This window comes from Myxocyprinus asiaticus, chromosome 11 (genome assembly GCF_019703515.2).
Source record: "Myxocyprinus asiaticus isolate MX2 ecotype Aquarium Trade chromosome 11, UBuf_Myxa_2, whole genome shotgun sequence".
Taxonomy (NCBI): Eukaryota; Metazoa; Chordata; class Actinopteri; order Cypriniformes; family Catostomidae; genus Myxocyprinus; species Myxocyprinus asiaticus.
This window is the reverse complement of record NC_059354.1, coordinates 3,929,288-4,073,466: the sequence shown is the minus strand read 5'-3', so window position 1 is coordinate 4,073,466 and position 144,179 is coordinate 3,929,288. Positions and strand designations below refer to the sequence as shown.

General features: G+C 39.0%; 3 protein-coding genes, 1 long non-coding RNA gene and 2 pseudogenes across 7 annotated transcripts in view; 2 read left to right on the top strand and 4 right to left on the bottom strand.

Annotated features, from left to right (window-relative positions):
* Positions 1 to 9,455, bottom strand: part of LOC127448367 (uncharacterized) — a 46,697-nt gene extending 37,242 nt beyond the window's left edge. Inside the window, exons 1-2 of the long non-coding RNA XR_007898509.1 lie at positions 9,184 to 9,455; positions 8,739 to 8,863 (exon numbers count right to left, since the gene is read on the bottom strand). This is a non-coding gene — a long non-coding RNA (uncharacterized LOC127448367). The remainder of the gene's footprint in view (positions 1 to 8,738; positions 8,864 to 9,183) is intronic.
* Positions 9,456 to 9,467: 12 nt separating this feature from the next.
* On the top strand, positions 9,468 to 12,063 carry LOC127448351 (transcription factor Sp9). Its single transcript, XM_051710810.1, has 2 exons — positions 9,468 to 9,579; positions 10,226 to 12,063. The coding sequence occupies exons 1-2, from the start codon at positions 9,559 to 9,561 to the stop codon at positions 11,522 to 11,524; spliced, it is 1,320 nt and encodes a 439-aa protein (XP_051566770.1). The 5' UTR covers positions 9,468 to 9,558; the 3' UTR covers positions 11,525 to 12,063.
* A 4,064-nt stretch (positions 12,064 to 16,127) lies between these two features.
* LOC127447727 (corepressor interacting with RBPJ 1-like) lies at positions 16,128 to 30,041 on the bottom strand (annotated as a pseudogene).
* A 2,082-nt stretch (positions 30,042 to 32,123) lies between these two features.
* Positions 32,124 to 48,279, top strand: LOC127447726 (secernin-3-like; annotated as a pseudogene).
* A 7,169-nt stretch (positions 48,280 to 55,448) lies between these two features.
* LOC127448341 (integral membrane protein GPR155-like) lies at positions 55,449 to 106,782 on the bottom strand. 2 transcript variants are annotated; one of them, XM_051710788.1, is made up of 18 exons: positions 106,599 to 106,782; positions 102,040 to 102,534; positions 95,142 to 95,541; positions 94,540 to 94,708; positions 91,707 to 91,862; positions 86,425 to 86,536; positions 85,241 to 85,344; positions 80,204 to 80,287; positions 79,487 to 79,607; positions 78,982 to 79,066; positions 78,112 to 78,202; positions 76,820 to 77,021; positions 76,630 to 76,713; positions 66,875 to 67,014; positions 66,629 to 66,724; positions 66,479 to 66,543; positions 58,499 to 58,633; positions 55,449 to 58,127 (listed from the first exon to the last, which is right to left on the bottom strand). In XM_051710788.1, exons 2-18 carry the CDS (start codon positions 102,467 to 102,469, stop codon positions 57,935 to 57,937), a joined length of 2,667 nt encoding a protein of 888 aa, XP_051566748.1. In that variant the 5' UTR covers positions 102,470 to 102,534; positions 106,599 to 106,782; the 3' UTR covers positions 55,449 to 57,934. The 2 variants fall into 2 exon arrangements, with proteins under 2 accessions (XP_051566748.1, XP_051566749.1); XM_051710789.1 differs by lacking the exons at positions 85,241 to 85,344; positions 86,425 to 86,536.
* A 6,694-nt stretch (positions 106,783 to 113,476) lies between these two features.
* LOC127448353 (WAS/WASL-interacting protein family member 1-like) lies at positions 113,477 to 141,954 on the bottom strand. 3 transcript variants are annotated; one of them, XM_051710812.1, is made up of 8 exons: positions 141,730 to 141,948; positions 132,137 to 132,234; positions 129,801 to 129,930; positions 129,529 to 129,651; positions 126,985 to 127,647; positions 122,222 to 122,374; positions 114,746 to 114,850; positions 113,477 to 114,418 (listed from the first exon to the last, which is right to left on the bottom strand). In XM_051710812.1, the coding sequence occupies exons 2-8, from the start codon at positions 132,188 to 132,190 to the stop codon at positions 114,372 to 114,374; spliced, it is 1,275 nt and encodes a 424-aa protein (XP_051566772.1). In that variant the 5' UTR covers positions 132,191 to 132,234; positions 141,730 to 141,948; the 3' UTR covers positions 113,477 to 114,371. The 3 variants fall into 3 exon arrangements, with proteins under 3 accessions (XP_051566772.1, XP_051566774.1, XP_051566773.1); XM_051710814.1 differs by lacking the exon at positions 122,222 to 122,374 and having other exon boundaries at positions 141,730 to 141,954; XM_051710813.1 differs by lacking the exon at positions 141,730 to 141,948 and having other exon boundaries at positions 129,801 to 131,793; positions 132,137 to 132,240.
* Between the last annotated feature and the right edge of the window lie 2,225 nt (positions 141,955 to 144,179).

Sequence of the window (144,179 nt, the reverse complement as noted above, 5' to 3'; positions counted from 1 at the left end):
GCTCATCGGAAAAAGACTTAAGTAAAAGTATTAAAGTAACTGATTTAATACTTATCAGATTTAAAAAGTAGCAAAAGTACAAGTAAATCGCATAAATTACAGAACAGCTAATTAAACCCATTGCAACTTATTTGATTGGTGGCACTCATCATTTACACACTCTCATGCCATCTCAGATGTGTATGACTTTTTTTCTTCTGCTGAACACAAACAAATATTTTTAGAAGAATATCTCAGCTCTTTAGGTCCATACAATACAAGTGAATGGTGATCCAAAACGGAGATAAAGGCAACATTAAAGTAATCCAAATGACTCCAGTGGTTTAAGCAATGTCTTCTGAAGAGATCCAGTTGGTTTTAGGTGAGAACAGACCAAAATATAACTCCTTTTTCACTGTACATGTTGCCATTGCAGCCTTAAGGCACAGTCATAATTTCAAGCCTAGTGTTTGACATGCTCAGTGAGCTAGATGGTGCAATAGGAAGTGTAATGGCAATACGTACAGTGAAAAAGGAGTTATATTTTGGTCTGTTCTCACCTAAAACCAACTGGATCTCTTCAGAAGACATTGCTTAAACCACTGGAGTCGTATGGATTACTTTTATGCACCCTTAATTTGCTTTTCGGAGCTTCAAATGTCTGGCCACTATTCACTTACATTGAAAGGACATACAGAACATAGATATTCTCTTTAAAAAATGGTTTGTGTTCTGTGTGTTCTGCAGAACAAAGAAAGTCATACATATCAGGGATGGGATGAGGGTGAGAAAATGATGAGAGAATTTTCTTTTTTGAGTGAACTATCCCTTTAATGAAGCGTTCAAGTCACATCAGAATGATCATATTTATGAGATTACTGTATATGAACACCACCACAAAGTCATAAATCCAGTGAGATTGTCTTGCAGTGCCAATTTTCTGAGATGGGGGCATATCAATTTAAGAAGCATGGCAAGAATCAAGCAAATTGGTGACTGTACAGTTTAGATTGAATGTATTTTTTGTCCTATTGATGAAGAAAAAAGTTTGCCAAAAAATAAGACTCATTAAGCTAGTTTATGTGAGATGACAGGCTTACAGAATAACGTTTCCCATCAGTATATGTGGCCACACAAGTATGATCAAATAAGACACACCTAATATGCAGTGTGTAGGTGAATACATGTACTGTACATGTCGTTGCATTGGTGCTGAAAAAGCTTCCTGCTTTTTCATAAAGTGAAAAAGATGAAAAATTGCTAAACGGGCCCATTCTGTCCAACTAAAATCACTTGAACGCTCATTACGTCAAAATTACAACTTCTGAACTTGTAAGTATGAACTTCCCAGGAGGGTTTAAACCACAACATAACTGAAATAGTGTTTATAATGTGTTAAAAATATGTGGATTAGACATATGATTGAGAAGAAGAAAAAAACAGTCCATAACAAACTGTAACACTGAAGCGGGGAGCTGAGTCATATTTAGTGACCAGAATAGAGACTGGGCTCTTTTCATTTGGGCCAATAAGCAACCACCCATAACACCCTGGCAACTGCATAGCAATGTGCTAAAAACACAGTTAAAACAACCTAACAACAGCATAACAACAACCTGACAATCACCTAGACACCCTAGCTACTGCATAGCAACGTGCTACAAACACAGAAAACAACTTAGCAACAGCATAGTAACAACATGGCAACCACATACCATAGCAATGCACTAAAACACACGGCAGATCACCTTGACAACTGCATATCATGCCCCAGCAACCATCCAGAATAACCTAGTAACCACATACTTGTAGCATCAATGTGCTAAAAAGCAAAGAGAACACTTTAGCAACTACCCAGAACACCCTTGTTTATAAAATAAATATTGTTAGACATTTTTATGAGCACTGGTAATTATTCATACACATCGCATCTTGGTTAAATGTAAAAGGTAAATGTGTTTGATTGACTTTTATAGAGTTGTGCTCAAAAGTTTGCATACCCTTGGAGAATTGGTAATATATGTACAATTTTTAAAGAAAACACGAGTGAGCAGGCAAAACACATTTCTTTTATTTCTTATGGGATTCATATTCAACTGTAGGTTATAACAGAATGGCACAATCATAAAAAAACGAATGAAAATGAAATGATCCCTGTTCAAAAGTCTGCATACCCTTAGTTCTAAATACTGTGTATTGCCCCCTTTAGCATCAATGACAGTGTGCAGTCTTTTGTAATAGTTGTCTATGAGGCCCCAAATTCTTGCAGGTGGTATAGCTGCCCATTCGTCTTGGCAAAATGCCTCCAGGTTGCAAAGTATTTGGTCGTCTTGCATAAACCAGAGTGGCTCGATGATATTAAGGTCAGGAGACTGTGATGGCCACTCCAGAACCTTCACCTTTTTCTGCTGTAACCACTGGAGGGTCAACTTGGCCTTGTGCTTAGGGTCATTGTCATGCTGGAAAGTCCAAGATTGTCCCATGCACGGCTTTCGTGCAGAAGAATGCAAATTGTCTGCCAGTATTTTCTGATAACATGCTGCATTCATCTTGCCATCAATTTTCACAAGATTCCCCATGCCTTTAGAGCTCACACACTCCCAAAACATCAGTGAGCCACCACCATGCTTCACAGTGGGGATGGTATTCTTTTCACTATAGGCCTTGTTGACCCCTCTCCAAACATAGTGCTTATGGTTGTGACCATAAAGCTCTATTTTGGTCTTGTCACTCCAAATTACAGTGTGCCAGAAGCTGTGAGGCATCAAGGTGTTTTCTGGCATATTTTAACCGGGCTTTTTTGTGGCATTGGCGCAGTAAAGGCTTCTTTCTGGCAACTTGACCATGCAGCTCATTTTTGTTCAAGTATCGTCATATTGTGCTCCTTGAAACAACAACACCGTCTTTTTCCAGAGCAGCCTGTATTTTTCCTGAAGTTACCTGTGGGTTTTTCTTTGTATCCCGAACAATTCTTCTGGCAGTTGTGGCTGAAATCTTTCTTGGTCTACCTGACCTTGGCTTGGTATCAAGAGATCCCCAAATGTTGCACTTCTTAATAAGTGATTGAACAATACTGACTGGCATTTTCAAGGCTTTGAATATCTTTTTATATCCTTTTCCATCTTTATAAAATTCCTTTACCTTGTTACGCAGGTCTTTTGACAGTTCTTTTCTGCTCCCCATGGCTCAGTATCTAGCCTGCTCAGTGCATCCACATGAGAGCTAACAAACTCATTGACTATTTATACACAGACACTAATTGCAATTTAAAAATCCACAGGTGTGGGAAATTAAACTTTAATTGCCATTTAAACCTGTGTGTGTCATCTTGTGTGTCTGTAACAAGGCCAAACATTCAAGGGTATGTAAACTTTTGATCAGGGCCATTTGGGTGATTTCTGTTATCATTATGATTTTAAAAGGAGCCAGACAACTATGTGATAATAAATGGCTTCATATGATCACTATCCTTAGATAAAAGACAGTTTTTTTGCATGATCAGTCATATTTTCAAAATCAATGCCAAAATTTCACAATTTCTGCCAGGGTATGCAAACTTTTGAGCACAACTGTATGAACAGGTTTCTTGGAAAGGTGGGAGACTGATAACATAACTTCCTCATTATTTCACAGCTGTCATAATGTTTAAGCCTAAGCTTATAAAATTAATTTGTCAAAAAAAAAAAATTTCAACTCACATGAGTTTCTTGTCTTCCCAAGTGGAGAAAGACGACAGAACGCGTTATCTGCCGCATGCTTCGATTGTGATTTTGATTCAGATTCGTGATTCGCAAAACGAAACATTCAGAACACTTTGGGATATTTTTGATCGGTTCAAAGGAATCAAATTTAAAAGATTCAACTCAAATAATCAGAGAATCAAATGATTCTTTCATGAATCAGACATCACTATTGCCGATCTGCATGCATTTTTGCATGTACAGCTTGTTATTTTTTGCTGTGTTCAGTCGCAAAATTAACGAAAGGGTCTGAAGAAATTTATCGGAGAAAAAGTATTAATTTTCTCTTCAAAATGTAGAAGTAAAAGTAAATGTCCAAAGAAATATTTATGGGGGGGGGGGGGGGGTTGTACTCTACATCCCCATCGCCCAGCCTGATCTCACAGTGAAATCGGAAAGAGTAGGTTGACATTCCTTCAGCAAAAATCGGTAGATGCTTACCGAAATTTAAAACACTGTCCCCAGTGGCCAAAGCGGTAAGTGTTGTAGGGAATATAGGCATGTGTGAGCTTTGTTTATGTCCAGGAGAGAAGTGAGCAGAGGTGTATAGTAACAAAGTACAAATACTTCGTTACTGTGCTTAAGTACAGGTTTAAAATATTTGAACTTTACATGAGTACCGATTTTTGCTGAAGGAATATCAACCTACCCCCCATGTCTATTGTGGTTACAGCCCTATCTGACTGCCATTCAGTGTGTTCTCTAATACAATATAAGTTTTCATTGAAGCTCAACATCATGCACGGTCTTTCAAAAATCACAAAAATAATATATTTAATTTTAAGACAAAAGAGTCATATCAGCTAAAGAACGGTGACCTCCATGGTTCCTGGTTCAGTGGTTGAATCAGATAAAAATCCTGCACAGTGTTATGTACCACACCACTATTCCATTACTATATTTATATACCATGATATTTAACTGTAAGGTACTTTAAAAAACACCAATGTATTACCATCATGGTAGTGGCAAAAATGGAATTACAATAGTTATAACTATTAATATATTTTTTATGGCACTTTAAAATATACTGTACCATGGTAGAGTACAACAGGGCTAAAGGCACCCCTTAAGGAAAATGTGTGTTTTTCTGGTCGCAAAGTGTATCAAGCCTGAAAAAAATGTTTATTGTTTTTGAATATTGATGGAGCAACATCATTTGTGTGAAAACGAATAGTAACCGAAGGTGGTTTTGATTAAAACGGATTAAAAATAATAATAGAAAAGGGCAGAGTATGCAAGTGTGACCCCACACTTGCAATAGTTATATTGGAAAATTTGTCAACTTATGCACATACTTTTGAGACAACAAGATGTTTTTTGTTTTGTTTTGTTTTTTGAGTAAAAAAAATAAGATAATGCTTATTCAGAATAGCCACTTTAGAAAAGGGTGCACCATTTCAATCACATTTTTATTTCCATAACATTTTTTTATCCTTTCTGTGCCCTGTTTAAATACATTTATACATGGTATTTAAACTGCACCATAAGGTACTTCAAAGAATACCATGATAATACCATTAAGGTAATGTCCAAACAAACATGGTATTACTATGTTTTTCATGGTATATTTTTATGATGATACCTGCATTGTGCTTTTTGTAAACTCTATGTCAGCTATATGGTTACAAAGGAGTGTGTGTGATCATATCTTTTATTTATTGGGTTTAATCGGCTTCTGTTTGTTTTTCTTTTTTTCTATTGTTTCTGAATGCAGTTGACAGAGCCGTCAGTCACACAGTCACTGCAGAGATTAGCGGTGGTGGACTGCAGTACTTTCCCCACACACAACTCATCCCTCTGCGCTAGAAATTACAGACGAGAGGCAGGTCGTGTAGTGTTTGAGCCGAGAATCGAGGGATTTTTTACTAAGCACCTGTTGGCGCGTGCGTTTATCTGAGCTGGATCCTCCGCGCGCCAGAAACATGACAGTGTACTGAAAGAATGAGTCTCTGGAACAGAATCAACTGGAATCACAGACACTTACGTGTAGCTACTGTCTCAGAAACACAGCGAACACGACCTAACATAACTTTACCCCCGTAAAAATACATAAATAATTGAAAATACAATAACTGTATTAAATAAACACACGTGTTTTAATTATTAAATAAAAGAATAAAAACTAAATATTAGATAAAACAATAATTAAAGACTAAAGAGTAATGTACAAAAATAGCATGATAGCACAGCTACATACCCAAAACGAAATAGTAAATATAAAAAATAAAAATAAAAATAAAAAATAACAAAATGCTACACACATGCAAATTTCCAAGAAGCAGGCATGCATTAATGTGTCGCAGTTGCTCTATTGTGACACGAGCGTCAGGCACGAGGAGAATAATAGATGACATTCACCGAACACTTAAGAACAAACACGACATCATTCGCCGTGACCTGCATGCTATTGTCAGAAAGATCCACCACAGGGTCTTAAACGCCATGTGCACTGATAAGATCATAGCGTTTGGATACTGAAGTGATCAGAGAAGGCTGTATTTTTGTAAAAAAAAAAAAAAAAAGAAAAAAAAAGAAATGTTGGATGATGCAGATAAACTGCGGTTCCCCAAAATGCACCTGACTCTGGACTTCGATTGGAGGCTCTACAACTTAAGAACAATGGACAATTTGACAAGTGCTTTAATTCGCAACAGCGATTCGATTGGCTTAATGGCACTATATTCAACTATATTCATAGCTGTCGTGAAGTACATTTTGACACGAATTGCACGTTCTATGTCCACTTTTACAGTATGTTGCCAAATCAGGCGCGTCACAGCGATATGGCCTATATGCGTTTCAACAAAGTGAAAGCAATGCCCAAACACCGAATATAAAGACATTGTTGTGGCATGAATAAATTAGTGAGTACATTAAGACAATACTTGTCTTGTGTATTATTATTATTATTATTATTATTATTATTATTATTATTATTATTATTATTATTATTTTCAAATCTAAAAACAAATGAAATAATTCAGTGAAAGTGTTCTTCTTTTTTGAGAAAACACAAAAGGAGTGTGCCTGGTTCATTGCGCTTTGTTTTGCGTCAAAAATGTGCCACCAGCATAATAGGCCTACATAGATATTCTCATAATAATAATAATAATAATAATAAACAGTGGTATTCTACTTTAGCATGCAAATAGAGGAGGACATATTCAACCAGCCTGTATTTGGTATATTTAACATGCTTTAACCTGTCAACGGATATAACAGGGATTTGTTTTACTGCTGGCTTCATAAAATTGTAAAGATAGATGCGTTTAACCACAAAACCAACCTACATAATCTCTCAAGAAGTGACACGATTTGCAAAAACGATGAGTTTAACTGAGATGCGAGTAAATATTTGTTTTGACTCTCTTTGAATTGTCAGAGGGAGGAAACCAGCCTGTTTGTGGTGATCAAGTGAAGGACCTGTGGTAGAGAGGGGTTTAAAATGAGTCAGATTAGTTAATTGTCCACAAATGCGCTTTTCCTCTTAAGGGTGGGAACAAATTAATCCCAGCGGCAACCGGCAAAAGAATTCTCCTCTCCTGCCTCTGTAAATATATAGGGGTTTCGAAGCCGGCTAGACCCTTGTGCTAATGAATAGGCCCGGATTAATCATTCATCTTGTGTTGTTTAACGCTGTGATGGATGTATATCGTCACTCAGGCTCAAGACAATAGATGCACAGCGTTTTGTTCTTACCAAATAAATCACCCACGTTGTTTAAGGTACATTGATCAATCTAATGACTTGTAATACGCTCCTAATTACCACCGAAAAGTGCTCGCCATGCACCAGCCGGACTGTTTTTATATAATTCTAAAATGATTCTTCATAGTTTTATTCTAAATAAGATGAGTGATCCTAGATCCTATAAGTATGGATAAGATGCAATTAATAAAAATTAAAAAAAAAATGTTGAAATTATAGTCTTAGTCATTTGTAAATGAAGAAGCATTTGAATAATAAAAATAAATAAAGGTTTAATAAACATGCTAGAAAGCCAACCCATTTTAAAGGAAAAGTACAATTTAAAGCAGTTGTATTATCAAATGATTGAACTCCCATTTTGAAACCACTCCAAGTTAAAACAATTCAATAACAATGCTATTCATAATTCATATATTAATTGCGAGAATTGCATCCTCTGTTTTTATCAACGTCTTTGACACGCTTTGATCATTTTATTTGAATTACACTTATATGCGGTGCATGCGCATACACACAGGGTGCATATCTAAATATGTAACCTAAACCTCTATGAGCCTCAGGCCAATTTGTTTATGCTGAGCAGTCGTTTAATAGTGTTAATTGCTCCTCCGTCAATTTGCGGTGATTGCAGAAATCATTTTCGACACTCAACCGCTCGGATTTGAATAAATTGTTTTATATTCCCTAGCTCTCTCCATAGGAGGGAATTTAAAGCAAAGCGCTTTGGAGTAAATTGCATCCAGGCTGACTGGCAGCGTTCAGCCGCTATAATGGCGCATTATTTGGTCATTTTGAATACTGTAATGCACAGCGTTTCGGCGGGGCCATTCTCAAGAAAATTGCTTTAACTTTTAAAAGGACGGCGATTCGCTCCCAAGCAGCACCATTGTTACATTATGTCATTACCCTTAAATGGTTTAACAAGCAGCGCAACACACTTTTATAATGCACTGATCTTTACATAAAAAAGGCAAAATAAATCAATAAATCAAATCAAAAACTGAGAAAAAAGACAGAAAAAATCGTGGTTAATTATTTTGATCTCTGTTCTTCATCCGAAAGGATTTGTGTATTTATTATTATATATTATCGATGGAATGGTATGAAAAGTAGTCAATCTGAAAAGCTTTTTTTAAAATGATTTCCTGAGGTTTTAGGTCATGTGCTTGCGTGCTTTTCTGGAGGTATTTAAAAGAAGCGCGAGGGTGAGCGCACGCGCGCATCAACACCGCAAACTCTAACCTACTACCCCAACACCCCCACACTCCTCCCTCTTTCCCTCCCTCACACAAACAAAAGTGTACACACCTGTTGTGATTTTAGTGGTGCCCCTCCGTCCTCTTCATCCAAGGTAACGTCTTGATTTAGGTGGCTGGTTCTAATTTGAAATGTGGACGTATTTGACATCCCCAATAATTACAACCAAAAAACTTCTAAATAAAAAAAAAAAAAAAAAGGATTTTTTTTAACACGTGTGACACTGACAATATAAGCTCTGTACAGGGTAAGAAAAACATACTTAATAATAACGCTTACGATCTTAAACAGAAATATCGTTTTAATCCTTGAACAAACGAACACTTACACATTAAACTGACAAAATTACTAACAATACTCATCACATTAGTCACATTTAAGTGCAAACGGTTACGCGCGTGAATCTTCCATTTTATGCATAGGCGTGTGCACATGCACAAACAAACAAAACACATATTTGAGGATCTCATACATAAAATCGAGATGAGAAGCTTACCACAGCCAGATGACTTTTAAATACCAATATGTGCTGAGCACTACAGTCTATGAAGATACTGCGCCTTCATGCCCATATAGCCTATATATATTAAACGTTGAAAATAGCTGATGGCTTATTGCTTGACGGTGGGATCAGTGTACCCCAGTCATTGATTGACGTGCAGCTTTAGTATTTCTGTCATGGTCTTGTCGCTTATTGGTTGGACGCCACTTGTCGCGCGCTCAGATTGGCTGAGTATTGCAGCCAGCTGTACTTCAAAGCACGCGCTCACTATACAACTCGAGTAGAGAGAGTAAAGCTTCAGCGCACTGTCACACTGGAACACGGAGTCATTGTTCTCGTCAACTATTTGGTCTAGGAAAGGGCCTGGATATGGCTACGTCTATACTTGGGGTAAGTAAGCATTTATTTGAGCTTGGACAACAAAGAGGTGTTGCATTTTCTGCATCATTAGCGTTAGTAAAATCCAATGTTAGCCCCTCGAACTTTTCAATGACTTTTATCTTCACTCCTAAAAATAAAAGTGCCAATTTGAACTAAAAACACAGCCTGATGACATATGGGGGAACCTTTTCAACTCTCACAAAGAACTTTTTTATTCACTCATCCTTTAGAAAACTATCTGTGTGAACCCAGACGCCATAATACGCTGATTTTAAGAACGTCCAGAACTTTGGAATCTCCAAAGAACAACATGAACTATGTAAACTCAAGACAAATATTCTGAGACGCTAAAAATGACCACTGGACACATATTGTTTCTGCTGTTTTTTCTTATGAAAATTGTGTTATTATGAAGTCTATGTTTTTAGCCTGGCATTTCATTATCGTAGTCTAAACGGGATCGATTTATGAAAGACATGTTTTACGAAGACATGAAGGCAAAGTTTGAACTCCTTTGAAAGTTGGTAGGGAAAAGTCAAGCAAGTCATTTTCGTTGGTGCTTTAATGGCGAGTGGTTTTCCAATTATTGAATATTGAAATCCCCCCAACTGTGTTTCACAGTGTAATAAACATCACAATCTTCTAATCCACACAGGAAGAGCCGCGGTTTGGAACTACCCCTTTAGCTATGCTGGCTGCAACCTGCAACAAAATCGGCAACACCAGTCCTCTCACGACATTGCCCGACTCCAGCGCGTTTTCAAAAGGTGGATTTCATCCCTGGAAAAGATCCTCTTCGAGCTGCAACTTGGGCTCCAGCCTGCCCGGATTCACGGTCGCGACAAGCCGAAGCACCTCCGGATTAACGAGCACCACCGGCACGGGCAACAGCGCTTTCTGCCTGGCCTCCACCTCGCCAACGTCCTCGGCGTTCTCCGCCGAATACGGCAGCTTGTTCGCCAACACGGCGAGCGTTTCCTCGCAGGAGTCGGGACAGTCCGCGTTCATTTCCAAAGTTCACTCCACGGCAGAGACTCTGTACCCGCGGGTAGGCATGGCTCATCCGTACGAATCGTGGTACAAGTCCGGTTTTCACTCCACCATCTCGGGCGAGGTGGCGAACGGGGCGTCCGCCTGGTGGGACGTGCACACGAACCCGGGCTCGTGGCTCGAGGTTCAAAATCCGGCCAGCACTTTGCAAACTTCGCTGCACTCCGGAACTCCACAGGCCATCCACTCCCAGCTCAGCGGCTACAGTCCGGATTTCTCCAGCCTCACGCACTCCGCGTTCAGCTCCACCGGCATCAGCCCCACGGCGTCCCACCTCCTGTCAACAAGCCAACACCTGTTGACGCAGGAAGGCTTCAAAACTGTGATCCCCACTTACACGGACGCGTCCGCCACGAACGCTATGATATCGGGCGCCAGCTCGGGCATAGGAACCTCCTCCCGGTCCTCAAGGAGATACTCCGGACGGGCCACGTGCGACTGCCCGAACTGTCAGGAGGCCGAGCGGCTCGGGCCTGCGGGTGCCAGCCTGCGGAGGAAAGGACTCCATAGCTGTCATATCCCGGGCTGCGGCAAAGTCTACGGCAAAACGTCTCACCTCAAAGCGCATCTGAGATGGCACACCGGCGAGAGGCCCTTTGTGTGCAACTGGCTCTTTTGCGGCAAAAGGTTCACCAGATCAGACGAGCTCCAGAGGCACCTGCGCACTCACACGGGGGAGAAAAGATTCGCTTGCCCGGTGTGCAACAAGCGCTTTATGCGGAGCGACCACTTGAGCAAGCACATCAAAACACACACAGCAGGAGGAGGAGGCAAAAAGGGCAGCGACAGTGACACCGACACCAGCAACCTGGAGACCCCCAGGTCAGAGTCGCCGGAACTGATTTTAGAAGGTGTAAACCCACGGGTCACTGTCGAAGGTCAGTCTCCACACCACGAGTCCTGAGCAACATGACCTCAAAATCCATTTTCCTCCTTATGGGTGAATCAAGAAAAGCAAACGGGTCTGGACTATATGACAAACTTTGAGTATTCTGCATTTCTTGGGGGAAAACGAGACGTCATGGCTCATAAGCATTGGAAACGGCTAATTCAGTACAACACTGGCTATTTCTACATTGCACAAACACCTCATCTTTCCGGACGAAACATTCTTGTCAAGGCTCAGTGGCAGTGCGCAAAAGAGGGAACTAAATAGCCACGCTTGCCGGTAGAGCTAATTGTGTATATCCACAAAAAGATGTGTTTTCTTTTCTTTTTTTTTTTTTTTTTCTCTCCTGTAAATGTTACTTAAGATTGTTTTGTGGTGGATCCTGAAATTCAGGGAATTTTCTTTCCTTTCGACGCACTTTGTGGATGTCAGTATGTATGTTACACAGCTATTTAAAATTCATTTAATCTTCCCTTTACCTTGTTAAAAATATTAATGTTTAATTGTAAAAAGTCATGCTTATAAGGCTTTCATTTTGTAATTAAAGGGATTTAAAATCTAGGGCTTGGGTTGTCTGATGCAATTGTTTTCATAAATTCATTTTATTTATTTATTTTTAATTTTAAGACAACGTAATCTTGGCATGCATTGACATTATTACGAACATTGATTTAAAGTTCAAAAGAAGAAGAAAACGAATTGAATAATGCTTGTATTTACAGACTAAATGTCAATAATATGGACACGTTTTCCCAGTGGCATAAATCAATAGTTAATGCCCCTGAAAGGCATTTTTGTTCAAATGAAAATCTTGTTAAATAGTATTAATTATGACTCGGAGCGCATCGCAGCCCCATGTGTCTTGTATTGGCGATTAGGGGATTCGTGTCTTATCAAATATCTAATTACTCTCCGAGACATCATTTGTTCAGAGGCTCTTTATCGCACATTTTCCGAGGGGATTCGGCGACAAAGGGCCTCTGAATATTTATTTGAATCGCTCAAATTAACTGCTTAAATTTGCATGTCAAACGGAAAATGTCCATCCAAGAGAGGGCTGAAGGCATAAAGCATCGTTCAGCTTTTATAAAACGCTACACTTGATTTGGTGTTATGGGAACAGTTTTTTCCCCAGTCTTTTTTTTTTTTTTTTTTTTTCCATCTTCTTCCCCCTTTTCTGGATGCCACTTTTGAAAGGGGAAATGAGGAGAGGCCTTATGCAAATGTTGAATTTAAAATGCTCTCGCAGTCAAATGGTCCCTCGCTGTTATTTGAATATCAGTGGCCCTGTACTGAAAAGGTTCAAGGATGCTCTCTGACTTCTTTGTGTTTATCCAGTGCAGCGTCCGATCCCACAGAAAACCCGGCGGAATAATTACAGCTCAAGCCCCAGCCTGGGAACTCGTTAGGGCTGTGCGTCTGCTCAAAACACTTGCCGTACAAGGTAAATTGACCAGAAGGAAATAGACTAAAATTGTTTTCATTTCCTTTTGTGTGCTGGTGGCCGGTTCCGAACAGGCAGTTGCCTAGGAAATAAATAAATACACAAATAGAAATCATTTAACGGACTAGTGAAAAATAAAAACATTTTGCATATGAAAAAAGAAAAAAAAATCATATATATTTATTATATCATTAAATTGTAACAAGTCTGGTCAAATAATTAAAGGTTATAAAAAAGAAAATATGATTTCCGTCTTGAAACAATTAAGGTAATGTTTTCTCCAAATAGCAGGTGCACAGAACGCAGTTCTGAGTCTTTTAAAAGTTAATGTAGGATGCAACGAGTTTATTGCACACAATTCAAAATTTGTGTTACGGAAATGGGCGCTATTTGGGCGTGAAGGCATTCACGAGCACGCTTTACAATTATATGGTTCTTTTAAGATTTACAAACGGGAGCTTATACATGGACAAGAGCTCAGTGCTTTTCAGTCTATTGGAGGGGAATGATGCGCCTGGGGCTGCGGACAGTAGCGCTGTCACTCACAGCTTTTTGTTCACGTTTTCCTGGAATGCCCTCTAACTGCGCGCGAGGCAGAAGTCAGCTTTGTTTGCTCGCGGCAATAAAAGAGAGATCAAAGCCACAGCGGCTGAGTTTCCCGCGCGTCCGGAGCGGCGCTTATGTTTGAGCTCTACTTTGTTGCAGCACTGATCATGTTTACAAATTAAAGTTAAATTATGAATAAGATATTAATCCATTAATTTTCCCTGCACGTTTTACTATCGCATTTGACTTTTCAATAGGCTATAGCCTAACATATTTTTAGTTTCGACAATGTCGAAAATAAAGTGTTTATTATTATTATAATAATTATTATTATTGTAAGGAAAAATAATTGAATTGTACATAATTCGACTTTTGGATACTTCAGCGCCACCCTTGTGCTCATTTAAATATTAGGCTACTGAATATTTATGAAGTGATATATGGTTATGTTGTCCTGATGTGGTAGTTGAGAGTCACTGGCGTCACAGAACGGCAGAAACGTAATAAAAATCAAATTATTCTTTAAAAAAAAAAAAAATGCATGTCGGATTTGCGTTTTAAAGCAAGTATTAGCCTGCAAAGAAAAAAGAAAGAAAAAGCACCATAATAATCCCGTCAATTATATGCAAGACACAAAATACTGAACAGGTTGTTACCATATTTTCTCAAATTTTCTCATAACAAGTGGACACGCTGAATTACGTTTTAAATGTTTACGTTCTAAACACCAAAACAAACTAATTGGGTTTACAAGTTATCAATAAATAATATGAGGGGAAACCCTCACAGACGAAAAGCGGAAGAAACCCATAAGTGACAACAGCCTTATCATTATTATTACTAAAGGTTTACTTAATTTACGGGGTTCCTTGCATCTGGGCCCTGACCCTTAAATTACTTTCGATGGTGTTACCTAATGTAGTCAGGTTGATTCAGATTAAATCTCATTTTGACAAGCTATATGTTACCACAAGAAGCACATTTTAAGGGTACCTGACATTTTTTACGCTGCTGAATTTAAAACCATCATGGCACAATTACGTGTGGAAAATCACAAATTAAATTTAAAGAAACAATACACTCCCATTTAAGTCCTTAGGAACAATTCAAGCTGAAAGAGTTAATTTATCCTAATATTAAGTTTTGTTGAAATTAATGCAATGCAAGTTTCAAACGAACTGTAATTAAGACATGTTTTCCCCAAAAGAATTTACAAAGAATCTACAGTTATTTAGCCATAAACTACATTTGGCACTATGTGTTTAGCATTTTATATATATATATATATATATATATATATATATATATATATATATATATATATATATATATATATATATATAAACATTAAAATGCACCAACACGTGTTGTTCCAAGACTTCACATTAACCATATTTAAAACACTCATCACATCTTTTTAATTCATTTTTTCTGAAGTGTACAGTTTCTACATTCTTATGGCGCCCTCTTCTGGTACAAATACCAACACTGTCACATGTTAAAGGAATAGTGCACCCAAAAATTAAAATTCTCTCATCATTTAGTCTCTCTTATGTCATCTCAAACTCATATGACTTTCTTTCTCCTGAGGAACACAAACAAAGACATTTACATAGATATATGGTGTGTTTATACAATAACAATTTACAATGCAAGTCAATGGGGTGCAAAACATTCCTCCACTGCCTTTATGTCCTTTTTGGAGCTTGAAAGTGTTGGAACCCATTGACTTGCATTAGATATAAACATATCTCCTTCAAAAAAAATCGTAGTTTGTGTTCCGCAAAAGAAAGTCATACGAGTTTGAGACCGCATGAGGGTGAGTAAATAATAAGAGTAATTTTTTGGGTGAAATATTCCTTCAAATTCCATGTTCATTTACTCACCCTCATGCCTATACCAACCTGTATGACTTTTTGTGGAACAAAGACATTTTAAGGAAAAGGGTAGCCAGGGTATTCTTTCAAAATTCGCCTTTTATCTCCCAAGAGAGAAAGCAAAGAAGTTAAGAAAGTTTCACCTTGAAACGAGGGTGAGTTTTCATTTTTGACTGAACCATTCTTTTAATCTGAGATGAGACAATATAATAATGGTGGAAGCCAAACTGATTTGTCGAGTCCAATTCAGCTATTTTCCTTTGCCATGTTCTTTCCTGTGCTCAGCATCTCTGCTATCACTTCTGCTGCCTTTTTCTTGACCCCTCCCTCGTTCTCCACTGACACTCCTTTGTTTCACCTTTCCATCACCCCTCTCACGACTTCGGCTCCTTTCTCTCTTAACCTTCTCTCTGCTCCCGTCTCTTCTTTCTCTCCCTCTCTCCCTGCTTGAGCTCCTGTGTCTCTCCTTACCTCTCTCTTTCTCATCCCTCCATCTCTGAGGACTTCTGCTCCTGTCTCTTTTTTCTCTTCCTCTCTCCTTACTCCTACTCCTGTTCCTCTCTTTCTCATCCCCCCATCTCTCTCTGCCATCCCGTCTTGTTCTGTCTTTGCCCTCTGGTGACCTTTGACCCATCTCTCCACTTCCGCCTCGCTCATTGTGTGTCAGAGAGCGTGCGTGTTTGGAGTCCAGACTGTGGGAGCGTTCATTCCCCTGCTTGTGTTTATCAAGCTCTCTCTCTCAGAGCTACTGTCATTGAAAGGGTCTCTCATTCTTTTGCTTTTCTTCTTGGCTTACTTTCTGGATTGAGTCACTACTGCTGCCGTCTGAAGGGCTGCTGGATGAACTCTCACTCTTGGCTTGTTTCTTTTTCTACTTCTTTTTGTTCTTCTTTTTCTCCTTTTTCATTTCAGGTGGTCAAGTTTACATATTTTTGTGTAAGACACAAATGTCAGGTTTTTGAATGTCAGATTTATCTCTATGGCACGCTCTCTATATACGCATGGAAACGGTGATGCTTGTTGGGACTAATTAGATGTAGGCTCCGTTAAATTTATAGAGAATGTAAATATAAATAATACTGATTCAATGACATACAACACGGCTAGTTTTAAAGGAATATTCTGGGTTCAGTACAAGTTAAGCTCAATGGACAGCATTAGTGGCATAATATTGATTACCAAAAAATTTTTTTTGACTCATCCCTCATTTTCTTTAATAAAAAGCAAAAAATCTGAGTTACAGTGTGGCACTTACAATGGAAGTGAATTGGGGCAATGAAGTTTTTGAACATTAAAATACTCACTTTTTCAAAGTATAAACACAAGACATAAACGATTAGCGTAGTAAAATCACTTACTAATCTTTTTCTGTGTGAAGTTATAGCCCTCCATTTTACAACTTCGTTTCCTTGACTATGTAATGTCAACAAATCCTAAAACCCTAAAACGACTGTAAAAATAACAAACTTTACAGCTCAAATACTACACAAGTTTTAACAGAATTAATGTAAGTGCTTTTATAAAATGATAAGCTTCACATTTCTGCCTTTAAACCCTCCAAAAATTTGTAAGTGCTTTACCATAACCCAGATTTTTGCTTTTTTATTTTGTTTTTTTTGTTTGTTTGTTTAAGAAAAGGAGTAACAAGTCTAAATTATTTTTTGCGGTAATCAACATTATGCCACAAATGCTGTCGATTGACCTTAACATGTATTGAACATGGAATATAGTAACTTTAATGGACATCATTTTTCAGATATTTTGTGCTGCGAATAGACGTGGTTCTCAAACTTCTTAAGTGCAATGACTTATTTCTCACAAAAAAAGCAAATTAGGCTTTGCGCCACTTCAATCATCCATTATTTTTTGCAAATGCACCCACTGTTTGCAAGCATACACCCACAGATATCCCAAAAACCCTCCACCCATGCCCAGTTGTGCATTGCCCAGGCACAAAAACTGCACTTAGATATAGAGCTCTCACAAAAATTAACTCAGGCCCTAAAGCCTAAATTATCCACAGTTTTCCTGAGCAACCTCTGGGCGTCACCATGACGACTCTACTTGCCTGTTTTCTGTTTCTGGTGTCAAGACTCAGTGTAAAACCTTCTGAAACGAGTGATCCAGAAGGAGAACAACAACCATTTTAGTGCTAACTAGAGTAAAAATGAATTTCAGGCTCAGCTTGTGCAGTTGTTGGCTGTCATAACCACTCAAAGTAGTTAATGATATCAACAAAACTATCCTCGGACCATCGCTTCATGTCTCTCAGGTGAGGCACTGTCAATATAAAATGGTCATCTTGACACTGGGAAGCACCAGCATGTTTTTTGTAAATTTTTACAAATGTAATAAAATAAACATCACATTACCGCTAAGAATATACGCCGATGCAAGTGAAAACACTGGAAACCGGAAATTGAAAACGGGCAAATCATGGAACACTTCTGCATTCAGGAAAAAGGTGGACACTTCAGTTTTGATGAGAATGCTTAGCATCTGCGTACAGAACGCGTGACGCAAATTTCATAATCAGCAGAGTACTCGAGCACTGAACGTTTGTGGCCCGATTTTTCTACCCATGCGTATTCTGCAGCACGTGTACGCTCCTGCAATTATTTGCACTAATTAGTAGGCCCACAAGATGGAAACACTCACAGTCGAGCCATCGCTGTCACATAGAAGCACTAGAATTTGATGTAATCATCACTAAACATCAGAAGACGAAGGTGGAAACAACAACAGTTGATGTGCACATCAAAAGCGTGTGTGTGAGGAGGTCACGAGATACCTGCATTTGTATAACTCGAGTCTGAAGGAATATGAAGACATCTTTACAGGTCTAATCTCCAGAAGAAAAAGTGGTCCAGTATCTCATAGCAGTCATTGCACGTAGCCTATACATCAACCACCTGTATATACTGTACGCACACACTCAAATGGAGTAGAGAATTTACCGGCTTTTACACCAAAATTTACACCAAGGTAAAAGTCGTTAGAAGATGCGGCAGATGTTTTCTATAGTAGACAGTTTGTATACACTATATCTTTGATTTAAATAATTCATGTCACTTCCAACCGTAAAGGTCAGACAATTTGTAACTAATTTTATTTACTGTGGCACTTGGTGAGTGTTTGCGTGTGTGTGTGTGTGATTTTGGACACTGTTCACATCTATTAACAAAGCAGACAGCAGAGACCCATCAGAGGCTGATGATGTTATTACACAAGCCCAAAAGCTACTAATTTCTGTAAAACTGCATTACCATTCAAAAGTTTGGAAACAAAAAGACATTTTTTGCTCTTGAGAGAAATTGAGGTTTCTCTTGTCATTTTGCTCTTGTTTTCACCTTGGATGCATTAATTTGATAAAAAAAAAAAAAAAACATTATTTAAAAAAAACAAACAAACATTTTGAGTCATAACTTTTAATCCGTTTGTCATAGAGTCCATTATAAGATGCCTAATATCATTGGAATCCTTGGCTAATATCCTGGGCCATACAGAGTTGACTGTTACCCAGTTTTTCTACGTTGGCCATTTTGGGTATCAGCCATATTGAATTTTGTTGTAAAATGCTGTATTTTACAAACGCTTTGGCGTATCATTACAAAACTTGCTATGCATCATCGGCGCCATACCCTGAGGGCACTTATAAAGTCTGGGGGTAGCGCCACCTTGGTCATGAGTCATAGCAAAATGCATAAAAATGCTTATAACAATTGGTTACTTTGGCCTATCGTCCTGTGACTGCACTCTTTACATTCCTTGGGTCATGCAGAGTATGATGATAGCCAATTTGCCACAGTCGGGCATACTTCCTGTCTGCCATTTTGAATGTCACTGAAAACATACTTTTTCTAACTCCTCCTAGGCCGTACATCCGATTTACACAAAATTTGTTGTGTGTAATCTAGGGAAATTCATGACTAAAATTTGTCAAAAGCTTTTCAAAAGAACAAATGGTTCTCGAATAGCGCATCAACAAATACATTGCAAGATGCCAAAAAAGGATCTAAGGCTGTATCTCACCAAAGCTTTGGGGAATGGAAGTGAAACTTGGTATATCTCATCAACACCATGCCCTGAGTTTACCTGAGCACTTTGGGCACAGTGCCACCCAGTGGTGCAGAAATCTGGAAAATTGCTATTTTTGCATACAATTTTTTAAATACTTCATGCTACAATTATGACACGAATACCAAACTTGATATTTTACACCATGATCATGTCCTGAGATTCCATGTGAAGTTTCAGGATGGCACCACCTAGTAGTCGAAAGCTATAATAATAGTATATCTACAAATACCCTTCAAACTGCTTGATTTAAAATGATGATTTTGGTCTCATTGGATAATTCAGCTTTGCTGCTTACTCTGCTTCTTAAGTGCTTGAACTCTGTTAACTGCTGCTTTCATCTATATTTTTAAAATGTAATTTTTACCCATCAGAGTCTCATTTTCAGTCATAATTTCCAGTCTACTAAGAAAATAATGTATCATCTAATGTTAAGAAATCATTCGAATGTGCTAATTTGGTACTGAAGAAACTTTTCTTTTTGTTAGAATCGTTGAAAATGGTTGTGCTACTTAATGACTTTTGAACATCACAATACAGTGCCTTTACCCTGTTTTTACAAGTAACTTTACCCTCATATGTCAAATTCTGGTTTTAAAAATTGTCAAAAAGAAAAATTTCTCAAGAAATTCATCAATCTATCACTCTTAAGAAATGAAGGCTATTCCATGAACTACTTGAAAGAAGAAATTAAACTGGATCTAGCCAGGATAGAGGGGGAAGTGGATGGCCCAGATGCTCAACAACAAGAAGACAAGTATATCAGAGGCTATGTTCACACTGCAGCTGAATGTGGCCCAAATCTTTCCAGATTTTTTCACTCACATGTGACACAGATCTGTTAATTGCATGATTGTGAGAACAGGCAAAAGCGCTTTGAATCTGACATTTTCAAATCCGATCTGGGCCACTTTCACATGTTGAAATAAATCAGATACGTATCTGATTTTTTCAAATGTGTCTTCGATGTGAATAGCCAAGCCAGATTTAATGTGATTTTTACTTGATCTACCTCAACATTCGTCATTTACACGCTTAATTTCCAGCGTATATTCGCCTGTTATATTTTAAAACTTTTAATTGCGAGTCATATCTGTCTTTTTTAAGGAAAGAAAATAAAAGTATAGGCTTCAACTGTTCGGTTCAGCGATTTGTTCAGATTGCACGTTAAATATGCATATGGGGGGCCTGGGTAGCTCAGCAAGTAAAGACGCTGACTACCACACCTGGAGTCGCAAGTTCGAATCCAGGGCGTGCTGAGTGACTCCAGTAAGGCTTACTAAGCAACCGATTGGCCCAGTTGCTAGAGTGAGTAGAGTCACATTGGGGTAACCTCCTCGTGGTCGCTATAATGTGGTTCTCGCTCTCGGTGGGGCATGTGGTGAGTTGTGCATGGATGCCGCGGAGAATAGCGTGAAGCCTCTACATGCGCTAGGTCTCCGTGGTAACATGCTCAACAAGCCACGTGATAAGATGCACGGATTGACTGTCTCAGATATGGAGGCAACTGAGATTCGTCCTCCACCACCCGGATTGAGGCGAGTCACTATGCCACCACGAGGACCTAGAACGCATTGGGAATTGGGCATTCCAAACTGGGGAGAAAAAGGGGAGAAAATCCCCCAAAAAACAATATATGTGTATGACAAGATACAGATTTAGATTTATATAACAGTGCTCTTTGCTTGTGTCACTCACTCAGAAAATACAGTTTCTATATTTCTCAAAATACAAAAGCAAGCCAGTCAATGGAAATATGAAATAAAGATAACTCTTCTTACCTTACATATATGTAATGCCGTTTTTACTGCTGTCTTTCGATTTTATGGTGTGTTTCACTAGGTGTTATTACACTTGAACTTCAAATGATTATATAAATTCCACTATACGAAGCCAAATGACTACATAAAATACTTTATACATCAAAGATCTTTCTCCATCACTTGCAGACATATCAGAAAGGCATGTGTCCTATCTGCTTTAAAAATGGATAATTGCATTTTTAATTATAATTTAATTCATTAGTCATACTATAATGATCAACATGCCGGAGTTTGTTATACGCATGCTCATGAGGTGCTGCGATGTGAACTTAGCCAGAGTCTCTAATTTGAGAAACAGACTCCTCACAGGTCTTAAACTGGCAGCTTCAATGAACAGTGTATGTCTGTGACTGAGAGGATTCTCGCCTGGCGCTGAGTTGCCCAATCAGCGGGAGAGAGATAAAAGGAGGAGCCGGGGATGCCAGAGAGAGAGAGACACACGCAGCAGTGTTTTGTGTGTGTGCTTTTGTTATGTTTCAGTTCAGTGTTTTATGTCGAATTCAAGTCTTTTTGATTGTTAATCTGGTTCTAGCTTCCTCCTTTCCTGATGAACCAGAGGCTTGTCTGCCACAATGTCAAACACCAATTTAATCTGCAACAGTTAGACTAAGAGAAGACTCTGGGACAGCCTTTCAGGTAGACTTTCAAAGAAGAAGCCACACCTGAAACTGGCAAATAAGAAAGAAAAAAAATGGGTAGAATGTGCAAAAGAACAAAGATTGAGTGGTACATTATTAGAAGTGTTTGAAGTGTTGAGGTGTTGATAGAAAAGCTTGGTTGGAAAATCTCTGAAAAAAGCCCTACCAGCCAATGACATGTTTGGGAAGTGCTGGAGAAAGCATGTGATGAAACTTTACCTGAAGATCAGGAATTAAAACGTGTCATTGCTGCAAGTGGAGCATTCTTGGATGAACCAAAAGTTTGAATACAGCATTTATTTAAATAGAAATAGTAGTTTTTAGCATATTAACATTTCTTAACTATAACTCTTAATCAAGTTAAAGCATCCTTAGTGAATAAAATTATCATTTTCTTCCACAAACATAAACAATCCATAGTTTTTCCAAAGTTTTGAACAATAGTGTACATTATAAAGTTTTAAAATAAATGACCGATATCAATTTCTTCTTTGCAATGACTATGGACATTAAAACAATAAAGTGTAAATCCCTAACTTCAAGTGTCAAAAATAGTAGCACATTTCTTCAGAGCAATCCCACTGTTTTGCATCTCTGCCATTAACTCGGAGGGGTGCATTGACAGACCTGTTAGGACAAATCACTCTTTCAGTACAAAATGTGCGACCGTGCGAGATGCTTTGTTAACACAAAGACACGCCAAATCAACTCACTTGTCTTCTAGCTGAGTAAAGCCTACAGTATTATTCTGCTGAGGCAGAGGTTTTAATCAATCAGAATACACAATAATGGCATATTTTTGCCAACACAAGAGTAGCATCTGCCTCAGCTTGACTGCAACATATACATTACATACAGCATTGGCATTACTACTTGAATAATAAAAATTAAATAAACACTAATATCAGAAACCAGTCAAATACCCAACTCTTTAACAAGTTAATGCTGATTTTATTGAGCATTGCACATCTGGAAATGGGTTCAAGTTTAGAGCATTCATAAATAACTTCAAATGCCTCTTGAAATAAATAGACTTGTAAAAGATTTTCATATAATTCAAAAGAAATAAATATAAAGCTGCAATCACTGTATTTATTTAATACCATCAAGATAAAGATTCATATTTTCCATCTTTAGAATGAAACCAATCTGCAATCACCATATTTAAATGGACAAAATCCCACCATGTGTTTGGTGTTTTTTTTTACACGACATTTCTACAGACCTAAGGGTCTGAAAGCGTATATACACCCTTATACAGGAAATATGTCAAACTATGTAGGTGTTTCTTTAAAGCTGCACTATGTAAGATGTTTTGGTTAAAAATGAACAAACTGCCATTACTGACTGAGCATATAAAAACAGTGTTCAAAACAATGTCCTTGCCTTGTCTGGATTCACTACGTTAAGCCTATAAAATGATTTGTATTTTGAGCTGTCGGGTCAGATTTGGCATAATATCACAGGTTTATGCCGTTCATCCTTACATCATTATGTCATGTCTGTAAACACAGAAAAGAAGTACCGGCTGTCATGTGTTCTGGCTGGGGAAACTACACTGTTCAGTTCAGCCAGTCACTGTCACACAGTTCAGGACAGCATTGCTGCAGTCTGGATGGATGTTAATCTGTTAACTGGAGGAGTTCTTACCTGTTATAATGTTTGGATATGTTGTCCAATGTCCCTTGTCATATTTGTATGAATCAAACATTACTCATGTGGGAACCGATCGCGATGTATCTACATTGTCCGGTGAAGTTACTGTGACATGTTAATTATTATGTATGACTTCTGAAATTGACTTCTTATGATTGTTACATTGCATATTTAAGCATATTATTTTCATGTTTAATAATGTGTATTTCATCCCCATCTTTATATGTTTTTACTTTACAGTGTTATTGTGTGCAGTGCATAGACGTACTATTGTAGTATTACGGTTTTACTTGCATTATCAACTGAGGCTGTACAATATAATATAAAATAATAAAGTCTTCTATTGAACTCATATCAACCATATGACGAGTTTCACCTCTTAAATTGATAAGTGAATTACAATACAAACATTGATAGTAGATAAAACACTTGAATAATCCTATTAAAATATATTGCTAACTGGTAGTGATTTGTTATCATTATAAAAGCGCTTTGAGTGTAGTGTCAGAAAAGCACAAAAGTGTCAAATTCATTCATTCAAAATATGTAAAGAAGAGTGTTGTTTATCTTTATCAAATTAAGTAATATTTCTGTTTGAAATGTTTAATAGAATAACATAATATCAACATGAAAATAGAACGTTATGACTCTGAATATCTCCAAGTCATGATCACACAGTCGATGTGCAGGTAAGCTCAAATCATGAGATTCATCCGCGCAGAAGAGCAGAGCCGAAACTCGCGTATAGTGTTCTTCCGCAAATTGCATGCTATTTTAAGTTTCAACCACAGATGTCGTGAGAGAGCACAACATTCTGTAGAGCAGCTTTAAATACATGCACTTTTATGTCCCAGAGGTTGATTTTTTTATTGGAACTAACAGATTTTAACAGTTACCTGCTAGACTTACCCCTTGGTAACATGGAAACTGTCGTAAAAGTTTACAATTCCTTCATTTATGATATGATAATCTAAAGGGTAAAATAAACAACTTCAGTATTTATTGTTTAAAAATTAATCATATACAACTTTACACAAATAACGACTCTCAGTGGTCATTTCTACCATTAACAAACCATTTTGACCATAATAGTACTTTTAAAAGTTAGTGCACTTGTTTACCTAAGAGACAACAGTGAGCACACTTCAAATGAAATAAGAGATGTAAGAAGAAAATAAAGAAAAATCAAGCTAAACAGAATATTTTGTGTCATTTCCAATCAAGCTGTCAAATTATGCAAATTAAAGTGAGAAAATATTATTTAATTGTGTGCATTTATGATACATAAATGCTAGATATAAATTAGCTTTAGCAAGACAAGAGAGTCTGCAATTTTAGTCCAAAAATGTTCAAACTGTCATCCCCACCATTAAAAGAAAAGGTGATTTGAGATGTGATGGAAAAGACAAAAATAACAAAAATGACAGAATTCTCCTGTGAAACATCTATAAACAATGTTGGACATTGTTAGTGGACAAATTAAAAAAAGTGCTAAGTGCCCATGCACCCTTACATGAGGAGAGAGAGGGAAGAATAAATGCATGTACGTGTGGTGATTTATGAGAAAGCAGTGTAATGACATACCTGCCTCATCACTGGCCATCCAGCTGGCATGGATCCCCGACAGGACAAAGAGAGGACACTCACGATCTGTTCACATGACCCCATTTATGACACTTGATACAGTGCATATTACGCAGCTAAAACATACAAATGAATTTAAAACAAGCACAGAGGCCACACAGGTTTATTGCAGTTAAGACTTCAGTGGACAGGCAACAATTGCTCATCTACATATGCGGATGCGAAAACCACCTGAATCCCAAAAGGCTGATTGCGAATATTCATGTCATCCTTTGCATACCTGAAGAAAGAAAATTGACAGATCAGTTTAAATGATCACTAACATGAGCATGACAAGTGTCCCTCATCTAGATAACAGAACTTAAGGACTTACTTTTCACGAGGAGCTACTTCCTGCCACTCAAACCTGTACTCAGATTCTCCTCCCTGAGCAAGAAAGAGATTTAATTTTGAGGTTATTAGCTGTGAAGAGGACCGTCTTGAGTGTCATTATGAGCTGTAACTCTAGAAAGTGTTTTTTTTTTTTTAATTTGACAAATATCAGCACTGAACAGCATTGCAGTGCAAGATCACTAATGAAAGCTCACTCTAATATGTAAATGAACGTTACCTCTTTAGTCTCTTCTGTTCAGAGTCAGGAAGATGGGGAGCACAGAGAGAACATGACATGGGTGAAAACATGTTTAGTTTAAAAGAATGCTTGTGATTAAGGTCTCTTGGAAATTTCTAACATATTTTGTTCTTTTATTTAGTTCATTTATTATAATAAAATAATTATGCAGAAATTAACCCTATAAAGCCACCTGTATCAAATCTGATATGTGATTTTCTAAAACCTCTGTAATGTTTAACAATCAAAATTTTGCCAAATATCTTGATGTATGCAATGTACTAGATGTCTACTGCCATCTGGTGGACGATTCTGTGCATTTCTCTAAGTAGAATTAGAAGTATTTTGGGGGTTTTTCAATACCAAAATGTTGGGAAGTACTCATCTTTTCTATGTGAAATCTTTGCTGATTTTGATAGAGTAAAAGTATGACAATAATGACTATATTGTTACTGGTATTATAAAATGAGCATTTGCTGAATATAAGCAACTTGTGCTTGGTTAAAATTTTGTACATTCTTTTATTGAAAAAGCATGTTGAAATCCATGTATCAAAAATGATCCAACAGGCTTTAGAGGTTTATCTCTTAAGCATCATTACACTTCATTCATGCCCACCACAAAAAAAAAAAAAAAAAAAAACCTTGAAAGTACTGACATCATTTGAAATATATATATTGAAAGTTTTAACTAATATATATTTTATTAGTTACCTTTGGATGCTCCTGGTGGTGCTTCATACATAAAATTAAGGCCATTTTTTACGCAATCATCACCAATCAACAGTCTGGAATGTAAAACAATCAACAGGTAAATCTCAGATGATTTGGTAACATCACCAGTGGGGGAAAACATTGGCTTTAAACATCTTCAAAAGCTTATATCTCCCAAGTTTATCGAGAAAACTACCAAGACATTTTCTGAAGAACATAGCCTTTCTAAAGATCTTGTCTATTCCATCACATGTAAGCATGGATGCTGTCCTGTCAGCTGGAGTCTGTACCTGTTGTTGTAGGTATCCTGCTCCTTCAGGTACGCCTGCATCAGATCCTCCTGCTTCTTCTTCTCGAAGGTAAACTTTTGCTCTGCAATCCATACCTGGGAAGGAGTTTAACACCTCTGACACATAGACTTTGTTTACTACGATTAACTGCGTAAACCTTGATAGTACTACAATGTTATTAGGTGTTTGTGACTAAATATATTGACCCCACCCATGGGCCTGACTTTACTTTGCTTAAATTAGTTCACATTTTCTATATACAGTTGAAGTCAGAAGTTTACATACACTTAGGTTGAAGTCATTAAAACTCATTTTTTAACCACTCATCAGATTTAATATTAGAAAATTATAGTGTTGGCAAATCGTTTAGGACATCTACTTTGTGCATGACACAAGTAATTTTTCCAACAATTGATTACAGACAGATTGTTTCACTTTTAATTGACTATATCACAATTCCAGTGGGTCAGAAGTTTACATGCACTAAGTTAACTTCCTTTAAGCAGCTTGGAAAATTCCAGAAAATGATGTCAAGCCTTTAGACAATTAGCCAATTAGCTTCTGATAGGAGGTGTACTGAACTGGAGGTGTACCTGTAGATGTATTTTAAGGCCTACCGTCAAACTCAGTGCCTCTTTGCTTGACATCATGGGAAAATCAATAGAAATCAGCCAAGACCTCAGAAAAAAAATTGTGGACCTCCACAAGTCTGGTTCATCCTTGGGAGCAATTTCCAAATGCCTAAAAGTACCACATTCATATGTACAAACAATAGTACACAAGTATAAACACCATGGGACCACACAGCCATCATACTGCTCAGGAAGGAGATGCATTCTGTCTCCTAGAGATGAATGCAGTTTGGTGCAAAAAGTGCAAATCAATCCAAGAACAACAGCAAAGGAACTTGTGAAGATGCTGGAGGAAACAGGTAGACAAGTATCTATATCCACAGTAAAACGAGTCCTTTATCGACATAACCTGAAAGGTTGCTCACCAAGGAAAAAGCCAATGCTCCAAAACCACCATAAAAAAGCCAGACTACAGTTTGCAAGTGCACATGGGGACAAAGATCTTACTTTTTGGAGAAATGTCCTCTGGTCTAATGGAACAAATATTGAACTGTTTGGCCATAATGACCATCGTTATGTTTGGAGGAAAAAGAGTGAGGCTTGCAAGCCGAAGAACACCATCCCAACCGTGAAGCATGGGGGTAGCAGTATCATGTTGTGGGGGCGATTTGCTGCAGGAGGGACTGGTGCACTTCACAAAATAGATGGCATCATGAAGAAGGAAAATTATGTGGATATATTTAAGAAAAATCTCAAGACATCAGCCAGGAAGTTAAAGCTCAGTCGCAATTGGGTCTTCCAAATGGACAATGACCTCAAGCATACCTCCAAAGTTGTGGCAAAATGGCTTAAGGACAACAAAGTCAAGGTATTGGAGTGGTCATCACAAAGCTCTGACCTCAATACGATAGAAAATTTGTGGGCAAAACTGAAAAAGCATGTGCGAGCAAGGAGGCCTACAAACCTGACTCAGTTACATCAGTTCTGTCTGGAGGAATGGGCCAAAATTCCAGAAACTTATTGTGAGAAGCTTGTGGAAGGCTACCCAAAATGTTTGACCCAAGTTAAACAATTTAAAGGCAATGCTACCAAATACTAACAAAGTGTATGTAAACTTCTGATCCACTGGAGATGTGATGAAAGAAATAAAAGCTGAAATAAATCATTCTCTCTACTATTATTCTGACATTTCACATTCTTAAAATATAGTAGTGATCCTAACTGACCTAAGACAGGAAATGTTTTCTATGATAAAATGTCAGGAATTGTGAAAAACTGAGTTTAAATGTTTTGGCTAAGGTGTATGGGGTCATGTCAGGTGTGCTGCAAGGCATAAATACACTATATTGCCAAAAGTATTCGCTCATCCATCCAAATAATTGAATTCAGGTGTTCCAATCACTTCTATGGCCACAGGTGTATAAAATGAAGCACATAGGCATGCAGACTGCTTCTACAAACATTTGTGAAAGAATGGGCCGCTCTCAGGAGCTCAGTGAATTCCAGCATGGTACTGTGATAGGATGCCACTTGTGCAACAAGTCCAGTCGTGAAATTTCCTCGCTACTAAATATTCCACAGTCAACTGTCAGTGGTATTATAACAAAGTGGAAGCGATTGGGAATGACAGCAACTCAGCCACTAAGTGGTAGGCCACGTAAAATGACAGAGCAGGGTCAGCGGATGCTGAGGCGCATAGTGCGCAGAGGTCGCCAACTTTCTGCAGAGTCAATCGCTACAGACCTCCAAAGTTCATGTGGCCTTCAGATTAGCTCAAGAACAGTGCGTAGAGAGCTTCATGGAATGGGTTTCCATGGCCGAGCAGCTGCATCCAAGCCATACATCACCAAGTGCAATGCAAAGCGTCGGATGCAGTGGTGTAAAGCACGCCACCACTGGACTCTAGAGCAGTGGAGACGCGTTCTCTGGAGTGACGAATCACGCTTCTCCATCTGCCAAACTGATGGACGAGTCTGGGTTTGGCGGTTGCCAGGAGAACGGTACTTGTCTGACTGCATTGTGCCAACTGTGAAGTTTGGTGGAGGGGGGATTATGGTGTAGGGTTGTTTTTCAGGAGCTGGGCTTGGCCCCTTAGTTCCAGTGAAAGGAACTCTGAATGCTTCAGCATACCAAGAGATTTTGGGTAATTCCATGCTCCCAACTTTGTGGGAACAGTTTGGGGATGGCCCCTTCCTGTTCCAACATGACTGCGCACCTGTGCACAAAGCAAGGTCCATAAAGACATGGATGAGCGAGTTTGGTGTGGAAGAACTTGACTGGCCTGCACAGAGTCCTGACCTCAACCCGATAGAGCACCTTTGGGATGAATTAGAGCGAAGACTGTGAGCCAGGCCTTCTCGTCCAACGTCAGTGTCTGACCTCACAAATGCGCTTCTGGAAGAATGGTCAAAAATTCCCATAAACACACTCCTAAACCTTGTGGAAAGCCTTCCCAGAAGAGATGAAGCTGATATAGCTGCAAAGGGTGGGCCGACGTCATATTAAACCCTATGGATTAAGAATGGGATGTCACTTAAGTTGATATGCGTCTAAAGGCAGATGAGCGAATACTTTTGGCAATATAGTGTATCTGTTTATAATGTTAGTAGCGTTTAAAACCTCCGACTTGCCTTCTTTATGTTGGATTTTGTTGCAGGATGAAAATCTTTTTTGCACATGAAATTTGCAAAAGATTTTCCCATGTTTGCACACCGGTTTAATGCTCAAAATGTCATTAAAACAAAAGCTAATGCTCTCCGACGAAAAACATCAAACGTCACAGGAAGTGGCGCTTCATTAAGTCACTAGAGTGATGGGCGGGTCTCCAAACAGCACATCCAATTTGATTGATTTTTCCTAGAGCCAACGACCAGCGGATGTAGGAATGGAAATCTCGCCTTACAGGTAAAAGAGCTTTTTCACAGACTGTGATGACGCGTTTCCACCTAGCAAACCTTTTATATATATGATCATTTTTTTAAATATTGAGTGTAAGTTTATAACATTATGCTTTGTGTTATATTACCCTGGAATTAGTTTTAAAAAACGAATTACCACAGCTGCGAGGGGGATTCTATTACAGCTGCTGAGAGAGTGACAGTAAATTTGTCATCTTCTCCCATCCACTGCTCTCTATGTATTAATTTTTTCTGGAAAGTCAATCAAATGTAATAGTGGATTTTTTCTTTTGCTCTTGGAGCAAAAGGGTAAGTGAAAATAATATCTCCCATTCACTCCCATTCACCACTGTCGAAGTTTACCCTGCAAACGTTTACTTCCGCGTTCCAAAACCTGGAGTGTGAAAAGGTCTATCACCTTTTACATATGGACTTCGCTAAATCGAATATGCGCGTGCACAGTAACTGAACCAGCCTGTAGTCAATAGCCAAAGTTCCTATCAAGGCAAGACAGTTCACTCGGCAGGGTGGACATCTATTTCTAAGGATACCAGCTAATGCATATTGGGTGTTCTAGAGTTGATTGACAGGCTATGCCTGTATCTAAAAGGTGATTGCTCGTTTACCTGTAAGCAAGTTATTTCTAGCAAGTAAGTCCACTGTAGGCCATCTTTGGAATGCTCTCAGGAGGCTATTTCCAGTCATGAAAGTGCAGCTCCTATCTACTTGAATGGAGATAGACCAAAGTCTCGAAAACTGTTGGTCAAGATTACGATCAGAGAACATATACCAAATCAGCAATAAAAATCTGACAATACTGGAATCATAAATTGTGATTCTTTGCCTCATATTATGCTAAAAAATCAAATTTTCCCAGCTTGTATAGCTAATGCACATGTGCGTTCTAGAGCTGATTTACAGGCAATGTCTGCATCTAAAAGGCTCTTTAAACTGTAAGGCAGGACTTCCTTTCTACATCCGTTGACTGTTGGGCACTCCAATTTCTCCCATTCATTTTAATAGAAGTGTCCCGTCTCTGCTAAATAGTCTCCGTCTGAGCTAACGAAGCACACTTTGTGATACCACTATTGTCAGATTTTACTGTTGATTTCAAATTATGATCTTTGAAGTACGTAGGAGCTGTACTTTTATGCCGCTTGTTTACATTAAAAATAGCTGCCCAGCCTGCCAGGGAGTATTCCAAAGATGGCCGCCGAGTGGACTGACTTGTCTTAAAAGGGACTTTGTAAAGGCTTGCGCAGAAGGGCTCTGATTGACGTACTAGCGTATCCAATGAACACCTGCCTTTCTCCTGTCGCCCCGCCCACTCATCCACTGATTTTACAGACATGTGCATGGACTGGAGTCATGGATCAGACCACCTGCGCTGATTGTCATACGATTAGAAATCTGATTTACTTGCATGCAGGTTTGTGTCAAAGTCTGCAGTCAGTTTTGTTTACTGAGAAAGGAAAAAGAAAGTATACAGATGTAGAACCTCATCAAATAGAGCAGTCACTTCTCTTCAAGGTCAATCCTATGAATTAAGTCATGTATGTAGTGTGCGAGTGTAAGAATTACTGCTAATATTTGTATCGTCTTTACGAACCTTGACATTTTCACAGCCTATGCACTTCATGAGTAATTTTGTTGACAATTCCTAACTCATGACATATGTTATCTAGAGGTAAAGACACTAAAGTTATGCTAAAACCTGTTTTGTACTAAATACATGTTCTTGATCCAGCATCAGTGGTAGATTTTGTGCAGATAAACATGCTCTAATTCCTTGCTACACTGATATTTATGAATCAATGTATGTAGTAACTCCTTAAACCACAGATATTACTGAGTATTACTGAGGTTTATGCTTTCCATTATGCATGAATGAAGATATTTCAGCATGTCTTCGGAAAGAACTCTGACAGACACTGAAATGAAGTCCAAGAGGTGGTCTACTTCCCCACCAAGGACCACGGACTCTGAGAAAAAGTGGAGGTATCTTAAGAAGCTCTGACACAGCTCTTTTCTCCTCCAAAGGCTTCAACTAAGTAGTTCACATATGATTGTGGGCCAAGATCTGATAATCAAGCATAAGAGCACATTTGTTGGCCATTCTCTCATTTAGGTTTGTCTTAAAGCATTAATTCACCCAAAAATAATTATTTACTCGCCCTTATGTTGTTTCAAACCTGACTTTTTCTTCCTTCCATGGAGCACTAGAGGAGATGTTAGGCACAATGACAGCCTCTCAGTCACTATTGACTTACATTGTATGGAAAAATGATGCAATGGAAGTGAATGGTGACAGACAAATATACATAACTAACATAATGGGCTTGGAACAACACAAGGCTGAGTACATCTTCCATTGTAATTGCCTCACTGTAACCTCGATTATTCCTTTTTTTAAAAAAAAGAAATGGAGGGACGTGTCAAAATTAATTCAATCATCATTATACCACAAATTCTGTCAATTGAGCTTAACTTGTGTTGAACCCAGAATATTCCTTTAAATATCATGTCAATCTAATATCACGCAGAGACAGAGGTGTGTAAAAGAAAAGTGTAAATAAAAAAACTTAAGTAAATAAACTTTATTAAATAATTGTGTTTAAGTCACCAGCTCAGAAGAAATCCATTCAGCACGCGCTCACAGACTGAGTTCAACAGCTGCACTCTCGCGCATGATCTCATTATAAACAACAAGGTGTAGAAACTATGTAATTAAGACATTTATTGTGCAGTGTAGTTATCTTCATTTATAAAAAACTCAGTCAGTGAGTTCACGCTGAACAGAACACAGTTCTTAGCTTGTTTGGGATGTGTAGCTAGCTACATAAATAAAATGGCCTGGAATAAATTTATATTAATCAATATTTTTAATAGCGATTACAATATAAATGGAAACAATCTTCAGTTATGATTTTAGTCATAATCGTGTAGCCCTACTCTGCCAACAATTTATAAGAATACTGGCCACTCCTGCCTACACCTGCCACAATGTAACAAGCTTATTGTGTCCCATGGCTACCACCAGAAAAGTCATGGCCTCTACATGCCAGTTATAACCATAAATCACTAATAATTGCTTTGTGTTGTTAGACCATAGTTCTTGAACTTACATTCATGTGATGACACAGAAGCAGAAGTACCTGCAAATTCACAGTAATGGTGAAGATGCCATGAAAACTAGTGGTTGAAATAATTATCACATTTAGTACTCTGGTAATACACTGTGGTCTTGACTAAGACCATAAGCCAAGACCCAGATCTAGACCAAGACTATGTGTTGAAACGCAGACCCAGACACTGAGTAATGAGATCCAGACCAAGACCGTGTTTATGTGGTTTATGTGGACCGTGTTTATTCTCAAGAGGTCTCGAGACCAAGACCACAAGATCAACAATCCAACTTTGCTCTGAGATGGAATTCTGATTAAAGACTGCAGAATATTCATGTGCTTTTAGGGTAAACCTTTACAGAAATGTTCCTTTTATTAAGGATTTATTAAGTGGTTCCTTAATGACTAATAAGTCATTTACAAATGCATTATAAACCATTTATATGCAGTTTTAGCAACATGCATTAAAAGGGCAACTTTCACCCAGTACTTGCTAAATAGTGAGCATTTTAACTTTCATGACATAAATGCTTAACACTTATTCGTACTTATTTTAATCAAAAACATAAAATGCCCTTTTTCGTGATACTTCCAAGTGTTTGTGCCATTAAACCAGATGCTATAAATTTATCAACAGTTTAAATAACTTACTCAGCATTACAGTAGTTGCCCTTAAAAATGAAATAAAAATTGGTAACACTTTACATGAGTTCCCTTTGCTAAGGCTTTATACAGGGGTTTATTAATGACTAATAAGTAATTTACAAATGCATTATAAATCATTGATATGCAGTTATAATAACATTATAAATAAAAAGGGCAACTTTTATACAATACTTGCCAAATAGTGAGCATTTTAACTTGTTATAAATGCTTAATAAATACACTAATTCACACTAATCAAAAACACAAAATGCATTGGTGCATTGTCATAATGCAGCAAAAATAGTCTATTACAGTGAGATTAAAAGGAGGGATTTTGTCATTTTGTATTTATATTCATGACTGTAATGTCTTTCTTGTGTTGTCACTTTTCTTGTCATTTTGATGTCAAAAGAATGATTTTAACTAGTCCTATTGACCTAAAGTCCTCTGCAAGTTTTCAGCTCTTCATGCTCATTCACAGTATATATCATATAATAAAGCCTGATGACCATTAAACCATACTGAACTATGAACATATGAACATACTGTACATAGGTACTAATGTAAGCAACTCTTCATATGTGCTTCATATGTGTTCACTTTACATTAATGTACATTTTCATAGATTACTATGAATAAGTGTTATTAAGCTTTTATAACATGCAAGGTCAAATATTAAAGTCACCCTTTTAATTTATGTTGTTATAACTGCATATCAATAATTTGTAATGCATTTGAAAATTACTTATTAGTCATTAATAAAACCCTTTATAAACCCTTAACAAAGGGAACATTAATGTAACGTGTTAAGAGTTTTTTGTTTTGTTATTTCGCCTTTTTATCTGATCAGTGTACATATATCGAGATTGAGCAGGCAGCTCACACATACGGTATGCAGTTGTGCTAAGTCGACCCGCCTGGTTGTGGGGGGCAGAAATGGGGGCAATCAAGCAGCAGGTGTGCATCAGGAATGAGGCGGTGTGGGGCAGAGTGAGCAGGGGTGGGGAAGAAGCTTTCCTGGGCATGGATCTTGTCAGGTGATCAAGCAATTGAATATTAAATTTCCTGTCCCTGTTGCTGACGGCATGCTGCATGAGTGTTTGTAGCCTGCTAGCCTGCTTAGCATTGCTTATTCTTATTCTCATATGTTCGTCATTTTATCCTTTGCCATTTTACCACGTGTTTCGGATTTTTCCGCTTTTCTACTGTTTCATCTGTGTATTTTACCTTTTGCTGCTGGCGCCTAGCTCGAGTCTGTGTTTGTAGCTTGCTAGCTTTTTTTTGCATCGCTTATCTCTCTGTTTTCAGCTTTTAATCCTTAACATCTGCCATTTTTCAGCGCGCATCAGGTTTTCCCCCACATTATTCTCTTATCGCGATTCAACTGCATGCATTTTCCGCGTGCATCCGCTTTCTATTTTTATCACGATTAAACTGCGTGCATTTTACAGCAAGCACCCATTTTTCTCCTCTGTGTTACACGGATTATTGCATCGATCTCAAAGCACCGCTTATCAAGAACAACCATAACAACAAACAATTGCATGAGGGATTCACATCAATCTCAAACACTCACCGCTCAGCAACAACAAACAACAACAATCAATTGCGGTAAGTCATGGCATCCGCTCATGTTATTTCTTCCTGCATTGCACGTCACATGTTTACAATAGCTTCATCCATCAGCAGTGAGGGATTCACATGTGATAAATGTAAGGAATTAGTCAGGCTGATGGAGAAGTTTAATGAGTTAGAGACACGCATCCGAACGCTAGTGGAGGTCAATGAGAAAGAGAACCGGTAGATACTGTTTTGGATGCGGGCAGTACAGAGAGCAACACACACACTTTGGTTCCGGCTGTAGAGCCCCTGCAGCAGGGCGTTTGGGTGACGTCTCGGCGGCATACTCGCTCAGCAAAGCGACACCACTCTGCCGTTCCTGTTAGGGTTTCCAATTGATACTCCCCAATCAGTGATGCACCCACTGAGAATCATGTTGAAAGAGCCCTTGTTATTGGTGATTCTATTGATAGGAACATGGAAATAGAGACTCCAGCCACTATTGTTAAATGCATTTCGGGTGCCAGAGCGTCTGACATCAGATCAAATTTACAAGTGCTGGCTACTGCTAACTGTAGATTTAAACGTAGGCACTAATGATGTCCGGTTTCGCCAGTCGGAAATCACTAGAGATAATGTTAAAGAGGTGTGTGAATTTGCAAAAATTATGTCAGACACTGTAATATGCTCTGGCCCCTTCCCTGCTCGTCGTGGTGACGAGGTTTATAGTAGATTAGTGTCACTGAATGGCTGGATGTCTGAGTGGTGTCTGGAGAATAGAATAGGATTTATAGACAATTGGAAGAGCTTTTGGGGTAGACCTGACCTGCTAAAGAGAGACGGACTCCATTAATCCAGGGAAGGTGCCGCTCTCCTCTCTAGTAATTTGGCTCATAGTCTTAATAATGATAGTATTTGACTAACTGGGGCCTAGGTCAGGAAGCAGACAAACTGGTTAATCCGAACGTCTGCTAGCTGCCTTGAGAAGTCACTCAGGTCACATAAACTACAACACATAGAGACTGTATCACCAAGATATCACATAGAGACTGCGTCTGTTCCCTGAACTACCAAACACAAAACTCTCACTAAATCATTTAGAAAAAATTTGATTAAGGTCAAACTTGAACAAAACAAAACAAAAAAATTAAACATAAACATCATATGAAGGTAGGGCTACTAAACATTAGATCTCTTTCTACCAAAGCACTAATTGTAAATTAAATTATTACAGATCATAGTTTGGATGTGCTCTGTTTGACTGAAACCTGGCTCAAACCGGATGAATATATTCGTTTAAACGAATCTACTCCCCCAGATTATTGTTATAAAAATGAGCATCATCTGAAGGGTTGAGGAGGAGGTGTTGCTACAATTTACAGTGACGTTTTTGGTGTTACTCAGAGGACAGGATATAAATTTAAGTCTTTTGAACTAATAATGCTTAATGTGACACCATCAGATATAAATAAAAAACTCTGTCATCTTTTACCCTTGCTACAGTATATAGATCACCTGGGCCTTATTCTGATTTCCTTGGTGAATTTGCAAATTTTTTATCAGATCTTGTAGTTACTGCAATGCAGCTGCATTTCACTTCTAGTGCTTTTAGATCTTAGTGCTGCATTCGACACGATAGATCACGACATTCTCTTAAATAGGCTAGAGAATTATGTTGGCATTTGTGGAGTTGCATTAGCATGGTTTAGGTCCTATTTAGCAGACCGCTACCACATTGTCTATGTAAATAAGGAATTGTCAAACCAAACAAAAGTAAAGAATGGAGTGCCACAGGGATCAGTTTTAGGGCCTCTGCTTTTCTCCTTGTATATGCTTCCCCTGGGAGATATTATCAGGAATCGTGAAATAAGTTTCCACTGTTATGCCGACGATACCCAACTTTATATTTCTTCAAAACCTGATGAGATTCACAATTCTCCAAATTAGCGGAGTGTATCAATGAAATAAAAGATTGGATGACCAGAAATTTCCTTCTACTCAATTCCGACAAAACAGAGGTACTAATTATTGGACCAAAAACCTCTAAAAATAAGCCACTAAAATATAATTTGACTCTCGATGAATGTACTGTTACATCGTCTTCAACAGCGAAGAACTGTCCTTTGAAAATCAAATTACCAATGTTTGTAGAACAGCGTTCTTCCACCTAAGAAATATCGCTAAATTACGACACATGCTCTCTTTTGCTGATGTGGAAAAACTAATTCATGCATTCATGACCTCAAAACTAGATTATTGTAATGCATTACTGAGAGGATGTCCAGCAAGATTAATAAATAAACTTCAATTGGTTCAAAATGCAGCAGCCAGAGTGCTGACTAGAACCAAGAAACATGATCATATTAGCCCCATTTTATCATTGTTACATTGGCTACCTGTTAAATTTTGTATTAATTTTAAAATTCTGTTAACTATGTACAAAGCTTTGAATGGTCTAGCTCCGCAGTAATTAAGTGACCTTCAACCACCCTATATTCCATTTTGATCGCAAAATTCTGGCCTGTTAATAGTTCCTAGAATATCAAAATCCACAAAAGGAGGTAGATCCTTTTCATATTTATCTCCTAAACTATGAAATAGTCTCCCTAACACTGTTCAAGATGCAGACACACTCACTCAGTTTAAGACTAAACTAAAGACTCATCTATTTAGCCAGGCATACACCTAATTTATCCTTTAGCTCACAATTAGGCTGCTTTAGTTAGGTCTGCCAGAACCAGAAACCAGAATCATTGATCGTGATCTATAACTCTGCAATAAATTGAATGGCATCTATGCTAATATTATTCTATTTGTTTCCCTGTCTCAACCTTGGGACTCCTATCCTGAGGTCACCAGAACCGGCTGGATCCAGCTCCATTCCTGCTTCGTGTTGGACTCCACTTCTACATGTTGCTAAGTGATGATGACTAATAGCAGCCGGTGCCAGCCAAACATCACTTCAGTCTATTACGATGGACTTCAGAGGATGAATTCATGGGATACTTCATATGCCATTGCCTGAACCTTGGATTTAGGATAGACCTCACCGAAATTACCGGCCAGGTTGAACTGCGATGCACCTAACTGATTTCTGCCTACATCACCTCGGTCAAATGATGGACAACACTCTTGAAATGGAATACATAGACTATCAATTAATTGCCAACAAAACCCTTCATCAGCCAACTAACAAGGACAATTGCATCTATGTGAACTTCTGCAGTTAATCCAGGATGGACTTCAAAGACATTAGTCATTCATCTTACAGTTCATACAAAATCTTTGTTTAAACACTGACCCTTAACACTTACTTAGTTTCATAACTTTAAACCATGACTTGCATTATACATCAGTAATATTGGCATTATATTCATGATGTTAGCCAGAGGGGAACTGGCCCCACAGTGTGCTTGGTTGTTTTTCTCCATTAACCAACATCTTATGGAGTTTTGTGTTCCTTGCCACAGTCGCCTTCAGCTTGCTCACTGGAGTTATAAATACAATTATTATTTAATTACTTATTTTTAAACACAATTCACAATCGTATTTAATCAAACTACACAATGATGACTCTAAGACATTATAGATATTACAGTTTCATTTTCTGTTAATACATGATCTTCTGTAAAGCTGCTTTGAAATGATGTGTTGTGAAAGGCGCTATACAAATAAAAATGACTTGACAATAAAGCAATTCATTTTCAGCATTAATTTTATTCAGCAAAGGTAATTGACCAGCTGTTCAGATGAAAAAATTATGCAAAGCAATGCAATTTGAAAGTGTCCGATTCATTCTTCATGTTAGTATGGTGGTAAAGCATGTGTGGTGGTGTGGCATAAGAAGTGTCTGAATACCGATACTTTTCCCAGACCACTCTGTTTTGAATGTATGTAGGCTGGCTCTGGAGAGGGCCAACACTGCTGAACGTGCAGTAGATGTTATAGCAGAACTACTGGAAAAATACATCCAGGGAGGGAACTGTACAGAGGATGAGTGTGGATTTACGTACCATAACAGCTTTCTCATATCAGACCGTGTAGAGGCCTGGGTACTAGGGACGGCTGGGAAATAATGGGAAGCAGAGAGGGTCGAGGGTAAATATACAATCTGATCTTGGATGGGAGGCCAAGATTCTGTAAAATAATATTGTTGATGCTGTACAATGACAATAAAGAGCTTGTATTGAAATTAACTATTTAAAAAGATACTGTTTCTCTCTATTAAGCCGGCTACCGCAACATCTCCAATCAGTACTCCATCACCACTAAGATGGATAAGGAGCACCCTGGTTTGAGGGACTATGCCCGAGAGCAGGGCTGGTGAGATGGACAGACTCAGTTCAGTTTTGCTGAGATGTACTTCCAATCTACAGCCTGAATCGAGGCTGCTGGCGGCAGATACTGTGAGGGCTTAAGAAAAACGAAGGTCAGTTTGGTGGTATTGATAATTATCATCAGATTCATGCAAAGTAATAATCGCTCCATTCACACATTCATGACTATGAGTCTGACTGTGTGAGCTGCCTTATTGTCTACTGAGTACAGAGGCAGCTGACTTGTAAAGCATCATCCTAAAAGTCCCTGCATGCTTCCTACAAAATCAAAGAACGTACGGCCAAACAACAAAATCTGGCCAAACAAAAGAAGGTGTTTTTGTGTTCGATTCAATGGCTTGTAGTAGCTCTATCATTCGCGTAGAGACATTTTCCAAGAACATGTCATTTTTTTGTTTAATTATTCAACAAAAGGAATCAAATCTACTTAAATACTCTTAAGTGCTCATTCACAGAGTCTGCAGGCAAAAGCCATTCACACATCTGCCCAAAGACATTCCTATCATCATTCTTTTGTCTGTATTCTACCCATTAGCACTCTTTTATACACCCATATTTGGCAGTAGTGTCAGTATCATCATAAAACACAATAACAAAGTGTAACCGGCACATATTATGGCCACGTATAGCATGTTAGCGCTTTAGCGCCATGAATGCAAAAGGTAAATATGACAAATTACACAATATATACTATATTTATGTTACTTTAAATCATCATCGAGTGATTAAAACAGCTTCTTTTACTGATCTCCTGTGAATTATATTCATATTATGAGGCATGAAGTCATTGATGACACATTTTAATGGCATATTACTTGATGTTTTAGTTGTAGTCTTGAGCGTCCTCATAATTAAATATACCTCTAAACGCCTCCCGCAACGGTGTGGCCGGTGTCTGAATGTTCACAAACAGTATGTTGTTGCTCAGCTGTTTCAAAAAGTCTCTGTTTTCGGTGGAGGAAAACGCCGTTCGAGTGTGGATGAGTGGCGTAAACATAGCAAAATCAATGCCTTTTCAAATTAAAATGGATTTGTGTGGATGTGGTCTTTAAGACCATTCAGAACAAACATATTATTGCGAAAAAAAAAATATATAAAAAAAAAAAAATAGGAGCAGCACAACGAATAGAACAGAATGCAGTTGTCTCGAGACACGTTGACGTTCTTTTCATCTAGACACGGCATCTAAAAAACATGCCATTCCTGCCCGAGATGCTGAAAACACACCATGACATTCGTCTAGTGCATGTTTACATAAAAAATATAGCACAACAGAAAAACAACGCAGATGGAAGCAAAAACATGTTCGGTGTGAATGGTCACTGAGATTGTAGCATAACAGAGTGCTTCTCTTAAAGCCATCAGTCCTCATTATTTCAATGTAATTTTTTTTTTTTAATGTAATTTTCTGAACAGAATTTCTGGTGAAGAACTACACTACCCATGATCCATCAGAAAAAGATACACTAATAAGAAAATTGCAGCTAACAAACTGTGTCAAACAAGCGCTGCAGTGACCGCCCACTAGCATGATGCACTGTGATCGAGTCGCTCTGCCTACACTCTCAAACTACTTACAGTGTAATAAAGTATTTTTTCACATTTTGTTATGTTGCAGCCTTACTCTAAAATGTTTTAAATTATTTTATTTTTTTCACATCAATCTACACTCCATACCCTATAATGACAAAGCAAAAACCAGATTTTTGATGCAAATTTATTAAAAAGAAAAAACTGAAATATCATATTTAGTATTCAAAATATTCAGACCCTTTGCTATGACACTTGAAATTTAGTTCAGGTGCATCCCATTTCTCTAGATCATCTTTGAGATGTTTCTACACTTTGATTGGAGTCCACCTGTGGCAAATACAATTGACTGGACATGATTTGGAAAAGCACACAACCTTCTATGTAAGGTCTCACAGCTAAAAATGCATATCAAAGCAAAAACCAAGCCAAGAGGTCAAAGGAACTGCCTGTAGAGCTCAGAGAAAGGATTGTGTCAAGGCACAGATCTGGGGAAGGCTACAAAAAAAATTTGGCTGCATTGAAGGTTCCCAAGAGCACAGTGGCCTCCATAATTCTTAAATGGAGGTTTGGAACACCAGGACTCTTCCTAGAGCTGGCCGCCTGGCCAAACTGAGCAATTGGGGGAGAAGGGCCTTGGTAAGAGAGGTGATCAAGAACCCGATGGTCACTCTGGTTGAGCTCCAGAGATCATGTGTGGACATGGGAGAATCTTGCAGAAGGACAACCATCACTGCAACACTCCACCGATCTGGGCTTTATGGCAGAGTGGCCAGACGGAAGCCTCTCTTCTGTGCAAGACACATGAAAGCCCACTTGGAATTTGTAAAAAAAGCACCTAAAGGACTATCAAAATGATGAAACGAAGACTGAACTCTTTGGCCTCAATTCCAAACATCATGTCTGGAGGAAACCAGGCACCGCTCATCACCTGCACAATACCATTCCAACGGTGAATCATGGTGGTGGTAGCATCATGCTGTGGGGGTGTTTTTCAGTGGCAGGGACTGGGGGACTGGTCAGGGTTGAAGGAAAGCTGAACACAGCAAAATACAGAGATATCCTTAATGAAAACCTGGTCCAGAGTGCTCAGGACCACAGACTGGGCCGAAGGTTCATTATCCAACAGGACAAAGACGTTAATCACACAGCCAAGACAACACAAGTATGGCTTAGGGACAACTCTGTGAATGTACTTGAGTGGCCTAGCCATAGCCCGGACTTGAACCCAATCGAACATCTCTGGAGAGATCTAAAAATGGCTGTCCACTAACAGTCCCCATCCAACCCGACAGAGCTTGAGAGGATCTGCAGAGAAGAATGGCAGAAAATCCCCAAATCCATTTGTGCAAACATTGTCGCGTCATACCCAAAAAGACTTGAGGCTGTAATCGCTGCCAAAGGTGCTTCAATTAAGTACTGGGTTAAGGATCTGAATACTTATGTCAGTGATATTTCAGTTTTTTCTTTTTAATAAATTTATACTTATCAAAAATGTTTTTTTTGCTTTGTCATTATGGGGTATGGAGTGTAGATTGAAGTGAATTTCTTTTTAAAAAGCATTTTAGCTTAAGGCTGCAACATAACAAAATGTGAAAAAAATGTATGGGGTCTGAATACTTAATGAATGCACTGTATATATTTGTAAATATCTGAATATTTTGCAATAAATGTAAAATACATTGTTTCTATGCTTATAATCAATAAATCAATAGTTTTAAATTTGATTAAGTCATTCACAGTGCTTCATGGTATTGTAGTTCATTCACTCATTTAATACATTATGTACACAGTCTTGTATCTTTATCTTTTTTGCTTCAAATCAAAGTTTGTAATGTTGTGATTTACCCTGAAGCTGATTAGTTTGGTTCATGGCTCATTTATGAAGGATTTTATGAAATTCCTATGGAAGAAATGAATGGGAAAAATACTTCTGGCACTCTATATTGCTGGCTAACTTTTGGAACAGCCTTTGCATTGGGAGTCTGTCTATGATGCCTTAAAATTCCACCTCTGTAGACAGCTCACTAGGTTTTGGGAACAGATTGCATATATTTGGTTCATTGTTCAGTACATCACTGTTTAATATTATAGAACACTGGGAAATAGTCTATTACTGCTTCATGTCATTTTAAATTCACACTTCATTAATCAGGTAAATTATATAATTTTACATCCAGGCCACAACACAGCAGAAACCATGATGGACATTTTGAGGGATAAGGAGAGTGGCATAAACATAGAGGGCATGTTCATAACCACAGAAAGTATGGTGTCAGTGGTTCCTAAAGACCCGTCACTGCCGGGTGTCCACTTCTTTACTGCTTCACCAGACCCAGAAAGGTACGCTCATAGTAAAGAAAAAACTGTACAGGTGTTTTCTAATGTAAACCAGCAGCAACCTTAGCAACCAGTTTTGAATGGGCAAACATCTTTCACATTCTCTTTAATTATAATGTTAGAACTAAACACAATGAAAATTCATGTAATTAATGTTTTGTGTCCACAGGGTTTTGTTTAAGCCATTTATATTTGTAATGGACAGAAAGTAGTTAAAGCATACGTGTTCTCCAATTTACGGAGAGGAGGATCCTGTCAAGAAGAAACCCCATTTCCAGAGCAAACCAAACCGCAAACCCCTTCTGTTCCTGAAACATGAGGTGGTCTCTGCCATCATTGATAGCACCAGGGTGAGGCGTTCAACATCGCAAATCAGAAATACAGAATGTTTAATCTAAAGTAATGTGTAAGATTTATAGCGGGTCAGTTTTAAATAAAGTAGGAAAGCAGCTAATTGGATTTCACAAATGAGCCCACTTTTCAGAAATTCTCATTGGTCGATGGATGCCTGTCAGAGTGTTTTGCAGTAGAAGTTGGTTGCATTCACTTTCACAAACCTTTGCATTTTACCTCAACATCCTTGCAACACACCATCCCAACTGAAATCAATAGATTTGTTTGTCTGCTTTTGTTTGTTTAGGAGAGAGGACAGAAAATTGGATAAGCAATCTATCTACAGGAGTCTGCAGTTGCGTGTAAGTGTGTTTATTTCATTGTTTTACTTTGCTGAAGAGTGGTATTCATTGCTAGAATTGTGCTGTTTGTTTACTGTCTTGAACCCACGTCGCTTATACGAAAGTTGGTGTGTGTGTGTGCTATATTGTTTTGGACTTGTCCCAGGTTACTCACTGCTAGATTTAGCGTTGATTGGCCAGTGTGTGTGTAAAACTATCGTGGTTTTTAGTGTTTACAAACAGTGCTTCACTTGTTTTAGGGTATTATTTATTGCTAAAGTGCAGCATAATTTATTTGCGGTGCACGGAAGTCGCACTTGTCACCTCGCGCGACCCTTAGTTTCGGCTGACCACGTGACTAGCTTTGTTGTGCTAAGTAGCATTAAGGTGTGTCCTGCCTTTTTCATTGAACAGCTCATTATCATCGCGTATATATTTGACTCGAATGCTGACGCAGAAGCGGCAGCGGAAGTGGTAGCCCTCGTGTAAAGCCCTCCTCATGTGAAGACCTACTTGTGTAAAGATCAGCGAGTCTACCTGTGCGCGTCCACCGAGCAAGGACACCGACAAGGTGGCACTCACCATAGCACTTAAGTATCTTGTTATTGCATCTCTTTTCCTTCTATATACTAACATGTCTACTTCACGAATAACACATGCCTTCAAGCACATCCCTGTTATCTGTTACAGACCGTTTACACGATATCGATGCAAGACCAAATGCAACCCACACAACCTACGGCCACTTTGCACTTCAGCACCTGCTCCGCTTTCTTTCTCAGTGGGACTCTGGAACTGCCAGTCAGCTGTGAACAAAGGTGACTTCATTCCAGCCTTTGCCATGCAGTCCACCCTCAGCATCCTGGCACTGACAGAAACATGGATACGTCCAGAGGATACTGCAACACCTGCTGCTCTCTCCAACAACTTCTCCTTCTCTCACACCCCTCGACTTTTTCACCACACTCTTCACTATGTAACAATACTAGTTTTGAATTCCATGCTATTACTACAATGCAACCCACAAAAATCCATGTTGTTGTCATCCATCGCCCTCCAGGTCAGCTGAAAACTTTCTTGAGGAGTTGCATGTCCTGCTGTCCTCCTTGCCGGAGGATGGTAGGCCACTTGTGGTTCTTGGTGATTTCAACATACACCAAGACAAGCCCCAGGCCACTGAATTGAATACTCTCCTGGCCTCATTTGACTTGGAAAAACTACACACCACAGCAACTCACAGATCGGGCAACCAGCTGGACCTCATCTTTACACGTAACTGTACCAACTCAAATATTCTTGTTACTCCTTTACATGTCTCTGATCACTGCTTTGTTCAATTCAACATGACACTCCCATCTACATTAAAACAGACTCCACCATTGATTTCCTTTCACCGTAACCTCTGTTCCCTCTCACCCTCTCACCTTTCCACTGCTGTCTCTACATCTTTTCCTATACAAACTGTATTTACCACGCTTAATGTAAACACTGCCACAGACACACTAAGCTCTACTTTAACAACCTGTCTAGACAACATCTGTCCTATCTCCACTAGGCCATCACGTGCTACACCACCCAGCCCCTGGCTGTCTGACGTCCTTCGTGAACATCGGACTGACCTCAGGGCAGCTGAGAGGAGATGGCAGAAATCTAAAGATCCAGCAGATCTAGGTAAATATCAGTCCCTGCTTGCAACTTTTTCAGATAATGTGAAATCTGCAAAAACCTCCTATTACCAGAACAAGATCAACAGCACCACAGACACTCACAGCTTGTTTAGAACATTCAACACACTTCTCTGCCCTCCCCCTCCACCGCCTGACACATCACTAACAGCAGATGTCTTCGCCACATTTTTTACTAATAAGGTTGCAGCCATCAGCAATACATTCTCAGCACCACACCTTGTCAAACACCTGTCTCCTGTATGCAACTCTTCTGTCTCCATGTTCTCTCCTCTGACTGACACTGAGGTCTCTAAACTCGTCCTCTCCAACCACCCCACCACCTGTTCCCTTGACCCCATTCCTTCCCACCTTCTACAGGCCATTTCTCCGTCCATCCTACCTGCACTCACACACATAATTAACACATCTCTACTTACAGGCACTTTTCCCACTACATTTAAGCAGGCTCGAGTAACCCCGCTGCTGAAGAAACCCGCACTTAATCCCACACAAATAGAACACTACAGACCAGTCTCTCTCATACCATTCATGGCAAAAACACTTGAAAGGGCAGTTTTCAATCAAATCTCTGCCTATCTCTCACAGAACAAGCTGCTGGATGACAATCAGTCAGGCTTTAAAAGTGGACACTCCACCGAGACCGCCCTGCTGTCTGTCACCGAGTCGCTGAGATGGGCAAAAGCTGAATCCAAATCATCAGTCCTGATTCTGCTGGACCTTTCTGCAGCCTTTCACACAGTCAACCATCAGATATTACTCTCTACCCTTTCCTCGATGGGCATCACAGGAACTGTACTTGACTGGTTTAATTCCTATCTCTCAGGTAGGTCCTTCAAGGTAGCCTGGAGAGGTGAGGTATCCAAGCCACATCAGCTACTTACTGGTGTACCTCAGGGATCAGTGCTTGGGCCACTTCTATTCTCTATATACACAACATCACTGGGACCCATCATTCAAGCACATGGTTTCTCTTACCACTGTTACGCTGATGACACGCAACTCTACTTCTCTTTCCAGCCCAACGACACCACAGTGACTGCTCAAATTTCTGCCTGCCTGGCGGACATCTCGGCCTGGATGAAGGAGCACCAACTGCAACTCAACCCAGCCAAGACTGAACTCCTTGTCTTTCCAGCCAACCCTGATGTTGAACATAACATCACCGCGCAGCTGGGTGCATCTACAGTAACGCCTTCCAAATCGGTCAGAAATCTAGGGGTAACCATCGACAACAGGCTAAATTTCACAGACCACATCTCAAAGACCACAAGATCATGTAGATTTACGCTCTACAATATCAGGAGGATAAGACCCTTCCTCTCTGAACATGCCACACAACTGCTTGTCCAGTCACTTGTCATAACTAGACTGGACTACTGTAACGCTCTCATTGCAGGCCTCCCTGCATGTGCAACTAGACCCCTCCAAATGATCCAGAATGCAGCAGCACGTCTGGTCTTTAAAGAACCAAAGAGAGCACATGTTACACCACTCCTTGTCTCTCTCCACTGGCTACCGGTTGATGCACGTATCAAATTCAAGGCTCTGATACTGGCATACAGAACAGTTACTGGGTCTGCTCCAGCATACCTAAAATCATTTATGCAGAGCTAAGTTCCCACTAGAAGTCTGCGGTCGGCTAAGGAACGTCGCCTTGTTGTACCAACACAAAGAGGCACCAAAACACTTTCCCGGACTTTCAGCTTCATCATACCACATTGGTGGAACGACCTTCCCAACTCCATCTGTGAAGCTGACTCACTCTCTGTCTTCAAAAAATGACTAAAAACACATATTTTCCATGAGCACTTAACCAGTCATTAATATAATGTTGCACTATTCTATTTTGAATACTATTCTGATGCTAGTGATACTTTGTAATACAGCACTTTTCATACCACTGTCTCCTAAGATGATTCGCTTATGTTTTCCTCTCTTGTAAGTCGCTTTGGATAAAAGCGTCTGCCAAATGAATAAATGAAATGAATAAATGAATGAAAATTGTACAGAACACAAGAGATCTGGAGAAGCAGATGACAGATATAGAGAAATATCTAATGGAAAGGATTAAAGACGAAACACTGCTGGTTCATCTCTTAACAAAAATTGCAGCAGAAGAGTTCAGAATTTATAGTAAAGCCTAAGTCTGTCTGACATCTTTATTGCTCAAAAATGATTAGCACTGTTTCCCAAACTAGTGGGAACTTTAATTCCCATAATCAGTTTGGCACTTCCTGTATGTTTGGATATCATTTTTAAGGGATAACATACGGTCAAGCTAGTTGTTATAGAAAGATAAATATATAGCGCTTACTACACGGCTACTAACTTCTATTGGTGTTTATTTTGTGAAAATGACCATCTGACTGCTTTTTATGCATCTTTTTGCATAAGACTACTTGCCAAATAATAAAAAAATAAAATAAAAAAAAAATGCACATGAAACATTGGTTTGAGTTGAAATTATTTTATTAGTTTGTAGAGCAGTGGTTCTCAACCTTTTTTTGATGAACAGTAGACCTACTCTAAACACATGTAAAAACAATAAATACAAAATATAAATATTTATAAGTTGTAACAAAAATTAATTATATGACCTCACTCCCCTAATGTAGCCTATGACAAATTTAATAGAGCTGAAGTAGTGATATAATCTATTTCTGCCTAAAGTACAGTTAGTGTTACTATAGTAAATTCAAGGGTGGTGATGTAGAACTCTGAGCCGAATTCAAAAGATTTCCACTTCTTGCGCTTTGCTTCTCACTGATTCTTGCAAAGCTGCAAGTTTAAGAGCTTGTGCTTTAAGAGCTTTGCACTCGTGCTGCTCTGTCCATTGAGCCATATCCATCTACAGAGCCATACAGGTGCATTATTAGCCGAGGTTGTGCCTCTGCCTGATACTTCAGATGCATCGCTAGATTTCAAAATCAGATGAACCTTGGTACAAATGCAAACCAAACTGTAAAATTAAGAACCAACTGATATACTCCAAGTCTAGATAAATGTTTTAATGCAAAGAGGAACTTGACTATAGATTTGATTATTATGACCGATAAATGCCCCCATTTGTAACCTAACTCCCCCATCTCTACTAATTTGCTCTCAGCGCCCCCTGGCATCATTTGAATGCACCCTGGGGGGCGGTACCGCCACCGTTGAGAACCCCTGTTGTAGAGAACGCACAGTGATCCGAGAAGCAGGAATGATGGCTCAGATACCCAGATAAGTGGTCTAATATGTGGATGTGCGGTTGTTACTGAGAAATATCAGACCACTAGATGGCACCATTGACAAATATGAATCGAATATTCCAGTGAGCTGTGTAATTAGATAATATAATGCCTTGTATATAAAATATTAATATAGAAAATAGCTATATGCTCAAAACGTTAACACTTAATACTAGAATGAGTATTTCAGTCTTTGCTCTCTAGACAAGTTTTTGTTAGTCACATACACTGGCATCTTACAGTACATAGATTTTAATTGCTGTATATTTTTCTGTGTCTTTCAAAGATCTAAAATGTGAAGTTCAAATTGTGTTTGTCATGCAGGGTTTGTACAGATGCTTCAAAATTAATTTAAAGGACTTTCAAGGACTTTTCAAGCACATTTTTATTTATTTTCAAGGACTATGCTCGAGATGTCATTAAAACAAATTCTTTTTGTTAATTTTAAATAAAAATATTTTAATCATACAGTTAATTAATTTTTATAAAACACCACTAATTACAAGTACAACAATGAGCATCTTTAACGACATATTCTCACAGTAACAATTCTTGGTTCATTCATGATGAAATTGATGTGCAGTTGTAGTGTGCTCCCTTAAAATGCACTTCGCTTTCCAACAAAAGTGAATAACTGGATCTGTAAACAGTAGTCCATATGACTCGCGTGCTGTGTTCCATGTTTTCTAAAGTTACACAACAGATTTACTTGAGAAACTGACCCAAATTGCAAAAAAATCTCTATATACATATTTAAGCAGCCTCTGAAATTCCTTTCCACAAATTTTTGTATTATAAAAAAAAAAAAAGGGTTTTAACATTGATAACACCAATGCCATGAAATCAAAAACTTTTAAATTATTTAAATTATTAATAATAATTTTGTTTAGCTTTTTTGCACACTCGTTCGGCCTTCCACTAATGCTTTTATTAAAAATAAGAACAAAATAAATACACAAATAACTTTACATGTCATAGAAGTGGTGTACTAGATGAAGGGGACAAGGACTTTTTTCAGGCAATTAACAATTTCAAATATATTTTCTAAAATTTGCGAAGCAGAGTCAAGCCATTTCATATCATTATTATACAAATTTTTATTTATTTCGCTATTTGAAAGCATTTTATCAAATTTGAAAAAGCCAAATTCATGTAGGCTACTTCAAGCACCTTGTACGAACCCTTGTCATGTCCATGCCTATCATCATGCCCAGAATCCAGTGGTATTCATTTTAATTAGAGGACTTCTTTAACTCAATCTAATATAAAATAATTAATACCAGATGGGTTCACTTTGGGAAATGTTTTATTGTATGAACTGGAAGTTGGCAGGACTGAATACATGACAATAACTTACTAAATGTCCACTCAATAATCAAACCCATACGGTAAAAAAATATATTTTCAAATATATTTTTTAATATATTTCAAAATATACAAAAAAAAATGGCCAAAAAAATATATTTGCTAAAATATGTCAAAATACATTTACATAAATACATTTTCTAAAAATAAATTTTTTTGGCCATTTTTTAAAATATATTTTAAAAATATAAATATATTTTAAAAGCATTAAAAATATATATATTTTGCCCTCCATATATTTCAATACAAGAAAATACACACACGTAACATTTGAAGAAAATCTTTATTTGATGTCTAAAATGTGAACATGTATGTAACACATTTGAATAAAAATCAAGCAAGGAACATACTTTAAATTTAAAAAAATTAACTTTTTTTTTTTTCCAAGCAGTCTCAGTTCCCCCAGCTTAGAATTCACTGCAATCCCCAAAGCTCCTCTGGACACATTGGGAAACCTCTTCTTCACTGCCACTATAAGAGACAAAAATCACAGCTATATTTTAAAGGGATAGTTCACCCAAAAATGAAACTTCTGTCATTAATTACTCATCCTCATGTTGTTCCAAACCCATAAAACTTCCGTTCATCTTCAAAACACAAATTAAGATAATTTTATGAAATTTTAGAGATTTCTGTCCCTCCATTGACAGTCCACACAACTACCAATTCGACGCTTCAAAACATTCATAAAGAGATTGTACACTGCAAAAAATTATTTTTTGCCTTGTTTCCAGTCCAAATATCTAAAAATTCTTAAATCCAGATGCATTTACACTTATATTAGATAAGTAATATGACATAAGATATGATGTCTTGTTTTCTGAAAAAAAAAAAACAAAAAAAAAAACATTAATAATAATAATAATAATAAATATATATATTCCAAATTAAGTGAGTTTTTGCTTAAAGCTAAATTATCTGCAAATGGGTAATACAAAAAAATCAAATGGAAACAAGATTATTTTTCTTACCCCATTGGCAGATAATTTTGTTTGTTTTAAGCAAAAAAAATTTTTTTTTTTTTCAGAAAACAAGACAATATCATGTCAATGTCTAGTAAATGCATCTTGATTTAAGAATTTTTAGATATTTGAACTGAAAACAAAAAAAATACTAAGAAAAGTATTTTCTGCAGTGTAAAACTAATCCATATGAATTGAGTGGTTTAGTCCAAATTTTCTGAAGAGACTTGATCGCTTTATATGATGAACAGATTGAATTTAGGCTTTTATTCACATATAACCATTCATCAACTCACATATCAGTTGTGGTAAACGGGAGCTCAAGCATGATTGCTTGACGTGCGAGAACCAGTGAGGTTCATTCTCGTGTTACGCAGCACGTTTGAGCTTCCGCGAGAACCAGTGAGGTTCATTCTCGTGTTACGCAGCACGTTTGAGCTTCCGGGAGAAAAAAAAGCTTTGGTTGAGCTTCTGTTTATGTTCGCTGATCAAGCCTAAAATCAATCTGTTCATCATACAAAGCAATCAAGTCTCTTCAGAAATTTGGACTAAACCGTTCAATTCATATGGATTAGTTTTATGATCTCTTTATGAACTTTTTGAAGCGTCAAAGTGGTAGTTGCGTAGCTGTCAATGGAGGGACAGAAAGCTCTCAGATTTCATTAAAAAAAAATAAAAATGTTAAAAAAAATCTCCATTTGTGTTCCGAAGATGAACAAAAACCTTACGGGTTTGGAACAACACGAGGGTGAGTAAATTATGACATTTTTTTTCATTTTTGGTTGAACTAACCCTTTAACTGAATTTTTCTAGCAAATTTTCCTTTCACCAACTCTGCAAACAAAATCAAATACTTCTCTACTATACAGTATGCCAACATGGTAGTATGTTCGAATTCATAGTATTTGAAAAATAGTAGGCAAGTCTGAATTTCATTCATATAGAACATACTTTTTTAACGGTTGTGAAGTAAATTCAAATACAAATGTAGTACCTACTGAAACAGTAAGCGATTTCGGACGCACTGCAAGTCTTGACTTACCCTAAATGGCTGCCATGGTGTCCTTATCAAGGGCACTCCTTCTCTCGGCACCACAGTCAGTTTTACTCATTCCTCCTACAAAAGACAATACACGATACATGAACATTTGAATAGGGTACAGAGGGCATGCACCATTGTCTTCAAACTAGTTTTAGATTTCCAAATATTTTTGTTCACCTTAACAGTGGAACTGAAGAAAAATAACTATAGGTATGCTGGATTTGAAAGATATGTTTATGGGTATGTTTTGGACAGTAAAGAAAATAATGAAGGAGAGGTAGAATTAGCCTTTTTTAAACTACTCAGATTAATATCTAAGAATTTGACCTGGCCTTCGAAACTGTTTACCTTTCAAATTGCTGTGGATCAGAACCTCCAGTGGGAAGGCGGCCATAAAAAGAACACGCACCATTGAAGTGGCTGTTTGGGTCTGCAGGGCAGAAGTCCATTGATGCTTTAGAATTTTTATGCCTGTGCCATGTGCTAACTAAACCTGTGGTTGTGATCACATAAAGAGATTTACAATATACATTATTTTCAAATAAATTCTTTAAAACTCATTTAAGTTTTTATTCAGCCATTTCATCCATCACAGAAATGCATAACAACTCTGTATGTACAGACCTAAATCCTCAGCAAAAATTACTTACATAATTAGCATCACTGGAACACAAAAAGTAAAAATAAAAAAATAAATAAAGTCAACAATGTTATTACAGACAGACACACTTTATTAAGAATTAACAAAGCAATGACACTAATGTAACTGCACCATGTATTTTTTCATAGGTGAAAACAAAATACTTTGGTAGAACCAGACAGAGAAGCCTTGGATGGAGCCTTCTGCACCTGTGAAGCAGAATATTGATAGATTAAAAACAATACACATAACACTGAGCGTCATAAAATCTTTGTAGAAGTATCAGAATATCACAACGTTGCACAACTATCTAAACATTACTGCTTGTAAGTCATGTGACTTATATTTTGATGGAGGTATCACTTGAATACACCCATACAATGCAAGTGAATAGGTACAGAGTTTCATGTTCTGAAAAAGACATAAAAAGCTTAATTGTAAGCCATAAGACTCCAGTAGTTTAATAAATGTCTTCTTAAGCAAATGTCTTCTTGATTTTGGGTGAGAACAGACCAAAACATTCCTCCAAAATATACCTCTACTATAAATCTTGACATCAGCAATCAACTTCATGATCATGATTAATTAAATAACTTCCTGGTTCCACCTAGTGCTCTGTGCATGCGTTAAGCACTAGGACTGTATGTCTATATGCATATACTCACCATATCTCTCAGAAAATATCTTGCTGTTATGCTGAAGAAAAAAAGTCATACAAACTTGAGACAACACAAGGGTGAGTAAATGATGAGAAATATCAATTTTAGGTGAACTATTCTTTATCTACCACAGTCATGTTCAAATCACTAGGATGCTATGAATAAAGTTCCTGATTGTACAAGTATATTTGAATGTAAAAACAAAATAAAAACAATAGTTAAAAATGCATAACTTACATCAAGGAAATCTGCATTTGATTTCAAAGGCTAAAATTAATACAGTAAATGGATATATGTTAGCAATAGTACTGGACAATTGTTGTTACAAAATAAGTTTATCTAATGATCTCAAGAAAACAGTCATTATTTTAATAGTTATGCTTAGTATGTGACATAATAGCATGTAGCACAGACATTACATAAAAAGCAGCTAATACTTACTTTAGGAGCATGTGAGAGGGGAACATGAGATGGAGTCTTTGACATCTGTAAAAGAGAAATTCATATATTAGAAACAAGTCACTTAATACTGTACATCAGAAAAATATTTACATAGCAGACTATTCCTTGTTCAGATGCAATGTACAAGAACAATCAGGGACGACCCAAGCATGGTGTGGGGCCCAGTGCAAGTTAGTATAAGCCCCTCCCCCCATCCATTCGTGATCGTGGCCCTAAGTACAATGCACAAGTTTATTTGTTTTTTTTATCTACAACATGTAAAATGTACATCATGAACATCTGCAACAGCTATTGTAAACCGCACCAACAACAACAACAATAATAATGATAATGACAAACAAATTAATAAATTAGATTTAAATCTTACTTCAGGAACATCTGCATTTGATTTCATGGGCTGAAATAAATAGGCAGAAATATTACTACTGAGCAACCAAAAAACTCCAAAGGTCTTAAGTTTAAAAAGGCAAGGAAATGTGGAACATTGTCATTAGTAACTGTGCTTTATATTATGTAAACAATTCTAACCTCCTGGAGTAAGTGCTCTGTAGCCAGAAGGAGAGATGGGATTTCTGTGAAAGTAAAATTAAATGTGAATAAATTTAAAAAACAAAAACAAACAAACAACAAAAAAAAAAACAGTAGAAAGACCAAACTGTGGTTAGTGTAAGCGCACACACACATACATACATACATACATACATATACATACATACATACATATATATATATATATATATATATATATATATATATTTAATTAGTATAGTACTTACTTTCAAGTATTTCATTTTTCATCCTCTCATTCTCTTATTTAGATTCATGTTCTCTTCTCTCAGCTGATTTATCACACGCTGTAGATGATACATTTTTCTTTCATTCCACACCTTTAGATCATTTGGTAGGTCTGTGAGGTGTACCTTAAACATACATCATTGACTGTAAACAAGTACGATTATATGTAATATATATATATATATATATAAAACACACACACACACACACACACACACACACACACACACACACACACACACACACACACACGGTTCTGACCAACACTAACCTTTTTCTTAGCTGCTGGTAAAAAAGTTAAACGACGTAATCAAGCTGCTTTTTTTAATGAACAGAAATTTTTATTTATTTTTTTTTTTTTTAGGATTCTTTAAATATTTTAGTTTTTATTTTTTAAATCTAATTAAGTCTCTAACGTCAATCCGCATGCGCAGACTGTGCTGTGTGCGCCAATTATCGTACGGATGCTGCAACAAGACGATGCATTTTTTGAATTCCCTGAAAAACTGCTGGGTAAGCATAGATTTCACAATAAATAACATTCTATCTTTATTACAAATGTTTACCGTTTGTGTTTTACGAATAATCCTCAATGTTGTCCTTTATTTTATCATCTTAATTTCATCAATAGGTTAAAAAAAACCACAAACTTAATTGAATATTTAATGGCAAAAAGTCAAATGTACGGTACATTAGCAGTATTATATATTGTGCATTGTTGTTGCTCTGTTTATTTTAAACAGAAAATTATACCAATGATTTTAATACTTTGTGTGTTACCATTAAAGTGTTATATTGTATCCCTTAATGAATTAATGTCAAAAAATTTAAGTGTACATTGCAATTTGCATCGTTGTAGTTTACATTTACATTTATTCATTTGGCAGACGCTTTTATCCAAAGCGACTTACAAGAGAGGAAAACATAAGCGAATCATCTTAGGAGACAGTGGTATGAAAAGTGCTGTATTACAAAGTATCACTAGCATCAGAATAGTATTCAAAATAGAATAAATTGCAACCATTTTCTTTTTTTTTTTAAATGACTGGTTGAGTGCTCATGGAAAAGATGTGTTTTTAGTCGTTTTTTGAAGACAGAGAGTGAGTCAGCTTCACGGATGGAGTTGGGAAGGTCGTTCCACCAATGTGGTATGATGAAGCTGAAAGTCCGGGAAAGTGTTTTGGTGCCTCTTTGTGTTGGTACAACAAGGCGACGTTCCTTAGCCGACCACAGACTTCTAGTGGGAACTTAGCTCTGCATAAATGATTTTAGGTATGCTGGAGCAGACCAGTTGTTCTGGTTCCTTTTCAAAACATCATATCATACAGTACACTTACTGCCTTATCATTAAATGTCCTACTGTATCCCTGACAGTTAATGTCAAAGTCAACTGTACACTACATTAGTAGTGAGGTATTCATGTAATGTGACAAGCAAATAAATAAACTTGATTTGTTATCTTATTCTTGCTAAACCTTTGGCTCTGTTTTTATTTGTAGCCAACTATTTTTTGATGTTGTACACAGGATATATTCCTGTTAATCTACGGTAAACTATTTTAGAATGTAATTCTTCTAACACACTTTTTTTTTTAAATAATGGATACTTTTGATCTCCATCCACATTCTGTAAGGTTGGAAATGTATTTTCCTGACCCCGAAATACATTTCGTAATATATTTTGTGAAATGAAGGTTGAAATTAAATATATTTTCGATTTCAAAAATATATTTTATTGAGCTTAACAGTTACAACATATATTTGGCATATATTTAAAATATATTTTGGTTAGAAAAAAATATATTTTTTTACCATATGGGAATGAGCAAAAACCAAACAAAATTCTGGATTAGCTGTTTGATGCTTTGGTTAAATTCAGATTAAGAATGTACTCATCATTATGACAACATTTACAGTTGAAGTCAGAAGTTTGCAAAAACTTAGGTTGAAGTCATTAAAACTCATTGTTTAACCACTCCACAGATTTTATATTAGCAAACTATAGTTTTGGCAAGTCGTTTGGGACATCTACTTTGTGCATGACATGAGTAATTTCTCAAACAATTGTTTACAGACAGATTGTTTCACTTTTAATTATAACTAATTGACTATATCACAATCCAGTGGGTCAGAAGTTTACATACACTATGTTAACTGTGCTTTTAAGCAGCTTGGAAAGTTCCAGTAAATTATGCCAAGCGTTTAGACAATTAGCCAATTAGCTTCTGATAGTTTCAACTGTTCTTGTTTAATAAGAGGCTTCATGAAAGAAAAGGATGCAATGTTGATATTGGCAGTACATGGCAAATGTTTTAATCATACATTATTCATTTCTGAAATCAGTTCGTCAGGCAGTCCAATCTGGTAGTTAAATTTACAAGTGTTTGAATGTTTATGGCAAATAAAGACAGATTCAGGAATATCTCGGGGCCAATTATAATTCAACACAGCAGAAAGTTATGAAATGTTGTCACTGGTTTCCATCAACACTTTGCCATCATGTATGTGAGGTAGGTGAAGGCCATGTGCTTCAAGCGCATCATTTTAACCAACTCATTTCACATCTGGTTATTGACTATTATCAGAGGATAAATAATTCAGATGCATTGTGCTCATTGGCCAAAACGCTTGAACCATTGCCTCATCTATGTGAAGCGGTAGTGCAAGGCTTCATCCTGGAATCCGTGCTCGTGGGTGATATGCAGAATGACTCCACCCTCGAGCAGACGTGAGCCGTATGCTAACGCCTCCCCCTGGTCACTAGCCAATCCTACGCTCTGCAGCCAGCGAACCATGTCGCTGCCCAGAAACGCCTGTGTGGTGCTGCACTCTCCACACCTGCACAGCAGAGCACGTGTCACCCGCTACGCCCAAACCAGACAGACAAAAAAAGAAAGACAGGCAAGGGAAGCAGGTGGTAGATAGACAGGAAATGAGAGATGATTAGAAGCAAGGGAAGAGGTTTGAAACACAAACAAAACACACAAAGGTTTAAACGTCATGCAAAAATGTAGAAAACTCATGCAAACTTGTTTTAATAGACAAACATGATTTAATGGGCAAACAAGAAAACGGAGATACATTTTCATTTTTTGGTGAACTATCCCTTTTAGAACCAAAAAACAAAGTAACCATTTACATGAATCATGTAAATAATTGAGTGATAAGGTGGTGGAGAATAAAGGGACAGCAGTGGGGAGGCCACTCACCTCTTCTTGTGAACAATATCTCGGACGCACTGCTCCTTATGATACGTGAGGAACTGACTGCAGGTCAGTCTGATCTCCTCTGACCCAGCAGAGCCTGTGACCTCCTGACCCCAGCCCTGCCACAGGCTCATTAACCTTTACCAATACAGAAGACCACATAGGCATTACAGTTATTAACACTGGCAAGTACTGTTGATTGATAGCCACACTAAATATCAAATCAACAGATTTTTTTTACACTCCCTCCCCAGTCCAACCAGGGCCTTTCTAAAAACTAAGTTGCAAAAACAACTCATTCAGAAATGTTCATGATTGTGGCATATTAATATATGACCGCCCACATTTACGTTATGATGCCAATTCGGTATTTAGCTACTTGGCAAAATTAATCAAAATAACATCGACATCGCTGTAGGGCTGCACAATTAATTGAAAAAATAATCAAGATTACAAATGCGGCGGCCTGGGTAGCTCAGCGAGTAAAGACGCTGACTACCACACCTGGAGTCGCGAGTTTGAATCCAGGGCGTGCTGAGTGACTCCAGTCAGGTCTCCTAAGCAACCAAATTGGCCCGGTTGCTAGGGAGGGTAGAGTCACATGGGTTAACCTCCTTGTGGTCGCTATAATGTGGTTCTCGCTCTCAGTGGGACATGTGGTGAGTTGTGTTTGGATGCCGTGGAGAATAGCGTGAAGCCTCCACACGCACTATGTCTCCGCCGTAACGTGCTCAACAAGCCACGTGATAAGATGCATGCACTGACGGTCTCAGACGCGGAGGCAACTGAGATTCGTCCTCTGCCACCCGGATTGAGGCGAGTCACTACGCCACCACGAGGACTTAGAGCGCATTGGGAATTGGGCATTCCAAATTGGGGAGAAAAAATAAATAATTAAAAGTATCAATTACAGAATCCCATTTAGGTCTACTCCAGTTGCATCAAAATGTAATATATCTGTATCTGTAACAGATAATTACATTTATTATTAAATTAGATAAAATATTTAATAAACACAAACGGGACAGGGATTGTGTGGAAATTTGGGAATGATAATTGTCCCAATTCTACAGAAATTTCCGGATCTTCCTGTGGAATTCTTTTAGTAACAGTATGGCTGTCACGATTATGAAATTTGGCTTACCATTAATTGTCAAATAAATAATTGTGATTATGACGATTAATTGTCTCTTTTAGGGCTCACGCTTAATTGTCATCTAAATTGTCATTTTTCTTAAAGGGGACCTATTATGCAAAATTCACTTTTACACAGCGTTTGAACATACAGGTGCATCTCAATAAATTAGAATGTTGTGGAAAAGTTCATTTATTTCAGTAATTCAACTCAAATTGTGAAACTCGTGTATTAAATAAATTCAAGGCACACAGACTGAAGTAGTTTAAGTCTTTGGTTCTTTTAATTGTGATGATTTTGGCTCACATTTAACAAAAACCCACCAATTCACTATCTCAAAAAATTAGAATATGGTGACATGCCAATCAGCTAATCAACTCAAAACACCTGCAAAGGTTTCCTGAGCCTTCAAAATGGTCTCTCAGTTTGGTTCACTAGGCTACACAATCATGGGGAAGACTGCTGATCTGACAGTTGTCCAGAAGACAATCATTGACACCCTTCACAAGGAGGGTAAGCCACAAACATTCATTGCCAAAGAAGCTGGCTGTTCACAGAGTGCTGTATCCAAGCATGTTAACAGAAAGTTGAGTGGAAGGAAAAAGTGTGGAAGAAAAAGATGCACAACCAACCGAGAGAACCGCAGCCTTATGATTGTCAAGCAAAATCGATTCAAGAATTTGGGTGAACTTCACAAGGAATGGACTGAGGCTGGGGTCAAGGCATCAAGAGCCACCACACACAGACATGTCAAGGAATTTGGCTACAGTCATACATGTCGTATTCCTCTTGTCAAGCCACTCCTGAACCACAGACAACGTCAGAGGCGTCTTACCTGGGCTAAGGAGAAGAAGAACTGGACTGTTGCCCAGTGTTCCAAAGTCCTCTTTTCAGATGAGAGCAAGTTTTTTATTTCATTTGGAAACCAAGGTCCTAGAGTCTGGAGGAAGGGTGGAGAAGCTCATAGCCCAAGTTGCTTGAAGTCCAGTGTTAAGTTTCCACAGTCTGTGATGATTTGGGGTGCAATGTCATCTGCTGGTGTTGGTCCATTGTGTTTTTTGAAAACCAAAGTCACTGCATCCGTTTACCAAGAAATTTTGGAGCACTTCATGCTTCCTTCTGCTGACCAGCTTTTTAAAGATGCTGATTTCATTTTCCAGCAGGATTTGGCACCTGCCCACACTGCCAAAAGCACCAAAAGTTGGTTAAATGACCATGGTGTTGGTGTGCTTGACTGGCCAGCAAACTCACCAGACCTGAACCCCATAGAGAATCTATGGGGTATTGTCAAGAGGAAAATGAGAAACAAGAGACCAAAAAATGCAGATGAGCTGAAGGCCACTGTCAAAGAAACCTGGGCTTCCATACCACCTCGGCAGTGCCACAAACTGATCACCTCCATGCCACGCCGAATTGAGGCAGTAATTAAAGCAAAATGAGCCCCTACCAAGTATTGAGTACATATACAGTAAATGAACATACTTTCCAGAAGGCCAACAATTCACTAAAAATGTTTTTTTAATTGGTCTTATGATGTATTCTAATTTTTTGAGATAGTGAATTGGTGGGTTTTTGTTAAATGTGAGCCAAAATCATCACAATTAAAAGAACCAAAGACTTAAACTACTTCAGTCTGTGTGCATTGAATTTATTTAATAAACGAGTTTCACAATTTGAGTTGAATTACTGAAATAAATGAACTTTTCCACGACATTCTAATTTATTGAGATGCACCTGTAAATGTGAGTCGACAGTGTGTGTACAGAACCACCCTACAATGTTAAAAGTCCACCCACTCCTCTTTCTTATATTTCTATTAATCAAAAACAGTGTTTCCAAATGACTAGTTTTCGTATCCGCTCTAAAGTGACGTCACTTTAGAGCAGGCCACGCCCACGACTGGTGACGGACTCCACCCTATTATCATAGATCTTCCCCCGAGTGTTCTACACACAGTCCGCCATTTTTTTCCATGCTGGAGCAGCTACAGTGAGAAGAATAATGTCTCAACTTCGTAAGCGTCATAGTGTTCTGTTGTTGGCTGTAAAAGTGAACATAAGAGTCTTCATGTACTCCCAGCAGAGACACTGAAGATGACAAGTTTTGACAAGTTTTGTTTTTGAAGAAAATGTGCCCCAAAACATACAAAAATTTGTTTATGTTTAAATCATTTTACACCGGACTGATTTGTGAATGAGGATCAATATTGTGAAGGTTGCACAGCAAAGGACGAGTCGGGAAGCTCAGACACCATCAAAGTATGGCTTTTATTTTCTGCCCTCTGCACAGCCTGTACACTCTCTCTAGTGTTTTCCTGGGTTCACTCAGATAGCTTCACCAATAACAAAAACTCTCCATAAACTTCTTAAAAGACATGCAGCTTTTTGACATTCAGGACACACGCCAACACTGTACTGACTGTGTTCTCTCTCTGCTTCTGACGGTGGCGTGGCTATTTATATGCCGCTCTCCCCAGCTCACTGGAATTAGAGAGAGGTGTTAGAAATAATTTAGCTCCGGTGTAAACGCCCTTACCGCTTTCTCTCTCTCCAGACGGGCGCTCGACCACGCCACCACTGCCACAAATATAAAGCAGGATTTTCCAAAAATTTGATTCTCAAGCATAGATCAGTACCAACTGTTCGTGTTCCAGTTTTAGTATCGCACTTTATATTTTGTTAATGTTTGCAAATCGCCTTTCCGAATGTGCTTGTTAGCTGATTCCACGGCTAATGCAGCTAAAGTTACCATTGTCTCGGACTGTATTCACGGAGAACAGAGCTATGTCGTTATTTATTTTTACGCTTACCGTCTGTATAATAATAGGGGGCGGGGAGCAGCAGCTCATTTGCATTTAAAGAGACACACATGAAAACAGCGTGTTTTTGATTCCACCCAAAAAGAGGTATTTACAACATGGTATAATAAATGATCCGTGGGGTATTTTGAGCTGAAACTTCACAGACACATTCTGGGGACAACTGAGACTTATATTACATCTTGTAAAAAAGGGCATAATAGGTTTCCTTTAAAGTGCATGTGTGCTTCATACACCTTAACATGTTATTTTAACATATTTAACTTCAAATATATAAATCAAATAATAAAATGGGGATTGGGCTGTAACGGTACACAAAATTCACGGTTCGGAATGTACCTCGGTTTTGGGGTCACAGTTCGGTACGGTTTCAGTACAGCAGCGAAAACAATGAATCTTTAAAATGATTTATTTTGGCAAACAATCCTTATTGTGAAGGCTCCTTTATACATGACTGCACTATGCATATTTCTTCAATGAAATTACAATACAAAACTTAAGAGTCTCTTATATGCACATTGTATACAAACAAAAAATTTCAATTATAATATTTAAGACATTAGCAGTGCAGATTTCTGTGTCTTTTGCATTTCAGCTCACCACTTGTACTTATCACTCAATTTTCACATTTTCTTTTTCTGGAAAATCAGAATATCCACATTATCAGAGGAGAGGACAATTCATGGACAGTTACAGCGTGTGCTTGTTTATATAGAGCGGACACTACAGAATTGCTGAAATGCGTTCTTGTAGGAACTTTATAAAGGGGTTCAAGCACGTTAAGCAGATGCTTAAATCTTGTGTTCTCGACAACTGAGTAGTCACATATCTGCAGCAATAAGTAATCCTATGGCGTTCGTTATTGCTTTAGCGCAGTGAGAGGCTGCTTGAATGCTGTGGCGAGACTAACTTGCAAAAGGCTGTTTATGCTTTGCTCGCGTAAACTCAAGATACACATGTGGATGATGTCACCGCAAACGAGTCATCATGTTAGATGTGCTTTCTGAGACATACCCGACTTCGGTGAAACAGAGCCGACACACAGCCTTCATCCTGTTCACTACTCATTACCCAGTATTACTGTAGTTTACTGCGAATCCATAATGATCCGTTCGGTTCGACGTGGATACATGTACCGTTGCAGCCCTAATAGGGCTCTAGGATATCCTTTTAAGGCTTTAAAAACTTATGAATGACATGAAAAATAATGTTTTAAATATCAAAATGTAAAGTCTCTTTTTGGTCAGCTTTAGTTTTGATCAATTTTACATTTACACTCGTTTTGGAATATATATTTAATATTTTATATTATATCACGGGTCTGTTAAATGCTTGATTCTGATTGGTTGACAGATAATCTAAGTTGTGCAATTATATTCTAGTAAACACACGGCTATGAAGTAGTTCCAAGTCTTGACCGCATAAAGGTTCCATTTCACTTTGCCAAATGATTTCAGTTATTTCATAGAGCCGTACAGACTACCACAACAAAATAACCAATTAAAACAAAGACATTGGTTAAGTATATCAGATAAGAATGACAAACAATTGCTATAATATTCTAAATTTATTTCAATTTCAGTTGAAAAGCACCCTTTTGCTCTCGTCTCACCCACTCACACACACCGTACAGGCTACCACAGCAAAATAACCACATAAAACAAAGACACTGGTTAAAGTAAATCAGTTCAGAACGACAAAAATTTCTATAATATCCTACATTTATATAAATTTTGATTGAAAAACACCATTGCGCTCCTCTCTCTCTCGTCTCACCTGCACTTACACACACACATAGTGCTGTGAAAAAGTATTTGCTCCCATCCTGATTTCTTCTGTTTTTGTGTATATCTCTCACTAAATTGTTTCAAAAATTCAAACAAAATCTAACATAAAGCAAAGGCAATCTGAGTAAACACAAAATACAGTTTTTAAATGATAATGTTAAATGGGCCTATGTGAAAAAGTATTTAGCCCCCTTCGTTATTAAATCTCCAAATCTATGAAACTGCATTCATTATGGGGTTCAGCTGGACTAGACACACCCAGACCTGATTACTGCCAGCCCTGTTCAATCAAATCAACACCTAAATAGAACTTTTTCAGCAGCATGAAGCTGGCTAAAAGGTCTCACTCAGTAGCACACTATGCCAAGGTCGAAAGAAATTCCAGACATGATGAGGAAAAAGGTGACTGAAGTACATCAGTCTGGGAAGGGTTACAAAGCTATTTCAAAGTCTCTGGGACTCCAAAGAACCACAGTGAGAGCCATTATCTCCAAATGGAGAAAACTTGGCACAGTAGTGAACCTTCCCAGAAGTGCCCGACCTTCCAAAATTCCTCCAAGAGCACAGCGACAACTCATCCAGGAGGTCACAAAAAAAGCCAAGGACAACATCCAAGGAACTGCAGGCCTCTCTCGTATCAGTAAAGGTCACTGTTCATAACTCCACTGTCAGAAAGACACTGGGCAAAAATGCCATCCATGGAAGAGTGGTGAGTCGAAAACCACTGCTAACCCAGAAGAACATTAAGGCTTGTCTGAATTTTGCCAAAACACACCTTGATGATCCTAAAACTTATTTTTAATGTTCTGTGAACTGTTTGAAAGACAGAGGTCCTGTTACATCGGGTGTAAATCAAACACAGAATTCCACAAAAGAACATCATACCTACGGTCAAGCATGGTGGTGCGAGTGTGACGGTGTGGGGATGCTTTGCTGCTTCAGGGCCAGGGCGACTTGCAATAATTGAGGAAAACATGAATTAGTATAATCAAAATTAGTATAATCAAAGTCCTGACTTGAACCCGATTGAGATGCTGTGGCAGGACATTAAACAGGCAGTTCATGCTCGAAAACCCTCCAATGTGGCTGAACTAAAGCAGTTCTGCAAAGAAGAGTGGGCCAAAATTCCACCACAGTGTTGTGAAAGATTGATCTCCAGTTATCAGAAGTGTTTGTTTGCAGTTGTTGCTGCTAAAGGTGGCACAACCAGCTATTAAGTTTAAGGGGGCAGTTAGTTTTTCACATGGGTGATATAAGAGTTGGATACATTTTTTGCTTCAATAAAAATATATATATATTTGAAAAAATATTTTGTGTTTACTCAGGTTGTTTACTTTGTTTTATATTATATCTCGTTTGAAGATCATAACCATAGTGGAAAGCACCGTCGCGCTACTCAATGCTGAAAAGCAGCGCATCCTCAGTTGCTAGTTCTAAAATGACATTTTCGACGAAGCAACGAAGGTTTGAGCTGTATCAAAGCTAGACTCCGAATCCGTGGCAGAAGAAAGTAGCTCCACTCACAAGAACATTTTAGGGACGAAAACCAAAAAATGTCTCAAAATAAAACCATTCAACAGTCCGTCGTCAATTATTCCTTACTTATATTAAATTATATTATGCAATAGTAAAATATTTCTGTCCAAATTTCTTCACTTTCACACTTTATTTTAATGCTCTGATTAAACCCATGAGCCCTTATTTCTCATGAAGCAAAGGCTTTGAGATTTTATCATTTTATCATTCTACAGAAATAGAGTAAGCATGCGTCTCCTCCTCTGTCTCCTTGATTATTTTTTAACTAAATTTATATCTCATGTATTAAAAATTTTGACTGAAATGATAGTTCTAATTTAAAAAAAAAAAAAAACTAAGCCGATTTATAGCAAATACAGTAATTATCGAGATAAATACCAAACAACGTCAATAGGCTGAAAAATATTGAGATCGCGTAAACAAAAAAAGTCCTAGCGTAAACAACGAAAGTATGCAGAAGTTAGCCAATCATAACAGAATCATTTGCATCAAAGTCTTAAAGGTACAACAGCAAAAACAACCCGTTTCATTGCAAGTGCCAGAGAGAGGGTGGAAAATGGTCATTCAAAACTAAATTACGACTATTTACAGTGAAAGAAAGCTTGACTAACATTACAAGCGGACTTAAGGGAAAAAATAATAATGCAAAAGTATAAAATGTGATCCCTTAAGGTTTTTTTTTTGTTTGTTTTTCTAAAGTAACTTACCTCTTTTTGAATGGAGAGATAATCACATGCTTGTCAAGGCCAAAAAAGGCAAATGAAATGAATCCCTTGAGTACAAAAGACAGAGTGAGTTCAGTTAAAGTTTCATGTTTGACTTTTAGAACAACATGTGACAGTCACACACACATTTACCTGCCCGTAATTTGCCACAACACAAAAGAACTGCAGCTCCAGGTACAGCCGGCCGGGAACTTTATTAAAGAGCCACCAGAGACAGCTAGAGAGATTCTACAAAACACACACACACAAACACACATTTGACTTTTAATCCCGATGGGGACTTACATTGACTTCTATTGTTTTTTTAATAAGTGTGGAGTCGTACTATCATCACACAGTTAATAAACCATGAGTGAGAATGGGTGATGCAGTACTCACAGAGAGCAGACTGACGCTGAGTAACAGACACACAAGCACATGTCTGGTTGACTGTATGTCTGTGTTCTGTCCGTCTGTCTGCTTCTGCTCCTCTTCAACCAGCAAACAGTGTGTGGACGCACATCGTTGACTACACTGACCTGAGAACGGCAAACAATATTTTACATCAGACAAAAAAGGCTGTCAATCGATAAAATTTTTGAATAGAATCATTTACATGACATGCCAATAAATCAAATTAATTACATACTGTATATCTATATTTTCTGGAGGAAAAAAAAAGCCCAAAAATGAAGATAATTCAATGACATTACATTATTGTTAGAGATACGAGCACTGAATAGGCAGGAAGGGGCTTTATAGTAGGGATGAATCTATTAGTCGACGTTATTGACAACGTCAACAATAAAAAATTGTCGACAAAATTCTTTGTTGTTGAACAGTCATTTGATCTAATTTAACGCAACATGAGATCACATTTAACTCTAATTATGACTTGCGAGAGCAGCACTGCAGTTCACGCCTGACTGAGGAGAGGAAGAATTACACAGCTCACAGTCCAGATACATGCTACACTTTCACAGCCTCAGGTGATATAGATCACAAAGTATGAGCAAAAATACAAAATAAGTAAATACAGAAGCACTCTCCTTGTGGAATAAGTGGATCCGGAGCTCTTTAAAGGAAACGCTCCCACGTTACATCTTAAATGCAGTTATATGTAATGCATTATAACTTTATTAAAGTTCAAATAATACAGAAGCGGATCATGTAAATAACTACAAACTCGGAAACTGGCATTTCTCTGTGTGGTCAGCACCTCTTCTACGAGTTGCACGAATGTCCCGATCTAAGGGGGAGAGATTGAAACTGCAACCGGCTGAGACATACTCTGTCACGGGGACACTCATCCCGAGCACGCACGCTTAATGCAACTACAGTTGAAGTCAGAAATTTACATACACTTAGACTAAACATATTAGCAAACTATAGTTATGCCAAGGCATTTAGGACATCTACTTTGTGAATTAAACAAGTAATTCCAACAACTGTTTACAGACAGATTGCTTCACTTTTAATTGACTATAATCACAATTCCGGTGGGTCAGAAGTTTACATTCACTAAGTTAACTGTGCCTTAAAACAGCTTGGAAAATTCCAGAAAATGATGTCAAGCCTTTAGACAATTAACTTCTGATAGGAGGTGTACTGAACTGGAGGTGTACCTGTGGATGTATTTTAAGGCCTACCATCAAACTCAGTGCCTCTCTGCTTGACATCATGGGAAAATCAAAAGAAATCAGCCAAGACCTCAGACATTTTTTTTTAGAACTCCACAAGTCTGGTTCGTCCTTGGGAGCAATTTCCAAACGCCTGAAGGTACCATGTTCATCTATACAAACAATAGTACGCAAGTATAAACATTTACTCAGGAAGGAGGTGCATTCTGTCACCTAGAGATGAACGTAGTTTGGAGCGAAAAGTGCAAATCAATCCCAGAACTACAGCAAAAGACCTTGTGAAGATGCTGGAGGAAACAGGTAGACAAGTATCTATATCCACATTAAAATGAGTCCTATATTGCCATAACCTGAAAGGCTGCTCAGCAAGGAAGAAGCCACTTCTCCAAAACCACCATAAAAAAGCCAGACTACAGTTTGCAAGTGCACATGGGGACAAAGATCTTACTTTCTGGAGAAATGTCCTCTGGTCTGATGAAACAAAAATTTAACTGTTTGGCCATAATGATCATCGTTATGTTTGGAGGAAAAAGGGTGAGGCTTGCAAGCTGAAGAACACCATCCCAACCGTGAAGCATGGGGGTGGCAGCATCATGTTGTGTGGGTGCTTTGCTGCAGAAGGGACTGGTGCACTTCACAAAATAGATGGCATCATGAGGAAGGAAAATTATGTGGATATATTGAACTTCAGCCAGGAAGTTAAAGCTCGGTCACAAATGGGTCTTCCAAATGGACAATGACCCCAATCATAGCTCCAAAGTTGTGGCAAAATGGCTTAAGGACAACAAAGTCAAGGTATTGGAGTGGCCATCACAAAGCCCTGACCTCAATCCGATAGAAAATTTGTGGCCAGAACTGAAAAAGCGTGTGCAAGCAAGGAGGCCTACAAACCTGACTCAATTACAGCAGTTCTGTCTGGAGGAATGGGCCAAAATTCCAGCAACTTATTATGAGAAGCTTGTGAAAGAATACCCAAAACATTTGACCCAAGTTAAACAATTTAAAGGAAATGCTACCAAATTACAACAAAGTGTATGTAAACTTCTGACCCACTGGGAATGAGATGAAAGAAATAAAAGCTGAAATATATCATTCGCTCTACAATTATCCTGACATTTCACATTCTTAAAATAGTGATCCTAACTGACCTAAGACAGGGAATGTTTTCTATGATTAAATATCAGGACTTGTGAAAAACTGAGTTTTAATTTATTTGGCTAAGGTGTATGTAAACTTCTGACTTCAACTGTAGATTATAACGTGATGGCTCACGACTTATCGAATCATAATATGTGTCACTGAGCATTTCTTAACGTGAAGAAAATGTTAATGCGCAGCTTTATTAAGACTAAGAGTTTGTGGGGGCCTGGGTAGCTCAGCGAGTAAAGATGCTGACTACCACCCCTGGGAGTCGCGAGTTCGAATCCAGGGCGTGCTGAGTGACTCCAGCCAGGTCTCCTAAGCAACCAAACTGGCCCGGTTGCTAGGGAGGGTAGAGTCACATGGAGTAACCTCCTCGTGGTCGCTATAATGTGGTTCTCACTCTCAGTGGGACGCGTGGTGAGATGTGTGTGGATGCCGCGGAGAATAGCGTGAAGCCGCCACATGCGCTGTGTCTCCACGGTAACGCGCTCAACAAGCCACGTGATAAGATGTGCGGATTGACGGTCTCAGACGCAGAGGCAACTGAGATTCGTCCTCTGCCACCCGGATTGAGGCGAGTCACAACGCCACCACGAAGACTTAGAGCACCTTGGGAATTGGGCATTCCAAATTGGGGAGAAAAAAATAAATTAAAAAAATGAGTTTTTTTTTTTTTTTTGTGAGTTAAAGATGGATTGAAGTGAACAGAAAGGTGAGAGAGGGTAGTCTTCACCCCATTATACACTGCAACAAAATATGTTTTTGATTTGTTTTGGCTTATTTTCTGAAACTCCTTTAAAACAATGTACATTTTCTTTAGTAGCTATACTGCAGAAGAAAAAAGTGTTATCTGAGAATGTTGAATATAATATTAAAAATACAAATATTTTAAAATATCTAAGAATTCGGGGCCTGGGTAGCTCAGTGGTAAAAGACCCTGGCTACCACCCCTGGAGTTTGCTAGTTTGCTAGTTCGAATCCCAGGGTGTGCTGAGTGACTCCAGCCAGGTCTCCTAAGCAACCAAATTGGCCCGGTTGCTAGGGTGGGTAGAGTCACATGGGGTAACCCCCTCGTGGTCGCTATAATGTGGTTCGTTCTTGATGGGGCGCGTGGTGAGTTGAGCGTGGATGCCGCGGTGGATGGCATGAAGTGCTCAACAAGCCACGTGATAAGATGCACAGGTTGATGGTCTCAGACGTGGAGGCAACTGGGATTCATCCTCCGCCACCCGGATTGAGGCGAATCACTACGTGACCATGAGGACTTAGAGCGCATTGGGAATTGGGCATTCCAAATTGGGGAGAAAAAGGGGAAGGAAAAAAAAAATCTAAGAATCCTTTAAAAAAAGATGCATTCACCTGAGAAGCAGCATTTAAGATATTTAGACTTGTTTTTAGAGAATAGATCTTGAATATAAGTATATTTTGTCTTTACTGCACTCACAGAAGTATAACCAAGTGAAAAAATACACAAATACAAAATACACTTATATTTAAGATACATTCTCTTAAAGCAAGTCTAAATATCTTAAATGCTGCTTCTCAGGTGAATGCATCTTTTAAGGATTTTTAGACAATTTTAAATGGAAAACGAGACAAAAACACTTGATAACAATAGGATATTTTGCAGTTCATTTCTTTACTGAATTAAACTTAAAAGTATTTTTTTCCCTTTAAATCATTGAATGTCATTTAGAGGTATTTTTAAAAGATGATTTTGTCCTCTTTATTGTTAGTAAACACATTTAATACAACCTTTTAAACCGAGGCACAAGCTGAATAATCGGTCAAGAGCTAATGATTAATTGTTGCAATAATCGCCGAATAGTCAAATAATCGTTCTAATAATAGTTTGATTAATCGATTATTAAAATAATCGTTAGTTGCAGCCCTACTTTATAGATCAAAGTATTGTTTATTTTGATTTCCATATCATTGACCGTCAGTCTATCACTGGCCTTCAGACCACAGCAATCTATTTTTGCAATTTAATTTAACAAATCGTTTATGTGGTGTCAGATGCGCTCACAGCTGCGCGTATGTAGAGAAAGACGTTAACGCGAACACGCCAGTTTCAAATCGGTGAAGGTTAATTAACACTTAAATTTCAGTCTGTTCCACGCAACACTATCATATGGCTTCAGAAGAATTTCTAGTTGTGTGGTTGGTATTACAGCTCTTTACCTGTAGTTAGAAGAACAGTTCCTTGTTAGTTTACTGTGTGGACGTCATTTGACATCGCTGAGGCTTCTATATCATTCATTCTGTCAACACTTTGACCATGTTTACATGCATTTAAGAAAACGACTTATTCCGGTGGTTTGCAGAAAGCGGCATTCTGAAACATCATGTAAACGTTAATGCAGCCTTTTAAGGGATTAAAAGCTGTTAAGAAAAGTGATTTATCACACACAGTTCTCTGTCTGAGAACTCGGCTTTTATGTGTTTAAGTTAAAACATATAGTAAGTGGCGTTTATATGTTTCTAAAGAGTGTGCATGTGCTCAAGTGTATCGGGGGGAACACCGAAGTCTGATGTAGAGTGAAACCCCACTATTGAAACGCAACGTATCTGTCGCATTACAACGTGCATGCCGCTTTCCTGTCTTCAGCAGCTTTCTCGCACTAAACAGCTTTCTGGTGTATGTGTATATGAGCTTTTATAATCGAATATTTGCGGAAGTTATTATTCCACCCCCTGCGTAACGTCATTAATGACAGCTCTTTGTTGATGAACCAATGTGGTTCAAACGATGGATGTGCGACATGGTTACTACAGTTTCGGGAAACAGTCATTACTAGGTAGATGATGCTCGTCCATCGTTATCGATGAAGACCTCGACATTTCATTAATTCGATGACTGGGCTCTGTGCGTCCGAAGATGGCTGATCAGTCCGATTCGGGTGTGGAATGTCCTCTCACAATCGGGCAGACATGTGAAGGCACTGTTGATGATGTGCGGGCAGCTCTGGACTTGCACAGCCCACACTTTCTTTCAGCCTTAGCAGTTTGCCTTGCCTCAGAGATATTACTGCCTGTGTGAATGAGGCTGCGCCATGCTGGGTGGTTCAGTGTGAGGGTTTCCCATGTGGCTTTGTTGATCTCGAGAGTCTTCAGAGAGGCCTTCAGCGTGTCCTTGAACCACTTCTTCTGTCCTCCATGGGAGCGCTTTTCCTGGGTGAGTTCTCCGTAGAAGAGTTGTTTAGGAATGCCCTCGTCTGACATTCTCGCAATATGTCTGGCCTCTCATCAGCAGTGTGTAAACTGACAGCAGACTGGCTCTGGTAAGGACTTCAGTATCATGCACTTTGTCCTGCCATCTGATTTCTAGAAGCTTTCACAGACAGAACATGTGGAAGTGATTGAGCCGTCCTGCATGACTCTGGTAGAGTCCAAGTCTCGCAGGCATACAGCAGGGTTGGAAGCATCACTGCTTGGTAGACCTTCAGCTTCGCTGATAGGCTGATCCGTTGACATTCCCAGATGTTGGAGCGCAATTGGCCGAAGGCAGAGCTGGCTTTAGCAATTCTTAAGTTTTACTTCAGCATCGATTGACACTGCTCAGGAAAGGGTACTGCTCAGGTACGTGAAGTGATCCACTGCCTGAAGTCTCTGTCCATTTACAGTGATGGACTGTTCTGAGTACGGAGCGTGGGGAGCTGGCTGGTGCATGACCTCAGTCTTCTTGATGTTAATGGTGAGACCGAAGTTGTTGCATGCAGATGAAAACTTGTCCATACTGACTTGCATTTCTGGCTCTGTACTAGCATTCAGAGCACAATCATCGGCAAAGAGAAAGTCTTGCAGCATTTTCCTTCACCTTGGTGATGGCACACAGTCGCCTCAGATTGAATAGTTTCCCGTCAGTTCTGTACTTCAGGCCTACTCCTTCAGTGCAGTGCTGAAAGGCATCAACCAGAGTGGCAGAGAATATCATGCTGAACAGAGTGGGTGCTAAAACACACCCCTGCTTGACACCGTTGGTGACTGGGATGGCCTCAGATGTTTCACTGTCATCCAGGACATAAGCCATCATACTGTCATGAAATTGATGTACCATTTGTATGAATCTGTCTGGACAGCCCAATTTCGACATGTTCCTCCACAGGCCCTGAGTCAAACATTTTCGTGAGGTCCACAAACGTTGTGTAGAGTTCACGATTCTGCTCTTGACATTTCTCCTCTAGCTGGCACACAGCAAAGTTCATGTTAATGGTCCCACATCCCTTGCGGAAGCCACACTGTGATTCTGGCAGTAAGCCTTGCTCCAGGTGAGTGATCAGCAGAACCCGTGCAAGAGCTTACCCCACTGTCAAGGGCAGCGAGATTCCACGGTGATTGTTGCATACCTGGCGATTGCCCTTCCTCTTATAGAGGTGTAAGATGGACGCGTCTTTAAATTTAAACAGCTCAGTGAGTTTCCATAGCAGCATGAGACCACTGACTTTGTACACCTCTGCTGGTATGGCATCTGACCCTGGGGCTTTACCACTTGACAGCTGGTTGATGACTTTCTTCACTTTGTCCTCTTCTGGTGGAGCATCCATGGAGTCACTGACTGCAACCTGGGGCATCTTGTTGATGGCCTCCTCAATGATAACTGAGGGGAAGTTGAGAACTGTTTCAAAATGTTCAGACCATCTCTGGAAAATCTGTGTCTTCTCTGTAAGGAGGATAGTGCAATCTGAATTCAAGAGGGGAGAGCTCCCAGAAGACTGTGGACCATAGAGTGTTTTGAGGGCTTCATATAGCTGCTTATATTAGTTCCTGTCCGCATACGCCTATATTTCATCTGCTTTGGTGCTCAGCCACGAGTCCTGCATTTTGCGCAGTCGGTTCTGTACTGTTCTGAGAGCGCTGATGAAGACGGCCTTCTTTGCCACTGGATTTCTGCATCATTTTTGTCAAACCAGTCTTGCCGCCTGCGTGTGGAGGGCCCCAATACCTTCGATGCAACTGTATGGACAGTGTTGCGGAATCGCTCCCAGTCTTTCTCAGCGTCATCCTCAGACGAAGATCAGCAAGCTCATTCTCTAGGTCTTCCGCTAGATTTACAGTGATGCAGCTGTTCTTCAGCTTCAACACATTGATCCTTTTGAGGGCCTTACAGCCTTGTGGTTGTCTCTTCAGCATGATACAGAGCTCTATTTTGAATAATATGAGCTTGTGATCCATCCAACAATCAGAGCCACACAGCCTTCGTCACCCTGACATCTTGTCTATCCCATAGTCGATGAAATGCCAGTGCTTGGAGCAGGGATGCATCCATGAAGTCCTGTTACAAGTTGGGAGGCGGAAGACCATGTTTGTGATCAGAAGTTCATGTGCTGCACAGGTTTTCAGGAGTAACCAGCCATTGCTGTTACACTTTCCTACTCTATTTTTCCCTATGACTCCTTCTCAGGCTGTGGCATCAAATCCGGCTCTTGTGTTAAAGTCGCCAAGTAGGATCAGCTTGTCTGTGCGGTGCACTGATGATAGCAGGGCATCTAGTTCTTCGTAGAATTTATCCTTCACATCCACTGGGTTGGTCATTGTGGGAGCGTATGTGCTGATCAGAGTAGCTTGTCTTCCTTTTTGAAGCGGGAGCTGCATTGTCATGAGACGGTCATTCACACCCTTGGGTTGGCTGACAAGTTTCTGAACAAGATGATTCTTGATGGTGAAGCCAACTCCAGATTTACGATGCTCATCACTGCTGTGGCCACTCCAGAAGAATGTATATCCTCCGCCTCATTAGCGAGGCGAGTCTCGCTAAGGGCTGCAATGTCAATGTTGTAGCGTGTGAGCACTCTGGAGACAAGTACTGCTGAATAGGGCTGCTCAGTCGCTCTGGAAGACACAAAGCTCCATTGCTTTTCGGTCAGTGAGGAACAACCATTATGCCTGAGCCACCTGTGTGCAGGTCCATGGCTACAGCTCCCAGTGTATCCACACCTGTTGCTTCATCGCTCATCCAGTGCCACAGGACTTGATATGATGTCGAGAATTGCACGTAAATTGGATTAAAGTGAAGGAGAGTTGCGCAATATCAGCCTCACTCTCTCTTCCCATTTTCTATCTGTATACAATGGCAGGAGAAGAGTAGAGACAGCTGGAGATAGGGCAGGGCGCAGTGTTTGACTACGCGTCTTGTCATGCTCTGAGCGTTCCACAACGCTTGCTGTCACCTCCTTCCTGACTGTTGAACCAGTAAGGTTTCCTCCGCTCAGTCAGCCGGATCCAGTCTTCGCACGCAATGGGTACACAGGCCCTAACTCACCAATGGTCTCAGACTCGTCGGCTACCCTCACCTGGTTTAGCCCACTAGTCGAGACGGTTTCCGAGGTCTGGCCACTGTTGCATGCTGACAGCTACTTGGAGCCACAGGTGAGAGCTGGGTGTCAAGTGGAAACCAATGTGGGTGAGTTTCTCTTAGGAGTATGACTGCTCCCCCATCAGAGGTATAACCCCTCACTGACAACCACAAACCCTGACTAGCTAGTTAATTTCTCCAACGATGCATCTTACTATGGTGGTTAACCAGTGAGTTACGTCATTGTATGGGAAAATCACAAGGATGGGTAAATCACTGTTGTTTATTATTTTAAAAAATGCTTTTATAGATAAATATATAGATTATATATAAATTCTTATAATTATACGTTTTTATTAAAAATAACTGTACATTGTAAAAATGTCCCTAATGAGATATAAGACGTTCTGAGATTTAAATGCAGATTTGGTTTTCTGAGCCGTCAAGCACCCCTGCAGAAAGAAAACTTCATGTCTCATAGGTCACTGTCAGTGGCTGACAACATGTGTAATGTTTTCATGTCCAGGGGTTGCTCCTGCAGCAGTCTCACTTTTAATTTACTCTCATTATTTTTTTGGGATGTTTTGAAAGTATATAGGCATAATTAAAATGTTTTATATATTTATGTAATACGAAGTATACACAAAATAACAGAACAATGTAGGGCTATTGACAAAAAGTTCATTCATTCAGATCATTTTTCAGTGAAGACTATAACTTTCCATTCAGTTTTCATTGTATTTTCTTTTCATGAAAAACTGATTTAGTACAATGTTCAATGACAATTTTGCACACAACATGTTGTCTTTATAATCTCATGTTTGCTATTTTTCTCATAAAGTCTAAATGGGTCTTTTATCCATTAAATATTTGATCCTTTGCTTTAAAATGTTTGAAAACCTTTAATTTAGTAACAGGCTGCTCCTGCCATGGTCTACAATATTCACACATCCATCCTTCCAAATGCTATCAGGAGTATAACTCTGACTAATTTCTTGTTCCATGTACGTAATAATATCTGAATGTTCCTCCTATGATCAATCAAGTCATTTCTTATATCTCGAGTCAGTTTGTACCTGCTTGTATGGATGTTTCCTCTCTGGGGCTGGTGATCATGTCAGGCATGGGCTGCACAAGATCACACTCACACATCTGACACTCTAAACACATACACACACACACACACATTAATCAACCTCTCTCAAAACATTCACAATCAATATCTTTCAATTCCAGACAGAGCCAGAGAAATACATAAAGTGTCACCTGCACTGATGCTGCCTGCGGTGGAGGGCTGCTCAACAGTAGTCTGTCTGTTTGTGTCATAGGACGGTCTCAGATCCTCCTCACTGCCAGATAATGATCTGTGTTTAAGTGTGTGATAGTCCCGTGTGCCTCTGCTGAGTAAAGTGAGAGAGACCCCGCACACCACGATACTCACAAACAACACCACACATGTGCACATCACCTGCAACACACAACAAACACATTCACAAAGCACAGCATCAGTGATTCAGGACCTTTACAGAACTTTACAAAATTACTGACAGTAAACTTATGGTTCATCTATTTTTAGACCCAGTTAATGTTTTATATGTTATAGTACAGATTTAAAGGAATAGTTCACCCAAAAATGATAACTCTCTCATAATTTACACACAATGTCACTGCAGAACACAAAGATATTTCATTGATGTATTATATAAATGTTTATATCCATTCAATACAATCAATGGGATCCAACACTTTCAAGCTCAAAAAAAAGACAAAGGCAGCACAAATGTAATCAATAAGGCTCCAGTGGTTTAATCCATGTCTTCTGAAGTGATAACATCGGTTGTGTGTGACAGCAGCCTAGAGGTAGACCAATATCTCAGTTTTACCAATTAATCGGTGCCGATAGTTTAAATCTGGTGAATGTAGGCTATAAAAACCTTCATTTGGTAAATACTTAAACATAGAGCATTTTAACAGTGCCAAGTCTTTGTCACTCCAAAATAACAGTCCCAAAATAAGTGAATTCTGAGCATGTTTATAGTTAAAAGTCCTGAATTATGCATCAAATCTTAATTTTTTCTGGTCATTATTGGGATTTTGGTTGCACAGTAAACTGCTTCTGGGATTTTGTTCATTTTGGACAATTGCAGTCTATGTCTGTGCCCGTCATAGTAAGGAAAGAATACGTTTTTTTTACATTCTATAAATTAACTTTAAAAACTACAACAACACATCCTATGTGAACACCCCTGAAGACATGCATCTGATCCATGTGCGGTGGATATGACTCTAAATCAACCTAATTAAACCAGGCTTCCCCAAGACCCCCTATTCACTCAGACTGGAAAATTTTGAAAATGTAGTTTTGCGTATCCCAAGACATAACATGTATTCAACATTATACATGGCATGCAGCAGTGTCTGTTACTAGAGCAAGCAGATATTGACTACAGTTACAAAACAACAGTGCTGACAGTCAGTCCTAAAGATCAGATTTAAAAAAGCAAATCAGAATTGAGTGCAGTGTAAATAAAGCTTTTGCTTCTTTTTTTGTCCTGTACCTGTGTCCATCCGTAAAAGAATGCAGAGTCGATAGTGTCTGGCATTCTTTCCCCTGACAGGAGAAGGACACTCAAGGCCAGCACAGGAATACTGCAGGAGAGAGAGAGAGAGAGAGAGAGAGAGAGAGAGAGAAAAAACACCAGACACTCCTCTCTTTAAGTTAAAAAGATCCTAAATCTGTTACTGTATTGCAGAAGGAGCAGTATCAATCAACATGCATTATTCAGCAGGGTTAGTTCACCCAAAAATGAAAATTCATCTTTTACTCACCCTCATGCCATTCCGGATGTGTATGACTTACTTTCTTCTGCACAACACAAACAAATATTTTTAGAAGAATATTTCAGCTCAGTAGGTCCATACAATGCAAGTGAATGGTGGCCAGAACTTTGTAGCTCCAAAAATCACATAAAGACATCATAAAAGTAATCCATACAGTAGTTAAATCCATGTTTTCTGAAGTGATATGATAGGAGTGGGTGAGAAACAGATCCAGATTGTTCGCTAAAAACAAAAGAAGAATGTGGAAGAAAAAGTGAAAGTGGAGATGTAGAGTAAAAAATGACTTGAATATCTATTTCTCACACACACACACCTATTTTATCACTTCTGAAGACGGATTTAAACACTGGAATCTAATAGATTACTTTTATGCTGCCTTATGTACTTTTTGGAACTTCAAAGTTTTGGACCCTGTAGACTTGCATTGTATGGACCAAAAGAGCTGAGATATTCTTCTAAAAATCTTCATTTGTGTTCTGCAGAACAAAGAAAGTAATACACTGGGATGGCATGAGGGTGAGTAAATGATGAGAATTTTCATTTTTGGGTGACCTATCCCTTTAACACACTATGATTGTGACACTCACCCCCAGCCAGTAATCAGAATGAGCCCTGACCTGACCTTCACCTCTTCATTCCTTCTCAGCAGGAGCAGAGACAGAGCGATCAGACCTTCACAACACAATATACAGACAATCATTGGTCACATTTTGAAACTTGCTTTTTTCTTGAGACATTTTCTTTAGTAGAAATTCCTGTACCCAAGAAAAGTTTTGCTTCAATCGCTGATATTTTTTGAGTGTGATTTAAAAAGGGGCTATTATACATTTATTATGTTATCAAACAATGGTTGATGGGTGGAGTAATTTTTTATTTATTTATTTATTGCAATTCCATTTGGTGAAGCCAGTGGTGCAGAAATGACAAACTTGAGCTTTACATCTGAGTTTGTGTTAGTGATGTTCTGTGGGACAGGTAGTGTTTAGTGTTTTTAATGCTGTGTAGAGCCAGGTAGTGTTCAGTGGTTGTGACATCATGATGTGGGACAGGTGATGTTTAGTGATTTTGTAAGGGCACGCTCTGATGACTCACCAGGCCAAATATATGTGCTGTAGAGTGAGCCATACAGTAGGGTAAAGGTCAAAACCTGACCCAAGAAGTTGTCCTGCTCTGCCACAAAGTTCCACACTATCATTCCCACACAGGCCAATAACTGCAAACACAGCAACACAGAGACTGTGTAGTGGGACAAATATCACTGCATTTTCATTTCCATTTTGAAATTTAAAAAAAAAAAAAAAAAAAAAAAAAAAAAGAAATCTTGTTTCCAATAATGTTTTACAGTGAAAGTCTATGTCAACTGTGTTTGATATAATGGTAAATGATTTTCAATTACCAAATTAGCAATTTAGCATGATTACTCAAGGATTAGCTATTCTCCGCAGCATCCAAGCACAACTCACCACGCGCCCCACCGAGAGCGAGAACCACACATTATAGCGACCACGAGGAGGTTACCCCATGTGACTCTACCCTCCCTAGCAACCGGGCCCATTTGGTTGCTTAGGAGATCTGGCTGGAGTCACTCAGCGCACCCTGGATTCGAACTCGCGACTCCAGGGATGGTAGTCGGCGTCAATACTCGCTGAGCTACCCAGGCCCCCCTTGAAAATCCATTTGTAATAGATATGTATGTGATGGTCTCTAAAGACCCGAGCATGTAATATTTTTTGGCGAATCACCCATGCACTTAAGGTTTAATGGACAAGCAAAATGTCCCAAACCCCGATAGGTTCTCTGTAAACTCACCTGTGCCACAAACAAGTTTATAGTGAAAATATGTGGAATTCGGAAAAACTTCCTGCTCAGTAGCATGACTGCAACACTCCACACCTGCAGAGACAGGAAGAACAACATAGCATTTCAGAGACTGTTTCAAACACCATTGTTATTATCATCAGCAAAAATGAAAAATAAATGTAAGCTTGTTAGTAACTGAAATAAAAATAAAAACTTAACATACCAAAATAAATGACTTTTATTTCAGTCATGAAACTCAACATGGTACAACCTTACACATCCTTTGAACATGTAATCTTGACATGCCAATCAACTAGTTGTGTACTTAATGGTCTAATCAACTAGCATACTCTATGTCTAGAATTTAATTTGCCTCCGTTGTCTGCTGGTAAGCTGGTCTCAACACAGAACACTACAAGAGTTTTCTCAGTGAAACCCTCCTCCTCCCCAGCACCACTAACCAATATCTGCTCCACGGGGTTTGTGTGTATAATTGTGTTCAACACAGCATGACTGTATGTTCCAGCAAATCTTCCTACTTGCTCTGCAGTAGCAGCGGCGTAAGCATATCTAGTCCGCCAATACTAACTTGTCATATCCATTATAATTCTATAAAATGTATTCAGAGTGTTGCCTTGACTCAACTAAAATACCATAAAAATGACCATGAATTATTTTTAGTTTTAGTTTTAGATAGTGTATTATAAACTTTGAAATCTTTACAAACCTCCATCATTAAACATGAGTTATTACGATCAATCAGTTTTCAAAGTCAAATTATGTAAATGTCTTCAGGTGATAGTTCACCCCAAAATGAAAATTCTCTCATCATTTACTCACCCTCATGCCATCCCAGATGTGTATGACTTTCTTTAGCAGAACACAAAGATTTTTAGAAGAATATTTCAGCTCTGTAGGTTCATACAATGCAAGTGAATGGTGACCAGAACTCAGAAGGTCCACAAAGGACATAAAAACAGCCTAAAAAGTAATCTATATGACTCAAGTGGTTTATTCCATATATTCTGAACGATATGATCAGCGTCGGTGAGAAACGGAACAACATACAAGTCCTTTTTTACTATAAATCTCCACTTTCACTTCTACATTATGGTGTGGAAGTGAATTTCACTTTCAAATTCAGCCACCTACTGGTTGGGGCTGGTCAAAGGTGGAGATTGATAGTAAAAAAAAAAAGGACTTAAATATTGATCTGTTTCTCACCCACAGCTATCATATCACTTCAGACCTTCTGAATTCTGGTCACCATTCACTTGCATTGTATGGACCTACAGAGCCGAAATATTCTCATAAAAATCTTCAATTGTGTTCTGCTGAAGAAAGTAAGTCAAACACATCTAGGATGACATGAGGGTGAGTAAATGATGAGAGAAGATCAGACTGGGTCTCGAGACCATATTTTTATAGCCTTGGTCTTGCCATGGACACGAAAAAGTGTGGAATCGGACTTTTACCCAAGACCAGTCGAGCCTCTTCAAAAAGTATATCACGAGAGCTTCAACTTATCTGAAAAACATTTTTTTTTTAATTAACATTTTTGGATTCATATTCATATTAAACAAATAAAAGCAAAACATATACAAACAGAATCAATACTTTACCACCCCCACCCCCCACAATCCCCAAACCCACCCACAAGAACACTCCAGTGGTCCCACATGATTATAGATACACATAAACAAATGAAAAAAATAAAAAATAAATAAAAAAATTGAAATAAAATAATCACACACATAACTACACCTCTCTCTCCACTGTCCCTCCCCGAGAGCCTTTCAAAAATGCCAGATATTTGTCCCACTTTCCCACAAGCCCAAATTTCCCAATCCTCTAGATAACCCTTCTTCAAAAGCTGCCACCCTCCCCATCTCCGCACACCACTCCGGAAATGATGGTGCTCCATCCGACTTCCAACCCCTTAAAATAACTTGTCTGCCAATCATAACACTAGTCAGAACCCAATTTTTTATATATCTGTCCCCCAAATTTATGATGCCTCATCGCCCAAAATACAAAGTCTGGGGCAAAGTAAAATTTAAGTGCCCAAAACATCACACAAAAAACTCTGAACCTTCAACCAAAAATCTTGAATCTTAACACACCCCCAAAAGACATGAGTTGTGTCTCCAACTTCTGATTGGCAACGCCAGCAGGTGGGTGTGTCTTTAAGACCAAGCCTATATAATCTAGAGGGGGTCCAATAAAATCTATGTAAAATCTTAAATTACATAAGGCGCACCCTTATGTAATTGACATTTTTTAGAATCCTTGTCCACGCTCCTTCCTCCAATACCAAGTTCAAATCTTTCTCCCATAATCTCTTGATAGAAGTTAAAGCTCCGTCCCCCAGACTCTGAATTAGCAGGGGGTAATTCACTGATGCCTCATGCCCTTTTCCAAAAGCAGTAATCACCTCTCCCAGAGTATCTGCCACTTTAGCGGGTGTATGCTACTCCCAGAAACAATACAGAGCAGGTGGCGCAGCTGTAAATACCTATAAAACTGAGATCTGGGAATCCCAAAATGATGAACCAAATTCTCAAAAGATCTCAACACTCCACTCTCATATAGATCACAGAGTGTAGTAACCCCCCTCACAATCCACACTGACCAACAGAAAGGGGACTTATTAATATGTAATTTAGGGTTCAGCCGTATGCTTGAGGCAACATTTAAATAAATGTCAGAATTAAACAATCTGGACACTTTTGTCCAAACCATGTGCAAATGCGAGATAACGGGGTGTAACTTCTCTGGTTAGATTGATAGAAAGGCTCTGCAATAGCGAAATAGGAGCAAGGACTTTCTGTTCAATACAAAACCAGGGAGGGGCTCTCTCAGGTGGAAGCGACCAATGAACCAAATGTCTGAGACCGAATGCATAATAATAAAACACAATCTTGGGTAGGCCTAGCCCACCTTTGTCAATCGGCTTATGTAACTTGTTGAAATGTAATCTGGGATGTTTACCATTCCAAATAAAGGACTTCGCTATGCTATCAAATTGCTTGAAATAAGAGAGGGGCATCTTACAAGGAGAGCTTGTAGCAGGTAGTTGAATTTTGGAATACAATTAATTTTAATAGCATTAACATTCCCAATCATAGATAAATGTAATGAAGCCCACATCGCTCGAAAACCTTTTTATTAAGGGGTCAAAATTAACTAAATCACACAAATTAGCTGGGAATAAAATACCCAAATACTTACTGCCTTGTTTGGGCCACTGGATTGTGCCCGGCTGAAAATCAGTTACTGGGCAGTACGCTGTCAGAGCCAAAGCTTTGGATTTAGACCAACTGACTCTTTAACCTGAGAATTTAGAGAAGGAATTTATAATCCTGTGGAGACAAGGCATAGATCTAATGGGCTCAGAGACGAATAATAAAATATCATCTGCATAAAGCAAAAGTTTATGCACCACACCTCCCGCCATCACCCCTGGAAAATCATCCTCCTTTCTTATCGTGGCTGCTACTGGTTCCAGGGCAAGACAGAACAATAATGGGAAAAGTATCCAGAGTAAAATAATCTGAAATTAATCCATTTGTTTGTACCGCCGCTACCGGGTGTCTATAAAGTAACTTAATCCATTCAATAAAAGTATTCCCGAACCCGTACATTTCCAAAATCTAAAAAGATAATCCCATTCTACAATATTAAATGCCTTTTCGGCATCAAGTGAGATGGCAGCGACCAGAGTCTGATCATTCGCCACCGACCACGATATTGATGAAACGCTCAGAAGAGCTACGGCCTGAATAAACCCCACCTGATCTATAGTATAAGAGATGTCATAACTTTACTTAATCGGTTAGCCAGAATTTTTGAAAAAATGTTAACGTCTAGCTGGATCAGGGAAATTGGACGGTAACTCTTACACTCGCTTAGATCTTTGTCCTTTTTAAGAATCAGGCTGTTCCAGGTTTGTGTCATGGTTGGCGGAAGCTTTGCATTCTTTAATGATTCTGTATAAACTTCTAACAAAAGTGGAGCCAGTTCTGTAGCATAAGATCTAAAAAATTCAGCGGCAAAACCATCTAGCCCCAGACCCTTGCCAGTAGACAGGGCCTTAATTACCTCGTCAAGCTCCTCCAAGGTTATCTCAGGATCAAGAGATTTTTTTTGCTCAGTTGTCAGTTTAGGAATATCTAATGGTTCCACAAAGTTTCTAAAATCATCAGTAGACGAAGACGTGGAACTATAAAGATCAAGATAGAGTTCTTTAAAGGCATTATTAATATCAATGGCCAAGGTAAATATTTCACCACCAGCAGATTTCACTGAGGGAATGGTAAAAAAAGATTCTCTCTGCTTTATATATCTAGATAAAAGCTTCCCTGCTTTGTCCCGACTCAAAATATTGAGTCTTGCCAAAATAACCAAAACTCCATCTTCCGTGACAAAATAGTATTAAATATGTATTTCAATCGGGTTGTAACAAGGACGGACACCGGGAACTGGATTCTTCAAACACAGGTAGGGAACTTTTAATTGACCACTTCTCTGGTTTACAGCTTCACAATAACACATCAGCTTCACATTAACTCATCAGCTTTACACTACCACATCAGCTTCACAGTAAGGCTCTCAACCCAATCTCTCTCTCTTGATCTGGTGCTGACATGGTCCTTTAATGCCGCTCTCCCCTATCTCACTACAATTAGAGACAGGTGTTAGTCATAATTTGGCTCAGGTGTATGCACCCTTACCGCTCGCTCTCTCCCGATGGACGCTCAACCATGCCCCCGCTGCCACATATCCCCACCGCCCGAATCATACCACTCCCCCCCATTTCTGGACAGGAAGTCGGCGACAGCCATCTACGCTCCCGGTCTGTGGACCACCTTGAATTTAAAAGGGCTGGAGTGCCAGATACCACCGGGTGATCTACACGTTGGTATCCTTCATGCGGTGGAGCCACTGGAGTGGCGCGTGATCTGAGCAGAGAGAAAAGGCCCGCCCCAGCAGGTAGTAACAGAGAGTGAGGACGGCCCACTTGATGGCCAGACACTCCCTACTCACTACATTGTTTCCTTCAAGGAGAGCTTGCGGCTGATGTACAGCACCGGGCGCTCCTCCACCACCTGCGAGAGTACGGCCTCCAATCCTCTGTCTGAAGTGTCCATCTGTAATACAAAAGGGAGAGAGAAATTAGGCGCTGCTCTAATGGCCCGAAGAGGTCCATTCCAATTCTCTCGAAGGGGACCTCGATCAGCGGAAGGGGGCACAATGGCGCTTTTGGGGGGGCCAGTGGATTCACCACCTGGCATTCGCGGCATGCCACACACCACCTGTGGACATCGCCGCCAATGCCCGGCCAATGAAAATGGGCTAATATGCGGTTCAGTGTTTTTCTTTCCCCTAGATGACCCGCCATGGGATTATAATGAGCCGCCTGGAACACCATTTACCGACGGCTCAACGGTATTAAGAGCTGGGTTGTATCTTCCTTTGAGCGTCCTGCATCACTCTATAAAACCGCTCATTTATAATTGCAAAATAAGGATAAGAAAGTGCGACATTCGGCCGGAATTGTTGACCATCGATCACTCTCACTTGGTCAAAGGCATGCTTGAGGGTTTCGTCTCGCGACTGCTCCAAAGGGAAATCCCCTTCGGGAAATCCTGAGGATGAGAGGGGCTGCAGCGCTATCATCCTGATGTGGAGCGATCGAAGACAGCCCCAGCTCCGCCTCCCCTGCCAGAGTGTCACACATTTCACATCCATCGCTTTTGTGCAGGACCCATCAGCACATATTCCCTTTAATACATTTCTGAATTCAGGCCAATTAGTCCCCAAAATCAGTGGATGGGTGAGGCGGGAACTAACCGCAGCCTCCACTCTATGCTTTGTTCCCCAAAATTTAATAACAAGGGTCACCACAGGGTAGTTGTGAATATCCCCATGTACACATTTCACCCTCACCCTTTTAGTTGTGCCCAAAGCCTCATGTTGAACCAAGCATTGGTGGATAGTGGTCTGGTTACAACCTGTGTCCATCAAGGCTTGCTGTGTACTCCCCTTGATTCTTACCAGTATCCTGTACCCTACAGCCCGATCGGGGCAGCCTGTGGTGTGTCGGGGATCCGGACTACAGTTCCCAGCTCCATCACAGGACACTGATCCCGGAAGTGTTCCGGATTCCCGCAACGCCAGCAGGCCAGCCCAGGCGCTGCACTCGTACTTGTGGGGGCGGGTACACCCACCTGAGGGGGAGAGCAAGTAGACCCTGAAGTCGCTGGGAAAGGGATTAACCAGCGCAAGCGAGGAGCCGGCTTCGGCGGTGGGTTTCCTGCCTCCGGGGTGCAGGAACAGGGCCTGGAGAGAGGATAGAGTGAGAGGGGAGTGGAAAGAGACGAGAGACACCGCCATATGGTCCTCCGCCAGCTGGGCCGTTTCCTCCAGCGACGCCCCACGATGGCACTCCGCCGTCCCTTCTGGAAGCCGGCGGATCAGCTGCTCCAGCACCATTTGGTTGACCACTCTCTCGACGTCACGGTCCCCCGCCCGCAGCCATTTCCGGCTGTCATCACAGAGCCGCTGAGAAAAGGCAAACGGATGACCGGCCTCTTCCATCTCCGTCGAGTGGAACAGTTGACGGTATTGCTCTGGGCTTCGGCCGACCCGCTGCAGGATGGTCTTCTTCAGGTCGCCGTAGACCAGGAGATTAGCTGCCAGCAGTTGTTGTGCTGCAAGCTGGGCTTCCCTGGACACCAGAGGGATGAGCCGGGCCGCCCACTGAGCATGCAGCCAGCCCCAGATTTCAGCGGTACGCTTGAACATGTTCAGGAAGGTTTCAGGGTCATCTCCACCCCACCCCCCCATCTTCAACAGCATGGGCGGGGGCAGGGGGCTGCTGCCCGGGGTCGCTGTCGGGGCTTTCTCTGTGTGAGGAGGCTCCAAATGACCTGCCGGTCCTCTACCTGAACTCCAAGGACCTCATGGAAGCGCCGTTCTTGATCCTGGCGGAGTTCAAGAAGAGACTGTTGGTGGGTGTGATGTAGGTTGGCGAGGGACTTGATGATGTCGGACAGCGGGAAGAACTCCATGGGGCATGCAGTCTTCAAATCAGATCCCGGGTTTCGGCACCAGTGTAACAAGGAAGGACAATGGGATCTGGATTCTTCAAACACAGGTAGGGAACTTTTAATTTACCACTTCTCTGGTTTACAGCTTTACACTACCACATCAGCTTCACAGAAAGGCTCTCGACCCAGTCTCTCTCTCTCGATCTGGAGCTAACATGGTCCTTTTATGCCGCTCTCCCCAATCTCACTACAATTAGAGACAGGTGTTAGTCATAATTTGGCTCAGGTGCATGCACCCTTACCGCTCTCTCTCTCCCGACGGACGCTCGACCATGCCCCCGCTGCCACACAGGTCAATTCTCCGAGGCCATCAGATGACATTCTGCGCTTCAGTTCTGTCTCGGTACTTTTAATATTCCCTTCCAACTCCACGAGTTCTCGTGCTTTGGATTTTTTGATGAATGATGCATACTGTATGATCCGACCCCTAACAACCACCTTAAGTGCCTCCCAAGCCACGCCTACAGAGGATACTGAGGACCAGTTGATCTCCATATAAACATTGATTTCAGCCTTTAACATTTGTTGGAAATCAGGATTTTGCAAAAGGGATGCATTAAAGCGCCAACTATATGATTTATTTTTCTCCATATGTGGCAACATCGCTAAACTCACCAGGGCGTGATCTGAGCCTAAGATGTTTCCAATTAAGCAACCAACAACAGATGAAATGAGGGAATTAGATATAAAAAAAACCCCTCTATTCTAGAATAAATCGTATAGACTGATGGAAAAAAAAAAAAATTATAGTCCCTACCGGATGAGCTCAAAAGTCTCCAAATATCTGTAAGACCAAGATTTCTACACATACTGTGAAGTGTCAGTGTTACTCTAGGGGGCTTGCACACTTTTGCTTCACTATGATCAAGGACTGAATCCATCAAAAGATTAAAGTCTCCTCCCAATATTATATCATGAGTGGTGCCAGCAGCTTGCAACATCCCTTCAAGATCTATAAAAAAAAAGCCCTGATCATCAGCGTTAGGTGTGTAAATATTAGCCAAAAATCAACCTTTGCCCCTGAGTTTCTACTAAAACAATAATGACTCTTCCTAATTTATCTTTAATCTGTTTGAGACATTTTAATTGTAGATGCTTATTTATCAATGTAATGACTCCCCTGCTCTTACTTGAGCCAGCACTAAAGAAAACATGTCCACCCCATATCTTCCCAAAATGTTCAGCTTCCTGCAGGGAAAGATGCGTTTCTTGAAGAAACTCTATATCATATTTCTTATGTTTAAGAAAAGAAATAACCTTCCTTCTTTTTATGGGGTGCCCCAGCCCATTCACATTCCATGTGGAGAGAGATAATCCACTCATATTAACATTTGACATTGACATATTAGAAAAAATAGACTGTGTGTCAAAAATAAAATTATAAAGACTATTAGTGCAATAGTCAAACCCCGAACTTCCCCCCGAACCAAACAAACAGAAAAAAGAAAAACGTGTGCATTAACCCTGCACATAACAGTGCCAACCAGTGTCCATCATTCTAAACTCAAAAAGTCAAGGTACGATTATGAGAGTCCCCGCGACATCTTTGCCATCGGATTGCTCAAGTCCGGTGCTTCCATACAAATTTTGTGAGACAGAATTACATAACAGAAAATAATCTATAAAACAAACTCCAGCCAATAGGCAGAATAAACACAATGAATGTGTAGATTCATTCACAAAACTGTATCACGCGAAAGTGCTCGAGATTAAAGCGGATTGTTTCCTCCGTGTAATGTGTATCCATCAAAGATGAGATCCCGTACTCTCATTGAATATCCTTTCTGTTCTTTACAGTCAGATAAAAAAGTGAAACGAAAAATTAATTTTAATCTCACGCAGCATGGATGCGCTTAAGAAATTTTTGTTGATGTTTGCTGAACCGGAACCATGTGAAATGCACGTTGAAACTCTTAAAGTGACAATACCTTTTTAGCATTTCTTATACAAAAGAATGTAAACTCAATGTTTTTACTTGTAAATTGTACACATTATTTCAAACAGTGATATCTCATATCATTATTACATATACACCATTTCATGATATAATAATTAATATTAATAGAATGTAGAATGTGTGTGTTTTTACGAAGTACAATTTAGATCATAATAATGACGACACAAATTTCAGGACAGGTTTTGTTCAGTTCTATTGCTTGTTCTGCAGAATTTAGCCAGGCTGATTTAAGCTGTGAGCATTTATATTGTGTATTAAAAAACTTTATTTTGATGAGAAAATATGAGCATTTTGCTTATACATTTTTTCAGAAAATATATATATATTTTTTTATATTTTTTCATTTAAATGTGATTATATCGAATCGAGATTATATCGAATCGTGAACCTCATATCGTATATCGAACCAAATACAAATTAGATAACCATATCGTCCCATCCCTACCAAAGACACTACAGAACATGTTACAGATCCCTCCCTTTAAGGGTGGCACCTGACACCCAAAATAAGAACCAAAAAATATCTGGGGAATCAGGAGTGTGCCTGGACCAGGGCGAAGCTGGTAAAGGGCCCAGAGACCAAGGTGGACAGGAAAGCAGGGCGTAGCAGGCGGACCACGAGACTACGGCGGAGCAAGCGGAGGGTCTCAAGACCAAGATGAAGCAGGCAGAGGGCCCAGAGACTCCGAGGGCAGAGCCGCAGGAGGGGGAGACTCAGAGGGCTGAGCTGCTGGGGACGCAGAGGGTTCAGTGGTCAAGGCAGCTGGGGACACCAGAGTTCGAGGCAGCTGGGGACGCAAAAGGCTCAGTAGTCGAGGCATCTAGGGACACAGAGGTCAAGGCAGCTGGGGACATAGAGAGCTCAGTAGTCAAGGCTGTTAAGGAAGTAGAGAGCTCAGTGGTCAAGAAGCTGGGGACGCAGAGGTCAAGGCAGCTTGGGGCTCAGAGAAATCTCCGGGACCACCGGAGATGGGGGCTTTTCCTCCTCTTCGAGCCCACCATCTCCAGCGAGAGAGCGTACTGGTGTACCCCACTGTGTATGAGGAGAGAGTGAGTCTCAAAGCGTAATCGATAAATTCCACCAAAGAGAGTTCACACCTAATTCAGAGGGTGAAACCACCAGGACCACCAAAGCTGGGACCACCGAGGTTAAGACCACTGAAACCACCGAGGTAGGTACCCCTGAAGCTGGGACCTCCAAAGAAAGGAACAGATGAGCCTTGGTCATGGGCCGAATGCCATTCAAGGGGGGCTATGGGACTTTCCTCTAGCGGCCACCAGAGGTCAGTAGGAGGTTTGGTACATTTTAGTTATGCGTGAACTCATATTTTGAAGTATTATTACTTAGTTTGAGGTTTTGGTTCTTGTCTTATCTCTGTTCTCTGTGCTCCCCTTGATTGATCCCAGCTGTGTCTTGTTACCATTGTGTGTTTTTGTGTATATATTGCCCTCATGTGCTCTGTGTCTTTGTCAGTTCTTGTCTGTTCAGGGTTGTAGTGTTTGTTTTCTAGTGTTCTATTGTTCCCAGTGCTTTTAGTGTTTATTTGGAGTACTTTATAATAAAAACCTACATTTACATCCGATTACTCTCGTCTGGTCACTCTGCAGACATTACACTGACTATACTGTATGTTCATTGTTAAATATTTATTTTTGCATTCTTTTATTAAATTGGCATGAAGGAGTAGCTGAGTTGCAGAAAGCTCCTTATGCCAAATCTGGAAAATGCTGTCTTCTCCTCTGTGTCGGTGCATTAGTTATGTTTATTTAGTAGCCAAAATATTTTGAAGTATGTAAATGAGAAAAAAATGGCCATTATGCAATGTAGAGATCATGCAATTTTGTAATTATAGAAACATGCCATTTTAAAATGTAATTGTTTGAATTAAAGTATTTGACATAAAAGGATGACAGAGTCATTTTATAATGTTAGAAAAAAATTCCCTTTGTAATGGTAAAAACTGCCACTGGAAATCAAATATTGCCCCTTAATGGAAAAGTTGATTTGTTAAACAGTTTTGTAAAACGTAATAAGGCATGTAAGGACTTGCTATTTTGTGAATATGGTTTATCTGATCATTAATTAAAGACCTTGAAACAGAATGAGTCTTAGTTCTTCTCAAATGTCTACAATTAAACAAACCCGATTAGACTGCCATCATTACAGACTTCCCACAGCGTGAGAATCCATTTACTCCCGGTTTCCACAACACCTGCGGTAATACTGATAATAACACACATTTACCTTTATCCCATAATAATCACCTGCATTAAAGCAGCAGCAACACAAACACATGCCCCCACCGAGGGACAATTACATGATCAACACACTGTAGCAAATCATGTTTTTAAGAGGAAGCAGAGCAAGACAAAATAATGAGGGTGAAAGAAAGAGAAATGAAAACAGAGAGGTCTTTCTGTGGGTAAGCGTGTCGACACTCACCAGTGCAAAGAGGCTGATAATGCTGATGTTGAAGCTCACATTCTGTAGTGCTGATGCTAGCTGCATTGGGTCCATCCATGGGATCGTCAACAGCCAGGCAGAAACATACATGATGGGAGCGGAGAGAAATGTGCTGATCACCATACCTGAGGTTACCTACAGTGGACAAATCAATTCAGTGAAGAACTGTTGATCACTACATATCATGATTGACAATTCCCGTACAGTGGCTCCAATTTGGATACTTGAGTTACACTTCAAAATGTAAGAAAGTCATTGCATTAGATAACAAAATAAGAAAACAAATTATGCTAGAGCTTTTCTCAGAACTAAACTTTTCTGAGCCATTCCTGAAATTGCTCTTCATCAGCTGTGTGGGGTTGCACCAGCTCTGCTTAAGCGCTCACTAAAGTTGGGATGTCAAGATCAAACTAAGGGCTTATTAACCAGGGAATAGAAATGTTCAAGGAGGAAATCTTATTTTTGCTTATTTTGGTGAGACAAGTTGCTTAATTGGGATTGTTTTTCCACACCAGGTCACTTGTTTCTCCTGCGAGATCTGGCAACACTGCAACTGATTTATCACCCACCCTTAGTATAGAGTGCTGTCATTTTAAAAAGAACATTATTAACCATACTTTATTTAGCTCTAACCAGTTCCATTTTGAAATGCCGCAATCGGAATGAAACAATACTGTTTCTGCTCCGAATGAACTAAAAATGAAAACTACTAGTAATTACTAGTTAGTTTGTAACCAAGTCAGTGCTTTATTCGGTTGCACCACGTTCTTAATGCAAGACTTTGCTAGAAGGTTGTAAGCTGTCCGTAAAGCGTGTAGTCATATAATATGATGTTTACCTTTTTACCTTTATTGACCCAATAAGCAGACTTAAATTTGTAATCAGAAGTCTTGAAAAGCCGAATATTTCAATTTTAGCATGTTATTTCCATTGAAAAATAAAATGTAATAAATGTTAATTAAAAAATTATTTTAATTAAAAATAACATTTTAAACAGTTCATACATGTGAACATCATATGTCTAAAGAATTTAAGTCTGTCATGCAAAATATGAGCTCATTGATTTCATTCAATCAGACTGCATTTCTATTCCAAACGCTACTCCAGGTCGGAGATATCTGTAGCAACACTCAAATATTTAGTGGTGCGTAAACTGTAACTTAGTGCCCATTTACGCTATAACTAGTTTAAGTTGTAACTTACTATAAGGTAAGGTAAATGACAAGGTGATTTTAGTGGATGTATGAAGTAAATTCTACAGTGGCCCTGAAGTGCAAAACAAAACAACTAATCAAAAAACACAATGAGAAGTCAGTCAGTTGTAACCATAGCTTCTCACCTGATTGGCTGTATGGATGGTGTCTCACCCTTTCTACATGATTGATTTACTGATTATTTCAAAATTCCTGCCAAAAGCTCACTGACTGAAAAACTGAATCATTTGGAGTGGTTTCTCACTCAGTAAAACAGGAACGCGATAATTTAGAACACAGAGGGCAAACAAAGCGAGTGGGGCAAAGTTAGTTTTAGGTAAGAATTGATATGCTCCTACCGGGGCTGATAACCTTGAAAGGTATTGTCTAAATAAAAAGTCCACATCCTGTACTAAAATGTCGGTCATTCAATTGACTTGACATTCTAATACAACAAACATTGTTATTAAAAAAGCATTTTCATATTCAAAAGGTTGCAATAGGCTGCCAGGCTGCCATTGTGAAAAATTCACTGAAATTTGCCAAGATTATAGTATGCTGCTAATATATAGGCTGACTTTAGGTGAGATTTCCCAGTATGTACAATGAAACAAATACAATATTCAATATTTTTTTTAATAAATAACTTAAATTCATAAAGTAAATTAGTCATTTACACCAGTGGAAGTCTACTACAACCTTCGGAATGTAAAAATAACATTTTGATGAATTTTAGTAATGTTTTTGTAAAATAATTGAATCCTGTATCCATATAATTGGACTAACTGGGTGAATCTCACCTATTATAAGTCAATTTATTCATTGGCAGCAACCAGAACCTTTATAATTCGGGGGGAAAAAAATTTTAATAACAGAAAACAGTTATGTTAGAACATGCAAGTCAATTGAATGAATGCTTGGATGCCACCAAAGTTTTAGCACAGTTTGTGGACTTTTAGACATCTCTTTCTGTAGGTGAATATCGTACCTACAGTACCAATATCCCTTTATTTTTGCTCTGTGTTCTAAAGTGTCCAGTTCCTGTTTTATTAAGATCATCATTACTACCAAATTATTCAGTTTTTCAGTCAGTGAGCATTTGGCATGGATTTCTGAAATAATCAGTGAACCAATCATGAATAAAGGACTAGATACATTCACACAGCCAGTCAGGTGAGAAGCTATGATGCCTAGCCTTTCTGTTTGACTGACTTGTTTCCTGTCTTGCCGTTGTGTTTCAGGATTTGGCGTTGAGTTTTATGATTTGTTGTTGTGTCTCTGAATTATTTTGATTTTAGATTTACCGTTGCCTATTTAGATTTGTCGTTTTGTTTTGCACTTCACAGCCACCGTACAGTTCCCCTCAATTTCACACAGGTGTCCTAGCAGAGTAACTACAGGTGACAAGAACTATGAACATGTTCCACTAACGTTTAACAACCACAAAGTGTCTACATTCTTTTTGCCTTTATTTAAAAGTTATGCTTTTCTTTTTTTGTAAATAAATTGTAATTGCTTTCATACTGTTTTTCGCAGTGACATCCATTTTTAAGAATTCCAAATACTTTTGGGGCCATGAACATAAGCATAGGTGCAAAAAATTTACACAATCCACATACCACTTCCAGCTCCATATTGTAATGGGACGCATATATGGCCACACTAGGAGCAGTAGGGAAAACTCCATACAGGAAGGCGTAGTTTGACAGACTGGTGTGGTTCAGTGAGCTGGTGTTTCCACAGTCCAACAACTCAACCATCCCTCGACAGATCAGAGGCATCATCAGCCTATTTAGAGCGATAATACAAAGATTTTACTGTGGCAGATGAGTAAAGCATTGATTAGACAATACAAAAAGAGGCTTTCGAAGTCAAACTGCAGTCAATGTATTTCCATTAAACATAAGCCAATGCACTGATTCATTGGAAAATTAGACAAATTCATGGCATTGAAAACTACCTTATTTGTATAGCAAAATTTTATTGGAATTTAACATGCACAACAATCACGTTCACGCTGGAATTCGACAAAATGCACCAAGACTGAAGTCAAATGTCATTGGTTCTCACTTGTCCAGTTACACACCAGGCTAGAATGTGCGCATGTGTGAATGAGACTTGAGAGCTACTGTGGTGGGGGGGGGGTGGGGACTACACTCCAGACTTTAGTTGCTTACTCCATACACATTGCATACACACAACATTTGCATGACAGACTCACAGTTTTGCCGTGATGAGCAGAATAAGAGCCACCACAGTAGAGCGAGTGAGCTTCTTCAGCTGGCCCACCATGGACAGACCCAGATAAAACAGCGCCACTCCTCCAAATGAGTTAGCCAAACCATCTATAAACTCCTCCATGAAGGGTGGGATCTTCTGGCCCAGCAGGAAGTGAGAAATGACTCCAATCACCACCATAAACACAATGGGGTTCTTGAAAACTTGAAGGACCACCACACCCAGCACATGCAGCTTGCTGTGCTGGTGAGGTTCACCAGTCCTCCATCTTTGTATCTCACAGAAGGCAAAGCCCAGTGGGTTTAGGACCATGAGGGAGACGGGGGCCACCAGGTAGATGTACTGCAGATACTCAGGATGGGTGTTTTGGTACAGAGCTTCAACTGTGAAGGACACAGAGTAAATTACTATTAGATACACCTAAAGTCAACATGAAACAGCATTTGCAAACCATTTTACATTTGAGTGAATCATATACAATGAGAAAAAAAAAAAATGTATCCGTTGGGTAGTGATTGGATCAAGAAAAGTGGCATGACAGGTGGCTGGAGGGGAGGGGTTGAAAAATAAAAGGGCTTGGTGTCAGCTGGAAAGATATTACATTATGATGAAAGATTAGGAGGACAAAAAAAAATTCTCTCATCAAATATTTGGACTACTTTCATCCCTTCTTTAAAAAAAGCAAAAATCGTGGTTACAGTGAGGATCTTACAATGGAATTGAAGGGGGAAAATTTTCAGAGGCATAAATATGAAGCTTAAGATTTTAAACTCCGTTAAAACTCTGTATTACTTAGAATATTTAAGCTGTAAAGTTGTTTATAAAATTGTTTACCGGGATTATGGATTTACGTCGTCATGGCAATGTTGTAAAATTGCATATTACCTTACAGCTCTCGCCTTGTTACACACTGAAGCTGTGCAGGGTTGAGCTTGGCCAGTACTTGGATGGGAGACCTTCTGGGATAAAATGTCTTGGTTATTTGTGTAACCTTGATTCCATGAGTGGCAATGAGACACTGCGTCATTATGCAATTGGGATAAGCCAGTGGTCACATGGTCTGAAGCCCTTATACAATCACGGCAATTTATTGGCTGTGCCGTCAGGAGCTACGCCACGGGCTCCTTAAAAATTACCGCCTGTGCCATCATCTCCAGATTTTCTGCAAAAAAGGCAGACATAGTCTCGTTCCACTCTGGATTATGTAACCGAGACATTCCCTATTGTAAGAACTTTACGCTGAGTCATTACACAATTGGGAACGAATACCCTCATGCCATGCGAACAGTAGCGGTCAACTGTCTAAGCCCGTATGGCAAGCATACAGCGGCGCACAAGCAAGCTAAAATATATAAAAATTATGAATTTACTCCTGTTCCAACAGAGAGAACCTGGGAAGCAGGAGTCAAACTCTCATCCAGATTATAAAATCTAACAAAAGTATGTGGAAAGGACCACCCTGACGCACATACAAATGTCCTCTAAGGATGCAACTCTATCCAAAGCTCATGAGGATGCCACAATCTTTGTAGATTGGGCTTAAATACCCAGAGGCGAAGGCAACCCGTGCACCTCATAAGCACTCAAAACTGCATCAACAAGCCAATGAGACGGTCTCTCCTTATACACCGAAACACCTCTGTTGTGACCAACAAAGCACACGAACAACTGCTTTGACTTGCGCCACTGGCTAGTATGGTCAACATAAACACACAGAGCCCACATTGAGCAAAGCATATGTAACCTTTCATGCTCCTCCGTCTCAAATGGGAAAAGAGAGAAGAACTGCAAATTATTAGTCTGCGAGCGAAAGGATGTACCCCAACCCACAGAGGAGGTGTCTGCCATTCTCACTTTGCGGTGACACACCTGTCCCACGGAACGCCTAACATCAGAAAGCGGGTTAGTTTCCATGGCAACAGAACTTGGTAACACCCACGTGTCACTCTGAAGGGACGAAGTGCATGCCTCAGTGGTTAAGGTCCCTTTATGGAGTTCATACAGCACTGAAAAGGTCTTGCATGCAAGGGGAATGACAGCGGACGCCATGATCATAAGCCCCAACAGCTTGTGAAATGTTCTCACAGAAGCAGCACATCCCACTCTGAACATCGCTAGACACTGGTGACTAATGCGAGCTGGAGACAGGCGCGCCTTCATCGCCAGCAAGTCCAGCTCTACACCTAGAAACAGAGTCTGTTGCCTCGGTAACAGGACGCTCTCGTCCAAGTTGACTCGCAGCCCTAGATTGTTCAAATGGCTGAGAATGAATCTCGATGTTGGGCAGCCAGACACTCTGAGTGAGCTAACACCAACCAATCATCGAGATATTTCAAAATGCAGATGCCTTGAAGCCTCAAGGGCATCAGAGTTGCATCCATGCATTTTGTGAATGTGCGTGGTGCCAAAGCAAATACTAAAGGAAGGACACAAAACTGGTATGCTTTGACCCCAAAAGAGAATCTGAGAAAATGATTCGGCACAATCTAAATGTGAATATTGTATTCTATTGTCACAAAATAGTATTTTTTGTCTTCAGATCTATTGTCACAAAACAGTCCCCCAGGTGCATTTGTGACTATTTGTTTTTACAATCAACATTTTATTAGAGTTAAATGTAAACATCTTAAATCCAGAATGGGATGCAAGCCGCCAACTTTATTTCAGGAAATAACAGCTGTAAAAAATGCATTTTCTTTGAGAAGGGGGAATCTCTTCTATTGCCTCTTTCAGCAAGAGATAGCAAATTTCCTGAGTCAAGAACAGGGCTTCCTGAACAGAAACCTCTAATGAAATAACCCCATTGTGCATTGGCGGTGCCCGCCTGAACTGAATGACATAACCGTGGGTTATCATTCAAATTACACAATTCGATACGTTTTGTAACTACTGCCAAGCTGCTAGACGGTGGAATTAAGGCATGATTTTCTGTAGCGCAAAGTGTAACCACTAGACGGCGCTGTTGTCTTTTGGCGACTGCCCTGCAATCAGCGACACAGGGGAGGGGAGCCTTTGTGCCTCAACTACTGTGGCAATGGGAGTTAATAATGTTTTTGCCTTTATTATATTCAGTCACGAATAACGGTCGGCCTGATATTTATTTACAGCAGTGACGCTCATAGAAATAAAATCTCTTCCCTGGCATTTTGAGGGGGGAAGAATGTGTGAACATTGGGGAAATTGGGAAAAATTGGTTCGTCACAATGGCCCAAGCATTCTCTACGGGGGGACACTGTGTGGTGCTTTTGACAATGTGCTTTGTTTACACTTGTGCTTGTTGTACATCGAATTATGTTATACATGTCCCGAGACCCTTGGTCATGAAGGCAGAGGCTGAGGCCGAGTTCGAGTTTAGAATTCTTAACGCCTGCTCCCCAGCGCAAGCTGCGGAGGGAAACTGAGCAATATTCTGACATTGTACTGTACATTGCATAGTGTACGCATGCCCTAAGACACGCAGTGGGGGCAAAGGCAAGACTCAAGTACTGGATATTTAATGTTCATTCCCCAACGTAAGCCATGGGGGGAGACGGAATTAAACATAACGGCACCTGCATGTATGTTTTTTTTTTTTAATAGGTGAATTATTAAAGAGCACCTATTATGGTTTTTCAAATATTACCTTTCATGTAGTGCGTTATACAGCTGTTTGTGAATGTAAAAAAGTCTGCAAAGTTTCAAAAATCTAAGTGCACGAAATATGGAGTTATTGACACCCAAAAGAATCGATTCTGAACACCTAAAATGAGTCGTTAGTAATTCCAGACTTACTTCCTGTACTAACCTACGTAATTTGGTAACAAAACATCCGCCTCTGGTCTGTTTACATGTACAGCCAGTGCACCCTGTTAGCCTCTGCTAACCAGCTAATTCACATTATTGTCAAACTACATATAAACTTACCACTGAGAAACGTACTGTTCTCGTCGTGGTTGCGATGGTGGTTCGGTTCGATCTTCCGATGTATCACTATCGGACTTGGGCTCAAATTGGTAAGGTAAAACAGACATTTTTTCAGATTGAGCTGAAACTCAGATATGGTAGTGGCCGTTATCTTTCCGACACGTGCTGTAAGCGGTAGACCAATCACAACAGACTGGGACATCTGAACAATCAGAGCAGAGTAGGCTCTCTGAAAGAAGGAGTTTAGAATGAATCCTTTAGAACGGATCATTGAATGAGTCGTTTGAGACAATGGTAAAAAAAAGGTAATGCTGCAATTTAAATTATGAGCAAATTAAAGTGTTTTTTGACCTTGGATGCCTGTAAACCTATTGTATGAGACCTTTAAAACAAAATTAGGCACGTTTAAAAACCATAATAGGTGCACTTTAACCAACTGGCCTTCCATACACAAATTATGAGCCAATGATCTTATGCACAAACTATGAACCATCACATAAACAAATTATAACCCATTGGTCCTCAATACACAAATTATGTCACGCTAGGCTGACTCTCATGTGTCCGATGTGTATCAAATGACGGACTCACAAGAAGGGAAGTAAGAGCATGACCGATGGTGAACTAAAATCACAACTCCTTAACGATTGGAAGGACTGCAAAATCAGTGCGTGTAGAACTAACACAGCTTAAAAGGAGCAAGGAGCGTGATATTCATGCCGCCACTGAATAGGGACAGAGAAAGCAATTTGCTTCTCTTCTCCCGCAAAACGGCAGTGCATCCATGAGTTCCACAGCCTCACCATCACCTGATGGGACGCAGGGAGAACAGTAACACCGACGAAGTATGCAGCACGTCGGTTCACAATCACTGTATTGGCAAAAATGCTCTTTTCAAGCCTCTTTGGTCCCTGGGCCAAAACACCCATCACACTCCAAAACAGGAGAAAGAAAGAGAGGCCAGGGCTGCGCCCCGAACTGCCTCATTCACATCGTGACCTCTCTAGAATGACACAATAGTAGAAAATAGAAAAATAAGTGCCTACCTTTTCCACCGTTCCTCCAAACCAACAAGAGCTGCACCGGAAAAGTCCGGTGTCCGTCCTAATCCTTCTTCTTAGGACAAGAGAAGACAAGAGCCAGAGCTGCTCATTTCCAACGACGTCCTTACGTGTTGCCACACAAAATAGGGAGAACATAATCCTCGCTGAGTTGCTAGAAACAACATGGGCTGAGACAAGGTACGTGCACTGAAGTAAAGAAAATCTGAGATGATGGCGCGGGCGGGCACTTTTAAGGATCCTGTGACATAGCTCCTTAAGGGCGTCACTTAAGCACCATCAGCCAATAAATTGCCGTGATTGTATAAGGGCTTCAGACCACGTGACCACTGATGTGTCCCAATTGCGTAATGATGCAGGAACCAAGGTTGCTGCTGGAAGATGTTTTAGTGAGGCATGCAGGGGGTGCTCACCCTGTGGTCTGTGTGGGTCCTAACACCCCAATATAGTGATGGGGACACTATACTATAAAAAGGCACCGTCTTTCGGATGAGACATTAAACCGAGGTCCTGACTCTCTGTTGTCATTAAAAATCCCACGGCACTTCTCGTAAAAGACTAGGGGTATAAACCCAGTGTCCTGGCCAAATTTGCCCACTGGCCCTTATAAATCATGGCTTTCTAGTAATCCACTATACATGTGAAATGGCTGTATCTACTACTCTCTCCTCTACACTAATAGCTGGTGTGTGGTGAGTGTCATGGTGCACTACAGCTGCCGTTGGTATATGGCATCCAGGTGGATGCTGAACACTGGTGGTGGTTGAGGAGATTCCCCCAATACTATGGTAAGCGCTTGGAGTGCCTAGAAAAGCACTATTTAAATGTAAGGAATTATTATTATCATATTACTTCTTAGGGTTAGTAAGCGATTTTATCACACGATAAAAAGCATTTTGTTTACGTCTAGTGGCTATACTTTTGAAACGGACTCAAGTTAAAACGCTGTGCATGCGTTGAGCTCTGATTCATCAAAATCTCTAAGTTTTCCCCACACACTTGAGTCCACCAGCTGTGCTGATGTTTTTCCGTCTGCACGGTAGCAACATCAGAAGTGCAAAGCTGTGCACACTGATGGTGATTGGTGACCAGAACTTTGAAGCTCAAAAAGCACATAAAGGCTGCATAAAAGTAATCCATAAGACTCCAGTAGTTAAATCCTTCTGAAGTGATATAAGTGTGGGTAAGAAACAGATCAATATTTAAGTCCTGTATAACCACAAATCTCAACTTTTACTTTCACATTCTTCTTTTGTTTTTGGCAATTCGCATTCTTCGTGCATATCACCACCTACTGGGCAGGGAGGGAATTTATAGTAAATAAGGACATAAATACTGTATCAATCTGTTTCTCACTCACACTTATCTCTTCCAAAGATATAGATTTAATGACTGGAGTCTTATGGATTACTTGTATGCTGCCATTATGTGCTTTTTGGAGCCAAGTTCTGGTCACCACCCACTTGCATTATATGGACCTACAGAGCTGAAATATTCTCCTAAAAACCTTTGTTTGTGTTCTGAAGAAGAAAGTCATACACATCTGGTATGGCATGAGGGTGAGTAAATGATAAGAGAAGTTTCATTTTTGGGTGAACTATCCCTTAAATCTCAAACAAAATGAACTGGCTGTGCAACATTTGGATTATGTTGCCTAAAGACTCGTGAAGCAAGGTGAAAACAATGAGAAGATGAAAGTGAAAGAATGCACATACATACAAGCTTAGAATTTGTTTTTGTTTTTTTTTTTGAAGATCAGGTTTTTCATGATCTGTGGGTTTTTTTTTTTTTTTTTTTCATTTCCCATAATAGTTTCAGGAAAGCATTTCACCTCCTTTAACATGCATACTGTACTTGTAAGCTTGTAGGTCTTTGACACATTAGGTTACATATGTTTGGCTGTCCTGTTTTACTCACCTATAGGGAACCCCAGAGCGAAGTCATTACTCTGTGTGGCAAATATAGAAAACAGTCCGGCTTTGGAGAAGCAGCTCTCTCTGTTTGCCACCAGAAGTGTCAGTACACACACAAAAAAGAACACAGTCACTTTAGCCACCAAAATACTGAAGAAAAACGGCCAGATTACATTTCCAAAGTCCAGCAGCACCATGTTTTTAAACAGAAGAGCAGGCAGCGCAAACTTAGACACAAAGTTGCCCAGTCCATTGGCTTGTGTAGCCGGGATGATGTTTGCACGGCCAGCAACATATCCACAGAGAATGATCCCAAAACATTCAAGCAGAGCAGGGAAGAGTTTATCAATGGACATGCTGGGTGGCGGGACAGAGGGGGGGTCAGATTCATCCCTGCTGCTGGAGATAGAGATATTGACTGATAGATCCATCATGTGCTTGATCAAAGGCCCCTCACAGCAGTGTGGACGGGTCAACAAATGCCAAGTAATTAAACACTCTGAAAAGTAAAGAAACTGTTCAGTAGTTCATACAAAAGACAAATTTGTGCATTATTTCATTAGGACACAAAAAATACATGAAATATATAGGTCTATTCAGGATTTTATTATATAATGTAACATACAAATTCATTACATTTTCTTATATAGTGTAGGTCTATTTAGGATTCTATTAAGGATTTTTTTTGTGCTGTCCCTGTCAGGCCACTACTTCAGATTTTTACTTGACCTGCCAACATTGTCACTGGCCCCTCCACACAAAAAATAAGAAAATAAAAAAATTAAAAAATGGCCCGATAGGGCAAGTGGAAGTTCCGTCAACGGGTCATCCTTATTGTTGAGCCCAACTGTAGATATCTGTCCTGTATCTAGTCAAACTTTTTGCTGCACATAGACAATACATACAGTGGTCCTAAACATATATGGACAAATAAGACATACTTGAAAATTAGGGCTTGAACGGATACAGGGCGTTCGGTACGGTACATGCAGTCACACGAATGATTGCATATATCTTAGTTTGCGTGAAACCAATATTAAAACAACATATAATGAACAACACAAACCACATAGGTTGCAGAGCAACACGGGGCCGCACGAAACCAAAATTAACAGAACAGAGCACCACACTGTAAATAAGAAACTGCAGATCAGATAAATGCATGTGAAGTTTATACTAGCTAGCTTGCTATTTTTCCCAACTGTGATGGAACTAAACAAAATATAAATATGTCAGACGTAAATAAGCCAGAGATCAAACCCACCCACCAGAGACCCAACGCCGTCTCTAAAATCTGTTGTTTGGGAGCATTATTGTTTCTCAGTCAGCTACATTAATACTGGGTAATGAGTAGTGAACGGGACGAAGGCTGTGTGTCGGCTCTCAAAAAGTCGGTCTCAGGAAGCACATCATGATGAATCATTTGCAGTGACATCATCCATATGTGTCTCTTGAACTTACGGGATCAAAGCATAAACAGCCATTACAAGCACTCAAGCAGCCTCTCACTGCAAGCTCAGACAGAGCTAAAGCGATAATGAACGCCATTGGAGTATTTATTGCTGAAGATATGCGACTATACTCAGTTGTTGAGAAAACAGGATTTAAGCATCTGCTTAACCACCTGCCTAATATTGTGTAGGTCCCCCTCATGCTGCCAAAACAGCGCCAACCCACATCTCAGAACAGCATTCAGACATGATATTCTTCTCACCACAATTGTACAGAGTGGTTATCTGAGTTACCGTAGACTTTGTCAGTTTGAACCAGTCTGTCCACCTCTCTCATCAAAAAGGCATTTCCATCCACAGAACTGCCCCTCGCTAGATGTTTTATGTTTCTGGCACCATTCGGAGTAAATTCTAGAGACTGTTGTTTGTGAAAATCCCAGGAGATTAGCAGATACAGAAATACTCAAACCAGCCCATCTAACATCAACAATCATGCGATTATCTAATCAGCCAATCGTGTGGCAGCAGTGCAGTGCATAAAATCATGCAGATATGGGTCAGGAGCTTTAGTTAATGATCACATCAACCATCAGAATGGGGAAAAAATGTGATCTCAGTGATTTGGACTGTGGCATGTTTGTTGGTGCCAGATGGGCTGGTTCGAGTATTTCTGTATCTGCTGATCTCCTGGGATTTTCACGCACAACAGTCTCTAGAATTTACTCTGAATGGTGCCAAAAACAAAAAACATCCAGTGAGCGGCAGTTCTGTGGATGGAAATGCCTTGTTGATTAGAGAGGTCAACAGAGGATGCGGGTTGGCACTGTTTTGGTGGCACGAGGGAGACCTACACAATATTAGGCAGGTGGTTCTAATGTTGTGGCTGATCGGTGTATATATATATATATATATATATATATATATATATATAATATATACTATAAAATATGTTAGAAAACATTTTTCTTTTATTAATTATTATGTGTACATGCGTATATGTGTTCAAGGTGCAAGGACATTTTTTAACTCAAATCGTTTTTCAAAAATCTATGAAACTAAAATGTACACAAAAATGTATTTTCTCACGTGTTTAAAACTACATTTTTAAAATATTTCTCATTTTTATCACCTCGGACAACCTTATTTGTAAATGACCCATGCGTTTAGTCAAACCTCCCACACTGAAAAAAAGATTTGTTGGCTAAACAACCATAACATATGAAAATAAACCACTAAGGTGAACTTAGAGTGATACATAAAGTAAAAGAATAATTGTGAGTAGATATTTGCTGATATTCAATAATAAGGTATACCGGGGCCTGGGTAGCTCAGCGAGTACTGATGCTGACTACCACCCCTGGAGTCACGAGTTCGTATCCAGGGTGTGCTGAGTCACTCCAGCCAGGTCTCCTAAGCAACCAAATTGGCCAAGTTGCTACAGAGGGTAGAGTCACATGGGATAACATCCTCGTGGTCGTGATTAGTGGTTCTTGCTCTTAATGGGGTGTGTGGTAAGTTGTGCGAGAGTAGCATGAGCCTCCACATGCTGCGAGTCTCCACAGTGTCATGCACAATGAGCCACGTGATAAGATGAGTGGACTGACGGTCTCAGAAGCGGAGGCAACTGAGACTTGTCCTCCGCCACCCGGATTGAGGTGAGTAACCGCACCACCACGAGGACCGACTAAGTAGTGGGAATTGGGCATGCCAAATTGGGGAGAAAAGGGGATACAAATAAATAAATAATAATAACAATAATAATAATAATAATAATAATAATAAGGTATACCGTGATAATTAACATGCACAATGATGTTGTCATGAGTGCTTCAAAATACAGTGAAAATTTTTAGATAACTTATTAAACAAATTGTTTAGATTTTTCTGAATACACTGTAGCGTTTCCATCAATAAATCAACATTCCCAACATTCTCACTCTTACAGTAATAGGAGGACATACCAAACTACTAGGAAACTCTGAAATTCATGATTCTTTTACATTTAAAAATTTCCCTCAAAATGTTATCATTGTTGTTACTTTTTCATTTGCAATGAAAATAAACTGTAATAAATTAGATAAACGTGAAATAGAAGCACTGGACTCAAGACTTTTGAAAGCCACCATGTCTCTTTGAATCTTATATGGTTTGATCTTTGCAAAGTTACTTTCTTTGTGATCATTTAATTAAAAAAGTAAAAACAAGTAACTAAATCTTGTCATTAAGAACAACAATAAAGTGGATTAATCTTCCAACCCGTTTTGTAATTCAATACAATACCGTGATAATACTGTATACCGTGACAAATGCTTCAGCAGTTATCGTGAAATGAAAATTTGATAGCGTCACATCCTTATTTGTGAGTAACTTGAACTTCTTTAAGGTTTTAAGTACTACTAACTCAAACGATCGAGTACAGAACTGAGGTTGTGGGAAATACCCATAAGCCCTTTCACTTGAATAGTTTAAGCAGTTTGTTTGGTCAACAGGAACTTATTGGGGCATTTACTTAGTTGTTATTAATAATTCATAGAGATTTTAGCTCTTTTAGTGGTATTGATGTTGTTGTACTGTAATTGGTTGTTTCGTGTAGTCACCATTAGGGTCCTGTATAATCTAGTAATTTTCCATGCGCATGTAAATGTACATAGATGAAGTGCAGCTTTATCTGCGCTTGTTTGATGCCAGACCTGTAATTTTATTTTGACACAATTAAATTAAATAGAAACAAATGTTAATTTTAAACAATGTGCAATTTGTTGTCAAGTCTTATTTGTGTGACATCCCCTTTTTAAGTAAATAAAGTTGAATGAACTGATACATTTGTATATATTTAACAAAGGTTTTCTAGTTATGCTGACATAAAAGGACCATAAGTTGCATTTACTTAAAAAGTGTGATGCAAAAATTCTACAAATATATTTTAAGTAAATACAACCTATCTTTTTTTTTTTTTTTAGTGCACTGCACCAGAGGTTTTTGTAGTATATAAACTTTAAGTACCCAACTAAATTGTATTTGTTATAACCACTTCATCTGAAGTCCTGATGGTCCTCTTTAGATATGCTGGGGGAAAGCACATTGGTTGTGTTTGCGTTGTTGACAGACTCACCGGATCAGCTGATTCCTGGAAATCCCGCACAGTTGCGCTGATCCGACCAGGTGTGTGTGAAACACACAAACACTCTTTCACTCAAACTGTCTCAACATGAGCCGCGATCTAACATCCTGTCCTGTTCCACATCGAATCTTCTCCGTGTGCTGTATGTCTCGTCATCTCATAGTGAACACACACTGCTCCAGTGAAGCGAACTTGAAGTTCATTTCTCCAATCACACACGAACAGCGCGCGAGCACTCTGCGCATGCGCGCGCGAGCACATGGACCCTACACATGGTGCTCTGCACAATAGTTCAGAACACACTTTATATGAAATATCCCGCTCAAATGGGAAGAATGTTTACACTGAATAAGATTTTTTAAATTGGTAATTTTATTATTCTAATTCTGAAAAATGGTGTTGTTCCTGAATCCAGGCGCTAGAGTGCAGCATTTCTCTATGTGAAATATATTTACAATGTACCGCTTTACGTTAAAACTACAGAAATGTGTTTTTTTCTCTAGCAGTGGCTTTTTCCAAACACGCAGTTTCAACCCCTCATAAATAAGCATATTATATGTAAATTCTATACAAACTTAAATTTCGTCATGTTTTTGCTATAGCTGTTAGGTAAACAATTGAACAGAGATTAAGGCAAAGGTCAGCTACAGCGTCAGGAATGAACTTTCCCATTTGCCCCTTGATCGATTTTCATGGGTATTTTTTGCCCTTATGAGGGCATATTTTTTCTAATCATATAAAAATAGACTATGTGTCATTCTAAATGTGACCTACTAATATTAATCTATTCATTAACATAAATGATCATACATTTCATTCAATAATATTCATACCTAGGCTTAGAATAAAATATTAAGAAATATATCAGATGGGGAATTAACACAGTGGCATTCATTACAGGGGCAATTTTGCTCATTTTGAATTCTGGAGGCATTTTGATCACTTTTCTTGATATTTTTGCCCCGAGCCCTTGTTAATTTCTGATGATCAACTATATAATAAAGGTAGATTTTAACGAAAAGGTTGAAATGTGTTCTAAGTACAAGAGTATGTCAGGTTGGGGCAAGTTGTCACATATGTTTTAAATGTTGTAAATTTATACAATTTAGTAATTTGAATATTTGTTGGACAAAACAATGGTTTGATAGTTTTGTATGCTAGGCTTTAACATTTTTGCTGTTTCATAAAATGTTTTTTTATTTTATGGTTTATTGTTTTTGCTGAAAAGGCTGTACTGTACAATAGGCTCATTAATGGCAGGTTCCATACCATAGACTGTACTAGTGTGACAACTTACCGCACTATTGGAACATGTTGTCACAAAAAGATCAATGTGTGTTCTATTAACTGTTGGCCTATCATTTCTTGGGCAATAACAGTGCAAATGTTCAGTGTTCAAATGATAATTGTTGAAGCCTAGATGGTATGGTATGTGGCTATACAGAAACTGTCTTTCAGTATAAAGCTACTATGAGGAGTATTCACAGGAGCCGGATAATACATTATGAAAAGACCTGCTACACTACCAGAATTGAAGAATCTTGTGTTTAAGGGTGTGAAAGTTTACATACACAGTAGCAGTAACATTATTTACTGAAAGTACATGAGATATAACCAGGGGGAAAAAATTATATATATATATAAAAGACTACAATTGTGTTGTGCTCTGTGCTTTTGGTTTAAGTTCTGGACCTCTTTCACATGCACATTGCTAGTCCTACCATAGAAGCACTTTTTATAAAAGAAAAAAAAAAAGCCTTTTTCTCTTTCCTGTTCTGCTATTTCACCTCTCTTCTTGTATACTATTCTGGTTTATTGCAGTTCAGCCCTGCTAATTGTGTCTCCATTATGATAAATATCTTGTGCTTTTCCTCATATGTAAGTTGTCTTACGGGAATGTATGTTTATAGGTTACTTTAACAATTCAGGTTTACATTGAATTTGCATCTTTCATTATTGTGCCTTATACTGTATCTTTTACAGTAACCCACCATGTACCTCATACAATATTGTCAAACAATAGACTATCAGCAGTCTGGAAAATTGGCTTAACAAAATTCATAATTGCTAACTTGTAAGAGAAGATCTTAAAGAGATTGATGTTTGTCTTTTCTGGTGGTGTTAATCAACTGACATATTTGATGATCATCATTAACAACTGTGTTGTGTTAATTTTGTCCTAAAACATTTTGTGTTCCCAGCCCACTAAGATTGTTTATAAATCTCTCATATTGCAGATATTATCACAATATATTTCATTAGATCTTTTTATCAACTTTTTGTATTTTTTATTATGACAGGTTTGTCAGAGTATTTATAGCCATTATGTTTGCCTTTGTCTTTGAGTATTGTTTTGGTGTAGCATTGTCCAGTCCAGTCCAGTCCAGTCGTTTATGTCTGTTTTGTTTTCATGTTGTATTTACGGTTTTTGGTTTTCACGTTTGTAATAAACTGCACTTGGGTTCTTCACATCATCTCGTCTTCGTCTGCCTGTCATTGCCATCACACGTTACAGAATACTCGACCCAGCAGTTCAGCTCCTGCACCTACGTCAGGGGAATCGTCCCCTGGAGGAATATGTAGAAGACTACTGCACTTTGGCCAACCAGGTTGGGTTTAATGAGATCGCCCTCAAACACTTCTTCCGTGCAGGCTTGAATGAGCCAGTTTTCTCTTTGATGCCTGGTGGTCGGAGTACCTTCAGTCTGGCTCAATACATCGACTTCGCCCTGCAGATGAGTGGTTCATCTTTCACTGTAGGAGAGGCTGATGAGGAACTATACACTCCTACAGTGGCCGCCGAGCCAGGGTCCCACGTCATGCCCCATGCCCTGTCACAGCCACGCCCGAGTCTGCCCCATGCCCGTCACTGGCCCACCTCTGCTCCACGGTCCAGGCCCACACCTGCTACGGCCAACAAGCCAGCATTGCAAGCCTCAGCAGCCACGTTATGCCATGTTACCACGTCATGTTTCCATGGCCGCCACCTATGTATCCCTTGTGTTTTCCAAAATTCCCCTCCCCACCCAGCTCCCTATTGAACTGTGTTGATGTTTGGGCATCAGGAGCCACCCCTTGTGGGGGGTATAAGTCACGTTTAAATGTGTTTGTTCATGTCTTCAGGTCTTAATCACAGGACTTAATGACTACAGACCTGTCGCCCTGATGTCTGTGGTCATAAAATCATTTGAGAGACTGGTGTTGGCCCACCTGAAGATCATCACTGGACCCTTTCTAGATCCCCTTCAATTTGCTTATCGAGCAAACACGTCTGTGGATGATGCAGTCAACATGGGATTGCATCATATCCTGCAACATCTGGACAGACCAGGGACATATGCAAGGATCCTTTTTGTGGACTTCAGTTCAGTTTTCAACACCATCGTCCCAACTATACTCCAGAATAAATTACACCAACTCTCTGTTCACATGTCTATCTGTCAGTGGATTACCAGCTTTCTGACAGACAGGCAGCGGCTTGTGAGACAGGGGAAACTCACTTCCAGCACCGGTACAATCAGCACTGGTGCCCCCCAGGGATGTGTGCTCTCCCCACTGCTCTTCTCCATCTACACCAATGACTGCATCGCCGAGGTCCCCTCTGTCAAGCTCCTGAAGTTTGCAGACGACACCACTGCCATCGGCCTCATCCGAGATGATGATGAGTCTGCATACAGAAGAGAGGTTGAACAGCTGGCTGTCTGGTGCAGTCAAAACAACACTGAGCTGAATACACTCAAAACAGTGGAGATCATTGTGGACTTTAGGAGGAACACCCCAACACTGACCCCCCTCACCATTCTAAACAGCACTGTGGCAGCAGTGGAGTCATTCAGGTTCCTGGGCACTACCATCTCACAGGACCTGAAGTGGGAGACACACATTGACTCCATTGTGAAAAAGGCCCAGCAGAGGTTGTACTTCCTTCGCCAGCTGAGGAAGTTCAACCTGCCAAAGGCGCTGCTGATACAGTTCTACTCAGCGGTCACTGAGTCTGTCCTCTGCACTTCAATAACTGTCTGGTTTGTTTCAGCTATGAAATCAGACATCAGAAGACTACAAAGGACAGTTCGGACTGCTGAGAGGATTATTGGTTGCCCCTTGCCCCCTCTTCAAGAACTATACACTTCCAGAGTGAGGAAAAAGGCTGGAAAAATCACTCTGGACCCCACTCACCCTGCCCATTACCTTTTTGAACTGTTGCCTTCTGGACGGCACTATGGAGCTCTGAGCACCAGAACCGTCAGGCACAGGAACAGTTTTTTCCCTCAGGCTATCCATCTCATGAACAGTTAAATTGCCCCATTGAGCAATAACTATGTGCAATACATAGTACATATCTTTTTTTATATTTATCCAACACATCCAACATCTTCTGCCATTTCATTCCTCTGAAAAAAAAAAAAGAACCATTTGCACTGTACATTAACAGTTAACAGATTTGTATTAGATTGCAATACGTATGTGTATGTGTGTATGTACGTATGTGTATAACTATTTTTTTAAATTTTATTATTATCTATGTCTTGCTGCTGTTTTTGTATTGTATTTGTATTGTTGTGTACTGGAAGCTCCTGTCACCAAGACAAATTCCTTGTATATATAAGTATACTTGGCAATAAAGCTCATTCTGATTCTGATTCTGATTCTGATTCTGATCTGCCTGTCATTGCCAGCACACGTTACAATATCTGATCCTACCAATTCTTTTAATAATACTTTTTAATTTGCTGAAAAATAAGAACGGTTTCGTTCTCATTATTTGCAGATTTATTCACAATTATATTCAGAGTTGGTAGAACCATAAAGATGAGATAGCCATGTGTTATATATCGCTGGAAAGGTCTCAATTAGTAATCAATGAGCAAATTGTTTCACTCAGAGGCCAAACTGCAGTGAGTATTAGTGTACGAAATTTTCATAAGCCACTTAGCGGTATTTAGGGGCACAGTTGGTGTTCGGGTTGTGACAACTGGTAATGTGTCACAATAGAGCATGCATTAAAAATTACTACAAATTTCATTAACAAAAGATTCTTCATAAATGAAAAAGGACGTCTTCTGTGATAAACCTTTTTCAAATTATTATTTCTTAAATTAACCTTACAGGCAGCACCAAGTCTTGACTTGATCAGTCCTGACGGATCTCCTTAAAGGTATAGTTCACCCAAAAAAGAAAATTTGCTGATAATTTACTCACCCTCAGGCCATCCAAGATGTATATGACCTTCTTCATCAGAACAGGATTTAAGATTTATAGGAAAATATCCCAGGTTTTTAGCTCCATCCAATTCAAGTGAATGGACACTAATTTTTGACGGTCCAAAAAGCACTCTTAGCCAGCATCAAAGTAATCCACACGACTCCAGTCAATTAAGTAATGTCTTCTGAAGTTAATCGATACGTATGTGTGAAAAACAAATCACTAATTAAAACATTTTTAACTTTAAATTGGCGCTTCTGCCAGCTCTCTGTAGCTAATTAAATTGACCTAACTCTCACGTGAAGTACGTTCCTCTGTGGTAAACTGAGCGGAACTTCTGAATTCTCGCGTGAACGCGCCAACGTGATGAGGTCACATGACAGCGACGTGAGGCATTCAGTGTTTTGATTTTTTTAAAGTTAATAAAATTTGAATTAGCAATTAGTTCACACAAATGTATCGATTCACTTCAGAAGACATTACATAACTAAGTGTGCTTTCTGGACCGTCAAAGATTTGTGTCCATTCACTTGCATTGGATGAAGCTAAAAACCTGGGATACTTTCCTAAAAATCTTAAATCCTGTTCTGATGAAGAAAGAAGGTCATTTACATCTTGGATGTTCTGAGGGCGAGTAAATTATCAGCAAATTTTCATTTTTGGGTGAATTATTCCTTTAAGCACACTAATAAATGAATAATATATTGATGACACGTTATACTTCCATTTGCCATTAAAAAACATATACTGTAGGTATGACTAATTATTAACAGATTAGTAGCTAGTTCATCAATGTTTAAATCTTTTAAATCAAACTTTTATGACATTCATAACTACATTAATGTGTTTTCAGTTTTAACTGTCTATTAAGCGTTGAATAATGCATTGATGCTTAATGGGTTATTCATGAAAGTTATACAATGTTAATATATTTTATATCACATAAACTACCACAAAGAAGCAATTCTGTGTCTGTATATGCTGTTTTTTTATTGTTTTTCTATGAAAATATGCACTAGACCAGTGGTTCCCTACCTTTTTACCTTGAAGCCCCCTTTTCTTATATTTAAGTCTATACATACAGTATATCACCACCATAGATGCGCGCTCTCTCTCTCCTCACGCTCTATATGTGTGCACGTGCGAGAAAGCACTATCATCGATGGCCGTGAGAAATGCATAATTATGATTATAATACAATGATTTTTGGGAACGTGCATTGCCACTGATTTCGCATAACTGAGATAGACATGATACTTGATACATTTCTAGCAGTTGACATATCTACTGGTCTGATGCAGAGCCATGCAGCTGCTTAATGGTCTCGTTATAAAGCATCAACAAGGTATGCCCTTTTAAGAGGTTTTTACAGTCTTGCAGTGCATGGTTATGATGTTATAGAATTTTCATAACTATTGAAGATCCAAGAAAAAAGAAACCCATAAGCACTTGTCCAAGCGACAGCCAGTGCACCTGCGTTAGAAGCAGAATACTGTCAATTTGGTGCAGTTGTGCAAAGAGGCTGTTATTGGTAGAGTGACATTTCATGATTTTTTAAATGTATTTTTTATGTTTGAGATTTTGCTTATCACGTTGATTTAGACGAGGGCACTGACATGCTGTTTACTGTCATTGCGCATATAATGGAAAATAAATAAATAAAATCATAAGAATTTTTGTTTTTTATTCAAAATGACCAGAACACAACATAAGGGTTCAAAAGATTGGTAACACTTTACAGTAAGGTTTCATTCATTAACATTAGTTAATGCATTAAGTATCATGAATGATTTTGATTTTGATGAATGAACAATTAACAATATATTTTTTACAGCATTTATTAATGTTAGTTAATAAAAATACAATTGTTCAATGTTAGTTCATGCTAGTTCATAATGCATCAACTAATGTTAACAAACACAACTTTTGATTTTTTATTAATATATTAGTATATGTTTTAATTAACATTAACTAAGATTAATAAATGCTGTAAAAACAAGCAGGTGCTGATGACACTGGTGTTGTTGTGAGTCTGCTACAGTTTGTGTGTTTGTAGCCTGGTATGCTTTTACGATTCTCATTCATTGGTGAATTTGCTAAACTATGTTCCATTCCCTATATTGAACATTGACAAATTATTTATTCTGTGTCATGTGTTCAGGTTAAATCAAGATTGGATGACCATCTTCCAAAATATCACAGTTACGTTCCAGCTGTCAAGTATGTAACTGAATTAACTGTAAATAGCAGATGGTATTTTTTTATAGAAGAAAATCAGTCAAATTTGGTGATTGTTAATTTGTTGTTTGTCAAACTTTCTCATATACAGCATGATGACAGGATGGACTTTATTAGCTATACAGTATATGGATATACAGTACATTTTTACTATGAGGATTTGGCTCAGAATTACTTTGTATGAAACACTATAGTTTAATCAATTCAAAGACAACAACTCAAAATGTCAAATCTTTATAAAATAAAACCTTCTCAGTGTAGGGAAATCTAGCTCATTTAGATCTAGATGTGAACTAACATAACTATTGCACGTCCAAACACTTTTCATCTGGAAATGGGGGGCAAAGGTGGCGCTCCTCTGTCTCTCATCCCTGAAAAACAAATGAAAATAAATAAACCGTCAAATGGAGGATTCTGACATGAAATGAAATGTTGCATAAATGTAAAATATGCAAACAGGTTAAGTTTTAAGTGTCTACCATAAAAAGTAAAAAAACATCAAACACATGGTGGGTTAGAAAGTTTCTAATACTGTGCTTGGCACAATGCTAGAATCACAAAAACACAAAATGAAGAATAAAGCTTCAAAACAACTATCATCTATGCTTTTAAATTGATGAGGACATTAAAATATGTGGAAAAGACAAAACATTTTTTTTTATCTATTACAGTGCTGCATAAAATACCAGAGTGCTCACCTTTTCCCCCTGACTTACTCGGGTAAGTCTTTGGAAAGGGGATGTATGGCTCTGGTGGAGGTAATTCAGACTGAGGATGGAATGAAAATCTCATCCCCCATTCATCTTGGGAAATAATTAAAGAGAACAAAAAGAGTAGGGTCAAATAGAGTCAATCAATTAATAATAATTATACTAGCACTGAGTTACAAATAGTAGAGCTTTTATTATTATTATTATTATTATTATTATTATTTGGAATGGCTGTCCTTGTCTAATGGCAATAGCTTTGATGTACCAATGACTCCACACTGCCTTTTGACCACACACTTCAACAATCGGAAACAATCAAGGCCGTGGGAAGTAGGGGTGCTGCAGGTGCTTTTTAATAAACACATTAAAATATTTTTGGAAATGTTTTCCTAAAAACTGTATGCTTGAGGAAGTCTTGAGAAATAATTTACAACACTGAATAGTGTCATAATTATTTATAAATCATGAGGGCTTTCATCTCAACAACCCCTGAACGCCAAGCCACGTTTGGACTATTTTAACTGTTGGAGCACCTAGCTGCGCATCTCATGGTGACGCTTTTGGTTTATTATAAGCTGCAGCCGAGCAATTAATATTAACAGTTCTCAGTACCTTTTAACATTACACTGATAGGCTATACTCTTGCTGAAAAAATGTAATCTGCTATGTTCTTGTGTGCTGTGTAGTTTGGGCTTTTGAACCTAATGTGTGGATATGTTCTTGTCTGCTGTGCGCAACGGGACCTGATAATTACAAGACTGGCATACACTTGATTGATATTGTAGCGTGTTCAAAGATTATGTGCGAGTGTTATGAATGCACTGATAATATAATGCACTTAAGTTCGATTGTGCTTTTCGTGTTGCCTCTTACCTGTTGTACGGCCAAGAATAAATCTCAGAAAACTAGAAAGACTGCACTCGTTCATTAACAGTGATTTTTACAGTAATATAGTAGCCTATATTATATTACAAGGAGGTGTTTTGTTGTAATAAAAAAAGAAGAAAAAAAGAAAAGAAAAAATGCTCAAACTCAATAAAAAATCTATTATCAGAACACCCACTGCACACTGTGAATTAAGTAAATTTGTCTGTGCTAGTGCTATGTGCAGCCAATAAAAACCCATGTATATAGGGTGACCAGATGTTCCAATAAAATCGCATTTTGACCCGATAATCGGTCTTAGCCTAATATATTACGAAAATGATCATTGCTGTACTTCGTGCTTTTTCTGTATTGAAAAACTCATGACGAATAATGAGAGAATCGTTCATTCCCGAATTCTCAGTATAAGCGGTGATTTTTTTTCCACTGTGCTGAACTTTCCCCCTTAATTATCACCCCCTCCCACCTCTGCTGCTGTCTGTCAGCCCATAAGAAAAGTTTACCAGGGCTGTCAACTCTCACGTATCCAGTCAAGAAACTTGTTCATGCATTTATCACCAGTAGGGTGGACTACTGCAAGGGACTCCTCACTGGCCTTCCCAAAGAGACCATTAAACACCTGCAGCTCATTCAGAATGCCGCTGCCAGGATTCTCACCCGAACAAAAAAATCTGAGCATATTACTCCAGTCTTCAGGTCTTAACATTGGCTTCCAGTCACATTTAGAATTGATTTTAAAATACTATTACTCGTTTATAAATCGCTCAATAGCCTAGGACCTAAATACATTTCAGATATGCTTGTTGAATATCTCTCAGATCATTAGGATCAAGTCAGTTAGACATACAGAAGGTTCACTCAAAACAAGGTGAGACAGCGTTTAGAACCAGAATCCAGAAGAGGTCAGATGTGCTCCAACAGTAGCCACATTCAAATCCAGACTGAAAACACATCTGTTTAACTGTGTATTTTCTGACTGAGCTCTGTGCTGCACTTACAGTTTGCACTACATCATTTTGCTTTTGTCTTTCTTTCCTTTTAATTATTCTATTTTATTCTATTTATTTAATTTGTATATAACTTTTTCTCAATGTGTTTAAAATTTCTGGTTATCCTCCATTTAATCAGGGAAGGTTAACAGCAATTAAACTGTGTGTTAACAATTTTTGGTTATCCTCTGTTTAATCAGGGAAATTTAACAACAGTTATGGATGGTGTTATCAATTTATTATTCTTTTTCTTATTATTCATTTGAATCATTTTAAATGTTTTCAAATTTATTTTATTACTTTTTATTCTTATTTCATTTTCTTAACTGTTTTTTATTTTTTTATGTATCTTATATTTTCTTTAAAATGTATATGTAAAGCACTTTGAATTGCCATCGTGTATGAAATGTTCTATGTAAATAAACTTGCCTTGCCTCACGCATTGACCGTTAGAATCACGCAACTGACACTGTTCTCACACTCTCACGCCACACGTCCCTTTTCTCACAGTCACAACATCGCAGAGCAAAGAGGACATTGACAGCGCATGAACAGACAAGATAGAGCAGGCAGCACCATGCAGCAGTGAGATATTCAGACCAATCACGGGGAAAGCAGCAGCACAGCATCTCCCATCTCCTCTCGCACGCAACGAGTCTTCTATAAAATGCCCTAAAAATAACCCAGGTAAAGGTGGCCCACTGCGAATAGACATGCTAGTAAAAAGCCAGTGAATCTGTGCTGTCTGTGAGCACTTTAACTATTGTTGTTTCTGAAGTTCTCTGTGTCTAATGTCAATGGTCAAAGACACCAGAAAATAAAAAGATGCGCTTCACATCCTCAAATAAACGCTTAAGAAAAACATGCATCAACCAATATACACAACAGCAGTGTTAACTATTTAAAGAGAAAGAAAGGATCATATTTTCTTTTGGTTAGGAAAAGCGTAGCCCTGCATTTTGTGATATATTTTCCAGAAGTAGTCTACAAATAAAATTACATAACTTGAATATATTATTTAGATTTTTTGTCAAGTTCATCTGGTCAGCCTACATGTACACACAAAAATGCACCTCCCACTACAGCACCCCCAACATAAATCATCTTCCCACGGCCCTGGAAACAGTTGCCCTGGAGGACACATGCTTCTGAAACTCTTTTCGAAATAGCATACTAACATACTACTCTTAATTTCATTGCAATTTATAGGAAGTAGCCTATACTGTGCACATTATGCTAAGTGTCTGTGTGCTTGGGATGCATGAATGAACTATCCTTCTATCCGACCGCAACCACTTTGTTTGTGTGAACAAGGAACTGATAGATCAAACTGAGTATGGTGTGCCGCAAGGCTCTGTATTAGGTTCTCTGTGGTTCTCCTTTATATTCAAATTATATTCAGTGTTCACCTGTGGACAAAACCAGGTCAAAGGGTCTCTCTGTTATTCAAGAAATTGTAGGTTCTTTCCAACCTGCTGTCTTTGTACCACATTTGTGGTATGCTGTTGATACAGGCAACAAAAACGACTGGAAACAATGTATACTTAATACTTACAGTGCTGGGTAGTAATGGATTAAATGCAATCTGGATTACATAATTAAATTACAAAAATCAAGTACTTTAATTAGATTAAATTATATTTTAAAATACTCTAATAAAACTACAGTTACTTTTTATGGATTACTAGGTAAAATTTTAACCAGGCAAAGGCAGTAAACTGTTTATAATTTATTGCACACACAGACCTGATATGAGCGACTAGCCATAATTACACTGAAGATGGTTTAGTAATTCACACATAAATACCGAACCGGTTGCTCTAGTGCAGTAAGGTTAGTTTAAGTTTTCCTAATTGCTTAAATAAATGTGCTTTTACTTTTGTAACAACTTTTGAGACATTTGGTCAGATTTGTTGCCACACATAGATGGTGTTTGTAATGCCAACATTGTCAGAATAAGAACATTATAAGTGCCTTTTTTTATTTCAATCAGAAACAGACAAATAGTGAGTAAAAAACACCAAAAAGAAATAATGTAAATTATCATATTTTGATCCATTAACTAAGTTTTATTTAATGCATTTAAGCAACATTATGTCAAAATGGTGTAAGTTTATCCTACTCAAATGCATGTGACACCAAATTAACAAGAATAAGGTCAGAAGTATTGATTATTGATTACATTAAAAATGCAATCCAAGAGATTATGTTACTGAGTCCAATTTAAACCATAAAATTTTTAATCATTACAATTCAGAAGTTATCAGCTGTCGACACGACAGATCTCGTCACAGTGGTTGTTGGTGCGTCCTACGATGTGAATAGAGGCCGATCCTCGAAGCACATGGCCGGCCACAGGTGTCGCACATAAACATAAACTATCGCACATGGCTAGATGTTGTTATTTTTAAGGTATTGAGCTTTCCGTGTCTTCGTTTGTCTACTGCAACGGTGATCCGGCTGGACTCAAAGGAGTCTATGGCAGTATGGGACTGTGCTTGCCATGATGTCCTGTCTGCGACCATCTCTTCAAGGTCATTTGGGTCTATGTTACATAGTTTCAAATTGGCTCTGAGGCCATCCTTGAAACGTTTTAATTGCCCTCCTTGAGAGCGCATGCCGCTCTGGAGCTGGCCATAGAAAACCTACTTCGGCAGGCGTGAATCTGCCATACGTACAACATGTCCAGACCAGCAAAACTGAGCAGCGAGCAGGAAGGCCTCAATACCAGTGATGCCACAGGTCTGGAGTACCTCAGTATTTGGGACTTTATCCTGCCATTTGACATGTGCAATACGACAGAGACAGCACATATGGAACTGATCAAGTTTGGTTATCTATACGGCGATAAATGGTCCAGGACTCAGATCCATACAACAGAACTGTGAGGATGACTGCCTTATATACTGCCACCTTTGTGTCCAGCCGGATGCCGTGTTCATCCCATATTCTTTTAGACAGTCGACCGAAGGCAACACTAGCTTTTGCGATGTGGGCACTGATGTCAGAGTCCACTGTCGCATCAGCTGCGAGAATGCTACCGAGGTATTCGGGAGGTATACCTGAGGATTATTCAGAAGTAATCTACCCAGCACTGTACACTTACAGTACAATGGAAGGCTATCAGGCATGTGGGCAGTACCGTGAAAAAACATAAAAAATATGCTAAAATATAACCATTTAAACACTTAAACATTACACATATCTGATCTTTCTACTCATGTAATGACCATCTCAATTATAAAACCTTATTACATTTGCTTGTTATCTGCATGTGGATAACAGCAAGGCACAAGAAAGAGATGTGATGAAACTGCCTATAAAACACAATTGACATGAAACAAACCCATGTATGCATAACCCAAAGCTCATCCACCTAAAAAGATGGTTCCAACTCAAAAGAATGTTTTAGATTTTACAGTTTAAATTCACTGCTCAAGTAAGAAACATTCAGTATGTGTGTGTATGTATAGTGTGTATGTATATACAGCATATACTGTTGAGTGCATAAGTTTGCATTCCCCTTGCAGAATCTGCAGCATTAGACACAAATGATGTCCCTAGTAATATTCCATAAAGCCACACTATGTACAATTTTTTTGTTAGAAATGAACAAAATTTCATTAATGAGCAAGTACACCAACATTCCGTCTTCTAAACCATGAATTTGACATGCCCCGATTCACTATGGTAAGCCTATAATAATGATTTATATTTTAGAGCTGTCGGGACGGATTTGGTGGGAAATTGCATAAGATTGCAGGCTGATTGCAGTCATATGTGCATAATTATGTCATGTCCATAAATAAAGAAAAGAAGGTTGTGTGCGGTGATAGGCGTGATGGTAGTTTAAAGCCACCACACATGAGCAGCATTGACCATCGAATATTCAAAAAGGCAACCTTCTGGGGAATCACCAGTTTTCAAAATAAAGAAACCTCAAACCGAGAAGAGTCTGCAAGCAAAAAAGAAAAGCTACAGAGCCTGTAATAAAACACAAAACAACATCGGCTTGGCTTTTTCATAGGTGGCGACAACTCTGAGAAAGGATTTAAAACCGACCTAGAGATGGAGTTTTTCTCGCTCGACAGGCAGTGTTAATCTCATCAACGAAATTACTGATGAAAATGTTCGTTGATCAAGGAATTTTTGATTACGTCAACAATAACGAAGACGAGATGAAAATAGACACATCTTGACGAGAACTAAACTATTAAATTTAAGCATACTGTGTGTTAGGCGTTTCTCCGCTTGAGCTGCGAGAACACCGGCAAAATGAACCGCTTTAAAATGGGATAAATACCTAATTAGGGGCATTTACCCTGTTTTAAAGCGGTGCATTTTGCCGGTATTCTCGCAGCTCAAGTGGAGAAACGCCTAACACACTCGATTGATGGATTAAACAACACACTCTCACAGCGAAATCGTCAGGATTCGTACGACTTTTCTAAATTTGGCTAATTTGTATAATATCGTGCGACTGCACTCGAAAGTCCTACAACTTTCACTACAGCCAATGACATCGCTGCACATCGTTTCCATCTAATACGAAATAGCCAACTTGTAAATTATGTACAAATTTTCATGAGATCGGGTTGGATTAAATGAATTCATATCTAATATCTTCTTCTATTTACAGATTATCAATATGTTTCTTCTTCTGTTTATATCTTGCAGTGTTAATATCTTGCAGAATAATCATGATGTGCCTTTATTTTCTCGTTATCATTGACGAAAAAAAAACTTTCGTCAACAAACGTTTTCATCATTGATTTCATTGGCAAGATTAATAATGTAAAAATAATGAAGTCTATCATTGAACTTGAATCAGCAGTATCACGAGTTTCACCTCTTAAATTGATAATACATCCAAACATTAATAGTCGATAAGACACTTGAATAATCATATTAAAATTCATTTTAATATCCATTTCCATTTTCCATTTTATTATGGATTGTGCATTGTGGTACTTCAGTGATTTCAATTTAATTTTCGAGTTAGAACAATGGGGGAATTTTTTTTTTACTTTATGCTGGTAACAATGGCAACCTTTAAACCAGATACTACCTTAGTCTATTTGCCTGCTAGCTAAGTTATAATTTCCACCGTTTGACTTCATCTGATGTCTAATGTCATCGTCGCCTAACTTTTGTAATGTTATTTATTTTGAAAAATAAATTTTCAACAAGTCAAAACAGCAGCGGAAGATGTGCTACTTGCCTGCTAATAAGACATATTTTTTGGATATCTGTCTTTTTCTTCCTTTGTTTTTTTTTTTTTTTTTTTTTTTTGAGGGTAGGGGGTTGTTGTTGTTAGTGTCATTCACTCTGATATGTTGGTTACACCGGTACTCCTCAAACCATCAGATTCATCCACGCAGAAGAGCAGAGCCAAAGCCCGACTGACGTAATTACCAAAACAGTGTTCCTCCACAATTTACTTGCAGTTCTATGCTTCAACCACTAGGCCAAAAGTTACATAGCTTTAAACTACACTCTAGCCTCTTTCTATTGTTGACCTAATAAGTCTACCAGAAATAGACTTGTATGGAACTAAATGTGGGCTGCCATTCTCTTATCAAAAATCTACCTGTGGCAGGTGGAGGAGGGCACGGGAAGCCATTGATCATGTCAGGGGGAGGTGGAGGGGCTCTGCCTGATCCAACTGGCCGATTAGGAGGAGGTACAGGGGGTGACACTCCAGCTCTGTTTCCTCCTCCAATGGGTGGGGGTGGAAGAGGACCTGGAGAGGAGATCCAGTTACATGACGAGGAATACGTGGCATTTTAAACCACAAAATAACAAAACAATGTCTCATTCTACAACCTCATAACAATCAAATAAACTGTGTGTATGCAGGTATTTTAAAATGCATTCTTCATTTATCTTGCCTACTATGCAGTATATTGTCATGTCTTCATCACAAATGTCTTAATATACTGTATAAGATACAATATTAAACTTACAAATGTTAAAGATGGAAATAATTTCAGTTTTCTTGTATCACACTATTACAATTAAAAGAACAGTTCATCCAAAAATGATTATTCGCTCATCATTTACTCACCTACACATGAGAACAGACACGTGCACAATACAACTGGAAGTTCTTGCATAAACATGAGCGCGCATGTATGCGTCAAGAAGATGGAAGCGTGAACAAGCTTCTCACTTGAAATGACTTAGGAGAGAGCAGGGCGTAAGTGAAGCTTTTTGGTGCATAAGGAATTCATTTTTGCTTTGTTTCTTAACCAAAGCAACTGCATCACTTCAGAAGACATGGATTAAAACACTTGCATCATATGGATTACCATGGATTACTCGAAAAGTTTTGGACCCCATTGACTTACATTGTATGGACAAAATCAGCTTATACATTCTCAAAAAAATCTTCCTTTGTGTTCCACAGAAGAAAAAAAGTCTTACAAGTTTGAGATGGCATAAGGGTGAGTAAATGATGAGACAATTATACATTTTGGGTAACCTATTCCTTTAAGTAAACATAGGGGTACCTTTTAAATAATTTCACTGCATTGGTTTGCGCTGCACTAACTAACATGAAAAACTGGCAATTTAACTCAACAAGTAACAAGAGTCCGTGCTATACTGTGACTATTTTTGAAAATATGATACAACCTTGAGTGCCTTATTGCTTTTATAGCACATGGAGAAAAAAAAAGTTTTAAGCACAAAAATGTTCATTATAATGTTATTATTTTTAAAGTACAATCATGAAATACCATCCAGTATACAGTAATAAAATATTGTTATGCAACAACAATATCAGCTATGGGTGATGCGCAGGGATTTAGTAGCTCGATTGTTAATAAATTTGTGAATATTTGTGAATAAAGCATGGTTATTGACCAGCATCCAGGACTGGAACTATCAATTTAATAATAAGAAATATTCCTTCATATATTTTCTAATCGAAATGTTTCAAACAAAACATGTTTTCTTTGGAATGTTGGTTTAATTGGTAATCTATATAAAGGTTTCTCCAAAGTTCTACACATCACCCCCCAGAACTGATGTCACTTTGCTTAAATTAGTTCACATATACTATATAGTCTAGTCAAAAAAGAGTTAATAATGTTGACATATTATAAAAATGTATAATTTGTCAACATTATGAACAATTTTGAACAGCACACTATATGGTAAATGTGAACTAATTTAAGCAAAGTAAAGTCAAACCCATGGGCGGGGTCAATAAGCATCAACAGGTTAATAAAAATGATGACAGTGAAACAACAAACAGGAACTCAAAACAACAGCAAACAAGAACTGACAAAGGAATGCAAAAACTAAAGGGTATTTATACAAACAAAAGCTAATGAGGGAATGGAAAATAGGTGAGAACAATCAGGAACAGATGGCAGTTATGAGGGCAGTGCATACTGGGTAACGTATTCCATGGGAAACACTTCAAAATAAAAGTCCTATGAAACACGAGGGAGACAGACTGTGACATAACCCCTCCCGGGCAGAACTGCTGGAGGAGGAGTCTCTGGGGGAGCGGGCGGAGCCGTGGAAGACTCTGAGGGCGGAGCCGTGGAAGACTAATAGGGCGGAGCCAGCAGAGGATCGGCAAAGGCAGGCGGAGCCAGGAAAGGCTCGACGAAAGCAGGTGGGGAGAGGCTCGAGGGGCGTAGCCATGAAAGGCTCTAAGGGCAGAGCCATGGAAGGCGGAGCCGTGGAAGGCTCGAGGGGCGGAGCCATGGGAGGCAGAGCTGTGGTAGGCTCGAGGGGCTGAGCCATGGAAGGAGGAGCCGTGGGAGGCTCGAGGGGCTGAGCCATGGAAGGCGGGGCCATGGGAGGCTCGAGGGGAGAGGCCACGGAAGGCGGAGCCGTGGAAGGCTCGAGGGGAGAGGCCACGGAAGGCGGAGCCGTGGGAGGCTCGAGGGGAGAGGCCATGGAAGGCTCGAGGGGCGAAGCCATGGAAGGTGGAGCCATGGGAGTTTCGAGGGATGAAGCAAGGAAAGCGAAGCCATGGGAGGCTCGAGGGGCAAAGCCATGGATGGAGGAGCCGTGGGATGCTCGATGGGCGAAGCCATGGAAGGCGGTGCCGTGGGAGGCGCGAGAGCCGAAGCCACGGAAGGCGGTGCCGTGGGAGGCTCGAGGGGTGAAGCCATGGAAGGTGGTGCCGTGGGAGGCTCGAGGGGTGAAGCCATGGAAGGCGGCGCTGTGGGAGGCTCATCGAGAGCTGGCAGTGACTGGGAACTGACCTCCATATTCGTGAGCATGGGCAGATACTGGGGAACGACCTCCATGGTCGTGAGCATGGGCAGAGACTTGGGAGAAGGTGTCCTTTTACTTCTCCTTTTCCAGACAGCTGGGAGCATAGTTACGGGCATTGGCTCTGGGACGGTTGAGGCTACAGGCATGGGCGCTGGCTCGTTGGCCGTGCAGGCGTGGGCGCTGGCTCGTTGGCCGTGGCAGGCGTGGGCGCTGGCTCGTTGGCCGTGGCAGGCGTGGGCGCTGGCTCGTTGGCCGTGGCAGGCGTGGGCGCTGGCTCGTTGGCCGTGGCAGGCGTGGGCGCTGGCTCGTTGGCCGTGGCAGGCTTGGACGAAGGTGCCGTGGAAGGCTTGGAGCAAGGTGCCGTGGAAGGCTTGGAGCAAGGTGCCGTGGAAGGCTTGGAGCAAGGAGCCGTGGAAGGCTTGGAGCAAGGAGCCGAAGATGCAGGTTTTGGCCCAGAGTTCCCGCCATAATCCACCGTGAAAGGGGAACTGCAAAGTTCCAGAGCCTTCTCAACATATTCTCAGAGTGTCCAGTGAGGATCAGCCGGAGGCATCAGTTCCTTCAGTGTACTATTCAGACCGGTCCGGAAGAAAACCACCAGAAAGCGGTCTGGATAGTGCACTAAATTCGCTAGGTCTAAGAACTCACAGACGTGATCCTCAACTGGACTGTCCTCTTGCTTGAGAAGCAGAATTCGGACAGCCGCTAGATCCATGTTGGGTCAGTTCTTCTGTCACGAGTAGTTGCTGAGATGAGACAGGAGACGTAGGATCTATTTGCAGGCTTTAATAAAAATGATGAGAGTGAAACAACAAACGGGAACTCAAAACAACAACAAACAAGAACTGACAAAGGAATGCAAAAACTAAAGGGTATTTATACAAACAAAAGCTAATGAGGGAATGTAAAACAGGTGAGAACAATCAGGAACATATGTCAGTGATGAGGGCAGTGCATACTGGGTAACGTAGTCCGGGGGAAACACTTCAAAATAAGAGTCCTAGGAAACACGAGGGAGACAGACTGTGACAGGTACTGCATAACAGTAGCTCTGTTTCCATCCAAATAATTTAATTTATGCACACAAAAAAATCAGAATTCCACAAAAATAATTTGCAAATAAGGCAATGTGTTCCAATGTGTTCAAGAGAACAATATCGGCACTACAGGGGAAACTGGCACAAAATAGAAATGGCGATGGATGTTGAAGCCACTGTGGCTCTTTTGATAAAGGTAATGAATTACTTGCAATTTAGAGCATGCAGAAAAAATGCTCTGACAGACTTCATGTTTGCTAGCTTTCAGCAGCAGATGCCTTAAGTCTGGGAGCATGTCACACAGTTCTGGAAGCTATTAGTAGATTACAGGCTTTGGAATTTCAGAATAACCAAAACAACATTTGAGATGCTATATGCGATGATACTGATTACATTCACTGAGTGAATTATGCAGTCACATGATTTTCTGAAGCAAAGTCACATGACTTTTTTATGCACATCTACTGTATATTCTATAGGAACATATTTGGTAAATGAATTTCCGTCATTGTTGATGCGCATGTCTTCTTACCAAATAAAAAATGTATACACCTCAAGTCAACGTACAAGTTTTTATATGTATTTTGGAAACTTTTCGCATCTTGGTGTTTTCATCCAAGGAGCTCTAAAATACACAGAGAGAGTTATCTATTTGCATTTCCATTCATTTCAAAGGCATCTGCTCAGCTAGCGACCATCTTTGCTCATGGGCGTTCATTTTAGGGATGGGGTGTCTCGTGACTGATCGCTCGACAATGGGAACCGATAGGGAAAAATATATGTCTGTTCCACGCTTTTAAGAGTCCTTCATAAACAATCTGTCACCAGACAAATATGTACTATAATGTAATAAAATAATGTCAACTGTGTGTGTCTTGAAAATAAATTATTTAGTCAGAAAGCACAGCTACTTTTGAATGGAGAAACATGCTTTTTGTAATCACAGGGTATAGTTCCAGCATCTACCAGCAGGAGCTAACTGGGACCTGCTAACCAGCTAATTCCTGACCCTCTATTTCCATCCAGCATTTTTTGAAAACTTGGATGGAAACCAAGCTACATACCCTCCACATACCTGACCGTATGGATGGACTCCTTCCTGATGGTGGTTGCCTCTCATTGGGTGGTGGAGGCAATGGGCTGGAGCGTCCAGGTGGTGGTGGTGGAGGAAGGCTGTTTCTTGGTGAGGCTCTAGCGTTTGGCTCCTCTCGTGTGGGTGGGGGAATCGGTGGTAGCCCCCCTCGTCCTGGAGGTAAGGATGGAGGTGGATTACCCATAGGCCTCTGCGTCAAGGATGTGAATGGTTTACTCTCTGTTGATGGTGGTGGTGGCGGTTGAGGTCCATCTCGATAAAATGACATTCTCTGTCCTCCTGTGGGTGGTGGAGGGGGAGGGAAGTCATCCGATGACCTGTTGGGGATTGTTGGTAATGGTGGCAGGGCACTGGCAGGCATTGGGGGTGGAGGCAAGGAAGACTGAAAGTCCCTCGGAGTGGGAGGAAGGCTTGGACGTCTGCCTGGCTGGGTAGGGGGTTGTACAGCAAATGAGGAACTTGGTGGGCGACCTCCTCCAGGAAGAGGTGGTGGGCCACTAGGAGAGCTGTGCTTTGAGAGGGGTACGGGTGGGGGTCCAGCCCTGACAGGTGAAGGTCGTCCAGGTGGTATAACTGGAGGTCTGCTTCCCGCCGAGTTACTGGGTGCTGGGAATCGCCTGCCTGTGGGTGGCATCGGTGCTCTTACTGTTTAAATGAAAAAAACACAAAAAAACAATGAATATGAATGAGGATTATATTTTAAGTATAGCAACCTTTCAACTGTTGGGTGATTCTCACAAAGAAATGTCTGGGTCATATTTCACTCCTAAATCAAGAGGAAAAAATAAGAATTACAATTTTGCATTGCGTTCATGAAAATGAAAGGAATATTCGGGGTTCAGTACAAGTTAAGCTCAATCGAAGGCATTTGTGGCATAATGTTGATTACCACAAAAATGTATTTCTGCTTGTGCCTCATTTTCTTTACAAAAGCACAAATCAAGGGAACAGTGAGGCACTTACAATGGAAGTGAATGGGGCCAATTTTTGGAGCGTTAAAAGGCAGAAATCTGAAGCTTATAATTTTATAAAAGCACTTGCATTAATTATTCTGTTAAAAGTCGTGTATTATTTGAGCTGGAAAGTTGTAATAATATCGATTCTACGGTCATTTTATGGTTTACAGTGTTATGTCATCATGGCAACCAAGTTGTAAAATTGGCTACAACTTTACAGAGAAAAGGTTAGTAAGTGTTTTTTTCACACTACAATCAAATTAACACTCATATTGTTTACGTCTTGTGGCTATACCTTTGAAACAATAAGGATTTTAATGTTCAAAAATTGGCTCCCATTCACTTCCATTGTAAGTGCCTCACTGGAACACAGATTTATGCTTTTTTAATGAAAAAGAAAACATTGTGCCAAAAACATTGTCGATTTAACTTACATTTTAGCTTAAATATTCCTTTAAGCACATTTCTCCCCTAACATTCCCATTACTGTAATGGAAAAAATGTAATTCTCATTACTGTAATAAAGTAATGAAAATCATCCTATGATGACAACAGAATCAACAGAAATTAAAGGCAGTACAACAAATACTACTCTGATGTATAAATTCTTCACCATTTAAATAATATGTCATTATTTTTTGCCCATTATAGTTATGAGAATGGAAGGGGTACCATGGTACTACTGAATGATTTTCATATTAATTTACCATGATATTTTACAAGGGATGCCAATGTATTTTTTAAAAATACTATCGTACCGTTTTGTTCATTTTCTCATTAAAAAGTCACAATGCAAGAAAAAAAATCTTAAAGGTGCTGTATGTAAGTTTGACAACAAGCATTTGAAATGGGTACTGCAGTCCAAATTCAAAATATTGGAGAGTTGTCTGCCCTGCCTCAGACTCGAAGCTCATGTGGGTTGCCAGAATTAGCCAACTCAGCATCTGTTTTAAAGGATTTCTGGGCTTGAAACTGTCTCCATCTTCCAAAGGCATCTCCAATATTTATCCTTTTTTACTACGCCTCTGGTCATGGTGTATTTGGGACTTTTAGGTTTTTTAGTTCGAGTGGAATCTGTTATCTCTGATTCAGTTTGTTTGCTGGCTTCCATGGCTGCAGCACGCAGCGTTGTTTGTCTGCAAACTTGTTCAAATCTGGCAACCCGGCAGTGTCGAAATACTATTGGTGAGTGGGCAGTGGGCAGGAACACACAGGCCAAAACATAAACAGAAATTCCATCCCAGAATGGAAACTTCAAAGTAGAATATACTGGCTGTAGCATTGTTATCGAAGAAGCCAGTATTTCAACTTAGCATGTTTCCTAATTCTCTAATGACATATTATGGTCATTTTGTGATTTATTACAGTAAAAATATTACATATAGCACCTTCAATGATCCTAAAATTGGCTTAATTGACTTTATGTAAAATATAATTTATTTTATTTTACATATAATACTTGTTCTTGACGTGGCGAGAGGCTTTTATTCCAAACACCAAGATTTGAATATGATATGATGAACTCTTTTTTGTGGGGGAGGGGGGGTTGGGGGATAGTGTCTCTATTTACCATTGCTGTCTTTACTTCCTGGTGATCTTAGCCTTGGCATTCCACCCTGAAAAAGCCCACCCAATCCACCTGGAGCTCCGCCCCCTCCTACACCTCCTCCTCCTCCACCACTTCCTTTGGGCTCTGTGTAAATAAAAACATTATAACAGATCTATTAATTTTTCATAATGTTTTGGGCTTTAAAACATTATTTACAAGTTGCACACATAGTGTTACTTGGTTGGTTATGAAGTTTGGAAAATTTTTTTAAATACAAAACCAGGATAACTCACTTTCCAGCACTGGGGCACTTCGATCAATGGTGACTGCTTTCTTCAGTCGAGTGCCTTTGCTGATATCTGATAGTAAAGCGTTTCTCCCCTGCTGGTCAGATCTGTTCAGATTCGGTTTCTCTGTGTTTGCCTGGTGGAAATACATGTAAATTTAAGAGGCTCTGTCAACAACACACATTGCTGTCAACCCAAAACAACTATGTAAAGGAAATCAGTATCTGAACCTGAATGACAAGAACTTCAAATTTTGATGTACACTATATAAGTTCATTATACTGATATTATACTGAACTCAGTGACATTACTGGATAGATTAAACATTGTTTAGTGTGAATTTTTTTTAACATAAAATAGTAATTTTATTTTTAAGTGGTTGTTTTTCAATGGAACATCAGCCAATTTGCATGTCCCCATTGATCATAATAACATTTTAATGGGTTATGTAGAATAAAAACAACAAATTCTACCAAAATCTTGCTTTTATTGAAATAACAAAGGTAAGTTTGATTATTTCATTATAACTACATTTATTATGAGAAAAAGTACAGTGATGAATGTATTTTATTTTATTTTTTCAAAAAACAAAAACAAAAAAAAAATCCTTGGCACAATATAATATAACATTAATAAAAACAATATAAACCAATAAATAAATTAATTAATAAAAGGAGTGATTTGTATATGTACTTTGACTTGTATTCAAGCAAAAACAGTACAAAGACAAGGTACTTCAAGTTTTACCTCATCAGCAGCATTACTTTTTGGAGATATATGTTTTTGTTTTTTTCTGAAATTGATGCATGCAACACATTGCAGTAAAGTTGAAACGGGGGCAATTTAGGACTAATAACAATAGCACTAATAGCAAAATAACAAGTTTATGTTAAACAGGTAAGGAAATCAGTTATAATATATAAGGAGCCTCCAAAAAATCCCAGTCCTTCAAGAACAAGGCTTGAAGACTTGTCCAGTCTCGCCAATTTGCCAACAGATGTGAAAGCAAATAATCCAGCGCTTTGAAAACAATGTTCCCCAAAGACAAACTGGAAGGATTTGTGGCATTTCACCCTCTGCGGTGCACAATATAGTTCATAGATTCAAGGAATCCGGTCAAATCTCGGTTTGCAAAGGGCACTTCTGAATGTGCATGATCTCCGAGTCCTCAGATGTCACTGTTTTATAATCTGTCATTCATCTGTAATAAATATCATGACATGGGCTCAGGAATCCTTCTGTAAACCTTTGTCGGTCAACACCATTCAATGCATCCACAGATGCAAGTTAAGACTTTACTATGGAAAGCAGAAGCCATACATCAACACTGTCTAGAAGCGCTGCCGACTTCTCTGGGCTTGGTCTCATCTGAGATGAAAAGTAGAACAATGAAATCGTGTTTTGTGCTCTGATGAGTCCACATTTCAAATAGTTTTTGGAAAAAAAATCCTTCATGTTCTCCTAACCAAAGAGGAAAAGGACCATCCAAGCTGTTATCAGGGTCAGGTCCAAAAGCCAGTGACTGTCATGGTATGGGGGTGTGTCAGTGCCCATGGCACATCAGTGAGGGCACCATTAATGCAGAAAGATATGTACAAATTTTGGAGCAACATATACTGACATCCAGCACCGTCTTTTCAAGGGACGTCCCTGTATTTTCCAGCAGGAAAACGTCAAACCACATACTGCCTGGATTACAAGTGCATGGCTGCGTAAGCAGAGAGTGTGGGTGCTAGATTGGCCTGCCTGCAGTCCTGGCCTGTCTCCAATTGAGAATGTGTGGTGCATTATGTACATTAGATGGCAACGAAGACCCCGTACAATCGTGCAGCTAAAGACCTACATAATGGATGAATGGGGGAAAATTCCACTTTCTAAACTTAACAAACTTGTGTCTTCAGTGCCCAAATGCTTAATAAGTGTTATTAGAAGAAATGGTGATGTTTCACAGTTATAAACACCCGACAGTCCCAACTTTTTTGGAGCATGTAGCAATCATCTGATAAAAAAAACAAAAAAACAATTAAATTCACAAGGTAAAACATAAATTAATGTGTTGTTGTAGTGCTTTCAATATAGCACAGGGTGAATCGAATTTATAGATCATTCCTTTTTGTTTTTATTGTCATTTTCCATACTGTCCCAAATATTTGGGAATTGGGATTGCAATAATAGTCAGTGTCAAATTCTCTGTGAATCAGGTCAGAATTTGGTCCACTTTAAGTACTTAATATTATTTTAGTAGTAGATTAATCTATTAATCTGAACAACTGTGATTTATCAATATCTAGGTGGGTGTGAGTATGTGAGGTACATAAAACTGATGGTCATGTGTGTTATACCAAAGCGAAGGTTGGAGGAGGGCCGGGAGGGGGTGGTGGAGGAGGTCCAGACATGTTTTCCTTTCTGTCGTTTTGTCCTTCACTTTGTGCCTATATGACTGAGTACACAGAAATATAGGCACTTATTAGAAACAATTTATGAAACAACAACAACAACAACAAAAAAAGACCTTTAAACAGAGGAAAACAAAAGTTAATTGAAATTGTTTTTTTTAATAATTTTTCTTCCAGTTTCTTTTTCGTAACAAACACAGGTTATCACATGAAACACACATTTATACATATTGAGGCCTGAAACATATCCTTTTGTACTTTAAATCAAACCACAGCAACTTAATAGCACAGAGTTTATTATCTCAGTCTGATGTGTAAAGAAAAAAAAAAAAAAAATATATATATATATATATATATATATATATATATATATATATATATATATATATATATATATATATATACAGTGGTGTGAAAAAGTGTTTGCCGCCTTCCTGATTTCTTATTTTTTTGCATGTTTGTCACACTTAAACGTTTCAGATCATCAAACAAGTTTAAATATTAGTCAAAGATAACACAAGTAAACACAAAATGCAGTTTTTAAATGAAGGTTGTTATTATTAAGGGGAAACAAAATCCAAACCTACATGGCTCTGTGTGAAAAAGTGTTTGCCCCACCTGTTAAAACATAACTTAACTGTGGTTTATCACACCTGAGTTCAATTTCTCTAGCCACACCCAGGCCTGATTACTGCCACACCTGTTCTCAATCAAGAAATCACTTAAATAGGACCTGCCTGACAAAGTGAAGTAGACCAAAAGATCTTCAAAAGCTAGACATCATGCTGAGATCCAAAGAAATTCAGGAACAAATGAGAAAGAAAGTAATTGAGATCTATCAGTCTGGAAAAGGTTATAAAGCCATTTCTAAAGCTTTGGGACTCCAGAGAACCACAGTGAGAGCCATTATCCACAAATGGCGAAAACATGGAACAGTGGTGAACCTTCCCAGGAGTGGCCGGCCAACCAAAATTACCCCAAGAGCACAGCGACGACTCATCCAAGAGGTCACAAAAGACCCCACAACAACATCCAAAGAACTGCAGGCCTCACTTGCCTCAGTTAAGGTCAGTGTTCATGACTCCACCATAAGAAAGAGACTGGGCAAAAATGGCCTGCATGGCAGAGTTCCAGGACGAAAACCACTGCTGAGCAAAAAGAACATTAAGGCTTGTCTCATTTTTGCCAGAAAACATCTTGATGATCCCCAAGAATTTTGGGAAAATACTCTGTGGACTGACGAGACAAAAGTTGAACTTTTTGGAAGGTGTGTGTCCCCTTACATCTGGTGTAAAAGTAACACCGCATTTCAGAAAAAGAACATCATACCAACAGTAAAATATGGTGGTGGTAGTGTGATGGTCTGGGGCTGTTTTGCTGCTTCAGGACCTGGAAGACTTGCTGTGATAAATGGAACCATGAATTCTGCTGTCTACCAAAAAATCCTGAAGGAGAATGTCCGGCCATCTGTTCGTGACCTCAAGCTGAAGCGAACTTGGGTTCTGCATCAGGACAATGATCCAAAACACACCAGCAAGTCCACCTCTGAATGGCTGAAGAAAAACAAAATGAAGACTTTGGAGTGGCCTAGTCAAAGTCCTGACCTGAATCCTATTGAGATGCTGTGGCATGACCTTAAAAAGGCAGTTCATGCTCGAAAACCCTCCAATGTGGCTGAATTACAACAATTCTGCAAAGATGAGTGGGCCAAAATTCCTCTACAGTGCTGTAAATGATTCATTGCAAGTTATCGCAAACGCTTGATTGCAGTTGTTGCTGCTAAGGGTGGCCCAACCAGTTATAAGGTTTAGGGGGCAATCACTTTTTCACACAGGGCCATGTAGGTTTGGATTTTGTTTTCCCTTAATAATAACAACCTTCATTTAAAAACTGCATTTTGTGTTTACTTGTGTTATCTTTGACTAATATTTAAACTTGTTTGATGATCTGAAACATTTAATGGTGACAAACATGCAAAAAAATAAGAAATCAGGAAGGGGGCAAACACTTTTTCACACCACTGTATATATATATAAAAGAGAAGTCAGACTAAAAAGAATATCACACATGATTAGTTTTCCTCTGTTCTTAATTTGAATGACATTCACAATGCCCATTTCTGGCAAGTTTTTTTTTTTTTTTAAATGCTAAAAATGCATTTTTAAATACATCATGGTTGCATGGTATAACTTTATATATTGTTATTTATTATTTATTTTATAAATATTATTAGATTAGATTAGATTAGTTTAGATTAGATTGATATATTTTTGGACTACATGGTATTTGTACTGCCGTGGTATTCTTTAAAGTACATTGGAGTACCATGTAAATAGCATAGTAAATAAATATGGTAAACATTCAGTACCGTGATGCTGTATACAAGTACCATCTGATACCATAAGTGTCCCATGGTACAGTCACTGTATTTTTGGTAAGGATACATAAGATAAAATTAACTTTTGATTGAAGTTGATGAGGCTCTTGCAATGGTGGGAAGACTTTAATAATAAGGCCTGATTCATAATTGTATGTTTTTGCATTACTGTAAATGTTTTCAGGACCATATAAGGCTGACAGCTGTGACCTGATTACTCATGTGCATAACTGTGTATATTTTACATGAAAAAAATTGTGACATGCCATGTTCATGTCTCTTAAATTCAGAGCAGCTTCAGACAGATACTGGCAGAGCTCCACTCAAGTCCTTGTAAACATAAGCACCACAAAACCGCCAGAGTGACATGACATTTTATGACACATCATAAATATTTCCCTTACAAAATACAATGACGGTACAATATTCATTTATCATGACATTTACAAGGTACCCCAAGGTATTTCAAAGAACACCATACTAATTTTGTTAGCTTTCTCAGTAAATCAGTGATGTAATAAAACCAGAGCATAATTTCTGCAATAAAAGAAACACAGAAAATGTGGTAGCACTTTATTTTACAGTGTTTGATACACGTTACATGTTACTATAGTTAATTACTAGAAATAACCATAATAATACCAGTACAAACAGCTCCACAAAATAATTACAGTTTGTACACATAGTTCATAATTATTAATCAGTAATTACAAGTACACAGTAAAATGAACACTAAAATAAAGTATGACCAAACACCAAAAATGTTGCATCACTTTAGCCACAGAAGTGTAATTTTTATTATTATGTTTAGTGTGTTAGACTACAAAAAGAACATACAAACACAGCAGTGCTTTCTGTGTCAGTGCAATGCCCTAGCAACCATTTAGGACACCCTTTCAACCACCTAGCAATGCCATAGCAACCACAACTAGAATACCTTAGTAACACCTAAACAACCAGAATACCTCTCCATCCAACTAGCAACACACTTGCAAACACCCAAAACACCTTTGCAACCACTTAGCAACACCCTAGCAAACACCCTTGCAACCACCCAGAACATCTCTTCAGCCACCTAGCAACACCCTAGCAATCACAGAGAACATCCTTTCAGCCACCGTGTCTTGAGACACTTGCGTTCTTCTCTATTCGTTGTGGTGCATTTTGCTTTTTTAGCGCGAAAACGCGTCTGTCTGTGTGGTTACTGGAAGTTCACACCAAACGTGTTTTTGCGCGCGTCAGTTCTGTTTTCACATTGTTTAAACACATGCTGGGCGAATGTCTTTGACATTTGCACCGCGTCTCGCTTTTTCTTCAGAGTCTCAAGCAGAACCAGCACATTTTAAACACCATGTCATGTTAAAAAAAAAAAAAAAGACACCTGCGCTCTGTTTCATTCTTTGCGCTGCTTCTAGATTGTTTTTAGCGCACTTGTCACAAAGATTCAACATTTTGAACAAGTTCAGGCTGCATAGAGTTGCAGTGTTTAATTTTATTCCAGATTGTTCTGCACCAAGTGAAGTTTCATTAAATAAACGGTAAGTCAATGCTTTTTTCCCCCTTCTGCTCTAGTGTACTAAGGGGCTGCTGTGCCTTGTTAAAGTGTATGTTCACTGTTTCAGTACTGTTACAAATGTTGCACATATGCTTACATAAAATACAGCCAATTGCAACAGTACTTGCTAGGAGAAGAAATTAGATAGTTTGGGTCGGGTTTGGGCTTAAAATCTAATGGGATTGTTTGGGCCGGGTATGGTCGGGCCAGACGGTCTCGGGTATGGGTCGGGTTTCATTTTAAGGCCTGTGCAGACCTCTAGGCAGAGTGCGTACCCTCAGATTAAATCCTGCAGGCGCCCATGTCTCCAGCCACCTAGCAACTCCCTAGCAAACACTGAGAACACTGTTGCAACCACTTAGCAATGCCCTAGCAAACACCCTTTCAATCACCTAGCAACAACCTACAAAACACCCAGAACACCCTAGCAGCAATCTAGCATTGCCCAAGCAACCACCCAGAACATCCTTTCAGCAACCTAGCAACACCATAGCAAAGCTCTAGCAACAACACAAAACACTCTTGCAATCACCTAGCAATGCCATAGCAACCACAACTAGAATACCTTAGCAACACCCAAGCAACCACCCAGAATACCTCTCCAACCACCTAGCAATGCCCTAGCAAACACATAGAACACCCTAGCAGCAATCAAGAAATGCCCTAGCAACCACCCAGAACATCCTTTAAACCACCTAGCAATGCCCTAGTAACCACCCAGAACACCCTAGGAGGCAATCTAGCAATGCCGTGGTAACTACCCATAACATCCTTGTAATCACCTATCAACTCCCTAGCAACCACCCAGAACACACATGCAACTGCCGCAGTGTCCTAGCAACCACAACCAGAAAACCCTAGCAACAACCATCCAGAACACCAAAAGTATTTAAGATTATAATTCCTGGGGCCTTGGTAGCTCAGCGAGTATTGACGCTGACTACCACCCCTGGAGTCGCAAGTTAAAATCCAGGGCGTGCTGAGTGACTCCAGCCAGGTCTCCTAAGCAACCAATTTGGCCCGTTTGCTAAGGAGGGTAGAGTCACATGGAGTAACCTCCTTGTGGTCGCTATAATGTGGTTCTCGCTTTCGGTGGGACACGTGGTGAGTTGTACATAGATGCCACGGAGAATGGCGTGGGCCTCCACATGCGCTACGTCTCCGTGGTAATGCACTCAACAAGCCACGCGATAAGATGCACGGTCTCAGACACAGAGGCAACTGAGATTTGTCCTCCGCCACCCAGATTGAGGCGAGTCAATACGCCACCACGAGGACTTAGAGCACATTGGGACTTGGGCATTCCAAATTGGGGAGAAAAGGGGAGAAAAAAAAAATAATAATAATATATATATATATATATATATATATATATATATAATTCCCGTCTTTCATTGGTTGCACAAAAGAACTCCCAAATCTCACTTTATTGGGTGAGCAAACGTTGTTATTTTGTTGGGCTTGTTGTTGGGATGCTTAAAAAAATAGAGCAATGTTTTGATAGTGCCACAGAGCCACAATGTTAACACTATTCAGGAGAATCAATCAACCTACAAATGACTCAGTTATATTTGATAGATTTTGCGTATTAAGCTGGGATAGCAGGAAATATTTCAACATTGAAAAAATTACACACATTCCATTTAGTTGTTTAAGCTAAAACATTTTCTTTATATTAGTGGAATTTGTGATCCTGAGGCAAAAACAGCTACATTTTAACCTGCTTCATGTGTAAATCATGTGTCACTTTTCTGCTAGAAAGATGGTTGAAACAGTTCTACCACTTAGTTTGGGCCCACAGACCTGCTGTGGTTACTGAAATTACATTAAAACAGCCCGTGCACAAGAACAAACACAAGCATCCAGCACCTGTAAAGTCCATGGCAAAATGCTAATTTTGCTAATTTTCAGTAAAAGGTTTGAGGTTAAATTTAACATCATGCTGTCACTTCTTAGAGTAAAACAGCATCACTTCAGAAGGGAACTAAATAGACAATATAAATCAGTGGAGAATCCAATGTTTAAACATTATTTTAATAATTAACCTGATTTCATTATTGTACGTTGCTATTCATACAATATGTAATATTTAAACATAACGTTTTACACGCTGAAATGTACAATATGGATGTATTGACAGCATCTAAAACGTAACCATTTTTAATTAACCATGGTTACTATATTATCACCATATTACTGTAGTACTGTAACATCATGGTTAATTGCATTAAAACTATGGTTTCTGCCAAAAAACATGGTTACTACAACATTACTATACAGTGATGCAAACTACACACAACAGTGATGCCGAGCCACGGGAATGAGTGCATAGTGTTGGGTTCGAGTCCACCTTAGTCTAGTCCGAGTCAAGTCCGAGTCTTTAAACAATCGAGTCCGAGTTGAGTCTGAGTCCAAATGAATCTGTTCATGAATCGGAATTAAAATTGTAACCGTAAAACTCAACATCAAGATTTTAAGCTTATTTTAAAGTTCACAACTAAGAAAAACAGTTTGTCAATATAAATGTAACAAAAACACCTCTGCTGCATTTCATATTCACATTTTATGATTAGTATCCTGCTGAACAAACTTCAAAGTGGTTTCAGAATGAAAGCACATGCCTTAGGTGAATGAAGACAAAACTGTCCTTCAGCACAATTCTTATTGCGTTCTGTTGACATTTCAATTATTTGTTGCTTTTTCCCCTCCACTCAAACATGGACTAAAGAAAGTGAAAGCTGCATTAGTCATTACGACAAGGGTTATTATTGTTTTGAATGTTAATTTAGTTTTTATTTGTACTTCATTTTCAATTTCAATTCAATTTAATTTAGCTTTATTTAAAATGATCCCTATCTAAATAAATAATAGTCTATACGGAGATTTCTTTCTGAATCTTTTTTCTCTATCTGCCGACTGATTTGGGAAAATACAGTGCATAGAAATGAGTCAACACAGTAGTTATTAGCACTCACTGAGAAGTTACATCTCACGATTTGACTGCAAATGCTACATCCAAAAACACTGGAAAAGGCCCACTGATAATATTAGGGCCATGTTGTCATATGATTTTCTAGTTAATTTGCATCTCGCAGCTGCTGCCACAGAAGATAAAAATAATAATAATAATTTATATTTGCATGAGCGGCAGCCGTGTTGGTCTGCAATCAGTCTGAAATCTTTAAATACCAACCAAAGAAAATTTAATTAAGCTCTTCTTTAACCGCAAAAACATGGAGAATAATAAATTTAACAGAATTGTCCTTCAAAAGTGTCAGAGATGTAGGATAAAAAAGATGTGCATAAGTTACCTGGTGGTTTACAATAAAAATAAAATACAAATTTATAATAAAAACATCATAACCAGCTAAATTCATCTTGTAACATGAAGTTTAGCTTCATACACAAACTCTGTCATTGAATAATACATTTATTTTATAGTCTATAATTAAATTATAAACAAAACATTTCATTGCCCAAAATATCCTAATATTTTATTGTGCATGGTAGAATGTTGTGAATGGTGGACAAATGCTGTAAAAGAATGTATTTTAAGCAGCTCGTCAGTGCTTTGAAAATAGTAAATCAATAATAAATAGGTGCTGTTTATCTGTTTAGAGTTGCTGTCCACTTTAGCAATAACGCTTTTTTCCCCCGACTATTTAAAAAGTTACACAGTTAACTCATCAAGCTAGTATGGACCAATTCAAGCTGAAAACACTGCGTGGACCACAAGAGACTACAGAAGCCTACATGTGTAGATACATTACGCCTAAAAAGACTTAATATCCAATATTAATACTATTTTTATGTATGTTTATTTTGATATGCTGTTTTAAGTAAACTGTGAGAGACATGATGTGGGTGACTTGACTCAATGAAGTTCTTGATTTTAAGTTTTTAAGCACGATGAAACCACAATGTGAGCACCGTCTTGGCTGCAAAAAAGCCACACGAAATTTTACCAGTTGTCAGGTTCCGTGTCGTGTGAAACTGCCTTGTTTAGTTTCTATTATATTGTGTGTATACACCCGTCCTTATGTTTTCATCGTGCCAGCCACCTTGGTAGTCAATGTTATGCATTAGTGTCTGTAGTAACATTCAAGTGTATTGGTTGACTGATGAGTGTGCCTGTGCACATGCGTATGTGTTTGCTTAAACACAGTGAAACAACTCTGGCTACGTCTACAACTTCAGGGGCTAATTGAGCTTTATGCAGACAGAGATGTGTTCATTAATTTCTGTTTTGTTATTTATTTATTTATTTATTTCATTGCATCACAAATGTCATGGACTCGGCTGGACTCTGAAAAAAATCCAGTCCCAAAGTCCCAAAGGCTTGAGTCCGAGTCAAGTCAGAGTAAAAATGCACTCCCTGATATTCACCGTGACCAAATCACTGCGATGAAATCAACATTTATATTCATTTTTTAAGTAGTATTAAAGGAAATTTTAAAAGTGGAAAAAGAAAATCGGATGGGAAAAAGAGTAGGACAAAAGGCAGATTCGAACCACAGTTGCTAGTACACATTCATACATCGTTTTTACACCCCACGCCATGGCAGCGACATCTGTTTGTTAGTTTGCCATATATTCCTGTGGTTTCACCAGACTATTGGGGTGAAAATAGTTGCATTGTGTGGCAGATGCTATTTACACCGGGGTTTTATATTTAGATCCCTGAACCCTACCCTACCCCTAAACATAAACACTTCAACAATATTAAAAATGAAAAAGGCAGATAAATGTACAGTGACAATAACTTCAGTTACAAAATACCATTGTTTATGTATTTTAGAGCTGCTAATCCCACACCTACCCCTAAACCTAACCCCAACCATTAATAAAAACATTTAGGAATAAAAGAACCACCTTAATTTAAAGAGATTTTCAATCTTCTGTGTTTTTATGACTTATACACTCAAAGTTACTAATCAAATTTAATAATCCTGTGACAAATATTTTATGCAAATAATGCATCAAAGTTTAGCTTTGGAGTCCCTGATATCTCAGCCCTAATCTGCTGAAATATTTTTCTGCAAGTGCAAGTGTACTACACTATATTCACGTATTGACTTCATTTGTTGGGACTTTTAGATATTTGCATTCAAATATGGTTATTATATTTCTTCATTTTTATTATTTTGCTAATTTTTAATGTACTTAAATGTAATTAAAATTTAAAAGTAACTAACTGTAATGACAACGTGAATCTGTAATGAGTAATGCGTTACACTACTTTTTTCCACAAAAAAGTTAACTAACACCTTTGTAATCACATTACACCCAACACTGCTAATAACCCACATGTTTTGCATTGGAAATTCTGTTTATATGAGGTGAAATGCACTAAAAAGCAGCACTAAAACACACAACACATAAGCACTTTATTTCTGCCTTGTTTAGAAGCTGAGTGAAAACTGAGAGAGTGAGTTCCATTTCCTCTACTGAATTTCCTCTGTGGTTGAGCGCTGTTAGTTACTCAGCACCTTAAAAAAGAAACACCAACTTTCATCCATCAAGGATGCTGACTAGCCTTCACCAGCACACCTCACCTCTCCCTCACTAGCTTTGCTCCATCATTTATACACTTATGGAACAACTCACCTGTGTCTGAGCCTTTGGTGCCACCAGTTCCAAAGTTGTGCAAAACGTTTCACTGCACTTCCTATCTCTGACTCCGCAGACCAATCACAGATTCTAGTGGTGCTGTGAGCAGGTTTTCACACAACTGAACAAGCTGCAGATCGCAGCATGCAAACGACTGTGACCACATTCATTTCCTCACACAAAGACTGTGAAAGAGTGTGAGTAGCCAGGCGAGAACTGTTATGAACTCCAGCTACTAAGAACATTAACAGAAACAGGAACTAAATGACTCTTTGTAGAGAAAAAGATGTGACACTGGTCTCTGCTGGCTGGTGACACACAGCATGTACTTAAAGGAATATTCTGGGTCAGTACAAGTTAAGCTCAATTGACAGCATTTGTAGTATCATGTTGATTTCCACAATATATATATATATATATATATATATATATATATATATATATATATATATATATATATATATATATATATGTATTTTGACTCGTCCCTCCTTTTCTTTAAAAATAAAATAAAAAAAGCAAAAATCTTGGTTACAGTGAGGCACTTACAATGGAAGTGAATGGGGCCAATTTTTGAGGGGGATTTTTGCTTTTTTAAAGAAACCTTGAATTGAACCCTGAATATCCCTTTTAAAATCTGTCCTCTGTGCACACTTTGGTGCAAATTTATTCCTAATTATAATTAATGGATTTAGTGGACCAGTGGATCAGTGGACACTGAGTTCATTCTAGTGTAAAAAGTAATCGTTTATGCAGATATCCCTTTTGCCAAGCGTGGTCTGCACACTTGAGGGGACATTTTTCTTTTTATTTCATTATGAACAAACCATGCAACACAAATATATTTCTGTGTAAAGAAATTAGGGTAACACTTTACATAAAAGTTCCCTTTGTTAAAGGTTTTATAAAGGGGTTCGTTAATGACCAACAACTAATTTGCAAATGAATTATAAATCATTGATATGTAATTATAAAAACTTGTTTAAAAGGGCAACTGCCATGCAATACTCCCCAAATAGTGAGCCATTTTACCTCTCATATCATAATGCTTAATAACACTTATTCAACATTTTTTAATGGTCATCAGCATTAATTACATGATATATACTGTGAATGAGCATGAAGAGCTGAAATGTGTTTTTGCAGAGGACTTTAGGTAACTAGGACTAGATAAAATCATTCTTTTGACATCAACGTGACAAGAAAAGTGACAACACAAGTGAGTCAAGACATTACAGTCATGAATATAAACACAAAATGACAAAATGCCTCCTTTTAATCTCACTGTAATAGTTGATTTTTGCTGCAATGTGACATAAATAATAAATTAGGGCATTTTGTGTTTATATGAAGTATGAATAAGTGTATTTATTAAGCATTTATACCATATAACTTATAAGGTATTTATAACGTATGGAAGTTAAAATGCACACTTTGGTAAGTATCGCAAATTTGCCATTTTTAATCATGTTGTTATAACTGCATATTGTTGATTATAATGTGTTTGTAAATAACTTATTAGTCATTAATGAACCCCTTTATTAACCCATCATAAAAGGAACATTAACGTAAAGTGTTACCGAAATCAGAGATAAGAGTAACACTACAATAAGTTTATATTCGCTAACAATAGTTATATTAACATAACATTAACTACAACTAACAATAATTTTGCAGCACTTATTCGTCTGAACTAATTTGAACATACTAATATATTTTTAAAATGCAAAGTTATACAACCCCAATTCTAAGAAAGATGGGACAGTATGAAAAATGCTAATAAAAACAAAAAGGAGTGATTTGTAAATTATATTCACCCTTTGCTATATTGAAAGCACTACAATTACACATTGTATGATTTTTTACCTTGTGAATTTCAATGTTTTTTTGTCACGAACATTACGCAAGCTGTACTAATGATTGGGTTTTAAATCAATTCGGACAAGCGTGTACCACCTGCAAATGGACGGCTTGGTTGAATGGTATAATAAAACCTTTAAAAACATGATTTGTAAGTTCATGCACGAAGATGCTCAGAGTTGGGATAATTGGCTTGAACCCCTGTTATTCACAGTTCGAGAGGTCCCGAAAGCCTCCATGGGGTTTGAATTATTTTATGGGTGTAAGCCTCGCGGTGTCTTAGATGTTGTGAGGGAAAATTGGGAGGAGGGACCTTCAAACAGTAAAAACTAAATTCAATACGATCTTGACCTGAGAGCAAAATGCCACACACTGGGGCAACTATCACAGGAGAATTTGCTACAGGCTCAAGAACGTCACACCCGGCTGTATAACAGGACCTCGGCTACAGGAATTTACACGGGGAGATAAAGTCCTTGTATTACTACCCACATCAAGCTCTAAATTACTCGCAAAGTGGCAAGGGCCCTTTGACGTCACACAGCGAGTCGGGAAGTCGATAAGGTTAAATGAACTGATAGGGGAGG

Coding starts and splice junctions, on each gene's coding strand:
- LOC127448353 (XM_051710812.1), bottom strand. CDS start 132,190: ATGTCTGGACCTCCTCCACCACCCCCTCCCGGCCCTCCTCCAACCTTC. Junction 127,648..129,528: donor AGGAAGTAAAGACAGCAATG/GTAAATAGAGAC, acceptor TCATTTAAACAG/TAAGAGCACCGATGCCACCC. Junction 122,375..126,984: donor GAGTCCATCCATACGGTCAG/GTATGTGGAGGG, acceptor TCTCCTCTCCAG/GTCCTCTTCCACCCCCACCC.
- LOC127448351 (XM_051710810.1), top strand. CDS start 9,559: ATGGCTACGTCTATACTTGGG. Junction 9,580..10,225: donor TGGCTACGTCTATACTTGGG/GTAAGTAAGCAT, acceptor TAATCCACACAG/GAAGAGCCGCGGTTTGGAAC.
- LOC127448341 (XM_051710788.1), bottom strand. CDS start 102,469: ATGATGGATCTATCAGTCAATATCTCTATCTCCAGCAGCAGGGATGAA. Junction 79,608..80,203: donor TAAACTTGTTTGTGGCACAG/GTGAGTTTACAG, acceptor CTGTGTTTGCAG/TTATTGGCCTGTGTGGGAAT. Junction 67,015..76,629: donor GGAAACATCCATACAAGCAG/GTACAAACTGAC, acceptor TGCCGTTCTCAG/GTCAGTGTAGTCAACGATGT.